At 47.0% G+C, this 119,913-nt stretch overlaps 1 protein-coding gene across 1 annotated transcript; it reads right to left on the bottom strand.

Moving 5' to 3' along the window:
- Nucleotides 1-15,690: 15,690 nt before the first annotated feature.
- On the bottom strand, nucleotides 15,691-118,223 carry LOC134980785 (hemicentin-1-like). Its single transcript, XM_063947752.1, has 15 exons — nucleotides 118,124-118,223; nucleotides 112,852-112,872; nucleotides 85,548-85,814; nucleotides 81,016-81,294; nucleotides 65,176-65,454; nucleotides 61,063-61,341; nucleotides 44,781-45,059; nucleotides 43,605-43,883; nucleotides 42,035-42,313; nucleotides 40,865-41,143; nucleotides 39,283-39,561; nucleotides 29,041-29,319; nucleotides 22,351-22,629; nucleotides 17,436-17,486; nucleotides 15,691-15,776 (listed from the first exon to the last, which is right to left on the bottom strand). Exons 1-15 carry the CDS (start codon nucleotides 118,221-118,223, stop codon nucleotides 15,691-15,693), a joined length of 3,315 nt encoding a protein of 1,104 aa, XP_063803822.1.
- Nucleotides 118,224-119,913: the final 1,690 nt, after the last annotated feature.

Below are 119,913 nucleotides of genomic sequence, written 5' to 3'. Positions count from 1 at the left end.
GAGAAAGTCCCATAAGGGGATAAAATGTGATGGATCCTAACACACTACTGCACATACCAAAACGACCATCCTCAATCACCTTCCCTTCCACCCGCCTTGGTCTGATTACACTGGGTGCTGTGTGTTCCACCTGCACACAGGAACCCGGAGAGGAACCCAGCTGGAACACTGCGTTCTGGAAGAGAATACTGCTCCATAATGCTCACCAATGCATACACTTAGGCACAACAGCAAAGATTGGATTGTCCTGTTAATGTACTGTGCAGGTATACAGGAAGTGGATCTTGGGGAAGAATGGGCATTAGGCTGAAACTTTGCCTAGGACGCCAAGAAACCTTGCACCAGCCATGTGGATAGGGATGTTCCACAGGTTATCACTGCCAAGTCAGATAGCTTCCAGAAACCAAGAACAACAGCTTGGGCCAGGGCAGCTTGGGTCAGAGAGAGACAATTTTAGGGCAAAAGGGCCACCCAAAGATATATAGAAGCATCTGCAGCCCATGCAAGTGAGACTGAGAAGTCTATCATTGTGGTGAGCTTCCACCTTACTGATGATGCTGCAGGGTTGCAAGAACAGCAGCAGATGGACTTCAGAGGAAAGGGCCCATGGAGCGGGTATGTAATTGACTGCGTGCTGGCAAGGAGGTCCAATGTATTGCAGTCATGGATGCCCTCTCAATATATATTGTTCTGGGTATCGACCTAGGTCATGGGATAAGAGCAGAATTTGATGTCAAAAACATCTAGAATAAAACTGCCAGAGTAAAGTCTTCAGAAGCATCGGCAGCATCACCCAGTGACCTCTATACAACTGCCCCCCTATCCTGACTGACCATCGTAGTTATAAGGCAGAGTTTCCCAGCACAGAGGAGTGTGAGAGCCAGAGCAGAGAGTTCAGTGAAGTTCTGGAAGAGGTGAGGCATCAAGCTGGCAATGGCCTTTTAGGGATGGAGGCTGGAAGTCTGACCTGCTGAAGAGGGTTAATGTACAAGATAGCCACAAAGGAAGAAGAGTGTAGACCTGTCAGGAATTATGTGAAAAAAGTCTATGGACAGAAACCAAGGAGGGACTGTACATTTCATGCTCCTGGCACAGAACTTTTTCTAGCTTGAAATACCAAATTACAGCTGGATCTTCTGTACGTCCTGTCAGCAGCTTGGGTGCCCAAGTGTTTCTGCTCCTCTCAAGTCATTGCCAAAAGCTGAGGAACCTTTCTAATAAATGGCGGTGGATGTGGTAATCCTCCAGCCTATGCCCAATAGATTGGGGAAGAGATACATCCTCACTATGATAGATTACACTACATGGTATACTGAAGCAGTAGCTCTGCTAACCAATTGGTAAGCCCGCCTCCTATCCTTATTCCACTGTCTGCCCTCCACCATTGCAAGGAAAACCATTGATGGGTGCAAACCCAATGGCTTCATGCCATAGTTTTTAACCACTGATGGCAACATCGAGGATAACCATTGATGATTAAACCACAGAATGCTATCTCTAGAATGGAGGCAGCAGGAAGCCACAGACTGAGAGTTATATAGTAGGAGGAGCAGAGTTCCCCAGCAGCACAGAGTATATCAGGAGATGAGCGATGGGTCAGTGAGGACAGGGCTGCATGTGACAGGGGCAGTGACATGATGTGAGGAGGGGAATGGAGGCAGCAGGAAGTAAAAGACTGAGAGTTATATAGTGGGAGGAGCAGGGTCTCCAGCAGCACAGAGTATATCAGGAGATGAGTGATGTGTCAGTGAGGACAGGGCTGCATGTGACAGGGGCAGTGACATGATGTGAGGAGGGGAATGGAGGCAGCAGGAAGCCACAGACTGAGAGTTATATAGTGGGAGGAGCAGGGTCCCCAGCAGCACAGAGTATATCAGGAGATGAGTGATGTGTCAGTGAGGACAGGGCTGCATATGACAGGGACAGTGACATGATGTGAGGAGAGGAATGGAGGCAACAGGAAGCCACAGACTGAGAGTTATATAGTGGGAGGAGCAGGGTCCCCAGCAGCACAGAGTATATCAGGAGATGAGTGATGTGTCAGTGAGGACAGGGCTGCATGTGACAGGGGCAGTGACATGATGTGAGGAGGGGAATGGAGGCAGCAGGAAGCCACAGACTGAGAGTTATATAGTGGGAGGAGCAGGGTCCCCAGCAGCACAGAGTATATCAGGAGATGAGTGATGTGTCAGTGAGGACAGGGCTGCATGTGACAGGGGCAGTGACATGATGTGAGGAGGGGAATGGAGGCAGCAGGAAGTCACAGACTGAGAGTTATCTAGTGGGAGGAGCAGGGTCCCAGCAGCACAGAGTCTATCAGGAGATGAGTGATGTGTCAGTGAGGACAGGGCTGCATGTGACAGGGGCAGTGACATGATGTGAGGAGGGGAATGGAGGCAGCAGGAAGCCACAGACCGAGAGTTATACAGTGGGAGGAGCAGGGTCCCCAGCAGCACAGAGTATATCAGGAGAGGAGTGATGTGTCAGTGAGGACAGGGCTGCATGTGACAGGGGCAGTGACATGATGTGAGGAGGGGAATGGAGGTAGCAGGAAGCCACAGACTGAGAGTTATATAGTGGGAGGAGCAGGGTCCCCAGCAGCACAGAGTATATCAGGAGAGGAGTGATGTGTCAGTGAGGACAGGGCTGCATGTGACAGGGGCAGTGACATGATGTGAGGAGGGGAATGGAGGCAGCAGGAAGCCACAGACTGAGAGTTTTATAGTGGGAGGAGCAGTGTCCCCAGCAGCACAGAGTATATCAGGAGATGAGTGACGTGTCAGTGAGGACAGGGCTGCATGTGACAGGGGCAGTGACATGATGTGAGGAGGGGAATGGAGGCAGCAGGAAGCCACAGACAGTTGTATAGTGGGAAGAGCAGGGTCCCCAGCAGCACAGAGTACATCAGGAGATGAGTGATGTGTCAGTGAGGACAGGGCTGCATGTGACCGGGGCAGTGACATGATGTGAGGAGGGGAATGGAGGCAGCAGGAAGCCACAGACTGAGAGTTATATAGTGGGAGGAGTAGGGTCCCCAGCAGCACAGAGTATATCAGGAGATGAGTGATGTGTCAGTGAGGACAGGGCTGCATGTGACCGGGGCAGTGACATGATGTGAGGAGGGGAATGGAGGCAGCAGGAAGCCACAGACAGTTGTATAGTGGGAAGAGCAGGGTCCCCAGCAGCACAGAGTACATCAGGAGATGAGTGATGTGTCAGTGAGGACAGGGCTGCATGTGACCGGGGCAGTGACATGATGTGAGGAGGGGAATGGAGGCAGCAGGAAGCCACAGACTGAGAGTTATATAGTGGGAGGATCAGGGTCCCCAGCAGCACAGAGTATATCAGGAGATGAGTGATGTGTCAGTGAGGGCAGGGCTGCATGTGACAGAGGGTATTCGGATAACAGATCGACAATGTATTGGTCAACAGTCAATAGGACAACATCATATGGTCGACATGCACTAGGTCCAAAGGTACAATAGGCGACAGGTACAAAAAGTCTATAGATAAAAGGCAGAATATAGATCTGAATGTAGCAGATAGTCATGAACTGGTTACACACTATGCAGATCTCAGCTCAACATGGCTGCAGCTGTCAGATAATTGTGTAGTGTGTACGCAGCTCCAGGGCCCGATGGTGAGTCTAAAACCCGTTGTATCGGCTCCCGATATAGCAAGTGCTGCAAATGTAAGCTTACCATACTATCCCTCTACACCGGGACACTCATAGATTACACAGGTTCTGCGGCTGATTACAACCAGGTGACATGCAGGCTGGAAGTCAGCAGCCACAGAACCTGTGTAACTCATGAGTGTCCTGGTGTAAAGGGATAATATGGTAAGTCTGTGCAAACACACGTTGTTATGTCATTGTGGTATCATTTATGTGTCTGCCAATAGTTTATGATGTACTTCTGTGGGTATTTGTATATAAATCAGTTATGAATGACTTTCCTCTGCTCATCAGCAGTCAAACAAACGTTCTGTCAGTAATAGAGAAGAAGGTAGTGCGGGGCACCCCCTATGCCAGGGAACTACTCATCTCAGCATGCCTTTCACAGTGACGTCAGTGAGTGGATGGTACCTGTTATTCTTCTGGAACCTGCTTGCGGCTGTATCATCAGATGGATCCGGGACGTTCTTGCGGTTTCCTCCAACTACAGCACAGACAGGAGACCCCCCAGATCCCACCACAGTGATCACACACTTTGTAGGTGACGTTACATTTTATTGTGCTGGAGCACTTCATCACAGTGATACGGAATAACACTTTAAACATACTGTACAACATGGGTCTTCAACCTGCGGCCCTCCAGCTGCTGCAGAACTACACATCCCAGCATGCCCTGCCACAGTTTTGCTATTAAGGCATGCTAAAGCTGATGCAGAGCATGCTGGGATGTGTAGTTGCCCTACAACTGGAAGGCCGCAGGTTGAAGACCCATGCTGCACAATAATGATACAATTACAATTATTTATGCAATTACTAGAATTGCCTTAAAACACACACTGTATTAATGCATACTGTAATTGTCACAGTAGAATATCACAATACTTCACACAGTTACTATAACTAACTAGTAATGATTACCTTACATCTGTCTAACAAATAAACTCTCTGCATAACAGTCTAATACATCTCATACACAATCGTTTAGTATGTAGTCTAATTTGCAAATTATCAATATGGAGCACAATGGGGGTAATTCCAAGTTGATCGCAGCAGGATATTTTTTTAGCAGTTGGGCAAAACCATGTGCACTGCAGGTGGGGCAGATGTAACATGTGCAGAGAGAGTTAGATTTGGGTGTGGTGATTTCAATCTGCAATCTAAATTGCAGTGTAAAAATAAAGCAGCCAGTATTTACCCTGCACAGAAACAATATAACCCACCCAAATCTAACTCACTCTGCAAATGTTATATCTGCCCCCCCCTGCAGTGCACATGGTTTTGCCCAACTGCTAACAAAGTTTCCTGCTGCGATCAACTTGGAATTACCCCCAATGTTCCTATTCTTCCTGCGCGCAGGCTGTTGTCGGTGCACAAGCGCTAAAAAGAGACTCGGTGGTATAACCTTATTGTTACCTCTCACCCTTTACAGAAGTTCCCCTTTCACATGAAATGGGAGGAAGATTTAGGGAGCACAGTCCTGGAGGAGGAAGGTAAATTCATCTTTCAGGCATGCTTTCGTGTATGTAGATGAATGTCCCATGTGGAATTGTTGTATAAACTCCCGCACCGTCTCTGTATCACCCCTGCACGTTTACACGCAATGAAGCATTCTACCTCTACTTTGTGTTGGCGCAGTTGTGGCGGGGTGGGTACTATTTCATATCTTCTGGGACTGCTCTGCTCTTGTTGGTCTCTGGTATTCTGTGTTTGCTCTTATTGCTAGAGTCCTGGGCTGTTATGTTACCCCTAACCCCTTATTGGTCATTCTCTGTGGGTACCGCGGTAATCTCTCACCCAGCGATCAATACACGATGGGCAAGATAATACAAAAAAACTATAACCAGGCGCTAATGTATCATTACCATATTTAGATAATAGTATTACTGGTAAAAAATCTTTGCTTTATAAACGATGTTTCATTCTGCGTACAAACCAGCTGCAGGAGAAAGCTTGACTTGGGGTAAGTCAAGTCAAAAAGAACCGGCACTACACCGGTAACACTAGAACAACAAACGAATCCCCTCCTGCGCTATAAATGTTATGATATGGCTCAGAGTTCAATGAAAAACAAATATATAACTTATTATATTATATATATTTTTATTTTATTTGATAGTATTTCATATAAATATATGAATAAAATACACTTCAGACCGGTCAAATATGAAAAAACATTAATAAATCTCTTGCCTAACTATAGGAGGTGGATCTTAGATAAACTTCTGTGCACAGAAAAAATGTAAAAATATGTAAAATTAATAAAAAATCAGTCCATATGAAAAAGGTTACCAGCTAGATTCACACCCATGAAATAGGTAGCATAATTCATGTGTTGTATTGTAATGGATATCCTCAATACGTTACCACTTTGCAAAGAAGACAATGTTGTGCAATAGAACTGCTCCCCGCAGGAGCCTTATATGCGGCTTGCACCAGTGGTTGTCACACGGGAAAGTTCAAATGACATGTGAGACGGACTCGGGCTGCGGGAACGGCGCTTCACTAGCGCCTGCTGTGCTGATATTCCACCCGACTTCCAGGCTCTATGAGTCCACGTCTCCGAGTGCCGTATGCAGACACCTCAGTCACGGTTGTGATGTCCCGTTCTCCGTTGCTTCCACAGAAAATGCTGCTGAATGAAGATCTATATTATAAGGGTGTAATATAGCTGGTATATGGGTCCAAAAAGATCTGCTTCTGACGCGTTTCGCTCCTCTTATGGGGGCTTCCTCATAGAAGCCCCCATAGAAGTTCTATTGCACAACATTGTCTTCTTTGCAAAGTGGTAACGTATTGAGGATATCCATTACAATACAACACATGAATTATGCTACCTATTTCATGGGTGTGAATCTAGCTGGTAACCTTTTTCATATGGACTGATTTTTTATTAATTTTACATATTTTTACATTTTTTCTGTGCACAGAAGTTTATCTAAGAACCACCTCCTATAGTTAGGCAAGAGATTTATTAATGTTTTTTCATATTTGACCGGTCTGAAGTGTATTTTATTCATATATTTATATGAAATACTATCAAATAAAATAAAAATATATATAATATAATAAGTTATATATTTGTTTTTCATTGAACTCTGAGCCATATCATAACATTTATAGCGCAGGAGGGGATTCGTTTGTTGTTCACGATGGGCAAGATACTCATATCGATAAAATTATTGATTGCTCGCCATTGGCGCACACCTACTGTCCCGACCATAGTAGATGTTGAAAATGCGGAACACTGACATTATGAATTTGAAAGAGTTGGGGCTGTATATTGCTTTCCACCCTCAGGCCCGCTACTGCGCTGGCATTCCAGGAGCAAATATAGGAGGAATAGAGCTCCCGATCTAAGTGACATGTCGTCCCTCCTAGCTTCAGTGACTTCTTAGCCTGTGGGTCAAACTACTTTCAGCCTCCCAGGGCCGATCCTTTCTGTTACATTTATGTACTGTAATTGTTTAATATATTGATATGTACAGCTGCTCTTTGCTTCACTTTTTTAAGTGGATTATTGTACTCTGCATAGCGCTATTTCATATTATGTGTACCCCCTTTCCCTCTCCTTTCATTTTTCAGTTTAATTGCAAAATGTCAATAAAAATTTAATATATATATATTTAAAAAAAAGGGGGAGAGAGAGATTCAGGAAATTGCCATATACTGATATGTAAGAACACTGTAATCATCATTATTTCCTTAGTTAAGGGAATGTTCAAATGATACCGTGTTTGACCACAAGATGGAGGTAGTGGAGCACATATGAGGTGTAGAAATCAACAGGGTCAAGTTGGAAATTGATTCATGTAACACTTTATCTTTGAGGTAATATTTCCACTGCAAAGTAATAACTTCTAGGGGTAGTTACTTAAATATGAAGGCCTATATACAACTGGACTCCATTTATGGTTACAGTATTTGCAGTAAGCCCACTTCCTCTAAGAGCACTCTCTATAATGGTGCAGCCCTCCACCTGACATGCAATGCCAGGCGCCCACCAGGAGTTTCCCCCTGTAACCCTGTGGGCCAGTCCTGCCATGGCTATGGATGGCCATTGACAAGAAATCATTCATATCGCTCAGTGTGTATGCACCAATGATGCGCGGCCCCCGTCTGGTTCTTCGTCGCTTTGCAATGCAAGTCAATTTGGACGATGATCTATCATCATTCAGATCTATCATTGTCAAAATGTAATGCATCGGCAAGTGTGTAGGAGGCTTAAGTCAGTGAACTTACCTGTGACCAAGTATTGCTGTCATTAGCTTCATCACCTGCAGCATCTCCCTTCATGTTACTTCTCCCCATTAGGATGGGCTGTGTCAGTGTGCATACTCCACCCCCTATATCAGGCGCATAGCTAAAACTTTGTAGGCCCTCACCCTAATGTTTCTAGAGAGACATCTCTCTCTGCAGCAGTTGTTCTTTTTATACCCCATAGTAATTCCCTGGTTCATTGTACGCCCCATTGTAGTGCCCTGGTTCATTGTACGCCCCATTGTAGTGCCCTGGTTCATTGTACGCCCCATTGTAGTGCCCTGGTTCATTGTACGCCATATTGTAGTGCCCTGGTTCATTGTACGCCCCATTGTAGTGCCATGGTTCATTGTAGGCCCCATTATAGTGGCCTGGTTCATTGTACGCCCCATTGTAGTGTCCTGGTTCATTATACACCCCACTGTAGTGCCCTGTTAGCACTCTTGGCTCTTTTCTTTGGTCTCCAGATCATACAGGTAGACCCAGCATTCATCCATAGTCATGAGACGTGCAAAGAAATTCCCTTCATCCTGCTCCAACAGAGTCAACATCCGCTGTGAAAGTTCACATGGAGTTGACTCGAGAAATGGGGTCACCAAGCGGGGAACCCATCGTGATGACACCTAAAGCTATTATACAGACACTGTTACTGTGCTCTAAATAACATTACAATAGTGTCTGCAATGTATTCTCTATACCATACTATCAACATATTTACTACAAAATAAATTGTATTTCAGATATATTTTACCTTATTGATAAGTAAATGGTGCGTTGTATCCGCTTATTTTACATCTTTCCCAGTGGATGAAAGAAACATGAACTAAGCACTCAGCACGTTGGGCCTGACGCAGCGCTGAGCACACTGTAAGTGCTCTTAGACCGCGTACACGGAAATAGCTGTACACTTACGCCTATATACACAGTTGTGCTGGACCCTAATCTGTACATTGGGTAGATACCGGTTATCATCAGGGAACACTGGCACCAGCTCTATACTAGGTGCAAAAGATACATCCGAAAACGGGAGCATTTACTCTTCCAGCCAACTCTGCGTACCCCCTGCGCCCACTTAGACGCTTACATGTATAAGCACGCCATTACAGCCCACATCCTCCACTCCAGTGCAACTGCACAAGGCTCCGCATCACCCATTCTTGGATAGGCTCAGTTCCAGAGGATGCACAATGCATAATATACGCTCGGGTAAGAGTTGCTCACCTCAGCCCCCACTGTGAATGCAGCGGATTGCACTTACACGTGTATAACCACCCTGAGCATGACTTGATCCCAACATTTTATACTTTATTTTACGAGTTTCAAATCACCCATCTGCTAATGCAGTATATACATACACAGAAGGATGGTCATAATAACCAATACACATTTACATTTTTTCAAGAATAAATAGAAAATATAATGTTTATATAATTCTCATGTATTAAATTATACCATTATCTTTCATACATACAGACGGAGCCTCGCTCATCCAGGCGTATCTGCTGCACCTAGGTGCACCAAGGCTTATTAGCATATGCCTCAGCTTCAATACAATACAGAGAGAACAATTTAGCAGGGAATTAAATCCGACTGCCCTGGCTCAATTATTCCTATTAAAGGGATAGATGAGGAGGGCTCCATCTGTATATAGGATCAGGTGAGCACCGGATTGTCAGGCAGACTGCGCAGTGTGTATAACACAGATATGAGGTACAAATGGGATTTAAACTTAAAGACATCTCAGTTTGGTCCGAAAGTTACATCAGCCATGTTCTTATCTATGGAGAAACACTGACCATTTGGTTGTGTTAGTACATTGTTGTATTTTCTTCATTTACATTTACTTTAGTCCAATTAGTCCTCTTGTTGACATCATATCATTACTAAAGCTTCTTACTACAAACCAAGTGCAGATCCACAATATGACATGGTAGAGAAATGGACAGATACTATTAGCCAAGGTCACAGTCGTCTTCCAGATCTGATCTGCCGTGGTATAAGATGAAACAGGTGGCAGTAACTATTATACACCCGGACAGCACCAGTCTTATTATATTCTGTACGGTGTAATCTGAGGAGAGGGATATGGAGGAATGTTACATGTGGTAGAAGATGAGACAGGCGGCAGTAACTAATATACACCCGGACATCACCAGTCTTATTATATTCTGTACGGTGTAATCTGAGGAGAGGGATATGGAGAAATGTTACATGTGGTATAAAATGAAACAGGCGGCAGTAACGAATATACACCCGGACAGCACCAGTCTTATTATATTCTGTACGGTGTAATCTGAGGAGAGGGATATGGAGAAATGTTACATGTGGTAGAAGATGAGACAGGCGGCAGTAACTAATATACACCCGGACAGCACCAGTTTTATTATATTCTGTACGGTGTAATCTGAAGAGAGGGATATGGAGAAATGTTACATGTGGTAGAAGAAGAGACAGGCGGCAGTAACGAATATACACCCGGACAGCACCAGTTTTATTATATTCTGTACGGTGTAATCTGAAGAGAGGGATATGGAGAAATGTTACATGTGGTATAAGATGAGACAGGCGGCAGTGACTAATATACACCCGGACAGCACCAGTCTTATTATATTCTGTACGGTGTAATCTGAGGAGAGGGATATGGGGAAATGTTACATGTGGTAGAAGATGAGACAGGTGGCAGTAACTAATATACACCCAGACAGCACCAGTCTTATTATATTCTGTATGGTGTAATCTGAGGAGAGGGATATGGAGAAATGTTACATGTGGTAGAAGATGAGACAGGCGGCAGTAACTAATATACACCCGGACAGCACCAGCCTTATTATATTCTGTACAGTGTAATCTGAGGAGAGGGATATGGAGGAATGTTACATGTGGTAGAAGATGAGACAGGCGGCAGTAACTAATATACACCCGGACAGCACCAGCCTTATTATATTCTGTACAGTGTAATCTGAGGAGAGGGATATGGAGAAATGTTACATGTGGTAGAAGATGAGACAGGCGGCAGTAACTAATATACACCCGGACAGCACCAGCCTTATTATATTCTGTACGGTGTAATCTGAAGAGAGGGATATGGAGGAATGTTACATGTGGTATAAGATGAGACAGGCGGCAGTGACTAATATACACCCGGACAGCACCAGTCTTATTATATTCTGTACGGTGTAATCTGAAGAGAGGGATATGGAGAAATGTTACATGTGGTATAAGATGAGACAGGCGGCAGTAACTATTATACACCCGGACAGCACCAGTCTTATTATATTCTGTACGGTGTAATCTGAGGAGAGGGATATGGAGAAATGTTACATGTGGTAGAAGATGAGACAGGCGGCAGTAACTAATATACACCCAGACAGCACCAGTCTTATTATATTCTGTACGGTGTAATCTGAGGAGAGGGATATGGAGAAATGTTACATGTGGTAGAAGATGAGACAGGCGGCAGTAACTAATATACACCCGGACAGCACCAGTCTTATTATATTCTGTACGGTGTAATCTGAGGAGAGGGATATGGAGGAATGTTACATGTGGTAGAAGATGAGACAGGCGGCAGTAACTAATATACACCCGGACAGCACCAGCCTTATTATATTCTGTACAGTGTAATCTGAGGAGAGGGATATGGAGGAATGTTACATGTGGTAGAAGATGAAACAGGCGGCAGTAACTAATATACACCCAGACAGCACCAGTCTTATTATATTCTGTACGGTGTAATCTGAAGAGAGGGATATGGAGAAATGTTACATGTGGTAGAAGATGAAACAGGTGGCAGTAACTAATATACACCCGGACAGCACCAGTCTTATTATATTCTGTACAGTGTAATCTGAGGAGAGGGATATGGAGAAATGTTACATGTGGTATAAGATGAGACAGGCGGCAGTGACTAATATACACCCGGACAGCACCAGTCTTATTACATTCTGTACGGTGTAATCTGAGGAGAGGGATATGGAGAAATGTTACATGTGGTAGAAGATGAGACAGGCGGCAGTAACTATTATACACCCGGACAGCACCAGTCTTATTATATTCTGTACGGTGTAATCTGAGGAGAGGGATATGGGGAAATGTTACATGTGGTATAAAATGAAACAGGCGGCAGTAACTATTATACACCCGGACAGCACCAGTCTTATTATATTCTGTACGGTGTAATCTGAGGAGAGGGATATGGGGAAATGTTACATGTGGTATAAGATGAAACAGGCGGCAGTAACTAATATACACCCGGACAGCACCAGTCTTATTATATTCTGTACGGTGTAATCTGAGGAGAGGGATATGGAGAAATGTTACATGTGGTATAAGATGAAACAGGCGGCAATAACTAATATACACCCGGACAGCACCAGTCTTATTACATTCTGTACGGTGTAATCTGAGGAGAGGGATATGGGGAAATGTTACATGTGGTAGAAGATGAGACAGGCGGCAGTAACTAATATACACCCGGACATCACCAGTCTTATTACATTCTGTACGGTGTAATCTGAGGAGAGGGATATGTAGAAATGTTACATGTGGCAGAAGATGAGACAGGTGGCAGTAACTAATATACACCCGGACAGCACCAGTCTTATTATATTCTGTATGGTGTAATCTGAGGAGAGGGATATGGAGGAATGTTACATGTGGTAGAAGATGAGACAGGCGGCAGTAACTAATATACACCCGGACAGCACCAGTCTTATTATATTCTGTACGGTGTAATCTGAGGAGAAGGATATGGAGAAATGTAACATGTGGTAGAAGATGAGACAGGCGGCAGTAACGAATATACACCCGGACAGCACCAGTCTTATTATATTCTGTACGGTGTAATCTGAGGAGAGGGATATGGAGAAATGTTACATATGGTAGAAGATGAGACAGGTGGCAGTAACTAATATACACCCGGACATCACCAGTCTTATTATATTCTGTACGGTGTAATCTGAGGAGAGGGATATGGGGAAATGTTACATGTGGTAGAAGATGAGACAGGCGGCAGTAACTAATATACACCCGGACATCACCAGTCTTATTATATTCTGTACGGTGTAATCTGAGGAGAGGGATATGGGGAAATGTTACATGTGGTAGAAGATGAAACAGGTGGCAGTAACTAATATACACCCGGACATCACCAGTCTTATTATATTCTGTACGGTGTAATCTGAGGAGAGGGATATGGGGAAATATTACATGTGGTAGAAGATGAGACAGGCGGCAGTAACTAATATACACCCGGACAGCACCAGTCTTATTATATTCTGTACGGTGTAATCTGAGGAGAGGGATATGGAGAAATGTTACATGTGGTATAAGATGAAACAGGCGGCAGTAACTAATATACACCCGGACAGCACCAGTCTTATTATATTCTGTACGGTGTAATCTGAGGAGAGGGATATGGGGAAATGTTACATATGGTAGAAGATGAGACAGGTGGCAGTAACTAATATACACCCGGACAGCACCAGTCTTATTATATTCTGTACGGTGTAATCTGAGGAGAGGGATATGGGGAAATGTTACATGTGGTATAAAATGAGACAGGCGGCAGTAACGAATATACACCCGGACAGCACCAGTCTTATTATATTCTGTACGGTGTAATCTGAAGAGAGGGATATGGAGAAATGTTACATGTGGTAGAAGATGAGACAGGCGGCAGTAACTAATATACACCCGGACAGCACCAGTCTTATTATATTCTGTACGGTGTAATCTGAGGAGAGGGATATGGGGAAATGTTACATGTGGTAGAAGATGAGACAGGCGGCAGTAACTAATATACACCCGGACAGCACCAGTCTTATTATATTCTGTACGGTGTAATCTGAGGAGAGGGATATGGAGAAATGTTACATGTGGTATAAGATGAAACAGGCGGCAGTAACTAATATACACCCGGACAGCACCAGTCTTATTATATTCTGTACGGTGTAATCTGAGGAGAGGGATATGGGGAAATGTTACATGTGGTAGAAGATGAGACAGGCGGCAGTAACTAATATACACCCGGACAGCACCAGTCTTATTATATTCTGTACGGTGTAATCTGAGGAGAGGGATATGGGGAAATGTTACATGTGGTATAAAATGAGACAGGCGGCAGTAACTAATATACACCCAGACAGCACCAGTCTTATTACATTCTGTACGGTGTAATCTGAGGAGAGGGATATGGAGAAATGTTACATGTGGTAGAAGATGAGACAGGCGGCAGTAACTAATATACACCCAGACAGCACCAGTCTTATTATATTCTGTATGGTGTAATCTGAGGAGAGGGATATGGGGAAATGTTACATGTGGTAGAAGATGAGACAGGCGGCAGTAACTAATATACACCCGGACATCACCAGTCTTATTATATTCTGTACGGTGTAATCTGAAGAGAGGGATATGGAGAAATGTTACATGTGGTAGAAAATGAAACAGGCGGCAGTAACTAATATACACCCGGACAGCACCAGTCTTATTATATTCTGTACGGTGTAATCTGAGGAGAGGGATATGGAGAAATGTTACATGTGGTAGAAGATGAGACAGGCGGCAGTAACTAATATACACCCGGACAGCACCAGTCTTATTATATTCTGTACGGTGTAATCTGAGGAGAGGGATATGGGGAAATGTTACATGTGGTAGAAGATGAGACAGGCGGCAGTAACTAATATACACCCGGACATCACCAGTCTTATTATATTCTGTACGGTGTAATCTGAGGAGAGGGATATGGAGGAATGTTACATGTGGTAGAAGATGAGACAGGCGGCAGTAACTAATATACACCCGGACATCACCAGTCTTATTATATTCTGTATGGTGTAATCTGAGGAGAGGGATATGGGGAAATGTTACATGTGGTAGAAGATGAGACAGGCGGCAGTAACTAATATACACCCGGACAGCACCAGTCTTATTATATTCTGTACGGTGTAATCTGAGGAGAGGGATATGGAGGAATGTTACATGTGGTATAAGATGAGACAGGCGGCAGTAACTAATATACACCCGGACAGCACCAGTCTTATTATATTCTGTACGGTGTAATCTGAGGAGAGGGATATGGAGGAATGTTACATGTGGTATAAGATGAGACAGGCGGCAGTAACTAATATACACCCGGACAGCACCAGTCTTATTACATTCTGTACGGTGTAATCTGAGGAGAGGGATATGGAGAAATGTTACATGTGGTAGAAGATGAGACAGGCGGCAGTAACTAATATACACCCGGACAGCACCAGTCTTATTATATTCTGTACGGTGTAATCTGAGGAGAGGGATATGGAGGAATGTTACATGTGGTATAAGATGAGACAGGCGGCAGTAACTAATATACACCCGGACAGCACCAGTCTTATTATATTCTGTACGGTGTAATCTGAGGAGAGGGATATGGAGGAATGTTACATGTGGTATAAGATGAGACAGGCGGCAGTAACTAATATACACCCGGACAGCACCAGTCTTATTACATTCTGTACGGTGTAATCTGAGGAGAGGGATATGGGGAAATGTTACATGTGGTAGAAGATGAGACAGGCGGCAGTAACTAATATACACCCGGACAGCACCAGTCTTATTATATTCTGTACGGTGTAATCTGAGGAGAGGGATATGGAGGAATGTTACATGTGGTATAAGATGAGACAGGCGGCAGTAACTAATATACACCCGGACAGCACCAGTCTTATTACATTCTGTACGGTGTAATCTGAGGAGAGGGATATGGAGAAATGTTACATGTGGTAGAAGATGAAACAGGTGGCAGTAACGAATATACACCCGGACAGCACCAGTCTTATTATATTCTGTACGGTGTAATCTGAGGAGAGGGATATGGAGAAATGTTACATGTGGTAGAAGATGAGACAGGCAGCAGTAAGTAATATACACCCGGACAGCACCAGTCTTATTATATTCTGTACGGTGTAATCTGAGGAGAGGGATATAGAGGAATGTTACATGTGGTATAAGATGAGACAGGCGGCAGTAACTAATATACACCCAGACAGCACCAGTCTTATTATATTCTGTACGGTGTAATCTGAGGAGAGGGATATGGGGAAATATTACATGTGGTAGAAGATGAGACAGGCGGCAGTAACTAATATACACCCGGACAGCACCAGTCTTATTATATTCTGTACGGTGTAATCTGAGGAGAGGGATATGGAGAAATGTTACATGTGGTATAAGATGAGACAGGCGGCAGTAACTAATATACACCCGGACAGCACCAGTCTTATTATATTCTGTACGGTGTAATCTGAGGAGAGGGATATGGAGGAATGTTACATGTGGTATAAGATGAGACAGGCGGCAGTAACTAATATACACCCGGACAGCACCAGTCTTATTATATTCTGTACGGTGTAATCTGAGGAGAGGGATATGGAGAAATGTTACATGTGGTATAAAATGAGACAGGCGGCAGTGACTAATATACACCCGGACAGCACCAGTCTTATTATATTCTGTACGGTGTAATCTGAGGAGAGGGATATGGAGAAATGTTACATGTGGTATAAAATGAGACAGGCGGCAGTAACGAATATACACCCGGACAGCACCAGTCTTATTATATTCTGTACGGTGTAATCTGAGGAGAGGGATATGGAGAAATGTTACATGTGGTATAAGATGAGACAGGCGGCAGTAACTAATATACACCCGGACATCACCAGTCTTATTATATTCTGTACGGTGTAATCTGAGGAGAGGGATATGGAGGAATGTTACATGTGGTAGAAGATGAGACAGGCGGCAGTAACTAATATACACCCGGACAGCACCAGTCTTATTATATTCTGTACGGTGTAATCTAAGGAGAGGGATATGGAGGAATGTTACATGTGGTATAAGATGAGACAGGCGGCAGTAACTAATATACACCCGGACATCACCAGTCTTATTATATTCTGTACGGTGTAATCTGAGGAGAGGGATATGGGGAAATGTTAAATGTGTAGAAGATGAGACAGGCGGCAATAACTAATATACACCCGGACAGCACCAGTCTTATTATATTCTGTACAGTGTAATCTGAGGAGAGGGATATGGAGGAACGTTACATATCCATCCTTCTTTCCTTCTGATCATTACATTCTCATGAATTAGCAGTTGTGGACACTCACACTGTGTAATATATATATGTGTGTAACATCACATCAGTATCACATTGCCACACAGGGTTGTCCAGATTTGTGTCATCCAACAGGGAGTTTTCAGATTTGGGGACCTCGAAGTGTCAGGGCATGGAGCTTAGCCCCGCCCTGTAATACCAATGAAGCCACGCCCCCAGGCTCTGATTGGCCTGCACTTCAGTCTACTGTAATGCAGGGGTGACCATCATGGTTCACCTACAGATGGTTTTATACCATCGAGGTTATCAATCGTTGGTACCATGGATGGTGACCATTGATGGACAACCCACGATGGCCATCCCTACTGCAGATGCATGTTATCAGTATTCCATACTTACCCTTTTCCATACTAGGTATCACATCTTTCTCTTCTGCATAGAACGGCAGCTCTAGAAGATACAAATAGTAATATGAAGTGTTAGTTGTCTGCGACCAAGTGATAAAATACAGTGCATATAAATAGTCTACACACCCTAAAATTGTGGGGTTTTGTGGTGTAAGCCTAAATTCACAAAACACAATGTCAGACCCATAATATTCAATGGAAAAACAAATAGGAAACTGTAAGTAAGAAGCCCACAATACCCTGGTTGCAGAAGTAAGCACACCCTTTCATAATGCTGATGCTTCTTTGCTCAACGCTAGTACATGACAATCCAAATCATAATCAGAGGTAATTAGCCAGTGCCGTAACTAGGCATTTTAGCGCTGTGTGCAAGAACTGACATTGGCGCCCCCCCCCCCGTACAAGATAGGCGCAGTGCGCGCCATAGGCGCGCGAAAAACATATAGGGGTGTGGCTTCACGGGAAGGGGCGTGGCAACAAAATAATAGCAATTCATACTACGGTGCACAGTAGTCTCCATTATTCAAATTACGCTGCACAGTAGCACCGCTACACCAGGTAGAGCCACTTTTATACATTACAGCAGACAGCGTCCCCCTTTTTACACATTGCGGCAGCCAGTCCCCCTTTTTACATATTGCAGCAGCCAGGACCCCTTTTTACACATTGCGGCAGCTAGTCCCCCTTTTTACACATTGCGGCAGCCAGGACCCCTTTTTACACATTGCAGCAGCCAGTCCCCCTTTTTACACATTGCGGCAGCCAGGACCCCTTTTTACACATTGCGGCAGCCAGGACCCCTTTTTACACATTACGGCAGCCAGGACCCCTTTTTACACATTACGGCAGCCAGGACCCCTTTTTACACATTGCGGCAGCCAGTCCCACTTTTTACACATTGCGGCAGCCAGTCCCACTTTTTACACATTGCGGCAGCCAGGACCCCTTTTTACACATTGCGGCAGACGGGACCCCTTTTTACACATTGCGGCAGACGGGACCCCTTTTTACACATTGCAGCAGATGGGACCCCTTTTTACACATTGCGGCAGATGGGACCCCTTTTTACACATTGCAGCAGATGGGACCCCTTTTTACACATTGCGGCAGATGGGACCCCTTTTTACACATTGCAGCAGATGGGACCCCTTTTTACACATTGCGGCAGATGGGACCCCTTTTTACACATTGCGGCAGACGGGACCCCTTTTTACACATTGCGGCAGACGGGACCCCTTTTTACACATTGCGGCAGATGGGACCCCTTTTTACACATTGCAGCAGACGGGACCCCTTTTTACACATTGCGGCAGACGGGACCCCTTTTTACACATTCAGCAGATGGGACCCCTTTTTACACATTGCGGCAGACGGGACCCCTTTTTACACATTGCGGCAGACGGGACCCCTTTTTACACATTGCGGCAGACGGGACCCCTTTTTACACATTGCAGCAGATGGGACCCCTTTTTACACATTGCGGCAGACGGGCCCCCTTTTTACACTTTGCGGCAGATGGGACCCCTTTTTACACATTGCAGCAGATGGGACCCCTTTTTACACATTGCAGGAGAGAGAGAGAGAGAGAGAGGGGGGGGGGATATACTTACCTTCTCCCCGCTGACAGGCTCCTCGTGCATCTCCCTCTCGGTGCAGTGTGAAGTCAGTTGAGAAGGAGGAGGAGGGAGGGGGAGCAGAGAGCTGCAGCAGCGCTATTTGATTGGTAGTAAGCGTTGCTGCAGCATCCCCCTCTCCTACCGTATTGGCTGCCCGGCGCTGCTGTGGATGCTGGGATGCATCCACAGCAGCGCCGGGCAGCCAATACAGAAGGAGAGGGGGATGCTGCAGCAGCGCTTACTACCAATCAAATAGTGCTGCTGCGGCTCTCTGCTCCCCCTCCCTCCTCCGCTGCCCGGCGCTCCTGTCTTCTCTCCTCCAGCGCGGCGCACGGCGCAGTTCAGAGGCGGCATATAATGAGTCAATTTGACTCATTACATGCCGCTGGCCGTTGCGCCCCCAGGGCAACTGCGCTGTGTGCCAAGCCCCCTTGGCACACACGTAGTTACGGCCCTGTAATTAGCATACTCCAGTCAGCTGCTGCAATGATTAGGAATAACCCTAATAAAGAACAGCTGCTACTGTAGGCTCTGATTACAGTTTTCTTGTTTCCATCCTATTAGGTCTCTGGGACTAACTCAGACCTGATCGCAACAGCAAACTTTTTCTCTAATGGGCAAAACCGTGGAGGTAATTCTAAGGTGATCGCAGCAGGATCTTTGTTAGCAGTTGGGCAAAACCATGTGCACTGCAGGGGGGGGCAGATATAACGTGCAGAGAGAGTTAGATTTGGGTGAGTTATTTTGTTTCTGTGCAGGGTAAATACTGGCTGCTTTATTTTTACACTGCAATTTAGTTTTCAGTTTGAATACACCACACCCAAATCTAACTCTCTCTGCACATGTAAAATCTGCCTCCCCTGCAGTGCACATGGTTTTGCCCAACTGCTAACAAAATTCCTGCTGCGATCAACTTGGAATTACCCCCCCATGTGCAGTGCAGGTGGGGCAGGTTTCCAATAAAAACTCAGTCTCAATGAGGCTTCCACTTGAAAGTAATTCAGTCTTTAAGTCCACGTTAATATATGGGTTGTTAGTATAGCACTGTTAATTAGGCATGCAGCTTTTCCAACTTGTAAGCACTTTTTAAAACAGTAATTTAATGTCCACATGCAATGCAGCAATTATGTTAAAATCCAGCAATCACTTAGAGTACACTATACAATGCACCCAAATATGTACCTCTCCTTATTACTGTAAAGGCAAACAGTTTTTTTTATCTGGATCTCAAGCTGGTAGCTGGGCTCCTGTTTTTCTCCCCTTAGCACTGGGACATAACAGTTCAGCAATGGATCGGCCGGGAAAAGAAGGTTTAAAAGTAACCAGATAAATGCTGCAGTGTTTAGGAGTGCTCTCTTGTCCAACAAACGCGTTTCCCCGCCTCCGGATCAGTGTCAGTGGCTTCCTCAGTGTCAGAGATGCCTGCCTATTGCCTCAAGTCTTTAAATATTGGATTTCCCGATTTGCGCATGCGCAGTACACATGCAGGTCAAACCTCCTTCTCAATGGCGCTGTCTGGGCATGTGTAGCTCAGAGACTATCACTCCAAGCCTCATTCTCATTTTTATTAATCAGGAAGTGCTCCACGGGCTTGGTACCACAGATTGGACCATCTCTCTTTCTCAATATATTAAAACAACAATATATCCCTCAACTTTACACATTATTAATAACCAAAAACAATTTGTATATATTGCACATTTATTATTCACACACTGCCATTACTCCCAATAAATTGTTATTATTTCTGCGCCATCTAGTGGCATACATTTAGATTATAAAATTGACCAAATATATTCTGCATCTATATTACACATTCATTGTGATTGTAATTTTCATTATTATTTAATATTTAATAGTTTATTATTAATCATTAATATTTTATTGACATGTGATCATTACCTACCTTATAAACAGACATCATAGTAAGCTTCACCCCATAATAACTTATATGCATTTTTCTATATTGTTATCTTATTTTTAGTATTCAACAATATCTGTTTATTTCTACTCTTACTCCTTCAATCCATTACCCTTTAAGTTCATATTTATGTATATCCCATATAGACAGTATGAAACCACTTTACACCATTAACATATATGCAGTTCTTGATCCTCACCCCACAAACTCCGTTTAATTCTACCGTATCATTTAAGCAGTCCGGCACCAACATGTTCATTTTATAAATCCAGTATGCTTCTCTCCTACATAAAAGGCTATAACGATTCCCTCCTCGTGTCGTATTTTTTATTTGTTCTACAGATGATATCATCACACTTTTATCAAAATTAGAATTTTGACACTGTATTATATGGCTGGACAGTGGGTGCCTTACTCCTTTAGATACGTTCCGTCGATGTTCCATATACCAAATATGCATAGTTCGTGTGGTCCTCCCAATATATTGTTTACCACACGGGCAACTAATCACGTATATAACATACATAGAATTACAATTCAGAAAATTCTTTATCTGAAATTCTTCACCAGTATTAGATGATATAAATACCGTACTTTCAATGGTAAGTTCTTACAAGACGCACAATTCAACTTTCCACATTTATGAAAACCTAATGGTTTCTCAGGAAGTTCATATTTATGTATATCCCATATAGACAGTATGGAACCACTTTACACCATTAACATCTATTCAATTTCCTGGTAATGTATGATTGCCATCACCTGTGGTGAAACACCTTTCTTATCAATTACCCAGCTCACCACAGGTGATGGCAATCATACATTACCAGGAAAGTCCAGGAACAGAGCATTTTCTCCCTCATGGAGAGGGTCAGGTAGGCAAGTATGCATATAATACAGTGTCAAAATTCTAATTTTGATAAAAGTGTGATGATATCTGTAGAACAAATAAAAAATATGACACGAGGAGGGGATCGTTATAGCCTTTTATGTAGGAGAGAAGCATACTGGATTTATAAAATGGACACGTTGCTGCCGGGCGGCTTAAATGATACGGTAGAAGTAAACGGAGTTTGTGGGGTGAGGATCAGGAACTAAATATATGTTAATGGTGTAAAGTGGTTTCATACTGTCTATATGGGATATACATAAATATGAACTTAAGGGGTGATGGATTGAAGGAGTAAGAGTAAAAATAAACAGATATTGTTGAATACTAAATATAAGATAACAATATAAAAAAAATGCATACAAGTTATTATGGGGTGAAGCTTACTATGATGTCTGTTTATATGGTAGGTAATGATCACGTGTCAACAAAATATTATATAAGTATACCGACACATGATATATCGGTGTCCCGCACTCACCTATATGAATAGATAACACGTTGCTCCTCTTTGTCAGTCTGCGGGTGGGAGATGTGACATCACAGTGATATCTCCCAGAATCCTCCTGCTTAGCTGACGTAACTCTGTATGTAACTGATGTATTGAAGTCCTGCACTTCCTTCTCATCTCTGTAGAAAGCAAACTGTAGTCCTGTAGTAGCTGTGACCGGAGAACGTGTTGTGTCACAGGTCAGAGTCATCTCATCGCCCTCTGTCACTGATGATGGACTACTTCTTATATGTGGAATACTAATAATAACTGAAAGAGATGATTAAAAAAAAATACTGGGTACAGTGACATGTGGGTCATATACAGTCAGCAGGTGCTACACAGAGACACAGTTCACATGTGTACTATTGCGCTTGGGTGTGTGCTGCGCACAGATACATATGAAACCTGCACAGTGTATAATGTCACCATCATGAAGCTAGTGTGAGACTGGTGTACAGAATACTTACCTACTTTGCTGCCTCCTCCTCCGGTGTATGGGGGCGTGGCCGGCAGCAGGACGGGCGGTATGGAGGCATGGCCGGCAGCAGGATGGGCAGTCCGGGGGGCGTTTCATCAGGGTCGCGTCATCGTGACTCCACCACCCGCTGTGCCGAGAAACGAGGCGCTGCATAGCGGGTGGCGGAGCTACAATGACGCGATTCAGCACAAATCGAGTCATAGGACGATCACAGGTTCAGCCTGGATGGGTCACCGGAGCCGCGCCGCCGGCCCCCTTACAGAGCCAGAAGAGCGAAGAGGTCCGGAAAAATCGGCGGCAGAAGACTTTCCTGTCTTCAGATAAAGGTAGGCGCACAGCACCGCAGCTGTGCGCCATTGCTCTCAGCACACTTCACACTCCGGTCACTGAGGGTGCAGGGCGCTGGGGGGGCAGCGCCCTGAGATGCAATAAATCGATAGAAAACCTTTTATGGCTAAAATAAATGCATCACATATAACTCCTGGGCTATATGGATGCATTTAACCCCTGCCAAAACATACAAGAAAACGGATGATAAGGACGCCGAGAAAGGGGCGGAGCCTATCTCCTCAGCACTCTGGCGCCATTTTCCCTCACAGCTCAGTTGGAGGGAAGCTCCCTGGCTCTCCCCTGCAGTCACTACACTACAGAAAGGGGTTAAAAAAGAGAGGGGGGCACAAATTAGGTGCAGTATAAACAATACAGCAGCTATAAAGGGAAAAACACTTATATAAGGTTATCCCTGTATATATATAGCGCTCTGGTGTGTGCTGGCAAACTCTCCCTCTGTCTCCCCAAAGGGCTAGTGGGGTCCTGTCCTCTATCAGAGCATTCCCTGTGTGTGTGCTGTGTGTCGGTACTTTTGTGTCGACATGTATGAGGAGAAAAATGATGAGGAGACGGAGTAGAGTGTCTGTAATAGTGTTGTCACCCCCTGGGGGGTCGACACCTGAGTGGATGTACTGTTGAAATTGCGTGACAGTGTCAGCTTTGTATAAAAGACAGTGGTTGACATGAGACAGCCGGCTACTCAGCTTGTGCATGTCCAGACGTCTCATACAGGGGCTCTAAAGCGCCCGTTACCTCAGATACAGACGCCGACACGGATACTGACTCCTGTGTCGACGGTGAAGAGACAACCGTGATTTCCAATAGGGCCACACATTGCATGATTGAGGCAATGGAAAAAGTTTACACTCTTCTGATAATATAAATACCACCAAAAAAAAGGGGTATTATGTTTGGTGAGGAAAAACTTCCTGTAGTTTTCCTGAATCTGAGAAATAAAATGAGGTGTGTGATGATGCGTGGGTTTCCCCCCGATAACAATTGATAATTTCTAAAAAGTTATTGGCAGTATACCTTTTCCCGCCAGAGGTTAGGGTGCGTTGGGAAACACCCCCTAGGGGGGATAAGGCGCTCACACGCTTGTAAGAACAAGGGCTCTACCCTCTCTGGAGATGGCCGCCCTTAGGGATCCTGCTGATAGAAAGCAGGAGGGTATCCTAAAATGTATTTACACACATACTGGTGTTATACTGCGACCAGCAATCGCCTCAGCCTGGATGTGCAGTGCTGGGATGGCGTGGTCGGATTCCCTGACTGGAAATTTGATATCCTAGATAAGGACAGTATATTATTGCCTATAGAGCAATTAAAAGATGCATTTCTATATATGCATGATGCACAGCGGAATATTTGCCGACTGGCATCAAGTATAAGTGCGTTGTCCAATTATACCAGTAAAGTGGTCAGGTGATGCGGATTCCAAACGGCATTTGGAAGTATTGCCTTAAAAAAAAAAAAAAAAAGGGGATGTACCCCAGGTCGCCTCTCAAAATAAGACGCCGTATTATCAGGCGCAGTCCTGGTTGGCAAGCGGACAAAAGGGTTCCTCTTTTCTGCTCGTGACAGAGGGAGAGGAAAATGGCTGCAGAGATCAGCCAGTTCCCAGGAACAGAAACCCTTTTCCGCCTCTGCCAAGCTCTCAGTATGACGCTAGGGCTTTACAAGTTCAGGCACGGTGGGGGCCCGTTCTCAATGAATTTCAGTGCGCAGTGGGCTCACTCGCAAGTAGACCCCTGGATCCTTCAGGTAATATTTCAGGGGTACAAATTGGAATTCGAGACGTATTCCCCTCGCCGTTTCCAAAAGTCTGTTTTACCGACGTCTCCCGCTGACAGGGAGGCAGTTTTGGAAGCCATTCACAAGCTGTATTCCCAGCAGGTGATAATTAAGGTACCCCTCCTGCAACAGGGAACGGGGTATTATTCCACACTATTGTGGTACCGAAGCCAGACGGCTCGGTGAGACCGATTTTAAAATCTAAAATCTAAAATCTTTGAACACTTACATACAGAGGTTCAAATTCAAAATTGAGTCACTCAGAGCAGTGATTGCAAACCTGGAAGAAGGGGACTACATGATGTCTCGGGACATCAAGGATGCTTACCTTCATGTCAAAATTTACCCTTCTCACCAAGGGTATCTCAGGTTATGGTACAGAACTGTCACTATCAGTTCAGACGCTGCCGTAGGGATGGTCCACGGCACCCCGGGTCTTTACTGAAGTAATGACCGTAATGATGATATTCCTTCGAAGGAAGGGAATTTTAGTTATCCTTTACTTGGACGATTCCCTGATAAGGGTGAGATCCAGGGAACAGTTGGAGATCGGTGTAGCACTACCTCAGGTAGTGTTGCGGCAGCACGATTGGATTCTCAATATTCCAAAATCGCAGCTGGTTCCGACGACTTGTCTTCTGTTCCTAGGGATGATCCTGGACACAGTCCAGAAAGAAGGTGTTTCTCCCGGAGGAGAAAGCCAGGGAGTTATCCGAGCTAGTCAGGAACCTCCTAAAACCGAACCAAGTCTCAGTGCATCAATGCACAAGGGTTCTGGGTAAAAATGGTGGCTTCCTACGAAGCAATCCCATTCGGCAGATTCCACGCAAGACTTTCCAGTGGAACCTACTGGACAAATGGTCCGGGTCGCATCTTCAGATGCTTCAGCGGATAACCCTGTCACCAGGGACAAGGGTATCCCTCCTGTGGTGGTTGCAGAGTGCTCATCTTCTAGAGGGCCGCAGATTCGGCATGCGGGACTGGGTCCTGGTGGCCACGGATGCCAGCCTGCGAGGCTGGGGAGCAGTCACACAGGGAAGGAATATCCAGGGCTTATGGTCAAGCCTGGAGACATCACTTCACATAAATGTCCTGAAGCTAAGGGCCATTTACAATGCTCTAAGCTTAGCAAGACCTCTGCTTCAAGGTCAGCCGGTGTTGATCCAGTCGGACAACATTACGGCAGTCACCCACGTAAACAGACAGGGTGCCACAAGAAGCAGGAGGGCAATGGCAGAAGCTGCAAGGATTCTTCGCGGGGCGAAAAACCATGTGATAGCACTGTCAGCAGTTTTCATTCCGGGAGTGGACAACTGGGAAGCAGTTTTCCTCAGCACGACCTCCACCCGGGAGAGTAAGGACTTCACCCAGAAGTCTTCCACATGATTATAAACCGTTGGGAAAAACTCGACAGGTATTGCGCCACGTCAAGGGACCCTCAGGCAATAGCTGTAGATGCTCTGGTAACACCGTGGGTGTACCAATCAGTGTATGGGTTCCCTCCTCTGCCTCTCATTCCCAAGGTACTGAGATTGATAAGATGGAGAGGAGTAAGCACTATATTAGTGGCTCCGGATTGGCCAAGAAGGAATTGGTAACCGGAACTTCAAGAGATGCTCACGGAGGATCCGTAGCCTCTACCTCTAAGAAGGGACCTGCTCCAGCAAGGACCTTGTCTGTTCCAAGACTTACCGCGGCTGCGTTGACGGCATGGCGGTTGAACGCCGGATCCTGAAGGAAAAAGGCATTCCGGATGAAGTCATCCCTATCCTGATCAAAGCCAGGAAGGATGTAACCGCAAAACATTATCACCGCATTTGGCGAAAATATGTTGCGTGGTGCGAGGCCAGTAAGGCTCGACGGAGGAAATTCAACTGGGTCGATTCCTACATTTCCTGCAAACAGGAGTATCTATGGGCCTGAAATTGGGGTCCATTAAGGTTCAAATTTCGGCTCTGTCAATTTTCTTCCAAAAAAAAAAAAAAAGAACTAGCTTCAGTCCCTGAAGTTCAGACATTTGTTAAAGGGGTACTGCATATACAGCCTCCTTTTGTGCCTTTAGTGGCACTTTTGGGATCTCCAGGTGGTTTTTGGGTTCCAAAAGTCACATTGGTTTGACACACTTAAATCTGTGGAGTTAAAATATCTCACAGAAAAAGTGGTCATGCTGTTGGCTCTGGCCTGGGCCAGGCGCGTGTCAGAATTGGTGGCTTTATCCTGTAAAAGCCCTTATCTGATTTTCCATTCGGACAGGGCGGAATTGAGGACTCGTCCTCAGTTTCTCCCTAAGGTGGTTTCAGCGTTCACCTGAACCAAACCTATTGTGGTGCCTGCGGCTACTAGGGACTTGGAGGACTCCAAGTTGCTAGACGTTGTCAGGACCCGGAAAATATATGTTTCCAGGACGGCTGGAGTCAGGAAATCTGACTCGCTGTTTATCCTCTATGCACCCAACTAGCTGGGTGCTCCTGCTTCTAAGCAGACTATTGCTCGTTGGATTTGTAGTACAATTCAGCTTGCACATTCTGTGGCAGGCCTGCCACAGCCAAAAATCTGTAAATGCCCACTCCACAAGGAAGGTGGGCTCATCTTGGGCAGCTGCCCGAGGGGTCTCGGCTTTACAACTTTGCCGAGCAGTTACTTGGTCAGGAGCAAATACGTTTGTAAAATTCTACAAATTTGATACCCTGGCTGAGGAGGACCGGGAGTTCTCTCATTGGGGGCTGCAGAGTCATCCGCACTCTCCCGCCCGTTTGGGAGCTTTGGTATAATCCCCATGGTCCTTACGGAGTTCCCAGCATCCACTAGGACGTCAGAGAAAATAAGAATTTACTTACCGATAATTCTATTTCTCGTAGTCCGTAGTGGATGCTGGGCGCCCATCCCAAGTGCGGATTGTCTGCAATACTGGTACATAATTATTGTTACCAAAAAATTCGGGTTATTGTTGTAGTGAGCCATCTTTTCGAGAGGCTTCTCTATTATCATGCTGTTAACTGGGTTCAGATCACAAGTTGTACAGTGTGATTGGTGTGGCTGGTATGAGTCTTACCCGGGATTCAAAATCCTTCCTTATTGTGTACGCTCGTCCGGGCACAGTATCCTAACTGAGGCTTGGAGGAGGGTCATAGGGGGAGGAGCCAGTGCACACCAGGTGATCCTAAAGCTTTCTTTAGATGTGCCCTGTCTCCTGCGGAGCCGCTATTCCCCATGGTCCTTACGGAGTTCCCAGCATCCACTACGGACTACGAGAAATAGAATTATCGGTAAGTAAATTCTTATTTTATTTATTATGAGTCTATATAGGAATACTGCCTTGATGGTGTATAGTTGGATGATATTTGTATGATACATCTGTTTATTTGCTTATATTGTATCAGCCTGAGCAACTAAAGTTCTATATTGTTTCTATATTTCTGCAGAGCTGCATTGATGTAATAATGTGTAATGTATTTCTGTGTATGAGTTTCCATGGTGATGGTAGCACTAATATCTAGAGCCATGTCCTCCTGGACTGGCTTGTGCTGTAGTGATGACGTCTCTGGTCATTTGTCCTGGGGCGGTGTAGAGCTGCACATGTGGTGGCAATTTGTGGCAATTTGTGTATAAATGTAAGATGTTTGTATTATGTGTTATTCCTGATGAAGGTTGAAATATACTGAAACGTAGAAAGAAACTCAAGACTTGGGCTGTGGATGGCACCGAGCAAACTGAGGGGGTAATTCCAAGTTGATCGCAGCAGGATTTTTGATAGCAACTGGGCAAAACCATGTGCACTGCAGGGGAGGCAGATATAACATGTGCAGAAAGAGTTAGATTTGGGTGGGTTATATTGTTTCTGTGCAGGGTAAATACTGGCTGCTTTATTTTTACACTGCAAATTAGATTGCAGATTGAACACACCACACCCAAATCTAACTCTTTCTGCACATGTTATATCTGCCTCCCCTGCAGTGCACATGGTTTTGCCCAGTTGCTATCAAAAATCCTGCTGCGATCAACTTGGAATTACCCCCTGAGTACATAGTTTGGAGCAAGAGTGCCGAGTACATACAATATCAGTCTCCCACACTCACCTATATGAATAGATAACACGTTGCTCCTCTTTGTCAGTCTGCCGGTGGGAGATCTCACATCACAACGATATCTCCCAGAATCCTCCTGCTTAGCTGACGTAACTCTGTATGTAACTGATGTATTGAAGTCCTGCACTATCTGCTCATCTCTGTAGAAAGCAAACTGTAGTTCTGTAGTAGCTGTGACCGAGGAACGTGCTGTGTAACAGGTCAGAGTCATCTCATCGCCCTCTGTCACCGAGGATGAACCACTTCTTATTTTTGGATCACTAAACGTGGCTGAAAGAGATGATAATATCAAATACTGGGTACGGTGTGACATGTGGGTCCTTTACAATCAGCAAGTGCTACACATAGATGCAGTGGCGTAAGTTCGTCACAGTTGCCCGGAGGCAAGATAAATATTGGTGCCCCCCTATTTCCTATATTAAGATAAATATATGTATGTGTGTGTGTGTGTGTGTGTGTGTGTGTGTGTGTGTGTGTGTGTGTGTGTGTTCGTATATATATGGAGTGTTCTGAAAAAATGTATATACTGTATGTATACATTTAATTGTCTTTTATTTTAAATGACACATTTCTGATGATGGACTAGTGCTTATTGTTGGATCAGTAAATGAGACTGAAAGATTGATAATGTCAATTATTATCTTTAAACATAAAGCTATAACTTTAAATACACCTTTATCGTGGGGCCGCTGCGGCCGCTAGATTGAATACACACGCTACGTACTGTGTACGCTATTTGCGTACAGAGTCCTATAGCTTACGGACTTAGCGTACAGGACGCCGCGCCGGGAGTACAAAGTACACACCGCACGCAAACAATAGGATGATAGATTTTAAACCTTGTTAGGGATACAATGTAATGATACGTTTATGCTTTAAACCTTCTGCAGCACGGCACTGTAATGATGATACACTTTAAACCTTGTGCAGCGCTGTCGGTACAAAGTACTCACAGTGCGTACACTTTAACAATGCTTTTACACCTTAAACAGGTTAATCTACTTTAAAAGCCCAGGCAGGAAAGTGAAAACACAACACTGATTTGTATTTGAAACCACAGGGTTCTAAGGCCACTGCGGATTAATTAGACAAAAGGAAATAACAATACAATTTATACACTACAAGCTAACATGATATCTAAACAGAATAATGGCTACAGAGAATGTACATACGTGAGAATGTTTCGCAAGCGCAACCTGGATCCAGTCCTCCGCTCGTCAAGTAGATAGCGTTCAGAGTCTTGTGTGACCAAGCCTGCTGCACGCTCTATTTATTCACTTCATCCAAAACAATACAATGGTCACTGTAATCCCTTTGTCTATTGGACACAGAGATGCTCATTTACATTACAGGAGAGGTCATAGGTTGATTTGAAAAGGTGGGCGACGTCCTTCTCAACTGCTCTTGGGGGTGGTATCCTCTGGATTCCCGCCGCATACATAATACATAGTAAATACAGTTTTATATCTATATTCTACTTCTGCACATAACTATACGCTGCAACATGCGATCTTCCTCTAACCAACACCGGAATGTTTCCCTTAAAATACCCTACAGCTGAATACCAAACACCACCTTGTTCGTTCTGTCCTCTCCTATCCTGTAAAGGTGAATCCCTTTGTTCAGTAACTATTTTAAACAGCTATTTCTTTCTTATGTGGTGCAGGGGGCTATGTGTACAATGTGCACTATAAGGGTTAAATATGTAATGTTCTAATAACCCTCTATGCGTTCACAAACCCTACCGTAAATGCGCATACCACACGCCAAGGCGCATGGCCATGGAAAGCTCCATTACGCAAGTTGTGGATATGCGCAAGCACGGCCGAGCGAGTGCACGCGCAGCGGGCATGTGCATGGGGTTAGTACATGGGGCATGTATTACAATATTTTTCGACTTTGACAAGATGATACTAAGTACCAGTACGGTGTGACATGTGGGTCATTTACAGCCAGCAAGTGCTACACAAAGATGCTGGTGTCATGCTGTACTATTGTGCTTGGGTGTGAGCTGCGCACAGGGGTGGTCTTCAGTATGCCGGCTGTCGGGATCCCGGCGCACAGTATACCGGCGCCGGAATCCCGACAGCCAGCATACCGACACTTATTCTCCCTCGTGGGGGTCCACGACCCCCCTGGAGGGAGAATAAAATAGCGTGGCGCGCCACCGTGCCCGCAGCGTGGCGAGCCCGCAAGGGGCTCATTTGCGCTCGCCACACTGTCGGTATGCCGGCGGTCGGGCTCCCAGCGCCGGTATGCTGGTTGCCGGGAGCCCGACCACCGGCATACCATACTACACCCGCGCACAGATACATATGGAACCTGCACAGTATATAATATCCCCATCATGCAGCCAGTGTGAGACCGGTGTACAGCTTCTCTGTGACACACACACACCCACCCCGGCTCCCACCCCCGGTATACAGACCATCCACACTGTTTTTGTTTTCCTTAATATTTTCCCGAAGACGAAGAAGGATCAGGGTCACAATGAATGCCGGCCACCATTCCTCACAGTAATGGATACATTTTGGTGTAAGATGTTTGTATTATGTGTTATTCCTGATGAAGGTTGAAATATATTGAAACGTATAAAAAAAATTCAAGACAGGTTTGCGATTGCTTTCTTCACACATCATGTCGCTGTCCGGCGCTCCCCGCCCCTGCGGACCAACGCACGTGTGCATTGTGGTGCATATGCATGCGCAGTTCAGACCCAATCGCCCGCTGTGCGAAAACGCACAGCAGTGATCGGGTCTGAATGACCCCCAATATCTCTCCAGATGTCCCATTTAGGACATGGCATCCCTAATTTTGGAATCAGAAGTTGGGAATTCCCCATTTGGGTAGAGATGAGCGCCGGAAATTTTTCGGGTTTTGTGTTTTGGTTTTGGGTTCGGTTCCGCGGCCGTGTTTTGGGTTCGACCGCGTTTTGGCAAAACCTCACCGAATTTTTTTTGTCGGATTCGGGTGTGTTTTGGATTCGGGTGTTTTTTTCAAAAAACCCTAAAAAACAGCTTAAATCATAGAATTTGGGGGTCATTTTGATCCCAAGGTATTATTAACCTCAAAAACCATAATTTCCACTCATTTTCAGTCTATTCTGAATACCTCACACCTCACAATATTATTTTTAGTCCTAAAATTTGCACCGAGGTCGCTGTGTGAGTAAGATAAGCGACCCTAGTGGCCGACACAAACACCGGGCCCATCTAGGAGTGGCACTGCAGTGTCACGCAGGATGTCCCTTCCAAAAAACCCTCCCCAAACAGCACATGACGCAAAGAAAAAAAGAGGCGCAATGAGGTAGCTGACTGTGTGAGCAAGATAAGCGACCCTAGTGGCCGACACAAACACCGGGCCCATCTAGGAGTGGCACTGCAGTGTCACGCAGGATGTCCCTTCCAAAAAACCCTCCCCAAACAGCACATGACGCAAAGAAAAAAAGAGGCGCAATGAGGTAGCTGACTGTGTGAGTAAGATAAGCGACCCTAGTGGCCGACACAAACACCGGGCCCATCTAGGAGTGGCACTGCAGTGTCACGCAGGATGTCCCTTCCAAAAAACCCTCCCCAAACAGCACATGACGCAAAGAAAAAAAGAGGCGCAATGAGGTAGCTGACTGTGTGAGCAAGATAAGCGACCCTAGTGGCCGACACAAACACCGGGCCCATCTAGGAGTGGCACTGCAGTGTCACGCAGGATGGCCCTTCCAAAAAACCCTCCCCAAACAGCACATGACGCAAAGAAAAATAAAAGAAAAAAGAGGTGCAAGATGGAATTGTCCTTGGGCCCTCCCACCCACCCTTATGTTGTATAAACAGGACATGCACACTTTAACCAACCCATCATTTCAGTGACAGGGTCTGCCACACGACTGTGACTGATATGACGGGTTGGTTTGGACCCCCCCCAAAAAAAGAAGCAATTAATCTCTCCTTGCACAAACTGGCTCTACAGAGGCAAGATGTCCACCTCATCATCATCCTCCGATATATCACCGTGTACATCCCCCTCCTCACAGATTATCAATTCGTCCCCACTGGAATCCACCATCTCAGCTCCCTGTGTACTTTGTGGAGGCAATTGCTGCTGGTCAATGTCTCCGCGGAGGAATTGATTATAATTCATTTTAATGAACATCATCTTCTCCACATTTTCTGGATGTAACCTCGTACGCCGATTGCTGACAAGGTGAGCGGCGGCACTAAACACTCTTTCGGAGTACACACTTGTGGGAGGGCAACTTAGGTAGAATAAAGCCAGTTTGTGCAAGGGCCTCCAAATTGCCTCTTTTTCCTGCCAGTATAAGTACGGACTGTGTGACGTGCCTACTTGGATGCGGTCACTCATATAATCCTCCACCATTCTTTCAATGTTGAGAGAATCATATGCAGTGACAGTAGACGACATGTCCGTAATCGTTGTCAGGTCCTTCAGTCCGGACCAGATGTCAGCATCAGCAGTCGCTCCAGACTGCCCTGCATCACCGCCAGCGGGTGGGCTCGGAATTCTGAGCCTTTTCCTCGCACCCCCAGTTGCGGGAGAATGTGAAGGAGGAGATGTTGACAGGTCGCGTTCCGCTTGACTTGACAATTTTGTCACCAGCAGGTCTTTGCACCCCAGCAGACTTGTGTCTGCCGGAAAGAGAGATCCAAGGTAGGTTTTAAATCTAGGATCGAGCACGGTGGCCAAAATGTAGTGCTCTGATTTCAACAGATTGACCACCCGTGAATCCTTGTTAAGCGAATTAAGGGCTCCATCCACAAGTCCCACATGCCTAGCGGAATCGCTCCCTTTTAGCTCCTTCTTCAATGCCTCCAGCTTCTTCTGCAAAAGCCTGATGAGGGGAATGACCTGACTCAGGCTGGCAGTGTCTGAACTGACTTCACGTGTGGCAAGTTCAAAGGGCATCAGAACCTTGCACAACGTTGAAATCATTCTCCACTGCACTTGAGACAGGTGCATTCCTCCTCCTATATCGTGCTCAATTGTATAGGCTTGAATGGCCTTTTGCTGCTCCTCCAACCTCTGAAGCATAAAGAGGGTTGAATTCCACCTCGTTACCACTTCTTGCTTCAGATGATGGCAGGGCAGGTTCAGTAGTTTTTGGTGGTGCTCCAGTCTTCTGTACGTGGTGCCTGTACGCCGAAAGTGTCCCGCAATTCTTCTGGCCACCGACAGCATCTCTTGCACGCCCCTGTCGTTTTTTAAAAAATTCTGCACCACCAAATTCAAGGTATGTGCAAAACATGGGACGTGCTGGAATTTGCCCATATTTAATGCACACACAATATTGCTGGCGTTGTCCGATGCCACAAATCCACAGGAGAGTCCAATTGGGGTAAGCCATTCTGCGATGATCTTCCTCAGTTGCCGTAAGAGGTTTTCAGCTGTGTGCGTATTCTGGAAAGCGGTGATACAAAGCGTAGCCTGCCTAGGAAAGAGTTGGCGTTTGCGAGATGCTGCTACTGGTGCCGCCGCTGCTGTTCTTGCGGCGGGAGTCCATACATCTACCCAGTGGGCTGTCACAGTCATATAGTCCTGACCCTGCCCTGCTCCACTTGTCCACATGTCCGTGGTTAAGTGGACATTGGGTACAACTGCATTTTTTAGGACACTGGTGAGTCTTTTTCTGACGTCCGTGTACATTCTCGGTATCGCCTGCCTACAGAAGTGGAACCTAGATGGTATTTGGTAACGGGGGCACACTGCCTCAATAAATTGTCTAGTTCCCTGTGAACTAACGGCGGATACCGGATGCACGTCTAACACCAACATAGTTGTCAAGGCCTCAGTTATCCGCTTTGCAGCAGGATGACTGCTGTGATATTTCATCTTCCTCGCAAAGGACTGTTGGACAGTCAATTGCTTACTGGAAGTAGTACAAGTGGGCTTACGACTTCCCCTCTGGGATGACCATCGACTCCCAGCAGCAACAACAGCAGCGCCAGCAGCAGTAGGCGTTACACGCAAGGATGCATCGGAGGAATCCCAGGCAGGAGAGGACTCGTCAGAATTGCCAGTGACATGGCCTGCAGGACTATTGGCATTCCTGGGGAAGGAGGAAATTGACACTGAGGGAGTTGGTGGGGTGGTTTGCGTGAGCTTGGTTACAAGAGGAAGGGATTTACTGGTCAGTGGACTGCTTCCGCTGTCGCCCAAAGTTTTTGAACTTGTCACTGACTTATTATGAATGCGCTGCAGGTGACGTATAAGGGAGGATGTTCCAAGGTGGTTAACGTCCTTACCCCTACTTATTACAGCTTGACAAAGGGAACACACGGCTTGACAAATGTTGTCCGCATTTCTGGTGAAATACCTCCACACCGAAGAGCTGATTTTTTTGGTATTTTCACCAGGCATGTCAACGGCCATATTCCTCCCACGGACAACAGGTGTCTCCACGGGTGCCTGACTTAAACAAACCACCTCACCATCAGAATCCTCCTGGTCAATTTCCTCCCCAGCGCCAGCAACACCCATATCCTCCTCATCCTGGTGTACTTCAACACTGACATCTTCAATCTGACTATCAGGAACTGGACTGCGGGTGCTCCTTCCAGCACTTGCAGGGGGCGTGCAAATGGTGGAAGGCGCATGCTCTTCACGTCCAGTGTTGGGAAGGTCAGGCATCGCAACCGACACAATTGGACTCTCCTTGTGGATTTGGGATTTCGAAGAACGCACAGTTCTTTGCGGTGCTTTTGCCAACTTGAGTCTTTTAAGTTTTCTAGCGAGAGGCTGAGTGCTTCCATCCTCATGTGAAGCTGAACCACTAGCCATGAACATAGGCCAGGGCCTCAGCCGTTCCTTGCCACTCCGTGTGGTAAATGGCATATTGGCAAGTTTACGCTTCTCCTCCGACAATTTTATTTTAGGTTTTGGAGTCCTTTTTTTACTGATATTTGGTGTTTTGGATTTGACATGCTCTGTACTATGACATTGGGCATCGGCCTTGGCAGACGACGTTGCTGGCATTTCATCGTCTCGGCCATGACTAGTGGCAGCAGCTTCAGCACGAGGTGGAAGTGGATCTTGATCTTTCCCTAATTTTGGAACCTCAACATTTTTGTTCTCCATATTTTAATAGGCACAACTAAAAGGCACCTCAGGTAAACAATGGAGATGGATGGATACTAGTATACAATTATGGATGGACTGCCGAGTGCCGACACAGAGGTAGCTACAGCCGTGGACTACCGTACTGTACTGTGTCTGCTGCTAATATAGACTGGATGATAATGAGATGTAGTATGTATAAAGAAGAAAGAAAAAAAAACCACGGTTAGGTGGTATACAATTATGGATGGACTGCCGAGTGCCGACACAGAGGTAGCTACAGCCGTGGACTACCGTACTGTACTGTGTCTGCTGCTAATATAGACTGGATGATAATGAGATGTAGTATGTATAAAGAAGAAAGAAAAGAAAACCACGGTTAGGTGGTATACAATTATGGATGGACTGCCGAGTGCCGACACAGAGGTAGCTACAGCCGTGGACTACCGTACTGTACTGTGTCTGCTGCTAATATAGACTGGATGATAATGAGATGTAGTATGTATAAAGAAGAAAGAAAAAAAAACCACGGTTAGGTGGTATACAATTATGGATGGACTGCCGAGTGCCGACACAGAGGTAGCTACAGCCGTGGACTACCGTACTGTACTGTGTCTGCTGCTAATATAGACTGGATGATAATGAGATGTAGTATGTATAAAGAAGAAAGAAAAAAAAACCACGGGTAGGTGGTATACAATTATGGACGGACTGCCGAGTGCCGACACAGAGGTAGCTACAGCCGTGAACTACCGTACTGTACTGTGTCTGCTGCTAATATAGACTGGTTGATAAAGAGATGTAGTAGTATGTATGTATAAAGAAGAAAGAAAGAAAAAAACACGGGTAGGTGGTATACAATTATGGACGGACTGCCGAGTGCCGACACAGAGGTAGCTACAGCCGTGGACTACCGTACTGTACTGTGTCTGCTGCTAATATAGACTGGATGATAATGAGATGTAGTATGTATAAAGAAGAAAGAAAAAAAAACCACGGGTAGGTGGTATACAATTATGGATGGACTGCCGAGTGCCGACACAGAGGTAGCTACAGCTGTGGACTACCGTACTGTACTGTGTCTGCTGCTAATATAGACTGGATGATAATGAGATGTAGTATGTATAAAGAAGAAAGAAAAAAAAACCACGGTTAGGTGGTATTCAATTATGGACGGACTGCCGAGTGCCGACACAGAGGTAGCTACAGCCGTGGACTACCGTACTGTACTGTGTCTGCTGCTAATATAGACTGGATGATAATGAGATGTAGTATGTATAAAGAAGAAAGAAAAAAAAACCACGGGTAGGTGGTATACAATTATGGATGGACTGCCGAGTGCCGACACAGAGGTAGCTACAGCCGTGGACTACCGTACTGTACTGTGTCTGCTGCTAATATAGACTGGATGATAATGAGATGTAGTATGTATAAAGAAGAAAGAAAAAAAAAAACACGGGTAGGTGGTATACAATTATGGACGGACTGCCGAGTGCCGACACAGAGGTAGCTACAGCCGTGAACTACCGTACTGTACTGTGTCTGCTGCTAATATAGACTGGTTGATAAAGAGATGTAGTAGTATGTATGTATAAAGAAGAAAGAAAAAAAAACCACGGGTAGGTGGTATACAATTATGGACGGACTGCCGAGTGCCGACACAGAGGTAGCTACAGCCGTGAACTACCGTACTGTGTCTGCTGCTAATATAGACTGGTTGATAAAGAGATGTAGTAGTATGTATGTATAAAGAAGAAAGAAAAAAAAAACCTCGGGTAGGTGGTATACAATTATGGACGGACTGCCGAGTGCCGACACAGAGGTAGCTACAGCCGTGAACTACCGTACTGTGTCTGCAGCGACTGGATGATAAATAATGATATAAAAAATATATATATATCACTACTGCAGCCGGACAGGTATATATATTATATAATGACGGACCTGCTGGACACTGTCTGTCAGCAGAATGAGTTTTTTATAGAATAAAAAAAAAAACACCACACAAGTGAAGTCACACGACGAGTGTTTAACTTTTTCAGGCAATCACACAATATAGTATACTACTAACTATACTGGTGGTCAGTGTGGTCAGGTCACTGGTCAGTCACACTGGCAGTGGCACTCCTGCAGCAAAAGTGTGCACTGTTTAATTTTAATATAATATGTACTCCTGGCTCCTGCTATAACCTATAACTGGCACTGCAGTGCTCCCCAGTCTCCCCCACAATTATAAGCTGTGTGAGCTGAGCACAGTCAGATATATATACATAGATGATGCAGCACACTGGGCTGAGCAGTGCACACAGATATGGTATGTGACTGAGTCACTGTGTGTATCGTTTTTTTCAGGCAGAGAACGGATATATTAAATAAAACTGCACTGTCTGGTGGTCACTGTGGTCAGTCACTAGTAAACTCTGCACTCTCTACACTTCTACAGTACTCCTAAGCTCCAGTAAATCAGGTCAATCTCTCTCTCTCTCTCTCTTCTAATCTAAATGGAGAGGACGCCAGCCACGTCCTCTCCCTATCAATCTCAATGCACGTGTGAAAATGGCGGCGACGCGCGGCTCCTTATATAGAATCCGAGTCTCGCGATAGAATCCGAGCCTCGCGAGAATCCGACAGCGTCATGATGACGTTCGGGCGCGCTCGGGTTAACCGAGCAAGGCGGGAAGATCCGAGTCGCTCGGACCCGTGAAAAAAAACATGAAGTTCGTGCGGGTTCGGATTCAGAGAAACCGAACCCGCTCATCTCTACATTTGGGGGCATGGCTTGTGTGGATCGGTAGAGGGAGTTGTGTTCAGTTTGTGCCCTGATGTTGCCCTATACAATGCTGGGAAGTACACAGACAGGGCCGCCATCAGGGGGGTGCTGGGGGCACAGCTGTCCCTGGCCCAGCCTCTCTGACAGAGAGAGGAAGGCCTGGGATGCTCATGCAGCCACCTGCCTGCCCGCCGCCGTCCCTGACGTTCCGCCACTGTCCTCCGACCCTTCAGCAGCTGTATTGAAAACTTCCCTCCCAAAATGGCCACCGCCACAGAGGAGACAGTTATTCAAGATACTAGAGGGCTCGTGGTGGTGTTGGTTATCAGTTTGTGCCCTGATGTTGCCCTGTGCAATGCTGGGAAGTACACAGACATATGATATCAGTGTCCTGCACTCACCGATATCAATAGATAACACGTTGCTCCTCTTTGTCAGTCTGCCTCTGGGAAATGTGACATCACAGCGATATGTCCCAGAATCCTCCTCCTTGGCTGACATAACTGTGTATGTAGCTGATGTACTGTATTTCTGCACTTCTTTCTCACCTCTGTAGAAAGCAAAGTGTAGTCCTGTAGTAGCTGTGACCGGGGAACGTGCTGTGTCACAGGTCAGAGTCATCTCATCGCCCTCTGTCACTGATGATGGACCACTTCTTATTGTTGGAGCACTAAATGTGGCTGAAAGAGATGATACAAAGTACCAGTACGGTGTGACATGTGGGCCATTTACAGCCAGCAAGTGCTACACAAAGATGCTGGTGTCATGTTGTACTATTGTGCTTGGGTGTGAGCTGCGTACAGATACATATGGAACCTGCACAGTGTATAATGTCCCCATAATGGAGCCAGTGTGAGAGCGGTATACAGCTCCTCTGTGACACACACACAACCCCGGCTCCCACCCCCGGTATATAGACCACCCACATTGATTTTGTTTTCCTTCATATTTTCCAGAAGACGAAGAAGGAGCTCACAATGAATGCCGACAACCATTCCACACAGTAATGGGAACATTTTGGTGTAAGATGTTTGTATTATGTGTTATTCCTGCTGAAGGTTGAAATATACCGAAACGTAGAAAGAAACTCAAGACAGGTTTGCTCTCTGTTCTTTGTTTGCCAGAAGTCCGTGAGTGCCGCCAACTTTGGTGACTACATTGCTGTTTGGGCTGTGGATGGCACCGAGCAAACTGAGTACATAGTTTGGAGCAAGAGTGCCGAGCAATCATTAGTGTGTGTGTGTGTGTGTGTGTGTGTGTGTGTGTGTGTGTGTGTGTGTGTGTGTGTGTGTGTATATATATTTATTTATTTATTATACAGTATTTAACCATATAGACATACACAATGGGCCTAATTCAGACCTAATCGCAAGGCTGTGTTTTTTGCATCCCTGCGATCAGGTAGTCGCCGCCCACAGGGGGAGGGTAGCGGATGTGTGCAGGGGTGCGATGGCATGTGCAGAGAGCTGCAGAAACAGGAGTTTGTGCAGTCTCTGCACAGCCCAGGACTTACGCAGCCATAGCGATGATCAGGTCCGGAGCGGACATCAGAAACCTTCCCTCCAAACACCTGGTCCCTCCTGCGTTTTTCCGGACACTCCCTGGAAACGGTCAGTTGCCACCCACAAACGGCCTCTTCCTGTCAATCTCCTTGCGAGTGCTTTCTTCACACCATCACGTCGCTCCCCGTCGCTGCGGACCGACACACGTGTGCATTGCGGTGCATGCGCATGCGCAGTTCAGACCCAATCGCCCGCTGTGAGAAAACGCACAGCAGTGATCGGGTCTGAATGACCCCCAATATCTCTCTAGATGTCCCATTTATGACATGGCATTCCTGATTTTGGAATCAGAAGTTGGGAATTCCCCATTTGGGGGCATGGATTGTGTGGATCGGTGGAGGGAGTTGTGTTCAGTTTGTGCCCTGGTGTTGCCCTGTGCAATGCTGGGAAGTACAATATAACATCAGTCTCCCACACTCACCTATATGAATAGATAACACGTTGCTCCTCTTTGTCAGTCTGCTGGTGGGAGATGTGACATCACAGCGATATCTCCCAGAATCCTCCTGCTTAGCTGACGTAACTCTGTATGTAACTGATGTATTGAAGTCCTGCACTTCCTTCTCATCTCTGTAGAAAGCAAAGTGTAGTCCTGTAGTAGCTGTGACCGGGGAACGTGTTGTGTCACAGGTCAGAGTCATCTCATCGCCCTCTGTCACTGATGATGGACCACTTCTTATTGTTGGAGCGCTAAACGTGGCTGAAAGAGATGATGATACTAAGTACCGGTACGGTGTGACATGTGGGTCATTTACAGCCAGCAAGTGCTACACATAGATGCAGATACCATGTTGTACTATAGTGCTTGGGTGTGTGCTGCGCACATATATATATGTAACCTGCACAGTGTATAATGTCCCCATCATGCAGCCAGTGTGAGACTGGTGTACAGCTTCTCTGTGACAGCCCCCCCCCCCTCCCCCCACCCCCGTTATAAAGAACACCCACATGTTTTTTTGTTTTCCTCAATATTATCCCAAAGTCAAAGAAGGATCAGGGTCACAATGAATGCCGGCCACCATTCCACACAGTAATGGAAACTGTTTGGTGTATTAAATGTTGGAGGCAAAATCACAGACATTTCTCCCCATCATTTACTACCTGTGGAAAGGATTTCTCCTCAGACAGATGTGATGGACAGATGTCAGCTCCCCATACAGGATATACAGTGTATTGCAGCACCTTCTGTCAGGTATATGGATTGTGTCACTTCCAGTAACCCTATATCTCACAGTAGAATATTGTTTCTTATAATACACATGTATAGCGCTGCTGATTCTCTCACACACCTAACACATTGATAGAGCATTATTAATGATTAAACCACAGTGTAACCTCAAATGTAAAAGGATGACCAAACTGGATGGGCAGAAATCTCAGTGACCAGGTCATATATCTCATAGCTAACCATATGGATATACACTATATCTCTCCAGATGTTCCATTTTTTTTACATGACAGCCCTGATTTTAGACACAAAAGTTGGGAATGTGTGGCTCGTGGTGGTGTTGGTTATCAGTTTGTGCCCTGATGTTGCCCTGTGCAATGCTGGGAAGTACACAGACATATGATATCAGTGTCCTGCACTCACCGATATCAATAGATAACACGTTGCTCCTCTTTGTCAGTCTGCCTCTGGGAAATGTGACATCACAGCGATATGTCCCAGAATCCTCCTCCTTGGCTGACATAACTGTGTATGTAGCTGATGTACTGTATTTCTGCACTTCTTTCTCACCTCTGTAGAAAGCAAAGTGTAGTCCTGTAGTAGCTGTGACCGGGGAACGTGCTGTGTCACAGGTCAGAGTCATCTCATCGCCCTCTGTCACTGATGATGGACCACTTCTTATTGTTGGAGCACTAAATGTGGCTGAAAGAGATGATACAAAGTACCAGTACGGTGTGACATGTGGGCCATTTACAGCCAGCAAGTGCTACACAAAGATGCTGGTGTCATGTTGTACTATTGTGCTTGGGTGTGAGCTGCGTACAGATACATATGGAACCTGCACAGTGTATAATGTCCCCATAATGGAGCCAGTGTGAGAGCGGTATACAGCTCCTCTGTGACACACACACAACCCCGGCTCCCACCCCCGGTATATAGACCACCCACATTGATTTTGTTTTCCTTCATATTTTCCAGAAGACGAAGAAGGAGCTCACAATGAATGCCGACAACCATTCCACACAGTAATGGGAACATTTTGGTGTAAGATGTTTGTATTATGTGTTATTCCTGCTGAAGGTTGAAATATACCGAAACGTAGAAAGAAACTCAAGACAGGTTTGCTCTCTGTTCTTTGTTTGCCAGAAGTCCGTGAGTGCCGCCAACTTTGGTGACTACATTGCTGTTTGGGCTGTGGATGGCACCGAGCAAACTGAGTACATAGTTTGGAGCAAGAGTGCCGAGCAATCATTAGTGTGTGTGTGTGTGTGTGTGTGTGTGTGTGTGTGTGTGTGTGTGTGTGTATATATATTTATTTATTTATTATACAGTATTTAACCATATAGACATACACAATGGGCCTAATTCAGACCTAATCGCAAGGCTGTGTTTTTTGCATCCCTGCGATCAGGTAGTCGCCGCCCACAGGGGGAGGGTAGCGGATGTGTGCAGGGGTGCGATGGCATGTGCAGAGAGCTGCAGAAACAGGAGTTTGTGCAGTCTCTGCACAGCCCAGGACTTACGCAGCCATAGCGATGATCAGGTCCGGAGCGGACATCAGAAACCTTCCCTCCAAACACCTGGTCCCTCCTGCGTTTTTCCGGACACTCCCTGGAAACGGTCAGTTGCCACTCACAAACGGCCTCTTCCTGTCAATCTCCTTGCGAGTGCTTTCTTCACACCATCACGTCGCTCCCCGTCGCTGCGGACCGACACACGTGTGCATTGCGGTGCATGCGCATGCGCAGTTCAGACCCAATCGCCCGCTGTGAGAAAACGCACAGCAGTGATCGGGTCTGAATGACCCCCAATATCTCTCTAGATGTCCCATTTATGACATGGCATTCCTGATTTTGGAATCAGAAGTTGGGAATTCCCCATTTGGGGGCATGGATTGTGTGGATCGGTGGAGGGAGTTGTGTTCAGTTTGTGCCCTGGTGTTGCCCTGTGCAATGCTGGGAAGTACAATATAACATCAGTCTCCCACACTCACCTATATGAATAGATAACACGTTGCTCCTCTTTGTCAGTCTGCTGGTGGGAGATGTGACATCACAGCGATATCTCCCAGAATCCTCCTGCTTAGCTGACGTAACTCTGTATGTAACTGATGTATTGAAGTCCTGCACTTCCTTCTCATCTCTGTAGAAAGCAAAGTGTAGTCCTGTAGTAGCTGTGACCGGGGAACGTGTTGTGTCACAGGTCAGAGTCATCTCATCGCCCTCTGTCACTGATGATGGACCACTTCTTATTGTTGGAGCGCTAAACGTGGCTGAAAGAGATGATGATACTAAGTACCGGTACGGTGTGACATGTGGGTCATTTACAGCCAGCAAGTGCTACACATAGATGCAGATACCATGTTGTACTATAGTGCTTGGGTGTGTGCTGCGCACATATATATATGTAACCTGCACAGTGTATAATGTCCCCATCATGCAGCCAGTGTGAGACTGGTGTACAGCTTCTCTGTGACACCCCCCCCCCCCTCCCCCCACCCCCGTTATAAAGAACACCCACATGTTTTTTTGTTTTCCTCAATATTGTCCCAAAGTTGAAGGAGGAGATCAGGGTCACAATGAATGCCGGCCACCATTCCACACAGTAATGGAAACTGTTTGGTGTATTAAATGTTGGAGGCAAAATCACAGATATTTCTCCCCATCATTGACTACTTGTGGAAAGGATTTCTCCTCAGACAGATGTGATGGACAGATGTCAGCTCCCCATACAGGATATACAGTGTATTGCAGCACCTTCTGTCAGGTATATGGATTGTGTCACTTCCAGTAACCCTATATCTCACAGTAGAATATTGTTTCTTATAATACACATGTATAGCGCTGCTGATTCTCTCACACACCTAACACATTGATAGAGCATTATTAATGATTAAACCACAGTGTAACCTCAAATGTAAGAGGATGACCAAACTGAATGGGCAGAAATCTCAGTGACCAGGTCATATATCTCATAGCTAACCATATGGATATACACTATATCTCTCCAGATGTTCCATTTTTTTACATGACGGCCCTGATTTTAGACACAAAAGTTGGGAATGTGTGGCTCGTGGTGGTGTTGGTTATCCGTTTGTGCCCTGATGTTGCCCTGTGCAATGCTGGGAAGTACTGTACACAGACATATGATATCAGTATCCTGCACTCACCGATATCAATAGATAACACGTTGCTCATCTTTGTCACTTTGCTGGTGGGTGATGTGACATCACAGTGATATCTCCCAGAATCCTCCTGCTTGGCTGACGTAACTCTGTATGTAGCTGATGTACTGAATTCCTGCACATTCTTCTCATCTCTGTAGAAAGCAAAGTGTAGTCCTGTAGTAGCTGTGACCGGGGAACGTGTTGTGTCACAGGTCAGAGTCATCTCATCGCCCTCTGTCACTGGTGATGGACTAGCTCTTATGGTCGGAGCACTAAACGTGGCTGGAAGAGATAATACCAAGTACTGGGTACATAGGCGTGCGCAGCACATTTTATTAGGGGGTGCACCGTCGGAGTGGTCTGTCTAGCACCACCTTTTGGGTATGTCACGCACCATCTATTGATGGTCAGCACAATATAAATATCCACCTTTGTACCAATATAATATAATATATAATATAATATAATGCAGATACATTGTCAGATGTTGTGGTGTGCACCAAACAAACACCCCTGATGGCACTCACTGCAATTACACTGCTCCTCCTCAGCCTGGTCTGGCCCCCTCTCTCTTTCCCCTGCAAGCTGCAGCAGCTTACTTACAAGTCAGCCACTCACTGACACTGACAGTCGCAGACTAGTACTGCTGCTGCTGGAAAAATGAGTGACGTATCAATGCTGCTGCCGACCGCCTGCCAGTATTGAATTTGTCTTCCTAAGAGGAACGCTGGCTGCATGCTGCTCCTCATCAGTGGCTGGCGTTGGCATAGCATAGAAGGAGAGAGGTGTGTATGTGGCGGGTGTGATGGGTGGGCGTGTGAGCAGCATGATGTCATCACGTCACATCACGCTGTTTTTATACATGGAGGTGGAGCCGGGAGTTTGAAAGCCGGTGGCAGTGGCACCCTTGATGAACCCAGGCGGCCAGTCAGTAATGCAGTCCTGACAGGGTGCAGCGCAGAGGGGACAGTAATCAGCCTGCTCGGTGATCACTGCATCAGGCATGCGAGATCGTGGTGCCAGACATTAGGGGGTGCCTGTGCGCACCAGGCACCCCCCCTGCGCACACCTATGACTGGGTACTGTGACATGCACCATACACAGCCAGCAAGTGCTACACAAAGACTCAGACCTCATGTTGCGCTATTGTCAGTGGGTGTGTGTGTACACACATATCTATATTAGGGGTGTGCGCTGACCCCCGTGTTTTGGTTTTTGCTCTGTATCTCCTTTGTGTTTTGCCAAAACCACCCTTACGTGTTTTGGATCTTTTTAGATCATAAAAACAACTAAAATCACAGAATTTTGGGTTATTTTTGTTCCTACAGCATTAATAACCTCAATAACATTCATTTCCACTCATTTCCATTCCACCTCACAGCTCACAATATTGCTTTCATCCAGTTTAGACCAAAAGGTTGCATCGAGGTAGCTGGATGACTAAGCTAAGCGACAGAAGTGGGCGGCACCTCAACTTCCAACACGGCACATCTAGGAAACAGAATGGCACTGCAGTGGCAGACACCCTGTACACAATTTAATAAACTACACAAATGTTTGTCGATACAGTCAGCAATGCTCCAAAATAGCTCATAATGCAAAGAAAAGAGGTGCAAGATGGAATTGTCCTTGGGCTCTCACACCCACCCTTATGTTGTATATTAATCAGGACATGCACAGTTTAGCAAACCAATCATTTCAGCAACAGAGACTGTCACTGGTGGTTGGCATGATTGATTTGTATGAACCACCACTAAACAAGCAGCTTGTTTAGTGGTGGTTCATACAAATCAATCATGCCAACCACTAGTGACAGTGACAATGGGCAGCAGACATTACAATGGGCAGTGACAATGGGCAGCAGACATTGCTAGCATTGATCTCTATGTACTCAAACTGGCTCTACATAGGCAAGATGTCATCATCGTCATCAGATTCCTCACCCCATCAGTGTGTACATCATCTTCTTCACACAATATTAGTTCACCCCCACTGGAATCCACCCTTACAGGTGCCTCTGTATTTTTTGGAGGTGTACAAGTCAGAAATAATAATATTACATTGCAGTTCACTTCACCTACAGATCCACACAATATGTATACAAGTCAGAAATAACAACATTACACTGCGATTCACTTCCACCTACAGTTCTACACAATATGTGTATGAGTCAGAAATAACAATATTGCACTGCGGTTCACTTCCACCTACAGTTCCACACAATATATGTATGAGTCAGAAATAACAATATTACACTGCGGTTCACTTCCACCTACAGTTCCACACAATAAGTGTATGAGTCAGAAATCACAATATTGCACTGCGGTTTACTTCCACCTACAGTTCCACACAATATGTGTATGAGTCAGAAATAAAAATATTGCACTGCGGTTTACTTACACCTACAGTTCCACGCAATATGTGTATGAGTCAGAAATAAAAATATTGCACTGCGTTTCACTTCCACCTACAGTTCCACACAATATGTGTATGAGAAAGAATATTATACTGTGGCCTGACTGGCAGTGTCCTAGAACTTATGAAAACTGAAAAACAATTGTATAGTACACTGAGGTACAGCACAACAACAAAAATTTGCAATTATATTTTTAGCTTTTATTATTTTAATTTTACACTGGGGCAGAGCCCTTGGATGGATGGACAGAGTACAGCTGGATGGATGGACAGAGTAACCCTGGAGGACACAGCAACCCCTTTATGGATGGACAGAGCACCCCTGGAGGACACAGCACAAGCACGTCTTCACTTACACAACTCCACCGCTGGAGTGAAATGCTGCAAATCACCAGGGGAGACCTTTTGCAGAATCCAAAACTTGTGAGAACCTGACTGTGAGAGGATGACATTTTGCCTCATTTTGGGATCCGAGTCAGGTGGGAAAACCCGAGCCGGACTCAGATCCTGGTTTAGATTGTGAAGTTCGGGCAGTTCGGTTCTTGGAGATCCGGACCCAGTCATCCCTAGTTTAGATGTAACCTGCAGAGTGTATAATATCCCCATCATGCAGTCACAGTGAGATTGGTGTACAGCCACTGTGACCCCCCCCCCCCCCCTTCCCCACCCCCAGTGTATAGACCACCCCCCCTGTTTTATTTTGTTTTTGTGTAAAAAAAAAAAAAACAATTTACCACTATAGAAATTATTTCTCCTCAGACAGATATGATGGACAGATGTCATCTCTCCATATTGGACATATAGTGTAATGCAGCATCTTCTGTCAGGTATAAGGAAATTCCTATCAGGCCTGAGGGTTTGAGTAGGCTTGGATTGGCATGAGAGGCTGGAGCAGAAGCAGCTGTAGTATGGAGGAAGCGTAGAGGCTTAATCCAACTCCTCCTCATGGAATGATGTGCACACTTTAGGAGGTTCACTGGTGCTCTAGCAGTGGCTGGCCTGAAGGCGTGCAAGAGTAAGAAGTCAAATTTATTAAAAGTCTTTAGAATTGAACTCCTGGCTGGATGTAGGCAGCAGTGACTAGATACAGGAAAAAGTTTAAAATGCTGGCACTGGACTAGAGTGATGACAACTGGACTGAAAGTTGGTTAGTGAACGGACTGGTTTCGGAGAGGAGACTTGACTAGAACTAGGTAGTGACCGGACTGGAACAGGGTTGGTAGCTGGACTGGAGCCAAATAGTAACCTGGTTGGCTGAACCGGATTGAAGACTGTGAAACAAAGAATACTCGGTGAAGCGCTACCAGGTTGGAACCGGATTGGAGACTGGAGTGGAACCAGACAGTGACCGGGCTGGAAGCAGAGTAAAGGCTGGACTGGAACAGGATATTAACCAGGCTGGCACCAGAGAGGAGATTCGACTGGAACTCGATAATAACCGGACTGAAACCAGAGTGGAGGCTGGACAGGAATCAGATAGTAACCGGACTGGAACGGGATTGGTAGCACTGACACCTTAGTATCAGGGAGCTCAGCACAGAGCTGCATACACTGAACGTGTACTGATGATTTGGGAGTGGCCATGCTGCTCTCTTTATAGGTATCGGTCACTTGTGATAGGCTGTTGTGATCAGTGACTGAGAACAGCAATCAAAATGTCTGAGATCCATCAGGTGACTTCCTCCAACATGGCTGCACCCATGTTGGAGGCAGTTTTGGGTGTTGGCGGGAACTTTGGCTTGGAGGAAGTCAGAGCCGGCCCTAACCAATATGATGCCCTAGGCAAGATTTTGGCTGATGCCCCCTAGCACCACCGCTGGTTCCGCCTCTGACCTTGTACCCCCTATATTTTAAATAGGAACAGTTCGCACATTTGGCGCACAGCCCAAAAAAGGGTGTGTTTTTGCTGGCAAAGGGCATGGCCACACAATAACCCCAATTACGCCACACAGTACTGCAACTTTATTCACATATGATCATGCGATAGTGTTCATAATTCATATTACATCCCACAGTAGTATCACTTTACCTTATAAACGTTACTCCTCACAGTAGAGCCCCTTATTCACATTACATCACACTGAATTGCTCCTTATTCACATTACACCACACCCTATTGCTCTTTATTCACATTAGACAACACAGTAGTGCCCTTTCTATACGCAACGCCACATAGTAGAGCACCTTATACACAATGCCACACATTAGTATTGCATTTACACACATTCCACACAGTAATGCCCCTTACACATGAGACACCTTATTAATGTCCTTATAAACATAATGCGCCTTACACATTATGACAACCTTTATTAATGCCCTTTTACACATAATGTCCCTTACACATATGCCAAACCATTATTAATGCCCTTATACACATAATGACACACATAGTGCCCCCTACACATTTGCTGCACATTATTAGTGCCCCTGTACACATAATGACACACATACAGTAGTACCCTGTTACACATATGCCGCACATTATTAATGCCCTTATACACATAATGACACACATAGTGCCCCGTACACATATGTTGCACATTATTAATACATTTTACATGACACACATAATGCTCCTTACACATATTCTGAACACTACTGCACAACCAACCCACTCACATGCACACAGCACTCACATTGCCACTAGCACTGTGACCTCTGCCTCTGCTTGGATACAGATGTGTCCTCATAAATCTTGCCTCAATGCTAACGTCGGGCACACCTTTTTTTATGAAAATGCATCTTATTTGCTTTGCTATGTGGCTAGGATGCACAAGCAGCTTCTGCTGATTAAAATGATATGTGGCACGCATATATACTGTGTGAGACTGTGGCTGTATCTGCATATGAAATGCTACACACAGAATATAGGCATGCTGCATATCATTTTAATCAACAGAAGCTGCTGATGCCCCTGGGCATAGCAAATGCCCTAGGCAATTGCCTGGTTTGCCTATGCCTGTGGCCGGCTCTGGAGGAAGTAGACCTAAACTCTGGAGTAATGAAGGAGAAGCATAAAGCTGCAGAGAGCAAAGCCTGGAGACAGCATGAAACTGAGGGAAGTGCTGGGCAACAGCAGTGTGGACAGACTTCAGCGCCCGCTGGGAGCGGTGCTCGCATACAGATCTCAGCGCTACCCGCTAGCAGTGTAATGGCATGGTGAGAGCGGACTGCAGCGCCAGCCTGGAGAGGCACCGCAAAGTTAAATAAGAAGTTCTATAACTCTGGCTCGTGACAATTCAGCAAAGACTGGTGTCACTTCAAGTCAGTAGGATATGAATAATTTCTTACAATACACACAGAGCCAACGCTACCCACTCAAAAGGATGCAGAGAAGGGAGAGGGTTCTCCCTGTTCTGCAACCCTACTGATGTCCCCTGGTGCTGCCAGCTGCCAATGCGCCTGTCATACTGTATGACAGGCAGCACCGGCAGCTTGAAGCATTCTCCCGCCCCCCCTGAATTTGACCAGAAAAAGGGTGGAGCTACACAGGACTGGAGGGGCGGAACTACACTAGACCAGGGCTGCTGTATGCCAGACAGAGAGGATGAGCTACTACAGATCAGGCCAGCCAGACTTTGTTGGGTAAGTGGAGGGATGCGGAGCGAGCAAGAAAAAGTGTTAATGTGTTTGTGTATAGGCATTAAGGGGGTCATTCAGACCTGGCCGCTATTGCGGCCCGCATCGCAGTTTGCCAAAATTGTAAAACTGCGCATGTGCTGAATTGCGGCTGCCCGGGCATGCACATTGCAGTTGCCTCCCTGCTGGATATTACCACAATTTGATTAACAGCGGCGGGTGTTTTCGGGGCAGCGACGTGGAGTGAGGCGAACAGGCATAGGCAGGGATCATTTTCGGGGGAAGCTGCATGTGATGTCCCTCTGATAAAAAAAGATGGTCGCTGACTGTCTGGCAGCGCAGCTCCCAGGGGTCAACACTAGATCTGATGCATTCGCAATTAGATTGTGGACGCAATGGGAGGTGGCCTTACACTGCTGGGTGGCCTTGTCCTGTACTGGGCGGCCCTCAGCATGTGCAGAGATGAACACAGATCCACCTGCAAATGCAGCAATCTGCATTCATCTCTGAATAACCCTCTATGTGTATTAGTGGCACTTCTGTGGGCATTATGTATAAGGAGCGCTAATACTGTGGCCATTATGTATGAGGGGCACAACTACTATGGGTATTATGTATAAGCGGCACTACTACTTAGGGCATCATGTGTACAGCAGCACTACTACTGTCGATATTATGTATAAGGGGCGCTACTACTATGGGCATTATGTATAAGCATCACTACTACTGGGACCATTATGTGTATAAGCGGCACTACTACTGTGGGCATTATGGGTATAAGTGGCACGTCTACAGTGGGCATTATGTGTAAAAGCAGCACTACTACTGTGGGCATTATGTGCATAAGTGGTACTACTACTGGAGGCATTGTGTGTATAAGGGGCACTACTACTATGGGAATTATGTGTATAAGGGGTGCTATTACTGAGGGCATTATGTGTATAAGTGGCACTACTACTGGGGCATTATGTGTATAAGGGGCACTACTACTGTGGCATCATGTGCATAAGTGGCGCTACTACTGGAGGCATGTGTATAAGGGGCGCAAATACTGTGGGCATTATGTATAAGTGGCACTACTACTGTGGCCATTATTTGAATAAGTGGCACCTCTGTGGGCATTATGCATAAGGGGCACTACTACTGGGGCATTATGTGTATAAGGGGGGCACTACTACTGGGGCATTATGTGCATAAGGGGCACTACTACTTTAGGCATTATGGCCCTCATTCCGAGTTGATCGCTCGCTAGCTGCTTTTAGCAGCAGTGCAAACGCTAAGCCGCCGCCCTCTGGGAGTGTATCTGATCTTAGCAGAAGTGCAAACGAAAGATTAGCAGAATTGCTAGGAAAACATGTCATGCCGTTTTTGAGTAGCTCCAGACCTACTCCTCAGGGGCGGAACTACTGGCAGTGCAGCCAGTGCATTGCACTGGGGCACTGCCGCACTCAAAGGGCCCACAGTCGCCGGCATTACAATGAGTCACAATGACTCATTGCATCATGCCGCGGCCGCCGCACACCAGGCACCAGCAACGCTCCCGTCGTGTCTGCGTCCCGCCGCCCGCCCATGTCATTAATAGATCAGGGCAGCACCAGACACGCTGCCGTGGCTGCCTCCCGCCGCCTGTGTAACACACTCAGCGCCTGCGGCAGCCCGGCTGAAGGGGAAGGAGGGGTCCCGGCCGAAGAGGGAGGAGGGTCCGTCCCTCCCTCATACAAGCTTACTGGTCGGTTAGGTCTCACTGGCTGCTGCTGCTGTAAGGAGGGAACGCTCTCTCCAGCGCCTCCTCCTCCACACGTCCTCCTATAATAAAATGCTGCTGCAAGATGTCAATCAGGAAAGCGAGGAGGGGCAGCTAACTCAGCTCCTCCCCCTTCCTGTTTATATTCCGCCCCTCCCTCGGCTTTCTCTCTCTCTCTCGTGTGTTTGGGTGCCGTGGATCTGACAAGCATCACGCCAACATCTCGTGGCCGTCCCCGGCGCCCACTGTCATAATGGAAGGGAGCGAGAGGAGCTGGAGCTGCTGGTCATTCCCTATGTGCAGCAACAGCCCCTAGTAGGAATTAGTTATTTTGAAATGTCTTTAATTGTGTTGCATATGTATAAACACAATTTTATATATATATATATATATATATATATATATATATAATGTATTTATTTTATTTATTTATTTTTATATTGAGTTTGCATCTCTTGCCTTGTAAAAATGGGACTGCCGTAATGTGTAAAAGTGGGGACGCTGTCTGCCGTAATGAAAAGGGGACGTTGTCTGCCATAATGTGTAAAAGGTTGACGCTGTCTGCCGTAATGTGTAAAAAGGGGACGCTGTCTGCCGTAATGAAAAGGGGACGCTGTCTGCCATAATGTGTAAAAGGTTGACACTGTCTGCCGTAATGTGTAAAAATGGGGACGCTGTCTGCCGTAATGTGTAAAAAAGGGGATGCTGTCTGCCGTAATGTGTAAAAAGGGGAATCTGTCTGCCGTAGGGTGTAAAAGGGTCTCTACCTGGTGTAGTGGTGCTACTGTGCAGCGTCATTTTAATAATGGAAACTACTGTGCACCGTTATATGAATTGGTATTATTTTGTGGCCACACCCCTTCCCCACGAAGCCACGCCCCTATTTTTTGCGCGCGCCTTTGGCGCGCACTGCCCCTGTTTTGCATGGAGTAGGGGAGGGCTCCGATACTGTTTTTTGCACACAGTGTTAAAATGTCTAGTTACAGCACTGTTGCTAGGCATCCATTTCTCTGGCCCTGAGCAGGTCCCCCTCACCAGATCATCTCCAGGGGTGAGGGGGTGGACTTGGATGGGATGAGGGGGGTAGGGGGGCCCAAAGGATTTTGTCGCACATGGGCCCACCGCTCGCTAGTTCCGGGGTCAGGGGTGACTAAGGGCCTCAAATTGGGTTCCATTAAGGTCCAGATTTCGGCTCTATCGATTTTCTTCCAGAGAGAACTGGCTTCACTACCTGAAGTTCAGACTTTTGTTAAGGGAGTGCTGCATATTCAGCCCCCTTTTGTGCCTCCAGTGGCACCTTGGGATCTCAACGTGGTGTTGGATTTCCTAAAGTCACATTGATTTGAGCCACTTAAAACCGTGGAACTGAAATATCTCACGTGGAAAGTGGTCATGTTGTTGGCCTTGGCTTCGGCCAGGCGTGTGTCAGAATTGGCGGCTTTGTCATGTAAAAGCCCTTATCTGATTTTCCATATGGATAGGGCAGAATTGAGGACTCGTCCCCAGTTTCTCCCTAAGGTGGTATCAGCCTTTCATCTGAACCAACCTATCGTGGTGCCTGCGGCTACAAAAGACTTGGAGGCTTCCAAGTTGTTGGACGTAGTCAGGGCCGTGAAAATTTATGTTTCCAGGACAGCTGGAGTCAGAAAGACTGACTCGCTATTTATCCTGTATGCGCCCAACAAGTTGGGTGCACCTGCTTCAAAGCAGACTATTGCTCGCTGGATCTGTAGTACGATTCAGCTTGCACATTCTGCGGCTAGACTGCCGCATCCTAAATCAGTGAAAGCCCATTCCACGAGGAAGGTGGGCTCTTCTTGGGCGGCTGCCCGAGGGGTCTCGGCTCTACAACTTTGCCGAGCAGCTACTTGGTCGGGGTCAAACACATTTGCTAAATTCTACAAGTTTGACACCCTGGCTGAGGAGGACCTAGAGTTTGCCCATTCGGTGCTGCAGAGTCATCCGCACTCTCCCGCCTGTTTGGGAGCTTTGGTATAATCCCCATGGTCCTTACGGAGTCCCAGCATCCACTTAGGACGTCAGAGAAAATAAGAATTTACTCACCGGTAATTCTATTTCTCGTAGTCCGTAGTGGATGCTGGGCGCCCATCCCAAGTGCGGATTGTCTGCAATACTTGTATATAGTTATTGTTTAACTAAAGGGTTATTGTTGAGCCATCTCTTGAGAAGCTCAGTTATTGTCATACTGTTAACTGGGTATTGTATCACGAGTTATACGGTGTCATTGGCGTGGCTGGTATGAGTCTTACCCGGGATTCAAAATCCTTCCTTATTGTGTCAGCTCTTCCGGGCACAGTATCCTAACTGAAGTCTGGAGGAGGGTCATAGAGGGAGGAGCCAGTGCACACCAGTTAGACCAAAAGCTTTCTTTTAGTTGTGCCCAGTCTCCTGCGGAGCCGCTATTCCCCATGGTCCTTACGGAGTCCCAGCATCCACTACGGACTACGAGAAATAGAATTACCGGTGAGTAAATTCTTATTTTTTACAGGAACCACCTATTGGATTCTACATGGACAAGTGGACGTGACCGGCGTGGGATGTAGTTAAGTATGTGTGAGTGTGTAAGCGTGTTTTAATAAATTTTTACTTTCACGGTGTGTGTGTTGTGTTTTTATTTGGGTATTTTTTGTTGTTGTAGAACTACAGGTACCAGCAGGCCCGTTATTTCCCCGCTTGCTGGGCCTTGTAGTTCCACAACAAAAAACAATATTTTTTTAATGCACACTTATGGCTATCAGCCCGGCACCCACCGCCCAGGGGTGCTGGGGACAGCCTCGGGCTTCACCCCTGGCCCTTGGGTGCCTGGAGGGGGGGACCCCTTGATTTAAGGGGTCCCCACTCCTCCAGGGAACCCCAGCCAGGGTTGACTAGTTGGGGGAAGTAATGCCACTGCCGCAGGGACCTACATAAATGTGTCCCCCGGCTGTGGCATTATGTACCTGGCTAGTGGAGCATGGTGCTGGTTTTAAAAATACGGGGGACCCCTACATCTTTTGTCCCCCGTATTTTTGGAACCAGGACTGGTCTAAGAGCCCGGTGCTGGTTGTCTAAATATGGGGAACCCCTGTCCAATTTTTTCCCAGTATTTAAACAACCAGGACCGGCTCAAAGAGCCCGGGGCTGGTTATACTTAGGAAGGGGGACCTCACACATTTTTTTTTTTAACCCATTCAGACCCTTCTCCATTAAGTTAATGGAAGCCCTGGACAACAAAATTGCATTCATGTCCTCCTCCCACTCCCTTCCCAGTCCCAAACACTAATTTTTATTTTTTTTTCTATAAAAATGTACAATATATCACAGGTATGATGAGCAGGCAGGCGGCGGGCATTGGCGGCATCGGATTGAGTTGCAAATTAGTGGCGGAGGGCTGGGTCAGTTGATGATGGGCAAGTTTGTAAGCCATTGGCGGTGGCAGCAGGCATCGGCTCAGAGGCAGTAGCGGGCATTGGCTCGGCGGCGGTAGGGGTCATCGGCAGGATTCGCCGGACATTATGGCTGTAGTGCCTCACCAGCCTCTGACCTCACCGCACGCCACTGCTAAGTACTCCGCATGATGGTGGACAGCTCGGCCTGGAGGAAGGTCAGGTGGGGGCAAGACTCCGGCAGTTCAGCCACGTCTGGGTGTCGTCGGGTCTGGATCCCTGGGTACTGGATATAGTGTCCAGGGGGTACAGACTGGAGTTTCAAGATCCCCTGCCTCACCGCTTCTTCAAGTCAGGCTTGCCAGCCCTGTTGGCAGACAGGACAATTCTTCTGGAGGCCATCAGGAGATTGGTGGTGTCAGAGGTAATTGTTCCGGTCCCACTTCAGCAGTGGAACAAGGGTTATTATTCAAACGATGGTTCGGTACGGCCTATTCTAAACTTTAAGTCTTTGAATCCTTATCTCAGGGAGTTCAAATTCAAGATGGAATCTCTGAGAGCTGTCATCTCAGGACTGACGGAGGGGGAGTTCCTGGTGTCTCTGGACATCAAGGATACTTACCTCCACATTCCCATTTGGGCGCCGCATCAAGCATATCTCCGGTTTGGTCTGATGGACGATCACTATCAGTTACAGGCGCTGCCGTTTGGCCTCTCCACAGCACCAAGGATCTTCACCAAGGTGATGGCGGAGATGATGGTTCTCCTCCGCAAACAGGGGGTAAACATAATTCCATATCTGGATGATCTCCTGATCAAGGCGTTGTCCAGGAAAAGGTTGTTGTGGTCCATTGCGCTCACGACACAACTGCTCAGGAGGCAAGGTTGGATCCTAAACCTTCCAAAATCTCATCTGGAACCGACAAGGTGGCTGACTTTCCTGGGAATGATCCTCGACACGGAAGTGCAGAGGGTATTTCTCCCGGTGGAGAAAGCGTTGGTGATTCAAGCAATGGTACGGGATGTCCTAAGGCTTACCTGGGTATCGGCTCATCAATGCATACGCCTTCTGGGAAAGATGGTTGCCGCCTACGAGGCTCTGTAGTATGGCAGGTTTCATGCTCGACCTTTTCAGCTGGACCTATTGGACCAGTGGTCGGGCTCTCACCTACACATGCACCAGATGATACGCTTGTCTCCGAAAGCCAGGATTTCACTCCTCTGGTGGCTACAACTTCCTCACCTTCTGGAAGGCTGAAGGTTCGGAATTCAGGACTGGATCCTTTTAACCACAGATGCAAGTCTAAGAGGTTGGGGAGCAGTCGCTCTAGGGGAAACCTTCCAAGGAAGGTGGTCGAATCAAGAATCTCTTCTCCCAATAAACATCCTGGAGCTAAGGGCCGTGTACAGCGCCCTTCTGCAAGCAGCACACCTTCTACAGGATCGGGCTGTTCAGGTGCAGTCGGACAACGTGACCACAGTGGCCTACATAAACCGACAGAATCCTCCTCTGGGCAGAAAGGCACGCTGTAGTGATGCCGGCAATCTACATTCTGGGAGTAGACAACTGGGAAGCAGACTTCCTCAGCAGACACGATCTCCATCCAGGGGAGTGGGGCCTCCATCCGGAGGTGTTCGAGGAGGTAACCGGTTGGTGGGGGGTTCCTTACATAGACATGATGGCCTCCCGCCTCAACAAGAAGCTGGTGGACGCACTGGTAACACCGTGGGTGTTCACGTCAATGTATGTGTTCCCTCCACTTCCTCCGATTCCAAAGGTCCTTCAGCTGGTAAGATGAACAAAGGCTCTGGCAAACCTCATTGCTCCGGACTGGCCAAGGAGGGCTTGGTATGCGGATATACTGGATCTTCTGCTGGAAGATCCAAGGCCCTTACCTCTTCGGGAGGATCTGCTGCTTAATAGTTGGACTATTAAGACTTACCACGGCTACGTTTGACGGCATGGCGGTTGAACGCCAGATCTTAGCTCGGAAAGGTATTCCGAGTGAGGTCATTCCTACCCTGATTCAGGCTAGGAAGGGGATGATGTCTAAACATTACCACCGTATTTGGAAGAAATATGTTTCTTGGTGTGAAGCCAGGAAGTTTCCTGCAGTGGAGTTTCAACTTGGACGTTTTCTCCTTTTCCTGCAAGCAGGAGTGGATATGGGCCTGAGATTGGGATCCATCAAGCTCCAAATCTCTGCTCTGTCCATCTTCTTTCAAAAACAATTGGCTGTTCTCCCTGAGGTTCAGACCTTTTTGAAAGGGGTTCTACACATCCAGCCTCCCTTTGTGGCGCTAACGGCACCCTGGGATCTAGATGTGGTGTTGCAGTTCCTACAATCTGCTTGGTTTGAGCCTCTACTAGAGGCTGACATCAAGTTTCTCACGTGGAAGGCGGTCACTCTGTTGACCTTGGCTTCTGCCCAACGCGTGTTGGAATTGGGGGCTTTATCTTGCAAAAGTCCTTATCTGATCTTCCATGAAGACAGGGCGGAACTTGGGACTTGTCCATAGTTCCTGCCTAAGGTTGGTATCGGCGTTCCATATCAACCAACCTATTTTGGTGCCAGTGGCTACTGACTCCTCAATTGCATCAAAGGCCTTGGATGTTGTACGGGCTTTGAAGATCTATGTGAAGAGGACTGCTCGTCATAGGAAACCTGACTCTCTATTTGTCCTCTACGATCCCAAGAAAATTGGGTGTCCTGCTTCGCGCTGGATCAGGTTCACTATCCAGCATGCGTATTCTACGGCAGGATTGCCGTGTCTGAAATCGGTTAAGGCCCACTCTACTCGTAAAGTGGGTTCTTCCTGGGCGGCTGCCCGGGGTGTCTCGGCCTTACAGCTGTGGTGAGCTGCTACTTGGTCTGGTTCGAACACGTTTGCCAAGTTTTACAAGTTTGATACTCTGGCCTCTGATGACCTCAAGTTTGGTCAGGCAGTATTGCAGGAGCATCCGCGCTCTCCCTCCCGTACTGGGAGCTTTGGTACATCCCCATGCATCCTCTAGAACGTAAGATAAAATAGGATTTTAATTACCTGCTGGTAAATCCTTTTCTCGTAGTCCGTAGAGGATGCTGGGCGCCCGCCCAGCGCTTCGTTTTCCTGCATTAGTTTTATGGTTCAGTATTACCTGGTTCCTAGGTAAGTTCTGCATTTGTATGTTTCAGCTGTTGCTGAGTTGTTCCGGCATGTTGGCCGTATTCGCATGTTTGTGTGAGCTGGTATGAATCTCGCCACTATCTGTGTAAATCCTTCTCTCGAAGTATGTCTTCTCCTCGGGCGCAGTTTCTATGATGAGTCTGGTAGGAGGGGCATAGAGGGAGGAGCCAGCCCACACTCTTAAACTCTTAAAGTGCCAATGGCTCCTGGTGGTACTAATATGGACCCCAGCATCCTGTACGGACTACAAGAAAAGGATTTACCGGCAGGTAATCAAAATCCTATTATCACACTGCAGGGTGGTGAGCTCTAAAATCTAAAATACATACAACTACGATATTTTCAGGTATAGTGTCCTTTTGATTACATATATATATATATATATATATATATATGTGTGTGTGTATACATATATATATATATATATATATATGAATATGGATAGGTAGGGGTTCTGGCGACCAACTGGTGTTTATATAAAAAATATTTAGAGGACTAAAATGCAATTTATAAAGGACATGGTAAAAAAGCCTTTTTTGTAAAAAAGTTAAAACAATTTATATCATACAGGATATTCCAATGCGTTTCATCAGTCTGACTGCATCACCCCTTGATGAAGTCAGACTGACGAAACGCGTTGGAATATCCTGTATGACCCTCCATCTTAAGTTAAGCTATTTTTAATAGTTACAATTTCCTTTATTCCTTTTATGTCTTAAGTGTTTTATATACTTTTTTACATACCCAATTTTTTAGGTTATATACTGTTTTACCACATTTTATCATATATGTAGTTATATGTAAAAAAAACAGTTTCTGCTCAAAACTAGTGTTTTTATGTATTTTGCAAAATAAATTGTTTTAACTTTTTTACAAAAAAGGCTTTTTTACCATGTCCTTTATAAATTGCATTTTAGTCCTCTAAATATTTTTTATATAAACACCAGTTGGTCGCCAGAACCCCTACCTATCCATATTCATCCTAACACTATACAGCATCTTACCAATGCTGAAATTTTAGGGGATGGCTGACACCCTATTATTCATAAGGGAGTGTTTTTTACATATAAGTGTTTTTTAAAACTCTTTAGGTGATTTTTCCATCACAAGTAGCGCTATACTCCTATTACACATATATATATATATATATATATATATATATACATACACTATACCTGAAAATATTTCAGTAGTTGTCCTATATTTATATATATATTGTAAATTTATTTCTCGTAGTTAACCATTTGGACATACACAATATCTCCTTTTGTTATGTTAGAAATAGGGTGTGCCGTCCAATTCCCCCAGTTTCCTCCATATTTATGTGTTTATTGTACAACTGAAGTTAAGGCTCCTTTATTTTGGTATTGGCACCCCTTCCGTCTACCCTCCTACACTGCTGGCTACATATTAAAATGGGCTCTATGTTAAAGAAAAGCTTTATTAAATATATATAATGTGATTGTATTTGAGATGTTAGGGACCCATCTATTGAGATCACCTGGACGGGGTAGATGGACCCACATATTTGGCCAAATTTGTGCTAAGAACTTCACTGATACTCCATGTTAATTGGAAGAGTTTCTCAAAATTATTTTGACTATCAGTGATTGCAGGGGCATTTTAAGAGAGGAGACGTGTGCAGACTCCGGGTGGGCTCTCTGCTTCTCCATGGCGCCGTAGGCTCCAGCACTCTGCCAGAGTCTACTGCAAATGTGCAGGTCTCTGGAAACATGGCGCCCGCCATGGTCCGGAGACAAATTTCATACTGCGCATGCACGGTTGCAATTTCTGATGGGATTATTGCCGCTGCTGCAGTGCCCGTCGCTGAACTCCGCAAAGGCAAGTATTACAACAACATGGGTGCAGTGTTTGTGGTGTGGGCCCCCCTGGAGTGTGGATCGGTGGAGGGGGTTGTGTTAATTTTGTGCCCTGATGCTGCCCTATGCAATGAGTATACAGCCATATGATATCAGTCTCCCACACTCACCTATATGAATAGATAACACGTTGCTCCTCTTGGTCAGTCTGCTGGTGGGAGACCTCACAGCGCAGCGATATGTCCCAGAATCCTCATCCTTAGCAGACGTAACTCTGTATGTAGCTGATGTACTGAATTCCTGCACATTCTGCTCATCTCTGTAGAAAGCAAAGTGTAGTCCTGTAGTAGCTGTGACCGGGGAACGTGTTGTGTCACAGGTCAGAGTCATCTCATCGCCCTCTGTCACTGATGATGGACCAGTTCTTATACGTGGAGCACTAAACGTGGCTGAAACAGATGATAAGACCAAATACTGGGTACAGTGTGACATGTGGGTCCTTTACAGCCAGCGAGTGCTACAGAGAGATGCAGATACCATGTTGTACTATAGTGCTTGGGTGTTTGCTGTGCACAGGTATATATGTAACCTGCAGAATATATAATGTCCCCATCACAGTGTAGTGCAGCCACTGTGTGACCAGGGCCATAAGTAGGTGTGTGCAGCGTGTGCTCCGCACATAGCGTTGCAGGGCAGCACTTGTCAATTATGAATTATCTAATTACTTTCACTTGCAGCTTTCCCCCTTTCTGAAGCCTAGCATCTCCTGACCGCCCCTGTCTCTTACCCCCACCTCTTTTGTCGCTAATACCTACACAACATTCATGGACTTGAATTGATAACTGTTTGCTGTTCAGACGCACTGTCCTTTATTACATTTCAGGATGCTGATGTGCTCAGGATACACACCCATTGCCTATGACACTGCAGTTGGACCCTCTAGTCATTGAGCTATCTGCCCTTACATAGAAAGCTAGAGAATTCCAAGCTGGAGAGTTCTAACAATTTGAAGTTTACCTTGTACTGTGTAAAGAGGTGATCAGCATTACAACTGGGCAGATCTATGTAGTGTGCAGCTGCACAGGGATTATATGTGTGGCTGCACACTGCATGGATCTGTTTGATTATGGTGCTGGTTATTTTTTTACGGGGTACAGGTAGCTTCATATAGGTAGACATTGCAGTTTTTATGTGGGATCAAGTGGCTCGGTGGCTGGGTGTTTGGCTTGGATGCAGCCAAGGCCATCTGAACAGCAGTGTGGGCCCCTGGGCAAATCAATGCACTGGGACCCCTACCCATCCTCCAGCGGAAGGGGTGGGAGGTGCTATCAGCGGCAGATTTGATGTCCTGCAGGCGGTAGGAGGTGTTCAATCTTCTGTTCTATCTTCCGCTAAGCATGTAGGACCTGGAGCAGTAATTTCTGCTAATTACTCTTTTACTGCATGGATGGTGGGAGATGGGGTGGGAAGGAGAACACTAAACTGTAGAAGGGGGCATTGGACTGAATGAAGGGGCCTGGTACATGATTTCCAGGGTGGGAGAGGATGTTTAATACGCAGGGGAGGGGTGGATAGTGGAGTGGGCTTAATATTCATCATTTTCTGGTGGGAGGGCAGCATGCTTGACTGCAGATATCTCCAGTTCCTGGAAATAGATTTCTTAGCTTTCAATGGGATAAAAATACTAGAGTGTTCCACCTTTCAGGATGTACTGGGGACACCTCTCAGGAGGTACAGACAACACGAGATATCTGGCTGGGAAGAGGAATTAACATTCTCAGATGAGGATCAGTGCTTACCCATGGCCGATTTAAAAAATCTGGTAATCCTGAAAAAAGGGGACCCTCAGCTATCAGTTTAGGACCCTTAGTCCTGGGTGTGGCAGTATATTGAAATGTGTTATTTAACGAGGGGTATTTTGGCTGAATGGTGGCGAACCCTCAGGTTGAGTGCATGAATGTGGTATAAAGAGGATGTGTCTATATATATATATATATATATGTCCAGTATCAGCCAGCACTCACAACCTAAGAACAACTTGCTCCGGTGCCTGTTTGTAAAGCATAATACAGGTCCGGTAGTAACGGCACTCGGAGACCATAGAAGGTGAAAAAAATATAATTCAAGTCATTAACGTTTCGGGGCAGCAAGCCCCGTCCTCAGAATGAACATAGCAACATGCTATGTTCATTCTGAGGATGGGGTTTGCTGCCCCGAAACATTAATCTCCGAGTGCCGTTACTACTGGACCTATATATATATATATATATATATATATATATATATATATATATATATGTATGTAAATGAAGAGGCATCATAGCACGGGCTTTCTCTGGGATCAATTTTGTCATGTCCCTTCTCTGTGAGGCATGCGCTTATGTCCCTTTCAAAAAATGGAAGGGCACAGGTCTCCAAAAACTCTAGTAACGGCTCTGCATGCAGGTGTTGATAAGACCCAAGGTTGGGAATAGTAAGGGAGGAATTCAATTGGGCTTAAGGTTTTCTCCGCAAAAAAAACTCACGCCCAATTTTGGATTACCGTGGGTATGCGTGCTCCAGATACCCGTACTATCCCATCTTTAAAAAATGGTCGCAGAGCTTTCAGCTCTGAAAACCCTGCGGCGTGTGAAAAAGAAATAAATGTGTACCTGTCCGGTGGTCTTTGCGGCTCCCGGTGGTCTCCCCTTCATCTTCCCAAAGGGAAGTGGGCTGCTGGGAGGGATAGCTGGCTGCTGGGAGGCTCGGGGGCTGCTGGGAGATGTAGTTTTTCTAGTTGCTGCCTCTGAGGGGATGAAACTCACGCAGGGGTCACACACACCGGAGGGCATGCGCACTGGTGTGGATCATAAGGTCAACCACAACAGTGTCTAGGTCGACCACTATTGGTCAACAGTAAGTAGGTTGACATGGTCTCTAGGTCGACATGTACAAGGTCGACAGGACAAAAGATCAACATGAGGTTTTTTTTTTTTGGTGTCGTATTCTCTGTAGAGTGACCGGGATCCCCAATTAGTGCACCGTGTCCCCTTGCATGGCTTGCTTCGCTCACTCACCATGCTTCGTGCAAAGTTCCCAATTGTAGTCCACGTGGATCGTAAAGCATGAAAAAGTTTAAAAAATTTTTTTTAAACTAATGTCAACCTTCTGTCATGTCGACCTAGAGACGATGTCAACCTCCTTACTGTTGACCAATAGTGGTCTATCTAAACATTGTCGACCTAAGTGTGGTCGACCTAGAGACCGGATACCCATGCGCACACACATTCACATAGTATTCCAGCTAGATTGCAGCCAGGCAGGGCACCAGGGTGCAGGCAAGGGTACTATGCATGCCTGAATAGGGGCGTGGCTGGCAGGGGAGGGAGGCGTGGCACCATTGCTGTCATGTTTGGGGGAATGCCTAGCACTTTTCTGCCTATTTTTGACTTGTGGCACACCGAACAATATTTTAAAATTGCCATTGCACACCATCAGTCCCCCAGAGGAAAGAAAAAATATATATATATAGGCCTCCACAGGAAAAAAAACACAAACATTGGCCTCCACAGAAAAAACAATAGAATACATGTGCACGGCATCTACTCACCCAGCTTTGGTGATCAGCAACTGCATATTTTCTCACCCACAGTTTGGAAGGCACAGGCAGGCTTTTGGTAAAAGGGCAGGACGTGGTGCCCTGCTAAAACAGCCTTGCGTGAACATTACTCACACACACTTTCACACTCACCACTGCTGCAGGAGTCCAGACCCCGATGTTGGAGAAGAAGACACCACTTTGGAAGGTGAGTAATTAAGCTAATTGCAAACTTCCAGTTGCTTAATTAGTCCTCGTTTGCTGCAAGGGTGCTAGAACAAGTCCCGGTGATTTTATCCTGACCTAAACTATAGAACTCACCTCTGCCTTGTATGCTGCCTGCACTGACCTTCTTAGTGCACTACTAATTTGCATTAAATGCCATCTGCACTAACTGCTTGTGTTATGATTATGAAAAAATAACACATGCTATTACACTGTTGGGTGGTGAACAGGCCCATAAAATAAATACTGTATATTTCCCATAATTACCATATGAACATACACAATATATCTTCAAATGTCCCATTTATGATATGGCAGCCCTAGTTTTGGAAATAAAAGTAGAGAATTTCCCATTTGGGGGCACAGTGTATGTAGATATTAGTGTGGCTCGGGGGAGGGGGTTGTATTCAGTTTGTGTCCTAATGTTGCCCTATGCAATGCTGGGAAGTACACGGACATGATATCAGTGTCCCACACTCACCAATATGAATAGATAACACGTTGCTCTCCTTTGTCAGTCCGCCGGTGGGGGAAGTCACATCACAGTGATATCTCCCAGAATCCTCCTCCTTAGCTGACGTAACTCTGTATGTAGCTGATGTACTGAATTCCTGCACTTCCTTCTCACCTCTGTAGAAAGCAATCAGCAGTCCTGTAGTAGCTGTGACCGGGTTACGTGCTGTGTCACAGGTCAGAGTCATCTCATCGCCCTCTGTCACTGATGATGGACCAGTTCTTATTGTTGGATCACTAAACGTGGCTGAAAGAGAGGATACAATATAAAAATAAAGTCTCATTTTGGGGCATATCTATTGAAACACCCATTTTTGTGGGTACTCGCATATATTAAGGATCCCCTGAATGTATGGGGCACACGGAGCGCATGTGTGTAATCGGCAGGTAGCCCAACTTCTGTGGCTGATGTAGGTGTGCGGACGCAGTTGGGATGCCTGTTTCTGGCAGGTCTTTTGCCCCTGGTATGTGGCTGGTGCAAGTCTAGACAACAATGATGACAATTTCATTAGAGATGAGCGGGTTCGGTTTCTCTGAATCCGAACCCGCCAGAACTTCATGTTTTTTTTCACGGGTCCGAGCGACTCGGATCTTCCCGCCTTGCTCGGTTAACCCGAGCGCGCCCGAACGTCATCATGACGCTGTCGGATTCTCGCGAGGCTCGGATTCTATCGCGAGACTCGGATTCTATATAAGGAGCCGCGCGTCGCCGCCATTTTCACACGTGCATTGAGATTGATAGGGAGAGGACGTGGCTGGCGTCCTCTCCGTTTAGAATAGATTAGAGAGACACTTGATTTACTAATTTTGGGGAGCATTAGGAGTACTCAGTACAGTGCAGAGTTTTGCTGATAGTGACCAGTGACCACCAGTTTTATTTATAATCCGTTCTCTGCCTGAAAAAAGCGATACACAGCACACAGTGACTCAGTCACATACCATATCTGTGTGCACTGCTCAGGCCAGTGTGCTGCATCATCTATTATCTATATATAAATAATATTATATATATCTGTCTGACTGCTCAGCTCACACAGCTTATAATTGTGGGGGAGACTGGGGAGCACTACTGCAGTGCCAGTTATAGGTTATAGCAGGAGCCAGGAGTACATAATATATTATATAGTGAGTGACCACCAGACACACAGTGCAGTTTATTTAATATATCCGTTCTCTGCCTGAAAAAAGCGATACACACAGTGACTCAGTCAGTCACATACCATATCTGTGTGCACTGCTCAGGCTCAGGCCAGTGTGCTGCATCATCTATATATATTATATATCTGTCTGACTGCTCAGCTCACACAGCTTATAATTGTGGGGGAGACTGGGGAGCACTACTGCAGTGCCAGTTATAGGTTATAGCAGGAGCCAGGAGTACATAATATTATATTAAAATTAAACAGTGCACACTTTTGCTGCAGGAGTGCCACTGCCAGTGTGACTAGTGACCAGTGACCTGACCACCAGTATATATAATATTAGTAGTATACTATCTCTTTATCAACCAGTCTATATTAGCAGCAGACACAGTACAGTGCGGTAGTTCACGGCTGTGGCTACCTCTGTGTCGGCACTCGGCAGCCCGTCCATAATTGTATATACCACCTAACCGTGGTTTTTTTTTTCTTTCTTTATACATACATACTAGTTACGAGTATACTATCTCTTTATCAACCAGTCTATATATTAGCAGCAGACACAGTACAGTGCGGTAGTTCACGGCTGTGGCTACCTCTGTGTCGGCACTCGGCAGCCCGTCCATAATTGTATATACCACCTAACCGTGGTTTTTTTTTCTTTCTTTATACATACATACTAGTTACGAGTATACTATCTCTTTATCAACCAGTCTATATATTAGCAGCAGACACAGTACAGTGCGGTAGTTCACGGCTGTGGCTACCTCTGTGTCGGCACTCGGCAGCCCGTCCATAATTGTATATACCACCTAACCGTGGTTTTTTTTTCTTTCTTTATACATACATACTAGTTACGAGTATACTATCTCTTTATCAACCAGTCTATATATTAGCAGCAGACACAGTACAGTGCGGTAGTTCACGGCTGTGGCTACCTCTGTGTCGGCACTCGGCAGCCCGTCCATAATTGTATATACCACCTAACCGTGGTTTTTTTTTCTTTCTTTATACATACATACTAGTTACGAGTATACTATCTCTTTATCAACCAGTCTATATATTAGCAGCAGACACAGTACAGTGCGGTAGTTCACGGCTGTGGCTACCTCTGTGTCGGCACTCGGCAGCCCGTCCATAATTGTATATACCACCTAACCGTGGTTTTTTTTTCTTTCTTTATACATACATACTAGTTACGAGTATACTATCTCTTTATCAACCAGTCTATATTAGCAGCAGACACAGTACAGTGCGGTAGTTCACGGCTGTGGCTACCTCTGTGTCGGCACTCGGCAGCCCGTCCATAATTGTATATACCACCTAACCGTGGTTTTTTTTTCTTTCTTTATACATACATACTAGTTACGAGTATACTATCTCTTTATCAACCAGTCTATATATTAGCAGCAGACACAGTACAGTGCGGTAGTTCACGGCTGTGGCTACCTCTGTGTCGGCACTCGGCAGCCCGTCCATAATTGTATATACCACCTAACCGTGGTTTTTTTTTCTTTCTTTATACATACATACTAGTTACGAGTATACTATCTCTTTATCAACCAGTCTATATATTAGCAGCAGACACAGTACAGTGCGGTAGTTCACGGCTGTGGCTACCTCTGTGTCGGCACTCGGCAGCCCGTCCATAATTGTATATACCACCTAACCGTGGTTTTTTTTTCTTTCTTTATACATACATACTAGTTACGAGTATACTATCTCTTTATCAACCAGTCTATATTAGCAGCAGACACAGTACAGTGCGGTAGTTCACGGCTGTGGCTACCTCTGTGTCGGCACTCGGCAGCCCGTCCATAATTGTATATACCACCTAACCGTGTTTTTTTTTCTTTCTTTATACATACATACTAGTTACGAGTATACTATCTCTTTATCAACCAGTCTATATATTAGCAGCAGACACAGTACAGTGCGGTAGTTCACGGCTGTGGCTACCTCTGTGTCGGCACTCGGCAGCCCGTCCATAATTGTATACTAGTATCCAATCCATCCATCTCCATTGTTTACCTGAGGTGCCTTTTAGTTGTGCCTATTAAAATATGGAGAACAAAAATGTTGAGGTTCCAAAATTAGGGAAAGATCAAGATCCACTTCCACCTCGTGCTGAAGCTGCCGCCACTAGTCATGGCCGAGACGATGAAATGCCAGCAACGTCGTCTGCCAAGGCCGATGCCCAATGTCAAAGTACAGAGCATGTCAAATCCAAAACACCAAATATCAGTAAAAAAAGGACTCCAAAACCTAAAATAAAATTGTCGGAGGAGAAGCGTAAACTTGCCAATATGCCATTTACCACACGGAGTGGCAAGGAACGGCTGAGGCCCTGGCCTATGTTCATGGCTAGTGGTTCAGCTTCACATGAGGATGGAAGCACTCAGCCTCTCGCTAGAAAAATGAAAAGACTCAAGCTGGCAAAAGCAGCACAGCAAAGAACTGTGCATTCTTCGAAATCCCAAATCCACAAGGAGAGTCCAATTGTGTCGGTTGCGATGCCTGACCTTCCCAACACTGGACGTGAAGAGCATGCGCCTTCCACCATTTGCACGCCCCCTGCAAGTGCTGGAAGGAGCACCCGCAGTCCAGTTCCTGATAGTCAGATTGAAGATGTCAGTGTTGAAGTACACCAGGATGAGGAGGATATGGGTGTTGCTGGCGCTGGGGAGGAAATTGACCAGGAGGATTCTGATGGTGAGGTGGTTTGTTTAAGTCAGGCACCCGGGGAGACACCTGTTGTCCGTGGGAGGAATATGGCCGTTGACATGCCAGGTGAAAATACCAAAAAAATCAGCTCTTCGGTGTGGAGGTATTTCACCAGAAATGCGGACAACAGGTGTCAAGCCGTGTGTTCCCTTTGTCAAGCTGTAATAAGTAGGGGTAAGGACGTTAACCACCTCGGAACATCCTCCCTTATACGTCACCTGCAGCGCATTCATAATAAGTCAGTGACAAGTTCAAAAACTTTGGGTGACAGCGGAAGCAGTCCACTGACCAGTAAATCCCTTCCTCTTGTAACCAAGCTCACGCAAACCACCCCACCAACTCCCTCAGTGTCAATTTCCTCCTTCCCCAGGAATGCCAATAGTCCTGCAGGCCATGTCACTGGCAATTCTGACGAGTCCTCTCCTGCCTGGGATTCCTCCGATGCATCCTTGCGTGTAACGCCTACTGCTGCTGGCGCTGCTGTTGTTGCCGCTGGGAGTCGATGGTCATCCCAGAGGGGAAGTCGTAAGCCCACTTGTACTACTTCCAGTAAGCAATTGACTGTTCAACAGTCCTTTGCGAGGAAGATGAAATATCACAGCAGTCATCCTACTGCAAAGCGGATAACTGAGTCCTTGACAACTATGTTGGTGTTAGACGTGCGTCCGGTATCCGCCGTTAGTTCACAGGGAACTAGACAATTTATTGAGGCAGTGTGCCCCCGTTACCAAATACCATCTAGGTTCCACTTCTCTAGGCAGGCGATACCGAGAATGTACACGGACGTCAGAAAAAGACTCACCAGTGTCCTAAAAAATGCAGTTGTACCCAATGTCCACTTAACCACGGACATGTGGACAAGTGGAGCAGGGCAGGGTCAGGACTACATGACTGTGACAGCCCACTGGGTAGATGTATGGACTCCCGCCGCAAGAACAGCAGCGGCGGCACCAGTAGCAGCATCTCGCCAAACGCCAACTCTTTCCTAGGCAGGCTACGCTTTGTATCACCGCTTTCCAGAATACGCACACAGCTGAAAACCTCTTACGGCAACTGAGGAAGATCATCGCGGAATGGCTTACCCCAATTGGACTCTCCTGTGGATTTGTGGCATCGGACAACGCCAGCAATATTGTGTGTGCATTAAATATGGGCAAATTCCAGCACGTCCCATGTTTTGCACATACCTTGAATTTGGTGGTGCAGAATTTTTTAAAAAACGACAGGGGCGTGCAAGAGATGCTGTCGGTGGCCAGAAAAATTGCGGGACACTTTCGGCGTACAGGCACCACGTACAGAAGACTGGAGCACCACCAAAAACTACTGAACCTGCCCTGCCATCATCTGAAGCAAGAAGTGGTAACGAGGTGGAATTCAACCCTCTATATGCTTCAGAGGTTGGAGGAGCAGCAAAAGGCCATTCAAGCCTATACAATTGAGCACGATATAGTAGGTGGAATGCACCTGTCTCAAGTGCAGTGGAGAATGATTTCAACGTTGTGCAAGGTTCTGATGCCCTTTGAACTTGCCACACGTGAAGTCAGTTCAGACACTGCCAGCCTGAGTCAGGTCATTCCCCTCATCAGGCTTTTGCAGAAGAAGCTGGAGGCATTGAAGAAGGAGCTAAAAGGGAGCGATTCCGCTAGGCATGTGGGACTTGTGGATGCAGCCCTTAATTCGCTTAACAAGGAATCACGGGTGGTCAATCTGTTGAAATCAGAGCACTACATTTTGGCCACCGTGCTCGATCCTAGATTTAAAGCCTACCTTGGATCTCTCTTTCCGGCAGACACAGGTCTGCTGGGGTTGAAAGACCTGCTGGTGACAAAATTGTCAAGTCAAGCGGAACGCGACCTGTCAACATCTCCTCCTTCACATTCTCCCGCAACTGGGGGTGCGAGGAAAAGGCTCAGAATTCCGAGCCCACCCGCTGGCGGTGATGCAGGGCAGTCTGGAGCGACTGCTGATGCTGACATCTGGTCCGGACTGAAGGACCTGACAACGATTACGGACATGTCGTCTACTGTCACTGCATATGATTCTCTCAACATTGATAGAATGGTGGAGGATTATATGAGTGACCGCATCCAAGTAGGCACGTCACACAGTCCGTACTTATACTGGCAGGAAAAAGAGGCAATTTGGAGGCCCTTGCACAAACTGGCTTTATTCTACCTAAGTTGCCCTCCCACAAGTGTGTACTCCGAAAGAGTGTTTAGTGCCGCCGCTCACCTTGTCAGCAATCGGCGTACGAGGTTACATCCAGAAAATGTGGAGAAGATGATGTTCATTAAAATGAATTATAATCAATTCCTCCGCGGAGACATTGACCAGCAGCAATTGCCTCCACAAAGTACACAGGGAGCTGAGATGGTGGATTCCAGTGGGGACGAATTGATAATCTGTGAGGAGGGGGATGTACACGGTGATATATCGGAGGGTGAAGATGAGGTGGACATCTTGCCTCTGTAGAGCCAGTTTGTGCAAGGAGAGATTAATTGCTTCTTTTTTGGGGGGGGTCCAAACCAACCCGTCATATCAGTCCACAGTCGTGTGGCAGACCCTGTCACTGAAATGATGGGTTGGTTAAAGTGTGCATGTCCTGTTTTGTTTATACAACATAAGGGTGGGTGGGAGGGCCCAAGGACAATTCCATCTTGCACCTCTTTTTTCTTTTCTTTTTCTTTGCATCATGTGCTGATTGGGGAGGGTTTTTTGGAAGGGACATCCTGCGTGACACTGCAGTGCCACTCCTAGATGGGCCCGGTGTTTGTGTCGGCCACTAGGGTCGCTAATCTTACTCACACAGTCAGCTACCTCATTGCGCCTCTTTTTTTCTTTGCGTCATGTGCTGTTTGGGGAGGGTTTTTTGGAAGGGCCATCCTGCGTGACACTGCAGTGCCACTCCTAGATGGGCCCGGTGTTTGTGTCGGCCACTAGGGTCGCTAATCTTACTCACACAGCTACCTCATTGCGCCTCTTTTTTTCTTTGCGTCATGTGCTGTTTGGGGAGGGTTTTTTGGAAGGGACATCCTGCGTGACACTGCAGTGCCACTCCTAGATGGGCCCGGTGTTTGTGTCGGCCACTAGGGTCGCTAATCTTACTCACACAGCTACCTCATTGCGCCTCTTTTTTTCTTTGCGTCATGTGCTGTTTGGGGAGGGTTTTTTGGAAGGGCCATCCTGCGTGACACTGCAGTGCCACTCCTAGATGGGCCCGGTGTTTGTGTCGGCCACTAGGGTCGCTAATCTTACTCACACAGCTACCTCATTGCGCCTCTTTTTTTCTTTGCGTCATGTGCTGTTTGGGGAGGGTTTTTTGGAAGGGACATCCTGCGTGACACTGCAGTGCCACTCCTAGATGGGCCCGGTGTTTGTGTCGGCCACTAGGGTCGCTTATCTTACTCACACAGCGACCTCGGTGCAAATTTTAGGACTAAAAATAATATTGTGAGGTGTGAGGTATTCAGAATAGACTGAAAATGTGTAAATTATGGTTTTTGAGGTTAATAATACTTTGGGATCAAAATGACCCCCAAATTCTATGATTTAAGCTGTTTTTTAGTGTTTTTTGAAAAAAACACCCGAATCCAAAACACACCCGAATCCGACAAAAAAAATTCGGTGAGGTTTTGCCAAAACGCGTTCGAACCCAAAACACGGCCGCGGAACCGAACCCAAAACCAAAACACAAAACCCGAAAAATTTCAGGCGCTCATCTCTAAATTTCATCTGTGGACAGTAGAACGAAGGGCAGGATAGGATTCCCCTTTCAGTCGCACAGATTTTTGCCTCAGTTTGGCCGATTGCTTCATCAGCAAATGAAAGTAAGTATAATGGCGCAGCCACACAGAAAAGCAGCCGCAGAAACGAGCAACTCAGGATCAGGAGCTTGTGTGTAATCTGATCAGGGCCGTAACTAGGGGTGTGCAGGAGGTGCCCTGCACACAGCGCAGAGCCATGGGGGGCGGCACCGACTCTGCCACACTACCTCCCCTACTGTATTTCTCCTCCTACTCCCGCACTGCTTTCAAGTTCCTACTGTACTTAGTGTGCCGCCCAGGGTTGGACTGGCCCATAGGGGTGCAGAGAAAACCCCCAGTAGGTCCCACTGCCTGAGGCCTATCTCCTCCTCTAGGGATCAGGTTCCAGACTGTGCACATGAATTATGCAGTATACATAAGTTACATTATACTGCACAGGACTACGGTGCATTCATTACAGTGCATTGCTGTCATTATTCTGGTGCATTATCATGCACACACTAGCAGTATTATATATACTTTGTGAAATCTCCACTTGTTTGCTGCACAAGCACGTTTGGATCTATATGTGAATCTCACTGTGGAGGTTTTCATTGTCAACATATTTTTAACCTCTGTTGTACTACTATGACAACATTTTATATATGAGATTTTCTTCATCTAAATCAATTGGATTTAAAGTCTTTTTGTCCATGTGTGTTTAGGGACATCTATACGCTCATTATTGATGACTTTCATCGCAAATTTTTGTGATTAAGAACCCTGATAGGGTTGTTTAGAGAAAAAGACTCACCAAAGTAGCTGTAAGTGTATGCTTATTGCCCTATATAAACTCCAATCTTGTGGTCCTGCCCTTTTTAGTGTATTACCCCTGATGAAGTCGTTAAGACGAAATGCGTAGGGTCTGTCAACTATGAGTCACCAATCCAGATTGTGAAGATTCTCCCCTTTGAGCTCACACCTTGTGAAGTGAGGGGATATCTGTTACAGGAAACCGTGTGAACAATCTCTTTAAGAATTCTGCATGGGCGAGATTCAAATGTTTTATTGTGCCCGATCTCCCGTTTAAAGTGACGGTAGTTTGCGGGGCGATATTCTATCGTCCATCATTATCGCGCATATCGCGCCCATAAGAGATGGGTTTAGCCACGTACAGCAGCTAAACCCAACTAAATTCATGGGCACATTCGCGAAAAGTCCCATTTGGGCTTCCAAATGGGTAACTTTTTCGCGCATTTCAGCTCGCCACCCCAGGGGGTGGCGAGATGAAATGCTGATATCACGTCCATCGGCAGCAACATTTGAATACTGCCGGCGAGCGCGATGGGGGCGGGAGGGGAGGACGGAAAATTTTAATCTCATTCAGTGTGTGTGTATACAGGTATATATATAGGTTTGGCCAGAATCAGTAGCAACTTATTAATAAGAGACAGACTTGCTGTACATATATGACAATGATGTGTAATGGAGAAGTTTAGAAAGTCTCTTCATGCAGCAGAGAAAAGCCCTGTTTTGCGTAAAACTAGTATTTTCTCTGCTTTGGGTATTCACAGAGCGGGTTACCATGGAGAAGTTCCTCACTTCTCCAAAGGCACCCCTGCTCCGTGCCTGAATTGCATCACTATACTTTACTATGGTGAGTGTGATTCATGAAGGAACGGAAAGCTCTGCCTACTGCTTCTCCATGGAGTTCAGATTCACTATCTCATAAGCTCAATGCTTCCCTACCCGGCACCTGGTGATAGCTCCGCCCCCTGACCTCAGCCACCAGCACATGTGCACTGCCGGAGAACTGGATACCGGATTGAATTGCCGGAAAGGTAAGTATATATGGATTGCTACTTATCAAAGCTATATATCGCATCGAACTGATGTGATCTACATGAATAGACCCCAGAGACTGGTATAGAAACAAGGTACCCAATGTCAACTTTTCGGGGGTATAAGCCCTGTTGTCAGGACCATACAATAAAAAGGCATAAAAAGTACACTTATCCCAGATTTGTACCCCCACAGCGTGTCAGTCCGGCCCGTGGTACGTTCTCAGGGTGCTGTCCCCTGGATGTCTCATCACTTCCTCCCTCCAGCTTCCGCTTTAGCCGTCGCCCAGGTAATCGCCAAAATGCGTTCCACCTGGCCAGGCAGATGCGTTCCACCGGCGGAAGCGTCCCAGACATATTCAGGAGAGGAACCCTTAAAGAAGAACCTAGAGCCGGACCTAAACTATACAAAACATATACAGCAATTTTTATTACCAAAAGAGAAACAGTGTTGTGAATATTGAAAAGCCTACAAAATACAATAAGGCTAAAAAGCACCTCCATAATAGCCACTATAGACTGCAGTGTATAATACCCATATACAAAACAATAGGCTATATTAGCCAATAAAATCCAGCTGGGGCGCATTGCACCTAATGGGTTAAATGAAAAAATTAACTGGAATTCAGGCTTCGGGGTCTATTCATATAGCAGAGAAAAGCTCTGTTTTGCGGAAAACAGGGCTTTTCTCTGATTCATGCTATTCATGAAGCAGATTACCGTGGAGAAGTTCTTGACTTCTTCAACGCCTTCCTTGGGTTTCACAGATAATAAAATCCTGAATTCTTCATACTTATTTCTTTGTAGTTTTTATGTAATTATGTGCTTTGCAACTTCCACATTTGTGGCATCCTTCTATGATGGAATTTTGTTTTCTTTTGTTGATGAAATGACTATGGACTAACTTGTTACTAAGATTAGGTGATTTTCTCCAATTTATGGCGATTCTACTACTATTCTTTCCTCTTGTTTCTTGTTTTTGGGTGTAAGGAGAGTAATCATTGGGAGTGTTTCGGTGGTGTTATAGGCTTTTTGTAGTGTTTTCTTTTTATAGCCTCTTTTTTTCCCAATACAGTATCTCTTTTAATTCCCCATCTTCTTTCAAAGATGTCATCTTCAGAGCAATATCTTCTAATTCTCACATATTCACTTTTTGGAATTCCTTTTAGAGTTGCCAGATGGTGAGAACTGCTATAGTGTAGGATTCTATTGGTTGCCGTGGTTTTACAAAAACACATCTGTCACCAGTCTGTCATCTTTGGTTCTTGTAATGGTGAGATATAGGAATGTTACACTGCTTTTACTAATGGGAGCAGGAGGGAGTTCGAACATCCTCTATCTAGTGCAGCCCACTGGAAGGGGGAAGGACCAACCACCACCAATCCGCATCAGCAGAGCCAGCCAATGCCGATCCCAATCATCAACATGGCAGTAGCAACGTGAATGCACACACTGCCTGGCAGTCAAATGTCTCCAGCAGTGGTAGGCAATCCACAGGACTATGGCATGCAGAATGTTTGGTTCAAGTCTGAACACATGCCCTGTGCTGCGAATACATATGTATTACCGGCGGCTGGGATGCCAGCTGTCAGTATCCTGACAGCGGCATCCTGGCCGTCAGGATGCCAACAGGGAGGCAAGCGCAGCGAAGCCCCTTGTGGGCTTGCTGCACTTGCCACAGCTTCTGTTCTCACTATGTGGGTGTCATGGACACCCATAAGTGGGAATAGCTCCTGTGTGCCGGTATTCCGGGTGTCGGCATTGTTGGCTGTCAAGATTCCGGCGTTGTTATCCTGTCCGCCGGGATCCCGACAGCAAACTGACTGCCTGCACTGTGCCGACACCCCCTCCACACTGGTGCCCAGGGCACTTACCCCACTCGCCCCACCCATGTTACGCCACTGGCTCCTATCATTGATTCTTTAATCCAACAGAGTCTAACACATTCTCCCAATAGTTCCTGTTTGGTACATGGAAATCAGACCAAATGAGTGTCCCATAGTTGGGGTGTAAAAACATAGCTCCCCTCCAGGAGGGGGATGGGGGGGGAGGGGGGTATTGCAAGCTATGTGCTGCCGAGCCACAGGGAGAAGGAGCCAAAACTCTAATTACAGTAGGAGCTCGAAATCATTACAGTAGGGAAGGTAGTGGGGCAACAAAAGTGCCCCCTCCCCTATGGCTCTGCGCTGCGTGTGAAGTACCACTTGCACACCCATAGTGATGGCCCTGCACCTCAGACATGCCCTCTCCATTGGCATGGTGGAGCCGCGGAAGTCTTTTGAGGGCGGGAGCTGCTGCAGCTGGGCTGAGGTATGCGAAAGCGGGTGTTTGTGTGCAATGGCCCAGCGATGCCACCTGTCCACCACCACCACCATACAGCCGGCTCCCCCCCCCCCCCCTCTCTCTCTCTCTGCCCAGGCCTCTCTATCTGCTCCAGGTGTCTCTCTCCCTCTCTGCTCCAGATGTCTCTCTCTCCCTATCTGCTCCAGGTGTCTCTCTCCCTCTCTGCTCCAGGTGTCTCTCTCCCTCTCTGCTCCAGGTGTCTCTCTCCCTCTCTGCTCCAGGTGTCTCTCTCCCTCTCTGCTCCAGGTGTCTCTCTCCCACTCTGCTCCAGGTGTCTCTCTCCCACTCTGCTCCAGGTGTCTCAGGTGTCTCTCTCCCTCTCTGCTCCAGGTGTCTCTCTCCCGCTCTGCTCCAGGTGTCTCTCTCCCGCTCTGCTCCAGGTGTCTCTCTCCCTCTCTGCTCCAGGTGTCTCTCTCCCTCTCTGCTCCAGGTGTCTCTCTCCCTCTCTGCTCCAGGTGTCTCTCTCCCTCTCTGCTCCAGGTGTCTCTCTCCCTCTCTGCTCCAGGTGTCTCTCTCCCTCTCTGCTCCAGGTGTCTCTCTCCCTCTCTCTCTCCTTCTCTGCTCCAGGTGTCTCTCTCCCTCTCTGCTCCAGGTGTCTCTCTCCCTCTCTGCTCCAGGTGTCTCTCTCCCTCTCTGCTCCAGGTGTCTCTCTCCCTCTCTGCTCCAGGTGTCTCTCTCCCTCTCTGCTCCAGGTGTCTCTCTCCCTCTCTGCTCCAGGTGTCTCTCTCCCTCTCTGCTCCAGGTGTCTCTCTCCCTCTCTGCTCCAGGTGTCTCTGTCACGATCCGGACTACTGGACATTATTTTTTACCTTTCAGGTGTCTTCTGAGGCTGGCTCAGGGTTCCAGGGCCGGGTCTCAGTCATGTTGTTAATGTCCTTACTTCATATTTCCTTCCTATTAGTCTGCAGGTGCTGTCACAAGGAACTCTTAAATGGAATGGCATTTCTAGTTCATCACGGCCTCCACCGCCATTACCGGACTCTCAGCTTTTGGACGGCTCTGCATCACATCTCCTGACAGTTGCGGCCTCTGCCGCCTTTGCTGTGCTTCCAGCGTATGGATGGACCTGTGTGACGTCTCCTGTCAGCCATGGCCTCTTGCCGCGATTATTATGTTAAAGCACTGCGGATCTGTGCGGCGCCTCTCACCCGCCGTAGCGTCTGTTGTTGGCGCCGGGGGAATGCTGTGCAGTTTTGACATTCTCTGGGTCCTGCGGCCGCTGCTGCCATTGCTGTGAAAGTTGCATATAGAATAACAAGCCAGGTTTCCCTCCAGGAATCAGTATAGGCGCAGCCATGTTGGTTCTGATCATGTGATACTGTTTTTACCAATCTACAGTCCTGCTGAGCTCAGCCTGATTGCTGATCCAATCCCTGCAGTGCTGAGGGTATAAAGGGACTGATCTTAAACCAGGAAATCGTCAGTGCTTTGGTTGTCATCACCAAGTGTATCCCGTCTCTGCTCTCTGTGACTAACTGTGTTCCAGGTATTCCAGCTCCTGAAGTCTCCAGTTCTACAGAGACCTGCACCATTTACCACCCTGCGGTGCCTGCCTGACTTCATAGCATCCTCAGTGTATTCTGCTAGTGGCAATGCTCTAAACAACACCAGCTTCCAGCATTGGGCTTCCAGTGGTGTTCAGCTACCTATCTTCATCGGTGTTCCTGATATCTACAGTATTCAAGTCATCTGTTTCTCAATTCATCGATCTCTAGCATCAGTGGTGTTATTCAACCTCATTATCCGTTTAATCCGATCTGCACTACATTCACAGTTCTTCAATATCCGTTTCATCCGGCAAAACCAGCAGTTTACAAATACCATTCATTCTGCAGTACGCTCAGCCTCTGTATTATATCTGCTGACCAGTTCCAGCGTTCATCTATTCTACAGCACCTAGGTGTTGGTAAGGACTGACCATCTCCTAATCTCCCAAGCTAGTCTTGTGCGGATACCACACCTAAGGGAACATTGCAGCTGCTACTGTTTGTGGAACTATGTACTGTTTCTAATCTTTGCTCATTTCATCTTGTGCAAACTGCCGGTGTACCACCAGAACTGTGTTTAATAAACATTTATTTTATCTTTGTTGTTGTGGTCACATCTTCGGGTATTGGTGGTAGAAGTCCTCTATGTCTAGGAGTCCTATTCAGCCACCCAGATTCACCTTTACACCAGCCCCTACAACTGAGGCGGCCTCACACCAACACCAGCCCTCAGTTGTGAGAGTCTCAGCCTCCTCCACATCTCTCTCTCATTCTCTCTGCTCCAGGTCTGTCACTCTCTGGGGGTCATTCCAAGTTGATCGCTCGCTGCAGATTTTCGCAGTGCAGCGATCAGGTAAAAAACTGGCAAAACTGCGCATGCGTATTCACCGCAATGCACAGGCGCGTCGTACGGTTACAAAGCGGTTCGTTGCTGAGCGATGGATTTAATGAAGAATCCATACACACAGCCGATCGCAAGGAGATTGACAGGAATTAGACGTTTGTGGGTGTCAACTGACCTTTTCTAGGAGTGTTTGGAAAAACACAGGCATGTCCAGGCATTTGCAGGGCGGGTATCTGACGTCAATTCTGGGACCAAAAAGACTGAAGTGATCACAAGGGCTGAGTAAGTCCAGACCTACTCAGAAACTGCACAAAATGTTTTTGCTGAGCTCGGCTGCAAAGCCGTTTGCACACTTGCAAAGCGAAAATACACTCCCCTGTGGGCAGCGACTATGCATTTGCATGGCTGCTAAAAGTAGCTAGCGAGAGATCAACTTGGAATGAGGGTCTCTATCTTCTCCAGGTGTCTTTCTTTTTGCTCCAGGTCTCTCTCTGCCCCAGGTCTCAGTCTCCTCCAAATCTCTGCTCCAGGTCTCTCTCTGCCCCAGGTCTCTCCCTATCTGCCCCAGGCCTCCCTCTCTCTCTCTGCCCCAGGGCTCCCTCCCTCTCTCTGACCAAGGGCTCCCTCCCTCTCTCTGCCCCAGGGCTCCCTCCCCCTCTCTTTCTCTCTCTGCCCCAGGGCTCCCTCCCCCTCTCTTTCTCTCTCTGCCCCAGGCCTCCCTCCCTCTCTCTCTGCCCCAGGCCTCCCTCCCTCTCTCTCTGCCCCAGGCCTCCCTCCCTCTCTCTCTGCCCCAGGCCCCTCTCTCTCTCTGCCCCAGGCCTCTCTCTCTCTCTCTGCCCCAGGCCTCTCCCTCTCTGCCCCAGGCCTCTCTCTCTCTGCCCCAGGCCTCTCCCTCTCTGCCCCAGGCCTCTCCCTCTCTGCCCCAGGCCTCTCTCTCTCTGCCCCAGGCCTCTCTCTCTCTCTCTGCCCCAGGCCTCTCTCTCTCTCTCTTTGCCCCAGGCCTCTCTCTCTCTTTGCCCCAGGCCTCTCTCTCTCTCTCTGCCCCAGGCCTCTCTCTCTCTCTCTCTCTCTGCTCCAGGTCTCTCTCTGCGCCAGGTCTCTCTGCCCCAGGTGTCTGTCTCTCTCTCTCTCTGCCCCAGGTCTCTCTCTCTCTGCCCAAGGTCTCTCTCTCTGCCCCAGGTCTCTCTCTCTCTCAGCCCCAGGTCTCTCTCTCGCTCTCTGCCCCAGGTCTCTCTCTCGCTCTCTGCCCCAGGTCTCTCCCTCTCTCGCTCTCTGCCCCAGGTCTCTCCCTCTCTCGCTCTCTGCCCCAGGTCTCTCCCTCTCTCGCTCTCTGCCCCAGGTCTCTCCCTCTCTCGCTCTATGCCCCAGGTCTCTCCCTCTCTCGCTCTCTGCCCCAGGTCTCTCCCTCTCGCTCTCTGCCCCAGGTCTCTCCCTCTCGCTCTCTGCCCCAGGTCTCTCGCTCTCTGCCGCAGGTCTCTCTCTCTCTCGCTCTCTGCCCCAGGTCTCTCTCTCTCTTTCTCTCTGTCCAATGCAACAAATGCCAGGGTTAAATTAAGGCCCCAGTCCGTCGCTGGGGACAGACCATGCACTCTCTAATAGTTAGCCAAGCCTCTATGGTGGATAGCCACACCACTAAGCATCCGACACACTGCAGACATACAGTATAACATCAGTGTTCCACACTCACCTATATGAATATATAACACACTGCTAAACTGTGTCAGTCTGCCGGTGGGAGATGTGACAGCACAGCTATATCTCCCAGAATCCTCCTCCACAGCTGATGTAACTCTGTATGTAGCGGATGTACTGAAGTCCTGCACTATCTGCTGATATCTATAGAAAGAAAACTGCAGTCCTGTAGTATATCTGGCCGGGTTACGTGTTGTGTCACAGATCAGAGTCATCGCATCTCCCTCTGTCACTGATGATGGACTACTTCTTATTGTTGGAATACTAAACGTGGCTGAAAGAGAGGATGATAAAATACTGGGTATGATGGGAAATAGGAATAATTTACAGCAAACATATCTACATAAATATACCAGTCTCATATTTAATAAAACATCCATTTTTGTGGGTAAGCACAAATATTAAGGATCCCCTGAATGCATGGGGCACCGCAGCAGATATTATTAATCATAAGAAGAGGCCTAATAGGTTTCGGTGAAGGCGGTTTAAATGCCAAGTTTAGTCACTTCATACCTCCCAACATCTGAATCCAGTTAGTCGGGACCGTCTAAAAGGAGGTGTGGCATGTGAAAAAGGGGTGTGGCATTGCGGCAATGCCGCGAACGCTGGCCACGCCTCCCTATTTAGTCACAGTGGGGGCATGTGCCCCCAGTCCCTTTGGCTGCCGGGAATAGACGCTGTGCGCATGCGCGCAGGTCTATTCGCCGCTGCTCTGCTTTGCATTAAGCAGAGCAGCAGGTGACAGGAGTCTTCCAACTCCCCACCACCACGGGACACTGCGGACCGCGGGAGTGATGGCAGGACAGAACCGAAAAACTGAACTGTCCCGCAAAAATTGGGACAGTTGGGAGGTATGGCCACTGTACTCTTACACATGGCAGGGACGGGCTACTGTCAGTGCTCCTTTCCCTGCATATGAAAACTGTTATATCCATGAGAACTTTAATCTGATGTGAAGATGGCGCTTCTGAGCAAAGACCGGGCAGCGAGTATGAAAACACACGAAGCGCATGTGTGTAATCAGCTTCTGTGCGTGAGTTAGGTGTGCGGAGGACGCAGTTGGGATGCCTGTTTCTGGCAGCTCTTTTGCCCCTGGTATCCTTTTGCCTGCAGCCACGCTGTGTAATACTCGACCCCCCCTTCCCGAGCTTGTTGCCATAGGCAGCAGTCATTAATACCGTGACCCCCTTCCGGAGCTTGCAGCCACAAAGCAGTAATAGCGCCCCCTTTCCTGGAGCTTGCAGCTGCGGTACATGTGCAGTAATACCCAGTAATACCCCTCCATCTTTCACAAGCAAGAGCATTAAACACATATGAAAATACAATTTTAACTAGTGATCCTTGCACGTGTTCTACAAGTAAGAATGGGGTTTAATGTACATTTAAATAACTTTTTGTCGACCTTGAACTGGAAGTTGCATTGGACTTTCAGACCACAAGTTTGTTACATTGGCACGCTAAGCATAATCCCCGGTAACACTTAGGTTCGGTAACTTATTCAGAAGCCCATATTTTATCGACCAAAAATGAGATATTTTTCTTGCAAAAAAAAGGGCCTGGCTTTAATTGGATAGAATGACCATCGGGCAAAAAAGACAGGTTTTTTTTCTCAAGAAAAATGATTGCGCCTAATAAGATACCCCCTTAATAATATTAAGTCATGAAGGGGCTTAGAAAACCATCATGCTCATTCTGATGTCTCTCAGGGGGGTTTCTGGGTAATCAGAACCACACGCCCCACCCCACTCCCCTGCATGTGCCACTACCTAAACCTATCTCTTTCCTAACCATAACCCAAACAGCAGGCAAACCCTAATCCTATGCCTAACCATAACCACAGCCACACCCTAACCCTATCCCTTACCTAACCATAACCCTATGCCTAACCTAACCATACCCTAACCACAGCCAAATCCTAACCCTATACCTTACCATAACCCTAACCACATCTCTAACCTTACCATAACCACAGGGAAAACCCTAACTCTAGCCCGAATCTAACCCTAACCATAGGCAAACTCTAACCTAACCATAACCCTAATCACAGCCAAAACCTAACCCTCTCTCTAACCATAACCCTAACTACAGGCAAACTCTAACCCTATCTCTAACCTAACCATGACCCTAACCACAGCCAAATCCTAACCCTATACCTTACCATAACCCTAACCACATCTCTAACCTTACCATAACCACAGGAAAACCCTAACCCTAATCAAATTCTAACCACAGGCAAACTCAAACAAACATAACCCTAATCACAGCCAAAGCCTAACCCTCTCTCTAACCTAACCATAACCCTAACTACAGGCAAACTCTAAACCTCTCTCTAACCTGGCACACAGTGCAGTCTCCCTGAGGGCGCAACTGCCCGCTTTCCCTAAAATCATCAGCGGCTTGTAATGAGTCAAACTGACTCATTACAAGCCGCCTGTGTAAGTGTGCTGCCGCCGGAGAGGAGCAGCTCCGGAGGCAGGGGAGGAGGAGGAAGGGGACGCAGCAGCGCTATGTAATTGGTAGTGGTGCCGCTACAGCTGTCCCTCTCCTTCCACATAGGCTGGCCGCCGCAGCAGTAAAAGCTGGGATGTGCATTCACAGCGGCGGTGGCCAGCCAATGCGGAAGGAGAGGGACAGCTGCAGCAGCGCTGCTACCAATTACATAGCGCTGCTGAGGCTCCCTCCTCCCCCTCCCTGCTCCTTCTCCCCTGCCTCCGGAGCTGCCAGCACCGAGGAGCCTGACTGCCTGAGCCAGCGGGGAGATAGTTTCTGTCTATCTATCACTCCTGCCTACCTAATGTGTAAAAGGGGGCCTGGCTGTCATAATGTGTAATAAGTGGACGCTGTCTGCCGTAATGTGTAAAAAGGGGACGCTGTCTGCCGTAATGTGTAGTAAGGGGACGCTGTCTGCCGTAATGTGTAAAAAGGGGGACGCTGTCTGCCGTAATGTGTAAAAGGGGAATGCTGTCTGCCGTAATGTGTAAAAAGGGAACGCTGTCTGCCGTAATGTGTAAAAAGGGGGACGATGTCTGCCGTAATGTGTAAAAAGGGGGACGCTGTCTGCCGTAATGTGTAAAAAGGGGGACTGGCTGCCGTGATGTGTAAAAGGGGAACGCTGTCTGCCGTAATGTGTAAAAAGGGGACGCTGTCTGCCGTAATGTGTAAAAAGGGGGACGCTGTCTGCCGTAATGTGTAAAAAGGGGGACGCTGTCTGCCGTAATGTGTAATAGGGGGACGCTGTCTGCCGTAATGTGTAGTAAGGGGATGCTGTCTGCCGTAATGTGTAGTAAGGGGGACGCTGTCTGCCGTAATGTGTAGTAAGGGGGACGCTGTCTGCCGTAATGTGTAGTAAGGGGGACGCTGTCTGCCGTAATGTGTAGTAAGGGGGACGCTGTCTACCGTAATGTGTAATAAGGGGACGCTGTCTGCCGTAATGTGTAATAAGGGGACGCTGTCTGCCGTAATGTGTAAAAACGGGACACGGTCTACCGTAATGTGTAAAAAGGGGAATCTGTCCGCCGTAAGGTGTAAAAGGGGCTCTACCTGGTGTAGTGGCGCTACTGTGTGGCGTAATTTGAATAATGGAGACTACTGTGCACCGTAATATGAATTGGTGTTATTTTGTGGCCACACCCCCTTTCCCATTAAGCCACGCCCCTATATATTTTTTGGGCGCGCAATGCCCTTATATAAGGGGGTGGGGCGCCAATGTTGTTTTTTGCACACAGCGCTAAAATGTCTAGTTACGGCACTACTCTAACCTAACCATAACCCTAACCCTATCCTTACCCTAAAACTCCTATGCTGACATTCTCATTGTGGACATTATGTCAGTGTCAACATGTTGTACGTCAGCACCTTAAACATGGCGACATTGTGACTACATACCATTATATATACACATACATACAGTGATTGCAGTAACATCTGTAATAGAAGTCGCTGTCTCAAGATATTGGATTTTTCTGATGTCGGATCATTTTTTTTTTTTTTTTTGTAACATTTATTTATTTTAGGACAGTGATCCCAAAACGGGCGAGGTATGGCTAAGCAAGAACTCAATTAGAAAGGACATATAATTCCAATAATGATTATTATGGGGCCGTCCTGATTTGTGGAAGTAAGCTGGGGTGTGATCCCAATTTGGGAAATAGTGTGATTTGTTAATAGCGGTGTGTCTAATGCTGGCCATACACTACGTCGATATCATGTACGAATACATGTTGTTGACGCCTCATTCAACCCATCGCATGCACATCGCTCATGTTTTGAGTGCGAATACGATGCGATGCGTGGCCCCGCGGGTCGCATCAACTGATCATATGTGCTGCAAATATGATCAGTGGATCCCAGCAATGGGCAGTTGCGGAGGAACGATAGATCGTACGGCGAACAGTCTATCGCACGCCGGGGAGCTGGGGGGGTTGGCTCTCATCTAATGCGAGTCGTCCAGGTGTTTGGCCAGCATAGCTCGTATAATAATTGTTCGTGCTGCAATGTTATACAATGATCTCAGTATCCCGCACTCACCTTCCCTCTGTATACATATGTCATTACTCCTCCAAGTATAGCTGCTGAAGGTTCTCACCGCACAGGTATAATAACACTCATGACACACTGGAAATCCGTATTCAGGTGATGCACTGAAGCCCTGCACAATCCATCCATCTTTGTAGAAAGCAAATTCCAGTCCTGGGCTGTATCTGTGAGAAAAGTGGGTCACGTCACAGATCAGGGTCACATCGTTAGCTGCCATTACTGCATTCAGATTAATTATCTCTGGATATGGGAACAGTTCTAGAAGAGAAAATGATAGAAAATAAAACAATTGCTTGTCTAGCTCTGCCTATAACACATCCATTATATTTCAATTGTAAGCAGCGGTGCAGAGGAGAGGTGACCGCAGACCCCACCCAACCGTGTCCCGACGCCTGCGCAATGGACCTGGCAGGCACCGGGTCTCACGCCCATAGAAGCCGGATAGGGCTGACGATGAGTCGGAGTGGCTTTCTACAGGAAGCCAGCTCTCTGCTAATCGCAGCCCGGTCTGGCAGTCCCGGAGGGAGGAAACACCTCCCAATGGGACTGCCTATCCTGCGGGTGAATGGCAGGTAGCACTTCCAATAGAAAGTCGCTGCCAGTCACAGTGAAGATACAGTAGTGCAGTCACAGACTGCATCTGGCATCACTGAAGCTGATCGGGGTGGTGGATTTTACCTGGGATGTGCTGCAGCCCATAGGCAAAATCTGCCATTGATTGTAAGTAGCTGGAGGCTACTGAGACACAGTACCAATAGGGAGAACCCCGGTAATGTTATTGCAGAACAGTACAGTGCGGAGAAAAGGTCCAGCAAAGTGCAATTTTTTTCTTAAGTAAAGATTTCCTAATCTTTGGATTTAGCCATTGAGAGGAATGTGCTGTGAGCAATATAGGTGTCTCCTCTGGATTTGCAACCCCAATTTCAATCACAGTAGTACCCTTTTTCCATCAAAACCCCCCAAAAACCCAGGTCTGACCTGGGTAGTTGAACACTGTCTGTTTCAAACCATGTCACAGTGTCTTAAAATAGGATGTAAATTACCTACCGGCAAATCCTATACTCGTAGTCCATAAGGGATACGGGGGTCCATTTAGTACCATGGGTATAAAAGGGTTCTAAAGGAGCCAGCACACTTTAAATCTTCAAACAGGGTGCTCTGGCTCGTCCCCTCTATGCCCCCTCCCACAGTTCAGTCTAGAAAAGTGTGGGGCTGATTCAGACCTGATCGATGCAGCGATCAGGCCTGAAATGCGCATGCGTCGGCACATGGCAGACTGCCGACGGCTGTCTTAGCCCTGCGATCGCCTCTGCCTGATTGACAGGCAGAGGTGGTCGCTGGGTAGGAGGGGGGGCGGACCGGCGGCATTTAGCCACCGTTTAGGGGGTGCGGTATGGGCAACGGAGGCGTGCCAGGACTGTTGGGTGGTGACGTCACATGCAGCTGCTGCGACCCAGGCTGTGACGAGTAGCTCCCTGCATCGCGCAGGAGCTGCGCTGGCTGGGAGCTACTCTTCCAGTACAAAAGCATCGCCGCTGTGCGATGCTTTTGAACTTGTGCTCGGGGGTCGGCCCTGACATGCGGGGTGGACTAGCCCTGTGCTGGGCCTCCCCCCGCATGTCAGGGTGACTGATCGTAAATTTAGCACTTCTACAATCAGGTCTGAATCACCCCCTGTGCCCGAAGGAGGAGGACAAGCTTGAGAGGAGGAAAACATGACAAGACAGTGAGTGGTGAGATCAGTGAACCAGCACACCACCTAACATGAACAAAACTAGCAACAGCTAGCGAGACAGAACAGCAACAGCTGAATCAAACAACTTCCACACAAGAACAAAACTTGCAGGAAAAGTTCAAGCACTGAGGCGGGCGCCCAGTATCCCTTTTGGACTACGAGAAAAGGATTTACAGTTATGTAATTAATATCCTATTTTCTCTATCATCCATAAGGGATACTGGGGTCCATTTAGTATCATGGGGACGTCCCAAAGCTCCCAGAATGGGTGGGAACGTGCTGATACGTCTGCAGGACCGAACGTCCAAATTGAGTATCCACATTAGCCAAAGTATCAAACTTTTAGAACTTGACAACCGTGCCAATTTTCTTAAAAAAAAGATAGACAAGGCAGAGATTTGAACTTTTATGGAGCCTAAACGTAGGCCCATGTGTAATAATCATAAGAAACAACCCAGGTTAAAATCCGCTGCAGGAAATTGTCGGCATTACACCAGGATACATAACTCTTCCATATGCAATGGTAATGTCTTGAGTCGACGTGACCACCTTCCTGGCCTGGATCATGGTTGTAATAACCTTGTCTGGAGTCTAGAATTTCACTTTCAACCGCCATGCTGTTAAACAAAGCCGTTGTAAGTCTGGGTAGACGAACAGGCCTTGTTGAAGAAGATCCTCCCGTAGTGACAGAGGCCAGGGTCTCCTATTGACATGGCTAGAAGGTCTGCATAGCAAGGCCTTTGTGGCCAATTTGGGGCAATCAGAATTGCCTGAACTCTCTCCCGTCTTATTCTTTTCAGAAGTCTGGGAAGCAATGGAACTGGAGGAAACAGATATCCCGACTGGTAAATCCACTGCGTCGTCAGTGCGTCCACTGTTGTCGCCTGAGGGTCCTTTGTTCTGGAACAAGAACACTGAAGCTTCTTGTTGAGATGAGAGGCCATCAGATCTATCTGCGTACATCCCCACTGGTCTGTTATCTGTTGGAACACCTGTGAGTGGAGACCCCATGCTCCTGGGTGTAGGTCGTGTCAACTTAGGAAGTCCGCTTCCCAGTTGTCTACTCTTGGACTGAATATGGCCGAGAGCGCCCCTGCATTCCCTTCCACCCAGAGGATTATCTTAGAAACCTCTCGCATGCATGCTCTGCTTTTTGTTCCTTCCTGTCGGTAGATGTACACCGTGGCGTTGTCCGACTGAACTTGTATGGCTTGATCCTGAGGCAGTTGAGAGGCCTGAAGTAGAGTATTGTATATTGCTCCGAAGTCTGGGATATCTATTAAAAGTATAGCCTCTTAGCCTGACCATCCCTGAAATTGTAGCCCCTTGGGTTACTGCTTCCCAACCTCAGAGACTCGCATCTGTTGTCAACAGAATCCAGCCTTGAACTGCGACACTTCGACCGTCTACCAGGTGGGAGGTCTGCAAACCCCACAGGAGGGAAAACCTTGTTTGCGGTGAGAGGCATATGATCTTGTGCATCTATAAGTGTAAACCTGACCATTTCATGAGAAGATCCAGCTGGAAAGTCCGCGTGTGGAATCTTCCGTACTGAATTTCCTCATAGGAGGCCACCATCTTTCCCAGTAAGCGTATGCAAAGATGTATCGAGATCCAGTTCGGCTTCAATACCGAGTGGACCCCTGTTTGAAGTGTTTCCTTGTCCATAGGCAGGAATACTTACTGAACGACCGTGTCCAGTCCAGAGACTGAAGCCTCTGCGTAGGCTCTAGGTGAGATACCTGTAGATTGGGAATCCACCCGTGATGTGTTAGAAGTCGTGTTGTGAGGCTGATGCTGTCCATCAGCTTTTCTCTGTACCCTGTCGTTTTTAACAGATCGGCCAGGTATGTGACATGTTCACCCCCTGAGTACGGAGCTGAAACATCATCACCCCCATGACTCTCGTGAATGTCCTCTGTGTCATGGAGAGACCGAAAAGTAATGCCTGAAATTTATGGCGCCTGTCTTGCAAGCCAAAACAAAGAGAAGTTTGATGAGGCGGCCAGGGTGGTCATTCCGAGTTGTTCGCTCGTTATTTTTTTGTCGCAACAGAGCGATTAGTCGCTAATGCGCATGCGCAATGCCCGCAGTGCGACTGCGCCAAGTAAATTTGCTATGCAGTTAGGTATTTTACTCACGGCATTACAAGGTTTTTTCTTCGTTCTGGTGATCGTAATGTGATTGACAGGAAGTGGGTGTTTCTGGGCGGAAACTGGCCGTTTTATGGGTGTGTGTGAAAAAACGCTGCCGTTTCTGGGAAAAACGCGGGAGTGGCCGGAGAAACGGAGGAGTGTCTGGGCGAACGCTGGGTGTGTTTGTGACGTCAAACCAGGAACGACAAGCACTGAACTGATCGCACTGGAAGAGTAAGTCTCGAGCTACTCAGAAACTGCACAGAGAAGTCTTTTCGCAATATTGCTAATCTTTCGTTCGCAATTTTGATAAGCTAAGATTCACTCCCAGTAGGCGGCGGCTTAGCGTGTGCAAAGCTGCTAAAAGCAGCTTGCGAGCGAACAACTCGGAATGAGGGCCCATATCGGAATGTGGAGGTAAACATCCTTGATATCCAGTGATACTAGGAATTCCCCCTCTTCTAGACCTGAGATAACTGCTCTCAAAGATTCCAACTTGAATTTGAAAACACTCAGATATGGGTTTAGCGACTTAAGATTCAATTTTGGCCTTACCGAACAGTCCAGTTTCGGTTTCATTACAGGTTGTAGTAGTATCCCCTGTTTTCTAGATGATGTGGGACTGGAACTATAACCTGGGGTGACCCAGTTTTAGTATAGCCTCTTATAATGTCTTCCGAGTTTCTTTGGAAACTGGTAAGCCTGACTTAACAAAAGTGTGAAGTCGAGTGAATGTGAACACTCTCTTGTATCCCTGGGAAAACAGATCTCTTTACCCAGGAATCCTGGCAGGAGCTTTGCCAATATGGCTGAAATATTTTAGACGGGCTCCTACCCCGAGATCCCTCAGGAGCGGAGAGACACCGTCATGCTGAAGTTCCTGTGTAAGCAGAGCTGGTACTCTGTTCCTGTGGTCCTGTGTAACGGGTCTGCGTGCTTCCCCTCTACAGCCTCTTGCTGCAAATTAGGCACCACTGGCTCTGCCCTTAAATCTTGTAAGGACTACGGTGATGTCCCAGGTAAGCGCTTCTGACAGGCGTAGCCACGGACGGTAGGTACTTGGACTTACCAGCAGTGATCTGTGAGACCCACTTATCTAATTTGCCTCAAATACGATCTCACCTGTGAAAGGTAAACCTTCCACCTGTACTCAGTGTCTACTAACCACTGACGCTACCATAAAGCTCTGCTAGCAGAGACTGCCATAGTAGTAGCTCTGCATTTATAATGCCTATATCCTTGATTGCCTCGCATAGGAAGTTAGCAAACTCCTGAGTATGCTGCATAAGCATCACAATGTCATAATAGTGATGCTTCCTCGTTAAACCCTGTTAAAGGTTATCAGCCCAAATACAAATGGCCAGCATAATCTAGCAGCCTACAGTGATGGACCTCTGCACTGCCCTTGTGGCTATGTAAATATTCATCATGGGTTTTTTTTGTTTTTTTGGGGGGGGGGGGGGGGGGTTCTGGTTAGCAGGCTCTCAGAGAGATAACCCTTTAAACAGGTAGCACTTGTTTATTTGGACAGTATTGATACCGAGGTATCCACTGTAGGAGGATTTTCCCATACCTTTCTATCCCCTGTATGGAAGGGAAAGGACTGAAATAATCAGTTAACTCCTTAATGGAGATTTTCCTGTAGAGAATTATATTTAACACATCTCTTATTCTACTACTTCTTAAGAAGTACTAATTTCTCCTTCCTTCAATCTCTGGCATCTCCTCATCATATGTTTAGAGGAGGACAGTGTGTAATGCGCGTCTCTGCGCTGTTAGATTAGGAGGGTGAGACGCCTGTGTGTACTCTATCTTTTATACATTAGATTAGTCACAGACCTTAAAAGCACCCGTTTAGAAGCAGCTAGTTAGTATACATGTCAGACATTATATTATTCGAAGACAACAGGCACTCAGAGTCCTGTGTATTTCCCCCTCCCACTGCTGCCTTGTCTGTCCAAGGGTAAACAACATTGTTTCACTTATAAAATGGGAACCAATCTGAGACAGCTTTATCCAGCTTAGTCACCCAGCAGGGGAGGAGGAAAACCTGGAGTGATAAGAAGTACACTTCCACCATGCTGACAGGGAGACAAACACCCACACACCCACACCGAGACAGAGGTACCCAGAGAGGAGGGACCAGCACACCAGCCTTAACAAACTTGGTAAGAATTCTAGGTTATACGGTTATTTTATGTGTTAGGAGCCTGTTTAAGGTTCCTGCAGCGGGCTCTCCCCCATATAATAACTCCTGTACCGAGTTGTAGGTTGTTAGAGTATCCCTGGAGGAGCTGACAATCTGTTGCAGCGTCTGTATGCAGAGAAATGGTGCCAGGAACCCTGTGGTCCTGCTCTGAGATAGCTCCACCCCCTACAATGGCGCTGGAACTATAGTAGTCTTTATATTTGTTGGTATAGTGCGATGGATCGATACCATAGGTGTGCAGTGGGGAGCCTTAGATAAAGTATTACCTCAGGAATTACCTTGTATACAGACAGAACGAGACTTGAGATGTATATCTCCTTTATATAGTACTTAAATAGCAGGATCAATACAACAGGTTTCAGTATCATCAGCTTATCTCCATCTCCTTCAGAGACTCTTCTAGAAAAGACACATGTGAGGTAAAACAAACAAGTACATAACATATGCAACAGACAAACACTACATCTCTGTAACTATACAGCGCCATCTGCTGCCCCTGTACGGTAACTACATGCATATAAACAAAACCATAGTCTGTTGTCCATATTTCAACACCCCTTCTCAACAGACTGGGTTTCTTCAGTTAGACCCATCTTTGACGTAAGTCTCCAATGTCTCTCTCTGGTAAGAGGCTTAGTCATGATATCAGCTGTCATATCTTCTGTTGGGCAATAGTTCAACTCTATAAGACCTTGTTCCTGTAGATCCCTCAGGAAGTGATGCTTGACATCAATGTGCTTGGTTCTTGGGTTCACTCTTTCTGTTTGCGCTAATGCAAGGCATCCTTGATTATCCTCGTATATCTTGATAGGTTCTTCTTGAGGCATTCCTAGGTCTGATAGTAGTTGCATTAACCATACCACTTCTTGACTGGCGTGAGCTGCTGCAATATATTCAGCTTCTGTAGAAGATAGTGCTACGGTAGACTGCTTCTTGCTTGTCCAGCTGATTAATCCTTCTCCAATAGAGAATAGATATCCACTTGTGGATTTTCTGTCACTTGTGTCTCCAGCCCAATCTGCGTCAACATATCCTGTTAACTTGTGACTTGTGTTTGCTGAGAGCTTAAGCTTCTTGTTAATCGTTCCCTTTAAGTAACGAATTACCCTCTTAACTGCGTTCCAATCCATCTTTGTTGGTTTAGAGACTTTTCTGCTTAAAATCCCGACTGCTGTGGAGATATCTGGTCTGGTGACGGTTGCAATGTATAGCAATTTTCCTATAGCTTTTCTGTATAGATGGTTATCCTCTAACAGGTTGCTCTGATCATTTGGTTCCTTTTCATAACTTGTCTCCATAGGAGTACTTGCTGTCTTTGCATCTTGCATACCAAATTCCTCAATGGTTTCCTGAATTTTGTATTTCTGACTTAGTGTGAATGTTCCATCACCTTCTCTTGAGATTTGCATTCCCAAGTAATGCGTTATGTGGCCGAGGTCTTTTGTTTCAAACTGACGGTTTAGTTCTTGTAACAATTCAACTTCGTCCCCTTCTTGTTCGAAACAAACTAGCAAATCGTCCACGTAAATTAATACATAAAACCATCTTCCCTCTATCAACTTCGTATAGAGACATGGGTCTGCTTTGCTTCTGATGAATCCCTTTTCTGTCAGAACTCCATTTATCTTTGTATTCCATGCTCTTGCTGCTTGTTTAAGACCATATATACTCTTGTTCAGTTTACATACGTGATCTGGGTTCTGAGAATTCACGAAGCCTGGTGGTTGTTCCATGTATATATCTTCCTTTAGTTCACCATGTAGGAAAGCCGTCTTTACATCGAAATGTTTCACTTGCATACCCTTTATGGCTGCTGTTAGGAGTAAGGTTCTAATGGTAGTGTGCTTCACAACTGGAGCAAACGTTTCATCATAATCTTCTCCAAACTTCTGTGAATATCCTTTAGCAACAAGTCTTGCCTTGTATCTTTCTATTTTTCCTTCAGAATCATACTTGACCTTAAAAGTCCATTTACATCCTATGGCCTTTTTGTCTAATGGTAGTCTGGTCAATGTCCATGTCTGATTGTCTTCCATTGATTCCATTTCTTCTTTTGCGGCTCCTAGCCATTTCTGTGCTTCTCTTTCAGAAAAATTTGCAATTTCTTCCCATGATGCCGGTTCTTGTATGTTAATGGCTTTTGCTTTGTAAGATAAACGTGTAGGTGCTTTTCCCTTATTTTCTCTTGAAGAGCGTCTCACACCCTCGGATGCACTCTCATGAGTGTCGCTGGTATTTGTCTTGTGTTGTGCTTCAACTTCTTGAATGATCTCTACTTCATCTGTTTCTTTGGATTTGGTGCTTTCTTCTTCTTCAGTAGAGTCTACTGGAGTTATGACATCATCTCGTGTTTCTTCTATGAATGTCACACTGTTGCTTATAACTACTTTTCCAGTTCTTGGATTTAAGATTCTGTAGCCTTTTGAATGTTCACTATAGCCGACTAGAACTCCCTCTTCTGCTCGGTTCTGCAACTTGCTTCGTTTTTCAGCAGGAATGTAAACGAAGGCTCTGCATCCAAAAACTCTAATGTGCTTTAAGCTGGGTTTCTTACCGTGCCACAGCTCATATGGTGTCTTCCTTACTGCTTTGGAAAGTAGTCTGTTTTGAAGATAGGTGGCTGTTGCTGCTGCTTCACCCCAATATTTATCAGGTAGTCCTGAATCTGTAAGCATGCACCTTATCATTTCTGTTAGTGATCTGTTTTTCCTCTCAGATACGCCATTTTGCTCTGGTGTATATGGTACTGTCTTCTGATGCTCAATACCGAGTCCTCTTAAGTACCGTTCTATTTTCTGTCCTGTGAACTCGCCTCCATTGTCGCTGCGAAGAGTTAGCATATTCCTCTTGAACCTGTTTCTGGTCATGTTCACATAGTCTTGCAGCTTTTCAAAGACTTCATCTTTACTTTTTATTAGATAAGTGACTGTGAACCTGGAGTAGTCGTCAATGAATGTCAGCATATACCTTTTATCTCCTACGGTTCGCGTTTTCATAGGTCCGCATACATCACTATGTACCAGGTCTAGTGGTCTGGAAGCTCTGTTTTCACTTTTCTTAGGAATTGTAATCCTCGTTGCTTTTGCTTTTATACAACATTGACACTTCATCATTTCTGAACAGTCTGACACTTTGAGATCCCTGGCTAGGTCTCTCTTCTGCATTTCCTTTATGCAATCTGGGTGTCTGTGTCCTAATCTTCTATGCCACTTGTGAATACAGTCAGCGTGTTTCTGTGTACTCAGCTTTGCCTGCTGTGCTGCGATATCCAGACAGTATAAATGTTCTTTTATTCTGGCTGTAGCTAGTGTTTCTCTTCCGTTTTGGATAAAACACTTATTATTCTGAAACTTTACAGTAAGTCCTTTTTCTACTAGATTCTTTACTGATAGCAGTGCTCCCTCAAGCTTGGGAACATATAGCACATCTGTTACGGGTATTTCTGTATAGCTGCCATTACCCTTGGAGCATAGGAATTGACCATTCCCTTTCCCTTCTGCAATGATATTTGTTCCATCTGCTAGGTAGATTGTTTCTTTATGGTTCAAATCAAGTTCAGTAAAGAAGTCCTTGTTATTTGTCATGTGACTAGTCGCTCCTGAGTCTACATACCACTTTTCTGATAATTGGGTTACTGTCGCTTTAAATGTTCCATTCCACTTGTGTGCTCCTGTATCTGTAAGTGTGGCTTTGGCTCTTTGTTTGTGTAATCTTTCTGGTGGTTTGTGCTGCTCTGTCTTCCATATGGTGCAATCTCTTTTCAGGTGACCCACTTTCTTGCATCTGAAACATGCTCTTGTTTCCCTGGTGTGTGGCTTAGTGTCCACCATTTTAAGTGCTTTCTCTGTGTCACTTTCAGTATTGCACTCTGTAAGCTCCTTTCTGCGTTGATACTCCTCTATGAGCCTGTTCTTCACAAAGTCTGGTGTGATTTCTGCTTCAGGTCTCATTTCTAGTGCGTTTATTAGTGCACTGTATGTATCTGGTAAACTGCAAAGGAGGATGGCTACTATGTGGTTGCTTTTGATTTCTTCTCCCATTGACCTGAGCTGTATGGTTATCTCTAGTAGTGCACTGATGTGTTCTTGCATTGTCTTGCCTTTATTAAATCTCATTTGATATAATTTTCTTAATAGGAATAGTTTGCTGTTCAAACTTGCTCCTTCATGCACTCTCTGCAAAGCACACCACATGCCTTTAGCTGTACTCTCTTGTCTTATGTGTATAAGCTGTTCATCTTCCACTAGTAAACTTATAGTGGCTCTTGCCTGTCTGTCCTTCTTAATCCACTGCTGATCCTCTCCTTCAGGTCTGTCTGCATTTATAACATCCCATAAATCATCTCTGGTTAATAGCATTTCTACTTTAAACTTCCATGTTTGATAGTTCTCATTAGAAAGCTTGCTTGCAGCTAGTCTGAGATCTGTGTAATTTGCCATAACCCTTCCTTGTATAGATCTCTCTATTCTTCTGTGGTATTAAACTTGTTTTACTCACAGTTTTCTTTCCAAGGTTCTCCTGGGTTGTTTCTTGTGCGTTACACAGTCTGCTGTCTGCGCCTGCTGGGACTTGCAGTGCGACTCGTGATCTGGATGCTGCTTAGGATGCACTCCTGAAAACTTTATCTTGTACAGACTCCAGTCTGGGCCCATAACCTGTTGGTATAGTGCGATGGATCGATACCATAGGTGTGCAGTGGGGAGCCTTAGATAAAGTATTACCTCAGGAATTACCTTGTATACAGACAGAACGAGACTTGAGATGTATATCTCCTTTATATAGTACTTAAATAGCAGGATCAATACAACAGGTTTCAGTATCATCAGCTTATCTCCATCTCCCTCAGAGACTCTTCTAGAAAAGACACGTGAGGTAAAACAAACAAGTACATAACATATGCAACAGACAAACACTACATCTCTGTAACTATACAGCGCCATCTGCTGCCCCTGTACGGTAACTACATGCATATAAACAAAACCATAGTCTGTTGTCCATATTTCAACAATATTGGCAAAATTCTCCTAATATTGTGTGAAATGAGGCCCCAACACCTATTTCCACTGCGTTGCCAGTCTGCGCGGGGGAGCTATGGGATCCCCCCATAGAGGGTCCATATGTCCACCCCGCGGTCATGCTGCACAAAGGCTCAGGGGCCCCCGGTTGTCACTCACCACTCTCCCGACCTTCAGGCTCTGATTAGGGGTGTACGGCGTGCTGCGGGTGTATAGCACTATGCCATGCGGTACACTGACCCTCAGGAACTATTGTCCTGTCAGCGGGGATCCAGCTCTGCACCTCGTAAGGTCGGTATCGGTGTCCCCCCTACTAATTCCCTCGGTGCAGGTATGCTGTTGCCCAAACCTGCCTAAAAAAAAAAAAGTTTAAAATAAACTTAAAACAAATCCTCTGGAGCTCCAGAGTGTGCATCCTCTCCTGAGGGCACATTTTTCTAAACTGAGCTGTGGGAAGGGGCATAGAGGGGAGGAGCCAGCACACCCTGTTTGAAGATTTAAAGGTAAATCCGGATAAATCTGAACTTGCGCCAGTTTTGGCAAAACAAACCGAACCCGCATCTCTCTAATTAGAGAATGAAATGAAATACACCTATTATTATCCTGAGATACTGTATATACAGAATAGAAATGTTACTGCAATACAATCAAACAGCTATTAGATTATCTCACCTAATGACCAATCCTGTCAATGAGGAAAGTGAAATTCTGATGAACATGATAAATTATCATGTAAATCCAAAGTTACAACAAAGCATTCTGCACAACAGAGAACAATATTAAAAGCTGGGGGACGTATACCAAGCAGTGATAAAAGTGGAGAAGTTGCCCATGGCAACCAATCAGCACTGACATAACATTTATAGGGGTATATGCAATTCCGGACGAATTGCGGCTTTTTTTCGACCGTTTTAGGATTCGACACTACTCGACAGCCGAAACCCTCCACCCAGGACCATGAATTCGACATATTCAGTACATAACTGATTCGACACTCCCCTTGTCGAATAACGGACCAATCTTCGAGTAGTGGGCTTCCTGGATTCGACTTCCTGACGTTTGGAGCCCTATATAGGGCTTGTTTGCTGCGTTCTCAGCAGCCATTTTGTGACCCTGCAGTGTGGAGTGGAGGTGTTGCAGTGCAATCAAAGTGGGTTTCAACTTTCTTTGCTGTGGTATCGTTTGTACACCCAGCAGGATACCTGTTACCCCGGAGGAGAGTCGTTTTTGGAGTAATTTCTACATTTGTAGGTAAGTACCACATGTGGTCTGGCGTTGCATGTATGTGTTTGTGCAGTGTATGGGTGTTGTTCTGAGTGCTTGGCTACTGTTTTGGATGAGGTATGAGAGCCATATGTAATGTTTGGGTGGGGGGGGTGCCATGAGGTGTACATGTGGCGTTGCTTTGGGGTGTTTGGGGTATGTATATGTGTGCAGGTATGTGTATATAGGTCCTGTTTGGATTGCTGCAGGTCCTGCTTGTATCGCTGCATGTTTTTTTGGGAGTTTTGTGTTAGGGGGTAGTTTTTCACATTTTCTTTTCATAAAATGTTTTTTGGGTCATGCTTTTGCATTGGTGTACCTCCAGCATGTGCAGGGATGCTTTTTGGCTTGTTTGGGGTGACTTTGAGCGTGTCGGTATCTTCCATGTGGTCGACATGTGCTGTCATTTGTTTGCCAAACACGTTTTTTAGCTCCTACTTTAGCACTGGTGTATTATGTGCATACTATAAACATATACAGAGCAGCTGATTGGTTGCCATGGGCAACTTCTCCACTGGCTCACTTCTCCACTTTTATCACTGCTTAGTACATGTCCCATCACAGTATGTATGATATAATTATTACAAACTGGAGAAATATGATGATACACATACAACGTTATTATGGATTTGTAGGGGGACAGATATATGTCAGGCGGAGTTTGAGTACTCAGGACATCCGCACAAGTGTGCCAGTGCATTATATAAAATATGCTAGCAGATTATGCCCAAATTATACCAGCTACAGGGCCGTCTTTACGTATGGGCTCAATGGGCTCTTGCCCAAGGGCCCCAGGAGTATAAGGACCCTAGACTAATAGCTGAGGGTCCCCTCTTTCCAGGGGTACCAGATTTTTGAAAATCGGCCCTGGGGAACCGGAGATATCCGACTTGAAAGCAGTGGTCCCCATCCAAGCCTGCTAATTGTTCTTCCCAGCCAGATATATTGGGTTCTGTCTGACTTAGAGTTTTTCTGAAGGTATAATCCTAAAGCTGGGACTCTCCCCTTTTGGTGGACACTGACAGCTTGTCTCTACTATGCCCAGAACCAGAGATATCAGCCTTCAAGCAGCTGGTCCCTGCGCCAACTCCACACGCCTAATATGCAGTTTTATATTTTCATTGGTGCATTGCTCTGGCTCCTGAACTCTGATCCCCAAGTCCCAAGAACCTTCTGAACGGTAAGACTCTCTAGTTTTTTTAATCCAATTCAAAGCTAAGAAATACATTTTCAGGAACTTGAGATATCTGCAGTCAAGCAAGCTGCCCTCCGACAGGAAAATGATAAATATTAAGCCCACTCCACTATCCACCCCTCCCCTACGTATTAAAAAAACCCTACCACTCTGGAAGTCATGTACCAGGGCTTCTTTATTCAGCCTAATGCCCCCTTCTACAGTTTAGCCCCATCTGTGCAGTAAAGGAGTAATTAGCAGAAATTACTGCTCCAGGTCCTACATGCTGAGCGGAAGATAAAACACCCCCTACCGCCCACGGGACATCAAAGCTGCTGCTGATAGCTCCTCCCACCCCTACCGCTAGAGCACGGGTAGGGGGCCCAGTGCATTGCTGTGCCCAGGGGCATACACTGCTGTTAAGACATCCCTGACCAGCTATACAGTACCACGCCAGCAGAGGGATCCCTAATGCATTCAGATTTATTACTGTAGAACAAGCTTTCAGAATACTAAGAGCAGTGTCATGTTATATAATTGAGCAGTGTCTATCTGTGGTTCACGTGGTCTCTCCTAGTGGACCTCCTCACCCGCCCATGTGAACGGGAGCTCACTGGATCTGGTTTTCACTCACCGCTGCGATATATCCAATTTCTCCAATTCCCCTTTTCCCCTCTCTGACCACCACCTGCTCTCTCTCAACTAATCTACCTCCGCTTCCCCATCTCTCCCTCCTAATGCTACCATTACTAACATTGAGGCTATTGACACCTCATCCCTATCCTCCATGTTCGACTCATTTTTATCACACATGCCCTGAACAAGCCACATCCCCATACAATGCATCTCTTACTTCTGCTCTTGACTTTGTCGCTTCACCAACCACTATTATTCACCCTCGCAGATCAACACCTCAACCCTGGCACACCAAATGCACCAGATATCTTCAGACTTTCCACCTCTCTACAGAACTTCAAATGGGCTCTTAAGACCCACTTCTTTACCAAACCCAGCCAAATCTCATCCTAACCCTCTGTCCCACACTCGGTCTAGCCCATCTGTTTCACCCCTGTCTACCTGCCCCCCCCCCCCCTTTTAGAATGTAAGCTCTCACGAGCAGGGCCCTCTTCCCTCATGTGCTTATCATTCTCTTACTTTAATAATCCTCAACTGCCCAAATCCTGCAGTTTTCTTTTCAGCCACCCTGATACTTATCTCAGTGTCGTATACTGGTGTTGTTATGCTTAGTTACCATGTACTTGTCCCATATTGCCCTCAACTGTAAGTCACTGTTTTCCTGTTTTGATTATGTGCATATGTACTCTGTAATTGGGCGCTGCGGAACCCTTGCGGCGCCATATAAATAAATAATAATAATAAGGTGGAGAGTTCCAGTCCCCAGGTTGGCAAGCTGAGCATTGTTTGAGGTTGAAAAACTAAAGCATTATCATTTTCTAGTGCAGACTTTTTCTTGTGAAAACCGGCATGCAGAATCCTGGCTTTTGCTATTTTGGTGGAATTTATGCTGAAGCAAGAACCACAAATTATATCATTGTGGTGGTGAGAAAAGAAAATCACATTTGCTTTTGGTTTACGGGTATATTCTTGAAATATAAAAGAAAAAAATATTTGGGGGCAATTCTGATTCAAGTTTTATTTTGCATGTGAGCAAAGAAATAATGGTATTTCTGAGAATAAGTAATCGCGGCATTACACAGTGGGGGCGTGGCTTAAATGATGCGGTCCAGAAGCCACGCCCATTCCGCCTCTGGTCCGCCTTCGTTCCACCTCTGGCCCGCCCCCCTGTCACATAACCTCACTGCCCGCCCCCCCTGCTGAGCCGACGGGCTGCTCTCTCCCGGAGAGAGCAGCCCAGAAGTCGGCAACTATGATATATATATACATATATATATATATATATATATATACACATATACACACACACACACACACACACACAATACAGCAGGTAGGCACGGTACTCGCGGCTTAATGGATAAAGAAATAACTCAGACAACCATATCCCTACGACCAGGCCCGGCGCTACCCGCTCAGCAAAGGGATGCAGTGCAGGTAGGCGCCGGGCAGGAGAGGCGCCTTCACTGCTCTGCATCCCAGCTGAAGCGCCGTCCTGTCTCCCCCTGCTGCTGCGCCTGCCCTGTCACACTGACAGGCAGCCGCAGCAGCATGAAGCCTTCTCCTCTCTCCCCTGTGACAGGGAGAGGAGTGTCAGTGATCGGTCGGCCGAAAAGGGGCGGAGCTACACGGACCAAGGGGGCGGAGCTACACAGGATCATGCTATTGAAGATCTGGCCAGCACAACTGTGGTAAGTGGATGTAAAAAGAGTGAGAGAGAAAGTGTGTGTGTGTGTGTGTGTGTGTGTGTGTGTGTGTGTGTGTGTGTGTGTGTGTTTGTATTTATGTATATACTGTATTTATGTATGTGTGTATCTGTATGCAGAGCCGTCATGTGTAAAAAGGGGACGCTGTCTGCCGTAATGTGTAATAAGGGGGATGCTGTCTGCCGTAATGTGTAATAAGGGGGATGCTGTCTGCCGTAATGTGTAAAAAAGGGACGCTGTCCGCCGTAATGTGTAAAAAGGGGGACGCTGTCTGCCGTAATGTGTAAAAAGGGGGCGCTGTCTGCCGTAGTGTGTAAGAAGGGGACACTGTCTGCCGTAATGTGTAAAAAGGGGACACTGTCTGCCGTAATGTGTAAAAAGGGGACGCTGTCTGCCGTAATGTGTAAAAAGGGGGACGCTGTCTGCCATAATGTGTAAAAAGGGGACGCTGTCTGCCGTAATGTGTAAAAAGGGGACGCTGTCTGCCGTAATGTGTAAAAAGGGGCACGCTGTCTGCCGTAATGTGTAAGAAGGGGACTCTGTCCGCCGTAATGTGTAAAAAGGGGGACGCTGTCTGCCGTAATGTGTAAAAAGGGGGACGCTGTCTGCCGTAATGTGTAAAAAGGGGGATGCTGTCTGCCTTAATGTGTAAAAAGGGGGGCGCTGTCTGCCGTAATGTGTAAAAAGGGAAATCTGTCCGCCGTAATGTGTAAAAGGGGCTCTACCTGGTGTAGTGGCGCTGCTGTGCGGCGTAGTTTGAATAATGGAGACTACTATAATAAGAATTTACTCACCGGTAATTCTATTTCTCATAGTCCGTAGTGGATGCTGGGGACTCCGTAAGGACCATGGGATTAGCGGCTCCGCAGGAGACTGGGCACAACTACAAAGAAAGCTTTTAGACTACTGGTGTGCACTGGCTCCTCCCACTAAGACCCTCCTCCAGACCTCAGTTAGGATACTGTGCCTGGAAGAGCTGACACAATAAGGAAGGATTTTGAATCCCGGGTAAGACTCATACCAGCCACACCAATCACACCGTATAACTTGTGATACAATACCCAGTTAACAGCATGATAACAACTGAGCCTCTCAACAGATAGCTCAACAATAACCCTTTAGTTAAGCAATAACTATATACAAGTATTGCAGACAATCCGCACTTGGGATGGGCGCCCAGCATCCACTACGGACTATGAGAAATAGAATTACCGGTGAGTAAATTCTTATTTTCTCTAACGTCCTAAGTGGATGCTGGGGACTCCGTAAGGACCATGGGGATTATACCAAAGCTCCCAAACGGGCGGGAGAGTGCGGATGACTCTGCAGCACCGAATGAGAGAACTCTAGGTCCTCCTCAGCCAGGGTATCAAATTTGTAGAATTTAGCAAACGTGTTTGCCCCTGACCAAGTAGCAGCTCGGCAAAGTTGAAGAGCCGAGACCCCTCGGGCAGCCGCCCAAGAAGAGCCCACTTTCCTTGTGGAATGGGCTTTTACCGATTTAGGATGCGGCAGTCCAGCCGCAGAATGTGCAAGCTGAATCGTACTACAGATCCAGCGAGCAATAGACTGCTTAGAAGCAGGTGCACCCAACTTGTTGGGCGCATACAGGATAAAAAGCGAGTCAGTCTTCCTGACTCCAGCTGTCCTGGAAACATAAATTTTTAGGGCCCTGACTACATCCAACAACTTGGAAGCCTCCAAGTCATTCGTAGCCGCAGGCACCACGATAGGTTGGTTCAGATGAAAAGCTGATACCACTTTGGGGAGAAACTGGGGACGAGTCCTCAATTCTGCCCTATCCATATGGAAAATCAGATAAGGGCTTTTACATGACAAAGCCGCCAATTCTGAAACCCGCCTGGCCGAAGCCAAGGCCAACAACATGACCACTTTCCACGTGAGATATTTTAAATCCACGGTTTTCAGTGGCTCAAACCAATGTGACTTTAGGAAATCCAACACCACGTTGAGATCCCAAGGTGCCACTGGAGGCACAAAAGGGGGCTGAATATGCAGCACTCCCTTAACAAAAGTCTGAACTTCAGGTAGTGAAGCCAATTCTCTCTGGAAGAAAATCGATAGAGCCGAAATCTGGACCTTAATGGAACCCAATTTAAGGCCCATAGTCACCCCTGACTGTTGGAAGTGCAGGAACCGGCCCAGCTGAAATTCTTCCGTTGGGGCCTTCCTGGCCTCACACCACGCAACATATTTTCGCCATATGCAGTGATAATGGTTCGCGGTTACTTCTTTCCTAGCTTTTATCAGCGTAGGAATGACTTCCTCCGGAATGCCCTTTTCCTTCAGGATCCGGTGTTCAACCGCCATGCCGTCAAACGCAGCCGCGGTAAGTCTTGGAACAGAAAGAGCCCCTGCTGCAGCAGGTCCTGTCTGAGCGGTAGAGGCCATGGGTCCTCTGACATCATTTCTTGAAGTTCCGGATACCACGCTCTTCTTGGCCAATCCGGAACAATGAGTATAGTTCTTACTCCTCTTCTCCTTATTATCCTCAGTACCTTTGGTATGAGAGGAAGAGGAGGGAACACATAAACCGATCGGTACACCCACGGTGTTACCAGAGCGTCCACAGCTATCGCCTGCGGGTCTCTTGACCTGGCGCAATATTTTTCTAGCTTTTTGTTTAGGCGGGACGCCATCTTGTCCACCTGTGGTTTTTCCCACTGGTTTACAATCATTTGAAAGACTTCTGGATGAAGTCCCCACTCTCCCGGGTGGAGGTCGTGCCTGCTGAGGAAGTCTGCTTCCCAGTTGTCCACTCCCGGAATGAACACTGCTGACAGTGCTAACACGTGATTTTCCGCCCATCGGAGAATCCTTGTGGCTTCTGCCATCGCCGTCCTGCTTCTCGTGCCGCCCTGTCGATTTACATGGGCGACTGCCGTGATGTTGTCTGACTGGATCAGTACCGGCTGGTTTTGAAGCAGGGGTTTTGCCTGACTTAGGGCATTGTAAATGGCCCTTAGTTCCAGAATATTTATGTGCAGGGAAGTCTCCTGACTTGACCATAGTCCTTGGAAGTTTCTTCCCTGTGTGACTGCTCCCCAGCCTCGAAGGCTGGCATCCGTGGTCACCAGGACCCAGTCCTGTATGCCGAATCTGCGGCCCTCTTGAAGATGAGCACTCCGCAGCCACCACAGCAGAGACACCCCTGTCCTTGGAGACAGGGTTATCAGACGATGCATCTGAAGATGCGATCCGGACCACTTGTCCAACAGGTCCCACTGAAAGGTTCTTGCATGAAACCTGCCGAATGGAATCGCTTCGTAGGAAGCTACCATTTTTCCCAGGATCCGCGTGCAGTGATGCACCGACACCTGTTTTGGTTTTAGGAGGCCTCTGACTAGAGATGACAGCTCCTTGGCCTTCTCCTCCGGGAGAAACACTTTTCTCTGTTCTGTGTCCAGAACCATCCCTAGGAACAGCAGGCGTGTCGTAGGGACCAGCTGTGACTTTGGAATGTTTAGAATCCAGCCGTGCTGTTGTAGCACTTCCCGAGATAGTGCTACCCCTACCAACAACTGCTCTCTGGACCTCGCCTTTATCAGGAGATCGTTCAAGTACGGGATAATTAAAACTCCCTTCCTTCGAAGGAGTATCATCATTTCCGCCATTACCTTGGTAAAGACCCTCGGAGCCGTGGAGAGACCGAACGGCAACGTCTGGAATTGGTAATGACAATCTTGTACCACAAACCTGAGGTACTCCTGGTGAGGATGGTAAATGGGGACATGTAGGTAAGCATCCTTGATGTCCAGCGATACCATGTAATCTCCCTCGTCCAGGCTCGCAATAACCGCCCTGAGCGATTCCATCTTGAACTTGAATTTTTTTGATATATGTGTTCAAGGATTTCAAATTTAAAATGGGTCTCACCGAACCGTCCGGTTTCGGTACCACAAACATTGTGGAATAGTAACCCCTTCCTTGTTGAAGTAGGGACACCTTTACTATCACTTGTTGTGAATACAGCTTTTGAATTGCCTGTAACACTGCCTCCCTGCCTGAGGGAGTGGTTGGCAAGGCAGATTTGAGGAAACGGCGGGGGGGAGACGTCTCGAATTCCAGTTTGTACCCCTGAGATACTATTTGAAGGATCCAGGGATCCACCCGTGAGCGAGCCCACTGCTTGCTGAAATGCTTGAGACGGGCCCCCACCGTACCTGGCTCTGCCTGTGGAGCCCCAGCGTCATGCTGTGGACTTAGAGGAAGCGGGGGAGGACTTTTGCTCCTGGGAACTGGCTGTATGCTGCAGCTTTTTCCCTCTACCTCTGCCTCTGGGCAGAAAGGACGCGCCTTTAACCCGCTTGCCCCTATTGGGCCGAAAGGACTGTACCTGATAATACGGTGCTTTCTTTGGTTGTGAGGGAACATGGGGCAAAAATGTAGACTTCCCAGCTGTTGCTGTGGAAACGAGGTCCGAGAGACCATCCCCGAACAATTCCTCACCCTTATAAGGCAGAACTTCCATGTGTCGTTTGGAATCTGCATCACCTGTCCACTGCCGAGTCCATAACCCTCTCCTGGCAGAAATGGACATTGCACTAATTTTGGATGCCAGCCGGCAAATATCCCTCTGTGCATCCCTCATGTATAAAAGTGCTTCTTTTATATGCTCTACGTTCAGCAAAATAGTGTCCCTGTCTAGGGTATCTATATTTTCTGACAGGGAATCTGACCACGCAACAGCAGCGCTGCACATCCAGGCTGAAGCTATAGCCGGTCTCAGTATCACACCTGTGTGTGTATATATAGATTTCAGGATAGCCTCCTGCTTTCTATCAGCAGATTCCTTCAGGGCGGCCGTATCCGGAGACGGTAGTGCCACCTTCTTCGGCAAGCTTGTGAGCGCTTTATCCACCCTAGGGGATGTTTCCCAGCGTGACCTATCCTCTGGCGGGAAAGGGTACGCCATTAGTAACCTCTTAGAAATTACCATCTTTTATCAGGGGAAGCCCACGCTTCTTCACACACTTCATTTAACTCTTCAGATGGAGGAAAAGCTACTGGTAGTTTTTTCTCTCCAAACATTATACCCTTTTTTGTGGTACCGGGGGTAACATCAGAAATGTGCAACACATTTTTCATTGCCTCAATCATGTAACGTGTGGCCCTACTGGAAGTTACATTAGTCTCTTCGTCGTCGATACTGGAGTCAGTATCCGTGTCGACATCTGTGTCAACCATCTGAGGTAGCGGGCGTTTTAGAGCCCCTGATGGTTTTTGAGACGCCTGGGCAGGCACAGGCTGAGAAGCCGGCTGTCCCACATTAGGTATGTCGTCAAACCTTTTATGTAAGGAGTCGACACTATCACGTAATTCCTTCCACAGCACCATCCACTCAGGTGTCGACCCCGCAGGTGGTGACATCACATTTACAGGCATCTGCTCCGCCTCCACATAAGCCTCCTCATCAAACATGTCGACACAGCCGTACCGACACACCGCAAACACACAGGGAATGCTCTGACAGAGGACAGGACCCCACAAAGCCCTTTGGGGAGACAGAGAGAGAGTATGCCAGCACACATCAGAGCGCTATATAACACTGGGATCCCACTATCAATGAGTGTTTTCCCTATAGCTGCTTTTTTATATATATTACATATATATATATATATATATCTATACTGCGCCTAAATTTAGTGCCCCTTCTCTCTTTTTTACCCTTCTGTAGTTTTCTCAGACTGCAGGGGAGAGCCAGGGAGCTTCCTTCCAGCGGAACTGTGAGGGAAAAATGGCGCCAGTGTGCTGACGGAGAAGCCCCGCCCCCTTTTCGGCTGACTTTCTCCCGCTTTTTCTGTGATACTGGCAGGGGTAATTTTACATCTATATAGCCTCTGGGACTATATATGATGTATATTTTGCCAGCCAAGGTGTTATCTATTGCCCTCAGGTCGCCCCCCCCCCCCAGCGCCCTGCACCCATCAGTGACCGAAGTATGAGGTGTACATGAGGAGCAATGGCGCACAGCTGCAGTGCTGTGCGCTACCTTGGTGAAGACTGAGGTCTTCTGCTGCCGATTTTCCGGACCTTCTTCGTGCTTCTGGCTCTGTAAGGGGGACGGCGGCGCGGCTCCGGGAACGAACACCAAGGTCGGGTCCTGCGGTCGATCCCTCTGGAGCTAATGGTGTCCAGTAGCCTAAGAAGCCCAAACTACCACCTGTTAGGTAGGTGCGCTTCTTCTCCCCTTAGTCCCTCGCTGCAGTGAGTCTGTTGCCAGCAGATCTCACTGAAAATAAAAAACCTAAATATACTTTCTTTCTAGGTGCTCAGGAGAGCCCCTAGTGTGCATCCAGCTCGGCCGGGCACAAGAATCTAACTGAGGTCTGGAGGAGGGTCTTAGTGGGAGGAGCCAGTGCACACCAGTAGTCTAAAAGCTTTCTTTGTAGTTGTGCCCAGTCTCCTGCGGAGCCGCTAATCCCATGGTCCTTACGGAGTCCCCAGCATCCACTTAGGACGTTAGAGAAAATATGTAATATGAATTGGTGTTATTTTGTGGCCACACCCCTTCCCCATGAAGCCACGCCCCTAATTTTTTGACGCGGCGGCGCGCAGTGCCCCTGTTCTACATACAGGGAGGCCGCCAATGCCCTCTCTTGCACACAGCGCTAAAATGTTTAGTTACGGCACTGTCTGTGTGTAGGGCCGTAACTAGCGCTGCACAGGGTGTGTATGGGCAGAGAGTTCACATCCATAGGCTTACACGGATCTCCTGCAGCTCAGGGGCCCAAGAGGCCATGGTAACCCTCCGGCCCTGCATGTAAAGTATGGGAGGGCGCAAATTTATATTTTGAAGGAGGGTGCCGAACACCCTAGCACTGGCCCTGCCTACGGCACCTGGTTCAGTTATTTGAGTACTTGTATCCAGCACTCTGTGTGGCATTATGTGCATAGGAGCATTACTCTTGTGGGGCATATGTGTATGGAGCATTACTGTGTGGCATTATGTGCATAGGAGCATTACTCTTGTGGGGCATATGTGTATGGAGCATTACTGTGTGGCATTATGTGCATAAGAGCATTACTATTGTGGGGCATATGTGTAAGGGGCATTATGTGTTTAAGGGCATTACTAATATGTGGAATAATGTTTAAGGGACATTACTATGTGGCTTTGTGTGTGTGAGGGTGCACTACTGTACTTTGTGGCATAACGTTTATAAAAGGCACTTTTGTGTGGTGTAATGTGAATAAGGTTGCACCACTGTGTGGAGTAATTTGAATTGCAGGTACTATTGTGTGGCCACACTCCTATCCCAGCAAGACCACGCCCTTTTTTGGGGTATTACTATTTACAATATGAGGGTGGTGATGCCAATGCTCTTGCTGGCACAGGGCACCAAAACATCTAAGTTACAGCTCTGTGGATGAGGATAGCTATGGGTGAGGGGTGATGGGTGTTGCTGGCTGCTGCTGTAATCGGTGTTGCTGGGAGAGGGGTGCTGGGTCAGAGGCGGAACTAGCACCGGTGCGAGGGGGCACCAGACAGAATCTTGCTTTGGGCATAAAATTGGTTAGGGCTGGCCCTGAGACTCACACACACTGAGGCAGAGGCTGATACACACAGAGACAGATGAGTGGGGAGTCCCTGCTACACTCCTCTACAATATAGAGAGTTGCAGAAAACGTGACCAGCAGGGGGTAGGGGCAGGGATGGTGCGAGGTCTCTCTGCACCCCAGCTCCCCCTAATCTGTACCCCCCCCCCCCCCCCCCATCTCCTAGAGGGGAGATGAGGGTGGCCACTAGATGGGCTGGGGTAAACTGCATTATTATACATATACAGAGAAAAGGGACAACACTCAAGGCTCGAGCCCGCAGAGGGGTGCCGTTTACGGTATACTGACGGCCGGCATTCCGATCATCGGTAAATCCTACTGATCCCTACTGTACAACGGGATTTCCTGTTCTCATCTGCACAAAGCTACCTCTTTATCAGGAATAAAAGCAGAAGTATTAGTTGCAGACATCTGCACGTATAAGGGAAAATCACACACCACTTATAGGGTGTATTTTGCCACTAAAAGGAAGCTCCTAAGTCTACACAGTGATCACAGATAACGACGAGTTATATTAAGAGTGAAAACCACAATGTATTGCCCAAGTTCTTAATAAATAACATTTATTTCCAGCTCTTTGTGGTTGCTCCAAACGCCTGTCTCCATGTCGTCACTTCGCCATTGGTGGTAAATCTTACCAAAGACCTCGCAGATGTACTATATATAGAGTTCTATATTTATTGTACTATAGGAAAACTCTTGTTTGTTACAGATGAAATAAAATATTATAATACATTGAGCTGTATGTCTACCAATATTAAAATGACACAAAATACATCATAAACACACAGTCGGTGTAGACAGAAATAAAACAAATTAAAATAAATAATTATCAAGGAAATAAAATACATCACATCTTTTCAAAGGTACACGCTGTTCCCCCTTTTTTTTTTTTTTTTATTTCCCGCCAGTCTTTGCAGGAAATATTACAGTGTACAATTGGCATAAAGTGGATATCGCCGGTATAGGGAGCTATATAGGGGTATACCCACAGTTATGAAAATATGGTTGCAATAGCCGCTGTAATTTTTACTCCAAGAAGCGCACACCAGATTGAATATGCCCCTTGGAATAGACCCCATAAATGTGCCAGCTGTGAACCACTGGTGGGCTGTGAAAAGGGGCAGGTGTCAGACTCCCCCTGGGCCAGTCCTATTCTCATCTCCTCAGGCCGGCAGCCAATCACTAGAATATACTATGTTAGCATTGGGCGCGTGCTACCTGATGCCATATTACACCACAGTACTGCTCACTGAGTGCCGGCCTCTGTAGCACAACCTCGGACCCGCCCCCACCTCTATTTCCTTTCAGCTGCCGGCCAGTGACTCCACCCATACTCTCTCTGATTGGCTGGGCTGAATAACACATGCACAGAAGTGCAAGTGACTGACTGCTGCTTGCCCAGCCAGCATTGAGATGGGGACATTGATGTTTCTATAATGGGAGCAATGTGTGCAGTCCCCCCGTCCCCTGGGTCCAAGGGGGCCCCCCACCACACACACTGCACCCATGTTTTTTACTTACATTTCCAGAGTCCTGTGTCGGAGCTGCAATCGCAGTAAAAAAAAAAAAAAAAAAAAGCCGGTAAAATGGCCACCGCACATGCGCAGTAGGGTTTTAGTCTCCGGAACATGGCAATTCAGGAGGTGACGTGACGTCACAGCAACTGAAGAGCCTGGTAAGTGACAGATTGCCACAGTCTGCTCCCAGCCACACATTGTCTAAAGCCCAGCCACACAGTCCCAGCCCAGCCGCGCGCGGTCCCAGCCCAGCCGCGCGCGCGGTCCCAGCCCAGCCGCGCGCGCGGTCCCAGCCCAGCCGCGCGCGCGGCCCCAGCGCCCGGGCCCAGCCGCGCGCGCCCGCGGCCCCAGCGCCCGGGCCCAGCCACGCGCGCGCGGCCCCAGCGCCCGGGCCCAGCGCGCGGGCCCAGCCACGCGCGCGCCCGGGCCCAGCCACGCGCGCGCGCCCAGCCCCAGCGCCCGGGCCCAGCCACGCGCGGGCCCAGCTCCCGGCCCAGCCACGCGCGGGCCCAGCTCCCGGCCCAGCCACGCGCGGGCCCAGCTCCCGGCCCAGCCACGCGCGGGCCCAGCTCCCGGCCCAGCCACGCGCGGGCCCAGCTCCCGGCCCAGCCACGCGCGGGCCCAGCTCCCGGCCCAGCCACGCGCGGGCCCAGCTCCCGGCCCAGCCACGCGCGGGCCCAGCTCCCGGCCCAGCCACGCGCGGGCCCAGCTCCCGGCCCAGCCACGCGCGGGCCCAGCTCCCGGCCCAGCCACGCGCGGGCCCAGCTCCCGGCCCAGCCACGCGCGGGCCCAGCTCCCGGCCCAGCCACGCGCGGGCCCAGCTCCCGGCCCAGCCACGCGCGGGCCCAGCCATACGTGGGCCCTGATTCATTATGGATCACTATTGAGGTGGAGATAACGATGTTCACTAATCTGCTATTGCTAATAGACCGATGCATTTGCAAACCTGCGTAGGTATTAGCAGATTCGCAATGCATACGCAAAAAAAGGACACCACCATCAACATTTACATCTGACCCCGGCATACTCAAATCAATGAGAATGCAGTCGCAGCAGGCGCCATGTTTTTGAAAGCAGCGTTCGCCGATGACGCCAGATACACTCCCCGAAAACAGCCATGACATGCCTGCGTTTTCCAAACCACTCTCCAACCCCAGCCCAGCCACACATGGTTCCAGCCCCAGCAGGCTACTTTGGGGTGTGGGGCCAAACTGTGATATCGGGATATTGAACGTAACCCATTTAAACAAATATCAACATAACATGTTTTAGGAATTATACTGTATATTTGATCAGTATAAGAACGCAGGGACCAGGACCTGTCAGATTCAACTCCGTCTCCACACTCGCAATTGTCAGTGTTTAATGCAGTGCCAGATTATAGGGGGAGCGGAAGGGTCGGTCGCCAGGGCCCCCCACACTGCGGCAACAATTGCTCCTTGTCAGGCTCACAGCTGCTCTAGGTCCTAGTGCCCGCTGGCTGCAGCAGGTAAGCAGAGATAGGCTCTGTATCACAATGACGCTTGATACAGGGTATTTAGCGTGTTTCTGGCATGGTTAATTAAGCAAGAAAAACACATTTTGTTTACCCCAGCACCCTGAATGATAGCAGTAACCAGATTTAAATCCCATGCAATATCTTAGAATTCAGAGATCTCGGTTATATATAGCTGCGCAAATGTATGTGTAAGCCCCCTTAACTAAGGGCATATCTGTGCATCAGTCATTTATATTTAATGCTCAAACATGGGTATCCTGAAAACTTGCACTGTAAGGGGCACTGATGACTAAGCTTGGTAATACTACTAAATGTAACCAAAACCATAGACGGTGCAATAGAGCATTACTGTGCTTTATCCAATCATACGGTATATACCATATACACTAGTGTCCGTGCTCCATATCACAACACAAGAAGTGACATTGTGTAGTTTCTCATACAGTACACAGGAAGGGAAATGCTGAGAACTGCAGCCAACACAACACTGTATACCTGTGCAACTTATAAATCACAGCCAGAGTTATTACACACATAAATACATATATACAGATGGAGCCTCGATCATCTAGCCTTCTCTGCTGCACCTAGGTGCACCAAGGCTTATTAGCATAAGCCTTTTATTTCTTTTTCTCAGCTGCAATACAATACAGAGAGAACAATACAGCAGGGGATTAAGTCTGACTGTCCTGGCTCAGGTAATCATATTAAAGGGATAGATGAGCAGGGCTCCATCTGTACATGCTCGCACACGTACAGATATACACACATACACAGTATACTCACACATATGGGTTTTTTCCACTATATGCTCTTTACTTACCATATTGTCCATTGCACAGCGCTGAAAATAAAATGCACAATATAAAAATTAGATTAAAATATTTTGACTTTCTATTTTCTTTTACATTATTATGTGTTATAGGCCCTACACACTTGCCGATCCGCCGCCGAGCTACCCGACAGCAGATGCGGCCGACGAGCGACCCGGCGGCGGGGGGGCAGTGACGGGGGGAGTGAAGTTTCTTCACTCCCCCCGTCACCCAGCTGCATTGAAGTGCAGGCAAATATGGACGAGATCGTCCATAATGGCCTGCATGCACAGCCGACGGGAGACCAGCGATGAACGAGCACGGGGCCGCGCATCGTTCATCGCTGGAGCCTCCACACTGCACGATATGAACATTATCTCGTTCATTAATGAACGAGATCGTTCATATCGTGCAGTCATGTCGGCCAGTGTGTATGTAGGGCCCTTTACATTCAGGTATGTAGTATTATATATATATATATATACAGTGTGTATGTAGTATTATATATATATATATACAGTGTGTATTCAGGTCTCCTGTCAGTGTTACACTCTGTAAGGAATGCGGACAGATCATTGCAGCAACACAAAGTACAAACCAACATGTTATGTAAATTGCCATTGTAAATCTGTGAGGTTCCTCCGTGGTGCTGACCTGTCCCCCAGTCCTCTCATTATTATATAGGGAAATATTCAGCAGACTCAGATGAGCTTACGCTATCACACTACTTCCAGGTCTGGCATCAGTGCTTGTACTGCGCACGCCTGGCCATCTCAAATCTCTCTCCAGTAAAATATGTGCTACAGTAGCCCTTAGGCTACAATATGCTAATGCCATCTGCCATACTTGCCTATCCTCCCAGAACAGGTGGCAGGCTCCTGAAAATCAGGTGGCACTCCTGGCCCCCACGGAAAGGTGAGCCAGTCTCCCGCTTTCCCTGCCAGACCCTTGCACCCCCCTTCCTGACTGCCCACGGCAGAGCACAAGTGGGTGGTACTAGGGGGTCCCGGTGACGTGATTTGTGCTGCATTGTGCCATCGTAGCTCCGCGGCCGCTATACAGTGCCTGTTCTCTAGCCACTGAATAGTGGGGGGCAGAGCCACAAGACACAATCGTGTTACCACACCCCTGGACAGCCAACCTTCCCATCGGCCACACCCCTGGACAGCCCACCTTGTCAACAGTCAAACCCCCAGGCAGCCCAACCTGCCGCTGGCCACGCCCCCTATTCGCCTACCACGCTGCCCAGTGTTCTCCCCAGAATTTTTTTCCCAGTAGTGGTGGCATCAAGGAGTAGCCGGTTGGGGGTCTTCACAATAATAAAGTGTTTAAATCCTGACCTTATATTGATTTAAATTTGAGATTAAGATTTTATATATTGTTTATTTTCTTCTTCTTAGAGGACCAGTCATCTGCAGCCTCAGTTTGCGGACGCAGGGCCTAATTCAGACCTGATCGTAGCAGAAAATTTGTTAGCAGTTGGGCAAAACCATGTGCACTGCAGGAGGGGCAGATGTAACATGTGCAGAGAGTTAGATTTGGGTGGGGTGTGTTCAAAATGCAATCTGAATTGCAGTGTAAAAATAAAGCAGCCAGTATTTACCCTGCACAGAAACACTATAACCCACCCAAATCTAACTCTCTCTGCACATGTTACATCTGCCCCACCTGCACTGCACATGGGACCTAATTCAGACCTGATCGCTGCTGTGCATTTTCGCACAGCGGGCGATCAGGTCTGAACTGTGCATGCGCTGGCGCCGAAGTGCACCGGTGCATGCCAGAGATACTATCAGCATCTCAGCCCAGTGATCGCCTTTGCCTGATTGACAGGCAGAGGCGTTCACTCGGCGGGAGGGGGCGGGCCAGCGGCGTTGGGCCACCATTTTGGGGGCGTGGTCCAAGCAACGCAGGCGTACCTAGACTGTGCGGGGGGTGGGCCGCAGCGGCTGCGAGACGTCACGCGCTGCCGCTGCGACCACTAGAGAACGTAGGGTAGCTCCCTGCCAGCGTGCAGGAGCTGCGCAGGTAGGGAGCTACTCTTCAGGTACAAAAGCATCGCTGCCGTGCGATGCTTTTGTACCTGTGCAGGAAGGGAGGGACAGACATGCGGGGTGGACTAGCCCTGTGCTGGGCGTCCCCCCGCATGTCTGAGTAACTGATTGTAGCCAAGTAAATTTTGCACGGTTACGATCAGGTCTGAATTACCCCCATGGTTTTGCCCAACTGCTAACAAATTTGCAGCAGCGATCAGGTTTGAATTAGGCCCACAATTATCGTTTTTAAGTGGTCAAATACTGCACAATTAGTCTGTCACAGACACAATTACTGCCCTAACATAAAAAGCTAAGCAGCTCCCAGATAATGCCCCCAGTAGTTGGCACCACAGAATGCTAAGCAGCTCCCAGATGCTGCCCTAACTTTCTGGCACCACACAGGTTTTTGTTTTTTAACAGCTCCCAGAGTATAGTACATAGCACAGAGAGACACTGATTGTGTTCACTGCTGCTCAGTCAGGTGACTGTTCCCGCCTGAACAGCGCGCCCTGGCTTTTATTCAGGGGGGAGGGATCGGAGACCTCCACCCTGAATACACTCTGCACTGTGATTGGCCATGTGCATGCCCCCTGCCATGTGACACTGACCTTGCTGCGTCCCGACAACCGGCACTCTCACCAATTAGACCTTGTTGCAGACAGACACTGATTCCGAATGGAGAGCCTAATGGGAAGATCATGTGACAATGACGTTGGAGTAGCTCGGCCATGTCACAGTCACATGATCTTCCCATCGGGTGGTTCGTCTGGAATCAGCGTCCATCCGCAACAAGGTTTAATTGGTGAGAGTTCCGGGTGTCAGGGGACTCCAAGTCCGCGAGTGCCTAACAGTAGGGCGTCTCTTGCCAGGCGGACCGCTCCAAAGTTTAAGCCTGGGGAGAACACTGCTGCCACCTCCCAGAGGAGGGGCCGGCAACGTAGGCATCTATGCTATCTACACATTCCCAGGCTTGATACAGGGGCTGCTTTATGTCAGACATGGAGGGACTGAGATATATCTGCTGTAGTCATTCTGCTTAAATTCCGGGGATCCTTAATATTTGGGTGTTTTGGGGGGGGTTATCCCACACCTATTCTTTTAAATATATCCCATAGAAGAATAGGGTTTGTGATCTGATGGCATACAAGAAGGATACAGCCCATTCAGCCTAAACTGCCCATCGCCTGGAGCTATAGTATAGTCGTATGTGTGTCCAGGGCCAGATTAAGCCTTGGGGGTGCCCGGGGCACCTAAAACAGGGGGGCCCCGATGGAAGGTGGAGGATGTATATTAAATTGTGCATACCTCCCAACATGACCTCTTCCAGGAGGGACAAAATGCTCTCTACCTGGACTTCCCTCTCAATATATGATTGGTGTTACCTGAATTGAACTATTTCATTGATAAGGAACGGGTTTCACCACAGGTGATTGCACTGATAAATTAAGAAGGAAGCCCAGGTAGAGAACATTTTGTCCCTCCTGGAATGGGTCATGTTGGGATGTATGATTTGTGTATATTACATTTAAACCAGTGGTGTTTATTAGTTTTAACTAATAGTGTAATAATTCATGAGCACTGTTTATAGCTCCACCTAATTGAAAGACAACTATTTTATAATGTTTTCCTGTAGTGGAACAAAGACAACTTAACCTTAAAATACACATAGAAAAATATATATTTTTTTAATCTTTTCACATGCAGGAATAGCAGCAGCTTCTGTACTACTTACACACTGGGACAGGATTCAGGAGGACTCTCTGTGTGTTTCTATCTCTAGACCCAAATGGCTTAGTTGCATAATAGTTTACACAGGACTCAGACACCCAGGCGGGGAAGAGGAGAAGCTGGGATCCCTGCGTCACAGCTCTCTCCACCCTCCTATCTCTCCTCTTGTCAGAAAGCTCTGTCAGTAGCTCATGAAAAATGGTATTCCTGTGTCTCTGCCTGCACTGCATACTGTCCTGCTTGCATTCTGGCTGCTGGTTCTGCTGCTGCTGCTGCTTAAGAGGGAAATCTAGTGATGTCAGTATGCTCTGGCCAGGGGGCCCCCTGACAAAAGGGGGCCCGGGGTACAGTGTGCCCTGCATCCCCCCCTTAATCTAGCTATGCGTGTGTCCCACATTCAGTCCTGTACACCAAATCACAGACAATGATTGTTCACGCTACAGAAATCTGCCAGATAACACCCAACACACGATACTACATATAACGGTCACTACTTACAGTATAGTAAGAAGAGGAGCAGGAGTGTCATGGTGCAGGTCCTTCTTCTTACTGAGCGCTGTCTGGTCACTGAGGTCACTAAGCAGAAGCTGAGGCTGCTCCCACTTCCTGCTGGTAGGAAAGATGTATAGGGTGATTATTGTACATTGCACACCATCATAAGCAGAACACACTGACAGACATCTATAGCACTGTAACAGACAGGCCTCGCACATCACAGTGACTCACACAACAAGCTGCACAGCGCTGAGACACCCTCCCATGCACTGCACTAAGCTGGCTGGAAAAGTTGTTTTGGGTACCACATGGTGCGGATGGCAGACAGGCAGGGCTGGTTGCTATTTTCAACCAGCTCTGGGTGGCTGCCTAGGTCCCTCATCCACATCTCCTCCTTAGTAGCAAGACTGCACTGCACAAAAGAGAAAGTCCCATAGGGGATAAAATGTGATGGATCGTAACACACTACTGCACATACCAAAACGACCATCCTCAATCACCTTCCCTTCCGCCCACCTGGCTGGCTCTGGCTACATTGGGAGTGACTCAGGAAGTGTTGCGTGTTCCACAAGTACACAGGAACCCAGAAGCGAGGACAGATGGAACACAGTTGCATTCTAGAACTAGGAGAAGACCAAGAGAAAAGGCCACCAACGTAGCATATTTTCCTCGAAGGCAGTGAGCGGTATCCATCTACAGTTGAAGAAGCATGGACACCAAGACTCTCAGTGACGTAACAGTGGCTGAAAGTCGACAGATCGGGACTAAGGCATTTAGGGAGTCTAGCAAACGCGTCAGGAACTGCTCCAACAGTACAATGCCAGACCCTGCCAAACAGTATCAGAACGGACACTACGGCACGAACTACGTGGGTTATGAATTTTCAGTCATATAGCATGGGTGCGTCCCAGGTGAACAACCATCTGAAAGAAACAGCGTCTGACATGGACCAAACAGCATCGTGATTAGACCATTGAACAGTGGAGATGCATCATATGGTCTGATGAATCCAGATTTTGCTTACATTCCAATGACGGCCGCTCCAGAGTCATGAGGAGGGCTGGGGAAGTGTTCCAACCAGACTGTGTCCAACGAGCTGCGCAGAAAGGAGGTGGAAGGGTCATGTTTTGGGGGTGCAATGTTGAGTGCTGGATCTGGACCCTTGGTCGAGGTGTCCAATCGCATGAAAGCGGTGGACCATGTGACATTGTTGGATCACATGGTTTTGCCATTTGTCCAGTTTCTGAAAGACGAAGGCCATCTTATGGATCCACTGTTTCTGGATGATAACTGTATTGTCCATCGCGCTGGGATTGAGCAGGATTGGTTTACAGAGCAGCAGACTGACGTGCCACATCTCACGTGGACCTGCAATTCACCAGATCTCATTGTGCACAGGATGGACATAGGCAAGTGCATTTTTAAAACAGTAAAGATCTCCAATATTGTATAGGTACTGAGCGAATGATGTATAGCGGACAACCTGAGCATTGCTGGAGTAAGAGCCTGCAGCAGGCGGGTGGAGCAAAACAAAGGGGGAAAACGGGAAAGGAATAGGGAAATCCGTTGCACAGGAAATTAATTATCTCTATCAGGACGGGATGTACTAAAGGAAAAATGCGGTAAACCCCCCGAAAACGGGGGTTTTACAGCATTTTCAAATGTACTAAGACCCCACCAGTATTTCGCCATCCAGGGTATCGCCATCTCTGGATGGCGATACCCTATAGAAGCCAATGGGCTTCTTATCGCCGACCGCCGCAACCCGCCGCAGACGCCGACCACCCCCCAGCATACCTTCATCCAGGCAGCCCTGGTACCGGAAGGTAATCTCCTCCTCCCCCTAGCAACACCACCGGAGGTCCTTCCGGCTGCAGGGGGGAGGAGGCGGCGCCGGGGGCAGCCTGCTGCTGCTTCCCGGCATGTAGGCAGTGTGGAGACCACTGGGAGGTGACGGAGACCCCCCGCACACCACCTCACAGGTATCGCAGGGGGCCTTCATCACCGCATTGCGATATTAACCGCATATGTTAGTACATATGTGATCAACATCACTGTGGCGAGGGGCGGCGATGTATCTTAATACATCCCGCCCTCATAGAAAGCGGATTTCTAAAGACCCCTAATTAAGATAAAGAATGGTGCTACATCAAAATGTGGGGGTGCTACCACAGATCATATCGGTATGGAAAAGAGAAAAAAAAAAAAGAGGGAAAATTATCTGTTTGAGGTGCACTAGTTTTTTAAATATAACATTTAATAATTCGATTAAAAGTGGGTTCTATTACAACACAGAAAAAAGACTTATATGCGAAATATATATATATTGAAAAAAACAAAACACACACAATAAAGTGGTGTAAAGATTCAAAGACAAAAACAAAGACTCGGTCATTCCGAGTTGATTGCTAGCTGCATTTATTCGCAGTGCAGCGATCAGGCTAAAAAAAACGGCATTTCTGCGCATGTGTATGCGGCGCAATGCGCACACGCGACGTACGGGCACAACGAACGATGCAGTTTTGCACAGGGTCTAGCGATGCATTTCAGTCGCACAGGCAACCGCAGAGTAATTGATATGAAGTGGGCGTTTCTGGGTGGTAACTGACTGTTTTCAGGGAGTGTTCGGAAAAACGCAGGCGTGCCAGGGAAAACGCAGGCATGGCTGGGCGTGTTTGTGACGTCAAATCCGGAATTGAATAGTCTGAAGTGATCGCAAGCGCTAAGTAGGTTTTGAGCTACTCTGAAACTGCACACAAAAAATTTGCAGGCTCCCTGCGATAAAAACGTTCGCACTTCTGCTAAGCTAAAATA

This window comes from Pseudophryne corroboree, chromosome 12 (assembly GCF_028390025.1).
Source record: "Pseudophryne corroboree isolate aPseCor3 chromosome 12, aPseCor3.hap2, whole genome shotgun sequence".
NCBI lineage: Eukaryota > Metazoa > Chordata > Amphibia > Anura > Myobatrachidae > Pseudophryne > Pseudophryne corroboree.
The sequence above is the reverse complement of the archived record's forward strand: the minus strand, read 5'-3'. Positions and strand labels throughout refer to the sequence as shown.

Bases quoted from the DNA above. Each gene is read 5' to 3' on its own strand.
- LOC134980785 (XM_063947752.1), bottom strand. From the start codon at position 118,223: ATGACCCTTCCACCTCCTTTCTGCGCAGCTCGTTGGACACAGTCTGGT. The intron at 39,562-40,864 runs GTGAGTGTGGGA...CATCTCTTTCAG, and splicing joins CGTGTTATCTATTCATATAG to CCACATTTAGTGCTCCAACA. The intron at 17,487-22,350 runs GTGAGTGCGGGA...TGTATCTTCTAG, and splicing joins CGTGTTATCTATTCATATAG to AGCTGCCGTTCTATGCAGAA.